Consider the following 144179-nt stretch of genomic DNA (forward strand, 5'->3'; position numbering starts at 1 on the left):
AAAGCAAACACAAGGAAAATTTCCCTAAAGGTGTAGACTATAGAGCAATGAATCCCCTAGAGCTAGTTCATATTGACTTCATTGGACTAATGCAAACTTGATTTCTTGGAGGAAGCTATTAGTTTCTAAATTTCATAGATGATATAACAATAATACTTGAATGTACTTGGGAAAAAAATCAAAATCATTTGACATGTTCAAGGAATTCAAAGCACTGGTTAAGAAGTAGAGTGGCTAGCAAATTAAAGCATTGAGATCTGATAGAGGAGGAAAATATGATGCAAATGAGTTTAAGGAGTTCTGCAAACAACAATACATCAAATGAAAATTCATGACTAGGTATACACCATAACGTAATGTTGTAACAGAGAGGAAAAACAAAACTGTCATGAACATGGTGAGGATATGATGAAAGAGAAAATCTTGTCATGTGATTTTTTGGGAGAAGAAATAACTTGTTCCATATATATTTTGAATAGGTCACCGGCAATATGTGTGAAAAATAAAGTGCCACAAGAAGCTTGGTCAAGTAAAAACCCTTGTGTAGCACACTTCAGATTTTTTGGTTTCATGGCTATGCTCACGTACCTAAACAATTGAAATCAAAATTCAATAATGGGAGCGAGAAATGTACTTTCATTGGATACAATGAATAGTCGAAGGCCTGCAAATTATACAATCTAGTGACCAAGAAAGTTAGTATAAGCATAGATAGAGAATTTAAAGAAGAAGAGGCATATAACATAAGTATTGACAAGCCCAATGAGGCCATAACCATTAGGATAGTAATTCCACATTCTAAAGAAGAAGAAGAAGAAGAAAAATTTGAACAGAAAGATCCATAGGTACAATCATCAGATAGGAACACTCCACTGAGGACTCTATGAAATTTAAGTGAAGGAGAACCATCAAGTTTTTCTATACCGAGTCCTCAATCTAGACTTAGTAATTATAAGTGAACTTCTATAAAGATGAGAAATATGCAATGTATGTATTAAGAGTTAGATTCTCATTCAAATTGTGAATTGTTCACCTATCAACACACATTTTTTGAGAAATCAACCAAACATGAGCAATGGAGTAAGGAAATGGATGAGGAAACCAATTCCATTGAAAGAAAGAAACATAGGATCTAGTTAATATACCCAAAGGTAAAGAATGTATTAGAGTAAAATGGGTTTATTAAACAAAGTGAATGAAAAGGGTAAAGCCGATAGATATAAGGAAATATTAGTGGCAATGGGGCTTTCACAACAACCCTGGATTGAATTTGAAGAAACATTTGCACTTATTTCCAGATTGGGTACAATACAAAAAAAAATTAGCATTGGATGCCAAAACCAAATGAAAGATATATCAAATGGATGTGAAATTTGCATTTCTAAATGAAATTTTACAAGACAAAGTTTATGTGCAACAGCCACCAAGTTATAAGATCAAAGGACATGAATAGAAAGTGTACAAGTTAAATAAGTCTCTTTATGGGCTGAAACAAGCTCCAAGATCTTAGTACAATAGGATATATTTGTATATTATCAAAGAAGGTTTTAGAAAAAGAAACTGTGAGCCTACACTTTACAAGAAGGTAAATCAACTTGGTCAAATATTAATTGTTTGTTTTTCTGCCAATGATATAATTTATGCAGGAGATTTTTCAGTAAAGGAATTTAAATATTCTATGAAAAAGGAGTTTGAGATGATTGATTGGGATTAATGAAATTTTCCTTAGCATTGATGTAAATCAACCAGAAGATCAAATTTTTACAAGTCAAAAAAATATGCATATGAATTTTTAAAAGTATTTAGAATGAAAGGTTGTAAAATAACACCCACAATTGTAGCAACAAGATCTAAACTCATCAATAAGACAAAGGTGTAGATATATATCTAACAACATTCGAGAGGCTAGTTGGCAGTCTCATGTATCTCACAATGACAAGACTTAATATTATGTATGAAAATAGCTTGATTTTTAGATGTATGGACATTCCTAAAGACATGCATTAGTATGTTGGAAAATGTATTTTGAGATACATTACAGGAACAACATGATACATAATTTTATATTCAAGGACAAGGAATGATATTTTGATCAGCTATACAGACAATGACTTTGTAGGTAGTCTATATGATAAGAAGTGTACTTTAGGATATGTTTTTTAGTATGGTTTAGGGGTAATGTCACAAGCATCTAAGAAGCAACCCATTGTGACACTCTCATCAGCAGAGGTTTAGTATGTAGCAACAACATAAAAAACTTGTCAAGTAGTGTGGTTACGCAGAGTTTTTAACGATATTCAATAAAGAAAATAAGAACTGACTCTAGTTTATTGCAACAAGAACATTGTCCAAAAACCTTATTTTTCACCATAAAAGCAAGCATATAGATATTTAGATATCATTTTATTAGAGTGATTGTAAATAAGGGTGATGTTTACTTGGAATCATGTAAATCACAAGACTAATTGGTTGACATATTCACAAATCCATTAGCAATAGATGCTTTTGAATTTCATAGGAAGAATTTAGGAGTGATAGATGTTGAAGTATTCAATAGATGTAATTAAGACGGAGTGTTAGAATAATACAATTACACCGTCAGATAATTATATATTCTATTACAACATTCAGTTCAAATATATAGATAGTTAATGGACAATTACACCATTGTAACCTGTCAATTTATGAATATAACAAAGAGATCAGTGTTGTGGGATTTGGAGCATCATTTTTTTAATTTTTATTTTTGAATTTGCATGTGTGTGTTTTTGTAGCAACAACCCATAATTCATGTTTCTCTCTCTTCACTAGTAGCTTAGCTTTGATACCAATATGTTAAATAGAGACAGGAATTACAAGTTGTTTGTATAGCCACACACATATGCACATTCAGGAATAAAATTGTAAAATTTATGCTCACCATCCCACAACATAAATATCTTTGTTGTATTCATAAAATGATACCTTACAATGATGTAGTTGTCCATTACCTATCTAGCTATTTGAACTAAAGGTTGTAATAGAATAGTTAATTAACTAGTGGTGTGATTACAACATTCTAACATTGTATATAAAGACCATCACACGCCTATTCACAGATGCAGGGTAGGCATAATGAAAGGAAGAATAGGCAAAAAGGAAAAGAGTAATTATCCTTCGAGGACCGTAATTAATATTAAGAGTAATTCCATTGAACAGTTTGAGATTATAGCTTTATGTTAATTGTTCATTTCAGAAATTAAATGGGTATGAGCAAAAATAATTGTTTGATTTTGTTAATGTTTGTTAGATTTTCTCAAATATTTTGGAGTCTACGATTCAATTTCTAGAATATTTTAAAATATGTAATGGACATATGCTTAGATGGTTAGCACAACAATAATACTTTTATTTTGGTGATTTCTTCAATATTTAAAAATCTACGATTAACATACACTTAGATGATTACCATGACAAACAAATAAGGACAACCATATCTAATAACAATTTTCCCTATTATTAACCACAACAATATGGATTGCCATCAACCTCTGCATCTTTCTTTCGAGATTTCCCCTTAATTGTGTCATGATATTTAATATATCTTTGCTTTAGCATATCCCAATGTTGCATGCTTATATATAAATAGATTCAATTGTGGGAAAGTGTACTCCTAATCTAAATATTAAAGATGAAGCTTAAAAAACGATGAAACAATGTAGATCATTTTGAAAACACAATGCACAAAAACTTACCTCTATCTCAACAAAGTTGTATATTTCAATGGTTGAGATTGTATCTACATGAATTAAAGATTTTTTTATATCACTAAATTCATTTATGAATATAAAATTACAATTTGAATAATGAAAAGTTGCAATTTCATTCATAATAAGATTTTATAATTCTAATTAATTAGGAAGTCCAATTTTATTTAATATTTATACATGTCTATAATATAATATATATATATATATGAATTTATGAGTGATAATTATTTAAAAAAAAAAATGATTTACAAAAGATTACAATATATTTCTCTTTACCCCTATGAAAATATCACATCCCAAATCAATAAATCAAAACCACATTTTAAATTAATTTGTCAAAGCAATTAGAAGGGACCATTCACATGCATAATTGGTGTTAAAGAATGACCTTGAAACTATATTTTCTTGGTTAGAAGTTCATCTTCTTGGTAGGTAATAAAATAGGTTAACAATGTAAGAATGAGAGGCATATGACATGAGGAAAACTTTATTCCATTATGAATCACCAATCAGTAGTTCTAGCTTGAGTTGTTTCCCTTACATAATGATGATGAATCAATTCACATTCATGAATAGTAACTAATAATAATTATTCCTACTCTTGATGATTAAGTTATTTTTTTCAAAACTATTTTAAATTGTTTATTTATCAAAAATATCATCAATAATAATGTGCAGTTATACATTTATTATTTTAATTATTTATAAATGTGTATTAAAATGGTTTCTTTTAAATATATATGGCTGCTCGATTTAGTTTTCCCATTATATCATTAATAATTAGGCATTTCAATCTCTTTCACCTATCATAAATAATATAATGGTTTTGGATATAATGTATTAGTTTTGAATTTAAAAACGATTTGTATTTAATTATATTTAAATATTTAATTATTATAATTTATTTATATTGTAAAGTAGATATTTTATGGTAATTTGAACATTTTGAATATTTATAAATATTATTTTTTAATGAATAAATAAATCAAAATTAAATAAGCATGAGTACATAAAGAGGATATGATAATATAAAAAGGGAAAAGTGTGGTATTTAAGAATATTTTGCATGCCTAGAATTATATATGGTTTTTCTACTTTTTTTGTCATTAACTTTTACTCTATTGAAGCTAACTTATAGTTTAATTTGGAGATAATAGGAATGGATGAAACCAACTCTTAGATTTAATTGATCACGTATTACATTTTAATAATTTTGTCCTAAACTAAAAGGAGTTCATTTAAGACTCTTATTTTCCATCTTTTACTTATGCAAAGAACAAAAAATTGAATGGAAAAAAGAACATTGGTTTTTAGAGAAAACTGGAAACGAGAGTTTTGTTTCAATTTATATATATATATATATATACTATGTGATGGAACAACCATGAATGTCTAAGCCATTAACATTTATAGAAGAGCCAAAAACTAAGAAAAATTCTATTGGATTTAATGGACAACAGGTTGGACCTTTATATGCATACATTGAAGAGCATTTGAGGGAGGGACTCATGAGATATTATTAAGCGATACAAGAAGAACACAATAAGTATTATGGTTAATAAAGTGTTGTTTTGTCCAGGGAATTACTTGGTTAGTATTCTTCTCGCTCTTGAGATGGAAAGATTTCTTAGAGAACTCCATGTTTCTCTTTTTCGTCTCAATAATATCATAACCTAGCTAGGGGGTGATGGCCATAAAGGACTATCTATGGTTGGGAGGAAAATTGTTTTGTCTCAATCAATGACTTAGCATTCAATAGAAATAGAAATATATACTTCAACTTTTTAGCAATTCTCATTATTTTTTATATCATAAATGTTTTGTTGTGTGTTGTAATGTTGTTGTTGTAGTATATTTTTGTTATTGTCTTTCATTAATCTTACACAATAATTTGTAAAGCATACTTCATAGTTTTTATACTCAACATCTCAATAGTTTTTTAATCTTTTAATAAAAAATAGGTTGTTTGATGATATTCCATAGATTGAGTGTTTGGAATAAACTCTCATTCTTGTAACAATCATCCTAATGTCAATTGCAGATTCTAGAATATTCAGAAAAGATAATGAACATGAGCAACGTCAACTATTTGGCTTTGATCATGTCTATCAAATTTACAAAATATTTTGAAATCTACAATTAAATTATAATAAAATTATTATATTTTTTTCTTTATCATAATTTATTAAATAATAATTCCACTATATTATCTAAGTGATTCAATCTTATACTCTTTCATTTCATAGAAATATTATTACTCTTGTAATTATCTTCACTATTGAATAACTATGAACTTCCTATTTGTTCATTAGCCTGTGAACCTATTGCCTATCAAAACTCATAACCTAGTGAGATAAGATATGTGCCATACCAACCTTCACCAAAAGTAATTATGGCAATAAAATAGATTTCATTATAGTTATTTTTGGTGAAGTTTGGTATGGCACATATCCTATCTCACTAGGTTATAAATAGACTTTGTTATAATTATTTTTTGTGAAGGTTGGTATGACACATATCCTATTTCACTAGGTTATCTTAGACTCTTTCATTCCATCAAAAATATTAATGCTCTTGTCATTATCTTCAAAATTGAATAACAATGAACTCCCTTTTTGTTCATTGGCTTGTGACCCTATTGCCTATAAAAACTCATAACGTATTGAGATAAGATATGTGTCATACCAACCTTATATATATATATATGATTATATAGTTCACCAGAAAAGACTTGAATTCATAACCTAGAAGACTAAAATCCTCACTCACACGACTATTGCGAATCAGAATGTCTTACCTAGATCTTCACCAAAAAAATATAATTATTAAAAAAATAAACTTTGTTATAAGACAGAGTATATATAAAAGTAATAATAAGATTCAACCCATTGAAGAGAGGTTGTATAACTACAACTATGAAATGAAGACCATTATGGGCACTATTGTTGAGTGGAACGTGGACTTTATGGCCACGATTGCTAAGTGGTATAATCTCCTTTATCTTATATTTTTATTAGTACTATGTTTTGACAGGTTTGTATTCACTTGCACACACATTTCCATGTTTTTTACAGGTTTGTATTCACTTGCACACACATTTCCACACTTTAATGTGAGGATATTTGTACACGGGATTACACTGTCATAGTGATTCTTATAGGTATGAGTGAAAGTGATAGAGCGAGACAATGGTTTGAAGGTGGCTTGGATGAAATACTTTTTAAATAGGAAAAAAACTTTATGGGATCTCATTTTTATTCATTCTCCATTAAGAAATTCATATATATGGTTGGCTGAACAAGTAATTCTAGTTAAGGGGATAATTTTAAGAAATTCATATATATGGGGTTGGCTGAACAAGTAATTCTAGTTAAGGGGATAATTTTGATTTGTTCGCAATTTCATTTAAGGTTGACTTTGGAAATATGGGTGGTTTACATTTGCTGGACCTTGTACATAAGAAGACATACGTAGGTGGTGGCTATTGCGTTTGCATGGTCACAATGCAAACTATATTGGAGAGTTTGGATTTGTTGGACCTTGTACAGAAGAAGACATACGTAGGTGGTGGCCATTGTGTTTGTATGGTCACAATACAAATGCGAAAAGGAATAACATTATTTGAATACAACTAATCTTGAAACGCTTAAAATCTACAAGTGTTTGTAACTAATGGAGTAACCCTTGTACATAAGAAGACATACGTAGGTGGTGGCTATTGCGTTTGCATGGTCACAATGCAAACTATATTGGAGAGTTTGGATTTGTTGGACCTTGTACAGAAGAAGACATACGTAGGTGGTGGCCATTGTGTTTGTATGGTCACAATACAAATGCGAAAAGGAATAACATTATTTGAATACAACTAATCTTGAAACGCTTAAAATCTACAAGTGTTTGTAACTAATGGAGTGTTACTGCTATGCCCAATGAGGGTTCCATGTCCCTTACGTAAACGAGGTGTGGGGGCTCAGGATTGACCGGATTCCATGTCCCTTACGTAAACGAGAGGGTGGGTGAGCAGGATTGTAAACGAGGGGTGGGGGCTCAGGATTGATGGGATTCCATGTCCTTTACGTAAACGAGAGCATGGGGGAGAAGGATTGTACAAATATACAGTGAAAACTTTCATTATGTGAAATGCAGAATTATAAAAAAGTTCTTATCATGCTTTTTCTACACCTCCTCACTCCTTATTTAGGAATCTATCTAAATCATTCTTATCAATCTAAAAAGCACTACCTTAATAATATTAATAATATATCATAGGACGCTTTTAAGAAATCAAACTTACTAAATATAACAATGGTTTTTTTCTATGTATTCAATATGATATGTATCCCGAGCTTGCATGCTACTTTAAACCAGGCGAATCCGCTTGTGATCTCCCGCCCTATAAAAAAAACCACCATCGTTATGCAATTTTCAATTTAGTAGAATTTGAAACATACAATTTTCAATTCAATGGAGTTTGAAACTTGAAAAAAAATGAATGTGTAGTGACTTTGGATAAATTATGAGGTTGGTTACTTTATAGGTTTGTTGTCAATAAAATATTAATTTAAAGCTTTTGTTTTCCAGTTTGAGTAATCTAATGGCATTTTAAAACTTTAAAAAATGTAAACGTTAAAACTTTAAAAAATGTAAATGTTAGGATAAGATTGTGGAGTCAAATCACCATTCTCCACACTTCTGTATTTGGTCTTTGATTTCGAATTTTCAGTGACAAATGGCAGTACCTAGCGGTGTGGAATTTGATTCGTCAAGCAACCTCTTTCCACGTAGTTGCAGATGGAATGGGCTAAAAAGCGATTCATGGTTCTGATTGGACCTGCGCAATTCAGAAACTATGAACATAACTACAATCTAGCCAGAACATTGAATGGAACTCTGATCTTGTTGATTATTTATTTGGAAATATTTGAAATGAGTCACTTGACAACCATATACACGTCAGATCTAAATCCAGTAGCATATTCACCATCGATAGTATGCCTCTGTTATCGATCTAGTACTTGCGATGGGATCTGAAGTTATGCGCAGATATACCATTTCTTTTTTATTGTACTCAATGAAAAGTGAGTAAGCTTCGTGGACGTAATAGCTACCAAAACTGTGAGGAATTTAGCCTTATCCCCTTTAAGCTACTGACAAATTAGTTAATCTTTGAGGAAGAAATACAACGGGTCATTATAACGTTTATAATTATGGAAAAATCTAGTTTTAAAATGGGTTGTTTTTAGTGTAATTTGTTTGGACGTTTTTTTAAAAAAAGTTGTTTTTAGTGAGATTTTTTTGGAAGTTTTTTTTGATGGGTTTTTCTAATTTAATTTTTTTTAAAACCTACAGAAATTTATTGAAATCACAAATTTGATAGTAACTCTGCATAATGGAAGTGACTTAAAAAATTTCAAGGTAATGAATGCATATATTTCACCTCAAATTTTTAGGCCTAATTCCAACATGAAAAAGTCTAAAAAATCGCACTAAAAACAACTTTATTCTAAACCAAAAAACAAAAATTTAGGGAAAAAAATACAAGTCATTATAACGTCTAATGGTTCTAGTTCTAAAAAGGCAAGAAAGATGAAGGTTCAGGGGATTTTCACTTCTAGCTTAGACTGCCTTACTTTCACAAGTAAGGGCCCACTCTTACATGTAGGTAATTTTTTTTATTATAGCCGTTGATTTTTTCCCTGAAGAAGAGCCACCAATTAAAGAGGAAAGAGAAGTTTTTTTTTTTTTTTCAAAAAAATGAAATTTTAGATATTTATGAAAGTGAAATTTTTTATTGCATTAATAATTAGAAACTTTGGGCATTTACGTGTACACATGGATTTATTGATTTGAAAGTGTTGGAAAACTTTTAAATTATTTAATTAATTAAATTTTTTTAAACAGTTTTTTTTGGTTGTTTTTATAAAATTATAGGATATTTTTTAGTTTTTTAAATTTTTTTTATGAATAAATTTAACTATTTGTATGATGGTTTCTTTTTAAGGTGATTTGCTTGATTTGATGGTAGAGTCTAAATAGAATGCAGAGGTATGGGAGTGAGGAGGAGGTTCCTATTGTGCTTCTTTTGCACCTCTACAATTTCGTATTTGGTAAATATATTATGATTATATATAATGTATTTTTATGGTGAGATATATAATGCGGAGAAGTTGTTGAATAAACTTGTGTGTAGTATTAAAATTTCATTATTTAAAATTTCAAATATCAACATCATTTATTACTATAAGATGAATGAAGATGTAGAACACTGATTAGATTATATTTAAGATGCGAAACACTAATTAGATTGTAGATAAGTTGTGGAACACTAATTGGATTGCACGTATATTTAAATTGTAATAGCATTATAACATGGCATGTTAAAATAACTATCATAGATTAGTCAAGGTCGAAGAGACTGTCTAAATATCTCCGAAATTAGCATAAGATAGTCAAATTTTAAGGTCACGTAAGTGAACATGTTATACTAGTTCCGACATATGTAACAAGGCAAGGCAAGGCAAGGACGCACTATAAAATGTAGATCACCTCATCTCTTAAAATACATAAATATGTTGAGCAGAGTGGAGTATGCATCACTCTAATTAATAGAATACCATGAGCTTCTTTACCATGATCAAGTTTGTAGTGATTTTCTTCTATGTCATGTTGCTCGTTGCAATCATGTCTGGAGTAGTTGAGGTATCCCCTACGAACTATCAGAGCAACGTCAAATCCTTAAATAGAAAAGTGGAGGACTGGAAACATAGGATAACCTTTCCCCTTATGCATTTTTATTCAAATCGTTCACCATTATGACCTCCTAACAAGACTTGATAAAGCTTGATATCTGAAATAATTAAAGCTAATGCCAATCGCCTCTGGTTTTTGAAGTGCTTTATGTTGAATTCTTGTTCATCGAATATCAACCGAAAAGAGGATGCTAATGTTCCCGTTGGGCTAGAATCCACATCAGCATCAGGGGTGTACATAATAAATGTCAATTTTGGCACGCCCATGCAAAGCATGTATACACTTATACATACAGGCAGTGATGTTGCTTGGATTCCATGCAAACATTGCCAAGCTTGCAACTTGAATGTGGATCCACCTTTCGACTCCACATTGTATTTGTCTTATAAATCGTTAGACTGCAATTCACAGGCATGTTGGCATTGATGTCAAAGGAGTGGCACAGTTTAGGTGGTTGCAAGTAGATTGGTCAAAGAGAAGATATGTTGGAGCTATATTTAGTAAAGAAGATTATATTTAAAGCTCTTAGAAACAACTAAGGTGGATAGTTCCCAGAAAGATCTTTCCAATGTTATATTGAAGTCTAAAAAAGGTTTCCTAGATCAAAAGATATGGCTAGTTAAATTTTCATAGGGCAAAAGTAAAAAATTTTGTGTTTCTAGGCTAAAGGCCCCATAGCACAGTCAGCCTGTAGAGGTGGCAAGCACTGCCACATGGGCACATAGGTGGACCATTCACAAGCTAAGGAGATATAACGTCGATCTCGTTGGGGACGTCTAACCTCAAAGCAGTTTCCCTAGACTTTTCCAAGGTAGGTGCAAGTTTTAGTCCCGAGGACAAGCGAAGCGGGTGGATGTGACCGAGCAATGTGGTGGATATGTGAGTTTTGATTGGAGATAGTTAACAAGCGAGGGGACCCCATAGCCACATTACCCTAGAAGTATTTCCTTGAGAGTTTCGAAGGCAGGTGAAACTCAAACCTTCGGGATGACATGGCGTCGAAAGGACATGGACAGAAGACACACAGTGAATTTTGATTAGCTGCATGAAGTGAGATGAAGCCACGATTGTATATTGATGTTAGTATGGAATATGACACTAACAAGGATGTGACACATGGCACACATTTTAGGCATTTCCGAGTTCCCAAGTGGGCCAAAAATGGGTGACAAATGACACTATTCAGTGAAGGACACGTGGTAATGTAACACACATAGGTCGCAGACAGGTCAGCAGTAAAGGCACGTCATCTTGAAACCTAGAATTCAAGGCACCCTACCATTTTCTAAATGAGCTACAAGTTAAATCTCTAGGCTGACAAGGCATTGTGACACACTGGCGTACATGTTTCCAACTTTGGAGGATTTACAGGTTGAGAAATCACACTAAAACGAACAAAGGATGGTCCCACAGGGACACATCACCATAGTTGAATGAACCCGGGATTTTTCAAGGGTGCACAAGCTTTAGACGTGAGGGAGACAATGTCGGGACACGTGGCATAAAAGTTGGTAGATTACGAGGAGTGACAGACCAATCGGAAGGTGCTCCCATTTGGATACATAATCCCAAAAGATAGATCCTTAAAGAAAACAAAGGTGCCCCATTGAGTTTTCGTTGGGGAAATAAAACTGGGGCTAAAGGCCTCTCTAGGACACAGTGTCATCTATGGTTTTGTAACCATGGTCTAATCTAATCTACAGTCTTGATTATATAGGAAAGCATTAATTTTTCTCTCCATAACATTGTTATATGGTGTTGTTGTTGTTGCTACAACACCTCCAATTTTTCTATATTCAAATTTTGGAGCCTACCTTCTAGCATGTGAAGTGTCGCTTTTTGTCGTCAAGTTTCATTTTATGTTTCTACACATGTTACAAGTGTCCATGTTCTTTTCTAAGTGTCGTTGGATCATCAAGAGTAACAATAATGTAGGTTTTAACGCTGTACAAAAATTACATACAAAGAAATTATTAACACAGAATAATATACAATGGAAAGAACATAAAACAAATATACATAGAAATTTTCCCCTGAATCTCAAAACCAGGACTACCAGACTGATTTTTCATTATATTCCTTTCAATGTTACAATACATATATATACATGCCAAAGCATTCATAAACCTCAATCCACCAACCCTAGATTAGAACATAATCGTAGTTCCCTTGACCTGATCTACAAAATACCATGGGTAGAAATTCATCATGCCCAAAACCATGGGTGAAAACCATGCACAAAACTGCCCATAATGTTTTTTCTGGGGCACTGCCTCGACCCCCAAAAAAATTATTTCGAGGCCAATCATGTTAAGAATATAACACATAACCTACATTCTCTCATTTGTTTTATTTCTACATAAGGCGCCACAAGAGTGCATAGTCATTGATCCAAGGCTACAATGCCCGTTATTTCTTTACCCCAAGAAAACTTGTCAGTGCTCACAGACTTTGTCAATGCATCTGCAACATTCTTCTAGTGTCCACCTTTACCAGAAACACCTTTTTGTATTCAACCATATACCTCACAAAGTGATATTGATCATCAATGTGCTTTTTCTTTTAATGATAAGAAGGGTTCTTTGCCAAGAAAATTTTACTTTGGATATCACAGTCTATCCTTATAGCTCGTTGCACCAACCCCATACTTGAACACAGTCTCTGCAACCAATTGCTTCCTTGCTTTCATGAGTGGTTTCCATGTATTCAGCCTCTATAGTTGAAAGTTACACTATAGACTCTCTCTTGCTCATCCAAATTACTGCTCCTCCAAATAGGTTAAGCACATACCCACTTGTGGATCTTCATCGATCCAGATCTCTAGCCCAGTTTGCATCAACAAAGTTGTCCAAAACTCTGTCCAATCCTAGTCTTCCCTAGTAGCGCAAACCATAATCACTAGTGCCACAAATATACCTAAAAAACCACTTCACTGTTATCCAATGCTCCTTCCTTGGTTTTGACATAAACCTACTCAATACTCCCACTACATGTGTAATGTTGGGTCTTGTGAAAACCATTGCATAGATCAAGCTACCAACTACACTCGCATATGGAACACGGGACATATCCTCTTCCTTTTTTTGTGTCTTGGGACACTATTTAGCAGATAAATTTACACCTACAGGAATAGGAACTTTCACCGGTTTATTATCCTGCATATTAAACCTTTGCAATATTGTCTCGACATACTTCCTCTAGTTTAATCAGAGCTTCTTCTTTGCCCAATATCATTTAATTTCCATGTCAAAAATATAATTTTCAACACCAATATCCTTCTTGTCAAATTTAGAGGACAATTGGATCTTCAAATCCTAGATAATTTCTTTGTCATTTCCAATCAACAACATATCATCCACTTAAAAGACCAAATAAATAACATGGTCACCAATTAATTTAAATTACACACAGTGATCCTCTTTTCTCCTGGTGAAGCCAAGTCCTTCCTCGTATATATGTATCAAATTTCTGATACCACGTCCTTGGTGATTGTTTTAACCCATATAGAGAATTTTTTAACCTACATACCATTTCTTTCTTACCCTTCACTACAAAGCCTTCAGGTTGCTTCATGTAGATCTCTTCTTCCAGATCCCCATGAATAAATGATGTCTTCACATCCATTTGTTCTACGTAAGAACCAAAAGCATCAACAACAGATAAAATTAATCTAATAGAAGCTAACTTGGCAACAGGAGAAAATATATCACCAAAATCAATTCCCAACACCTAGGAATAGCCTTTTTCTACCAATTGAGCTTTTTATTTCTCCACCTTGCCTTCTACATTCATCGTATTCACCCATTTGCTTCCAATGGGTTTCCTTCCAGCTGACAACTCCGCCAGATCCCAAGCCTCATTTCTATCCAAAGATGCCATTTCTTCAACCATGGCCTCTTTCTAGAGTTTTCCATCCTCTGGATCCGCTATCTCCCTGACAGTTTTGGGATCATCATCAGAAATAGATAAAGCAAAATTAGAAGAAAAAAAAGTAGATGGAAGATACCTCTCTAGTTGCCTTCTCTCTCGAACTGATCTTCTCAAAACTAGATTTTGTGGCTCTTCCACTTTTGATTCTTGTTTTGTTGTAGAGTCTGATTCTTCCTCTTTTAGTTCAAACTCTATCTTTTCAGGTTCCTTTAGTAGGACTTCATGTTTAATAAAATCCTTCACCTCTCTAAACACCACATCTCGGTTGTACACAACCTTCCTTGTTTGTAGGTTCCAAATCTTATAACCTTTTAAACCATCATTATACCGAATAAAGATGCACCTTTCAGATTTACTATCCAACTTGGTTGTTTTCTCCTTTGGAACATGTATATATGTATCACAACGAAATACCCTTAGATGTGAGAGAGAGGGTTTATTGCCAGTCCATACCTCATCTTTAAACCTTTCAAAGACTTCAGATTTCTTCCTAAGGAAATATATCCATATATTCCTCGAGAAGTCATTTATAAATGAGACATAGTACACATAATTTCCCAGTGATGGAACATACATAGGTCTAAACATATCATTGTGCGCAAGCTCTAATATCCCTTCCACTCTCTTGGCACTAGAGGGGAAACTCACCTGATTTTGCTTCCCATATACACGATGTTCACAGAAATCGAAATCCATAGAGAAATTAGACATACCTTCTTCATACTATTACCATACAATATTTGAAGGCCTTTTTCTCTAATATGTCCAAGTCTTTGATGCCACAACATGGTCTTTTTTCCAGAGACCACTAGATTTTCAGCTCCACTTTCAGGAACCACAAAACTGTTGCACTCGTCAATGACAGTGCTACCGAGAAGCTTATACAGAGTTCCATTTTGAAATCCCCACATCAATAAAAATTATCCCTTAACCATCTTGCAGGTATCTTTCTTGAACATTGTTTTTATACCTACATCATCCATCTTGTTTATAGAAATCAGATTTCTAGCCAATGCAGGAATATGCAAAACACTAGGAAGTGTTCTAATCCTTCCACCTTGCAACTTCATCTTGAATTTTTCGTGTCCGATGATTTTTGCCTTCTTTTCATCCCCTAGGAAGACATCACCACCATCATATTTATTGTACTCATAGAACCACTCCCTATGGGGAGTAAAGTGAAAGGATGCACCTGAGTAAGTCAACCATTCCTCATGATATACATGTGTACTTGAAGAAGAAACCAAGTACACATCCCCACCTTCATTTTAGGTGGTTTTGTCTCTGCATAAGAAACATCATCATATCCCTTTCCTTTCTCAGAATTTTTAGATTTATAATCCTTTTTGTTGTGCCCTTCTTTTCCACATTTCCAGCATACCTTTATAGGTTTTCCTGAAGATTTATATCTCCCACTTAAGGACTTATTTCTGTTTCTATTTTGGGACCGTTCTCTTACAAACAAGGCATCTCCATTCTATCTCTCCATATATTTTTGTCTCATCTCTTCTGACAACAAGGATGAGACTATTTCATCAAACTTCAAGGTAGTTGTATTGCTACCTATAGCAACCTCACTATCCCACGAATATGGTAGAAACGAAGCAAATTGATGCAATTATGTTCATATGAAATTTTTATATCCACAGATAACAATTGGATTACCACAGTGTTAAAGGCATTTAGATGCTCTGTCACCAAGTCTCCATCCTTCATCCTCAGGTTATACATATTTCTTCACAGGAACTGTTTATTCACCAGAGGCTTAGATTGGTACAAATTCTCTAACTTGTCCCACAAAGCCTTCATCATAGATTCCCCTTATACATTCAACAATATTAAATTTTAGAGACACAATCATATTGTGCTCTTTGCCTTCCGATCTAACTTTGCCCTATCTTTTGCCAACATTCTAGTTGGTGTCGAGCCTGGAGCTACACTAATCCATTCATCTCAATCCACCAACAGATCCTCCATATTAAGCTTACATAGCTTAAAAATTTGACCATTAAATTTCTCGATTTCTATCTTTCCATTGTTTGCCATCTTCTTTCACCTTAAGAATCGATCACATAGATTTCCCACTGAACAAGGCCTACCATAGGCCTGAGAAAAAACCCTCAGCAGCAAAGGCATCACCTTGAAGTCGAAACTGCTCTGATACCAAATGTAGGTTTTAACCCTGTATAGAAATTAGCTGCAAATGAATTCTTTAAAAAGAAAAATATACAATGACGAGAACATAAAACAAATATGCACATATATTTTCCTCTAGATCTGAAAATCGTGACTACTAGATTCATTTTTCATTATATTCCTTTCAATATTACAATACATATATACATGTTGAAGCATTCATAAACCCCAATCCACTAACCCTAGATTAGAGCATAATCATAGTTCCCTTGACCGAAGCTAAAAAATACCATGGGCAGAAAACCATCATGCCCAAAACTAGGCACAAAAACTGTGTGCAAAACCACCCAAAAAACAATCTAGGGCACTACAACAGACCCCAAAAAATTTATTCTGGGGCCAGTCGTAGAAAGAATATAAAACATACTCAACAAGTAATGCATTTTGGAGTCATAGCATACTTTCTAGCCACAACACAACACTTATTGGTCGCAATTATGCATGCTTTTTTATTTCACTTTGAGATTGTTTGTGAACTAGCGTTTTGATGTATATTTCTTAGTCTTGGGTCCTATCTAGGTTTTTACTAATGAGTTAAGATGTATAATTCTTAATATTTCCCCTAACTTAGTGTGTTTTTCCATGATTCACCCTTCTAGACTTAGACAGTTTTTTGACTTTGCAAGCTTGCCCTCTAGGGAAGGAAAATCACACTGCACACTCCTAAAGCCTAGTGGAGACCCTCCTTATCAGGTATAATTGTGCCCTACACCAGGCCAAGCCCTCTCTGTCCCTCCTACTCATAGCGCATTTATATTCAGCAGACCCTCCTTCCTATCACTTATCTCTATGCCCTACACCAGTCAAGTCTTTGTCTCCCAATTGAGCGCATTGTGCACTTCTAGTGGGAAGTGATGCCTTCCTCTATGCCTTGCAAGTGTGCTATGTTCCCTCCTTGTCGCCCTATCTTTCCTCCATAGTACATGGTGCATTTTCAGTAAGTATTCCTTTCCTTGTCTCTTGCAAGTGTGCCCCATGCTGACCATGCCTCCTCCTCCAGAGTTGTGCATGGCACAGTGTCTGTGAGTAGTGAATCCCTCCTCTATCTCTTACAAGTGTGATTTGATCCCAAAAGGCATTTCCCTCCGTCCTTAGTACATTTTTTATCCACAATCATAAAATTTGCGTGAATCATGCTAGAATAGGAGATTTCAGGGCTAATATTTGCTTTCCATGAGTGATCTATACTTGTAGGTGTTCAATAAAGCATGGAAAAGATTTGTGAAAATATTTTTCAAGAAAGGCTACCCAAGGAAGCATCTTGATGATAAAAGGCACAAAGGTACCTTTTTCTGACAGTTGAAGGAATGATGGATCTAGATGACCAAAAAGGCTCATGAAGACTGCATGATTTCTCAAGACCCTTTGGAGGGTAGAAGGCAACAACAATGCAAGATATGTTACAAGTATTGAAGACATTGTGGCAATGTTGTCACTTCTCAAAGAACTCTATGTACAAGTCACCATGGGTCCAAGTCTTCAATGTCTATGACTTGTCATGGTGTAATCACATGATGATGTGGAAAATGATGATGTAATTTGGGAAAATATTGTAAATGTAGATATGTGGAAGTCCAAGAGTCATATATGAACAAAAGAGTCATTAATAAAAGTCCAAAAGTCTCATGGAAGTCAAATGGTCACATTAGAATTCCAAGAGTCATGAGGGTAGTTCAAGATTAATGTAGAATATGAAAGGTCATCCCTCTTGTTATAAAAGGAGCCTCATTGCTCAAGGAAATGACTTTTTACCTTGGTTTCTCCACCAAGCATTAGAGAGAAAGATTGTTCTTTTGGAGAGTGAGTAGTGGCTTAATACTCCACTATTGGAGTTAATGGTGTTTCATTGTATCAATGTATCTTGGAACTTTTGCTTAATAATTGAAGCTTATTGAGTTAATACCCTTTCATGCATATATCGTGAATATAATAAGACTATTTTTCATATGTTTGCAGTCTTTATTTTGTGTCTTCATGCGCTAAAGAAATTGAAATATTTCATTGGCTTTGGTGCTCATCTTGTTGAATGTGTGTTGTAATTTTTTTAATGATCATTATGTCCATGTGAACTATTTCGCTATACACTTAACGATTCTTTCATATATATTTGTATGGGTATTTATTAGAATAGTAATAATACTTTTCTTTTAAAGACTCAATTTTATTCCCTTTTGGTGAGAGAACCTTAGTACATATTATAATTGAACATTTCATAGGGCATACTCACTTTCTCATTCAAAAGTACAGGTGCATTTCTCTCTTATGCTAACTATTGCATCCAAGGAAAATCTTTAAGAAAATTGTAGTCATGCACATTTCCGGATGGGGCTCCTATACCAAGCCATGTGAGGTCTAATTAGGAATTCATATAGGGGATAACCCATGTATGTTGGTCGGATCCAACACCATCAACATTCTAGCACTAGAAGGAGGGTAGCCTTTTTATGGCTAACTAGTCACCACATCCTAACAATGAACCATATGTGCAAGATAGTAATAGTTAGATTTTAAATCCAACTCACATTCCTGAGATAGGGGAGTCTTCTCATCTAAGTCTGGAACAAGATTTTGAATTCACTTATGATCAACTCGGGACAATCCATCCCATTACTCGCAAGTTTGAAAGATCACTTAGTTTACTTCATGTTACTGTTATTCTTCCTCAGAAGCCGATAAAGAAAGAAACAACTTGTCACAACAAATTGGTTTCTTCGGTGGAAGATTTGGTTACTAAAACCATTGAAGAATTATTTGATTCTACTAAAATAACACATCAACAAGGGGACATTCCACCTATTGAGGAGTACTTGGAACGAGACAAGGAGGATTTTTTATTTTATGATGAAGAACAACCAAGAGAAGAAGAACTTCATGATTACAACAAAGATTTAAATGGTGAAAGAGAAGACTCTTTAGAATCATAGGGTGAATAGGGATAAGAAGAGGGAATGGCTGATGAACAATTGGATTGGATGGCCCAAGGGCCTCTTTCTCTTTCAGGGAATTTACATCATATGCCTAAACATCTAGAAAAGTTTCTTTCAAAGTTTTATCCTGGTAAGAAGATGAAAGTTGAGGACCATATTGATGACTTCTACATGAATTTGCAAATGCTTGAGGTAAATTTTTATGATGTTTCTTGTATAATTTTTCTGTACACTGTAGAAGGCAGAGGATTAGTCTAGTGCCATTTTCTTCCGCCTAATTCAATCCATAGTTTGAGGGATTTCAAGAAGTTGTTTTTAGATAAATTTTCTGATGATCAAACTCCCACCATGTTTCTCAAAGAAATCGGGAAACTTAAGATGGGGGAAAAGGAAAAAGTGAAGGATTTTAATAAGAGACTCAGTCGTTTGTTGAATAAGTTCCCTGCAGATGTTCAAATGCATGATACTATCGCTAAATATTATTACACAGTTGCCTTGCCTACTAGTATTTATGTGTTTGTTAAAAAAGTTGCAAAGGATACATTGGATTTGAACTTTGCAGAAGCAATTGATGTTGAAAAGGACTTGTGTTTTATTGGAGCCATTGATAATCATGAAGATTCTAAAGACTCCAAATATACTGGTAAGAAAAATCAAGCCTCTTCCACTAAAGCCAAAGAGAAATATTCTTTTGACATGGAAATCTTAGCTAAATATTTGAAGTTTCTTACTAATGAAGTATCTGAATTAAAGAGGAAATCAAGTGAGGCCACTACTAGAAATAAGTCTTTTAAGCCACCTTTCTTTAAGAAGAAAAACAATAATCAACTGGCTAAATTTTCTTAGAGTTCCAATGTTGTGTTTAATGTTGAAATATTGGGCATGGACAAATTTTGTACTTTCCATCAGGAGAGGCATTTAGAGAAAACATGTCCACAATGGAATCACAAAATGAATGCTATGATGACCAACTCTGTAGACACTCTACTAGCAGAGGAGCAATCTAAGCTGACTGAAGAAGCAAATGAATCTATTATGATTGAGGAAATTATAGGTGCTCAAAACTCAGTTAATGCTTTTAGTATTCTATATAACGTTGATAAACAAAGTTTTGATGAACCACCAACGAGTGAAGCTCCTCCTCAGAAAAAAAATAAGAGATATAATTTGAGGAGCAAAAGACCAATTTCTGACCAAGAACTTGAAAGGAAATTGTTGAGAAGGATTCTACCACCCACTAATCCTTCTTAGAGTTTGCAAAATAAGTCAGGAAGTTCTCCTCCTCCTAAGAACACATTTGCAAACAAAATAAGTAAGTCCATAACTCCTGAGGTTTCAAACAAAGCTACTCCACCAGATACTTTAGCACAACATGTTAAGAATGAAAGCATTGATTACAATGTTTTTTAGGATATGAAAAGGGCTCATGTCGTGCCAACATTTCAATCTTTGAGCTCGCAAAGATAACAGGACAGTGTGAAATGATCATCTAAGCACTTGCATCACAACCTCCGCCAAGTAACAAAGTTTCTACTTCTCAAGTTATGTGTGGTAAGTCTCGTGGCATTCTTGAGTCTGTAGTTAATGTTGTTAATTTAAATACTAATACTCTCTACTCCCCATTTTCTTTTAAAATTTTAAATCTTTAATTATAATGTTCATAATTGTCTCATTGATTCTAGGGCATCTGCAAATGTCATGCCACTATCTGTTGCTAAGAAAATTAATGCTAAATGGGAAAAGATCAATGCATGGATCATATAGCTAAATAGGTCATTGATCTAGGAAATTTGTGAACTTAATAATGTCATCATACCATAGAGTTCACTAATGCATTAATATTGTTATTGTGGAAATTCCTGAAGCCTATGGTTTGCTTCTGAGTAGAGAATGGTCCAACAAACTACAAGGTACTTTTCAACATACTGGACACATTTATGGCTTCCTTACAATGGCAAAAATAATAAAATTCGAGTATAAAGTGAGCCTTATATGAAATATACTATGACAACATTTGAGGGGCACAATGAGCTAGTTGGATTTGTAGATATCATCTTGGGAAATTGTTTTCTAGAAATTGATCACGGAGTTATCAAGCACAACTTTCACATGTACCATCTGATACATAGTTGTATCTCCTTCCTTGCAATCCAATTGGTTTGTAACACCCTCCTCCCACATCTACTCAAGCAACTGGACAGCCAGGGTAAACATGCAACGAGAGGAAACTATGATATGATTTGACCTCCTAAGTCACGTTAAGGAAGTGGAACCAATAGAAACACACCACACATACATTCAAAACCATCATTAAAACCCTCAAAAACCAATCCAATATTTCAGACAGCTAGCCACTTGGTCCCACTGAAATTTTAGACAACTTGACCTCTAGACGCTCTCATGCTTTAGGCATGCCAATGTCCAGGGACCTTTGGATGCTCTCACGAGCCTGCAAGCCAGCGTCCAGGGACTTGTTTTGTCAGTTTTGTGCCAACGTCCTCGGGAGTTAAGCCACATTTTCAGGCCTAGGGCCCAGGTCACTACCCAAAATTGCATTATACCTTCAGAACAGTAAGATAACATGAAAACAACATTGCTAATGCAATTACTTTAATAATACATTAATTGGACCCCTACTAGCCATGACAGACATTTTTTCAAACATATCATGAATATGTAATCTATAGGTGTAAATAACAGATCTAAGCACAGGGGTCTCATACTTACCTGAGAATTGCCAAGAAACATTGATGCCCCAGCACATAAACTTCCATTTCATCCATTAGGTCATAGATACATTGATCATTCATTTACAAGTAGAAACATGATGAGAGCCATACATAGCTACTATCATAAAACATATAAATGACCAACATAATAGCAGAAGAATTACTCATGAAATCACAGCCATATAAACCACATGTAATCCAGTATATTACTCATATAAATAAAAGGAGAAATAACCTCATATTTATGATGAGAAATCCAAACTCAGGATGGGAATTCGATGTTCCACCGGGCTGTAGAATAGTTGAGCCAAATCTCTCTTCAACCATTCACCCTCGTTCCATATTCCAAGCATGAATGTGGGATCTCATAGAACACATGAATCAAAACTCATCCATGGCTTCAAGAGGCCATCCAGCTCAACCCATCAAACAGGGGTTCCACCTCATGGCCAAACATCATAAAACCATCATCAAATATGTCTCTATCCTAGCCATCCAGGGCTCCAGAGCGTTTGTTTCAACCAAGGCTCCAGGACTAGTAACTCAACCCATAGTTACCATCAGGCTCCAGAGCGTTTGTCCAACCAAGGCTCCAGGACTATTAACTCAACCCACCAAGGGCTCCAAAGTGTTTTTCCAACCAAGGCTACAGGACTAGTAACTCAACCCATGTTGTTACAGGGCTCTAGAGTGTTTTTCCAACCAAGGCTCCAGGAACTAGTAACTCAACCTAGTCAAGGAAACATGAGAACCAACCAAAAACAAAACAAGGAAATAAACCCACAATATCCATGGCTATCTAGGAAATAGAAACGATAGGCAATCCAATGTCAATATAGGCAATCCTCCATTCCAATGACAGATAATAAGAAACAAACCACATGCATGTGCACTAGTGAGGAAAACATACATGCAAATTGGTACCTACAAGAAAAACTCGTTGTAGCTGTTGATCCTGATGTCCTCTTGCAATTTCCTGATCTTCCTTTGCCTTCTTGCTCCAAAACTCCAATTATTCCACACTCTCCAAGAATGCTCCAAGAAAATTCTAAGTGTCCAAGAGTGAGAGAGAGAGAGAATAGAAGAGAGCTCCAAAACTGAACTGATCAATCTTCACTGACTAAACCTACCCACTGGAACTCAAGCCTTTTTATCAATGAGACCTCTATTTTCTTCATTTTCCATTATTTTCATAAATAAAATGTCAATTAATGCCTCATGACTTTCCAAATCCTTTGCCATTGCCTTTGCCAATTTCCTTAGCCATAATAACCGAAATGAACACCCACTAGGATGTTTTCCCCACCATTCAGCTTGGAATATGTGTCCCATGACCATGGTCTTATATAGTTTTACGTGAATTTTTAATCAGGGTTGTTACATGGTGCTAATGAACTTTGTAATATAGATGTACATACTACTGGAGTAGGCACTAGCTCAACAACTACTGATATTTGTACATTATACTTTGATAAATCTAAAACTCATGATGATTTGAAAGTTGGTTGTATTCTTATTGACCCTCGGAACAAAAGATATATTTTATCATGTTGCTTGGAGTTCGAGTCTACAAATAACACTATTGAATATGAAGCACTTGTTATGGGATTAAAGAAATCCATAGACCTCAAGGTTGAAGCACTTAAGGTAATTGGAGATTTAGAGATTGTTACCTAAAAGGTATGGAATACCATTCACTATGTTTCACCTAATTTGAAAAACTACGAATAGGAGGTATGGCTATTGATTTCATTATTTAAAGAATTTAATACTAGTTAGGTTCCTAGAATTCATAATGATGTCATAGATACATTAACCAATGCAGATGCTAGAATGTCACCATTAAAAGATGGTTTTCTATAGAAATTATTTATAAGCCATTTGTGCCTAAAAATGTCACTAATGTTTGTGTATTTAATGATGACCAACAGATATTGCACTTCATGGCCAATGTTGATGTGTTCAAAGATGTGTCTATTGAAGAGGATGAGTACAAGAAGGATTTGTAGGAAGCAACTCAAGCATCATGTTGGACACCTAATTCACTAAGGGTTTGGGTGTGGAATATGAAGAGTCATTGGAGTCCAAGAGAGCTTGGAAGATGAATTCAATGGTCATGGAGAATTTATAAATGTCTATCATTGTAAATATTAAAAGGAAATTCAATGTTTTATCTTCATATCTTTTCAATTTTTGTTGTTGTTTAACATGGTATCAAAGAAGGCGAATTTTGGCCCAGCTCCATTTTGAGCCACTGGTTTTTGTGGCCTTTAGATGCATGTCATTCTTGCATCTCTTCCCATTGTCCCAAAATAGGAAATCTCGCAATTTTTCCTACATACCCATGTATGCAAGCATTGTGTATAACCTCTTTCTAAACGTTGTTATGAAAAGAGGATATTTTATTGAACTCTCCTTTCAAAGCCAACATTTCTAGTCTCATTAAAATGTTTCGTGAAAGACCATGTATACCAAGGGACACATAACTAGTGCAATGGTCAGAGAATAGGTGTTGTGAGATTTTTTCCAACGAAGTGTTGAAGGTTTATACGTTCATATATGTTGCATTGAACAATTATTTGTATCTATCTCTTTCGAATTTTGTGCTTGAGGCTAAACTAACAAGCAATGACAACAATAGTTTGGATAACTGTTGATGATTAGAATGATGCAACTTGGCTTTATCACATAAAGTAGCTTCAGATGACACTTTATGACAAACAAATCTGATGATTAGTTACAAATGTCTATGAAATTACCATATTTGGGATTATCTTGGGAAAATGATGAACAATTTCTCAACCAACTTGGCCTATGATGTCTCCATTTGGTTTGAACTACAACACTCCACAAATATTTCATTGAATCTCGATACTTTTTTGTCTCTGAGGCTTGGATTCCTCTGACTACATTCGATTGGAGGAAATCATCTACAACAATAAAATTTGAGACGTTAATTTGATATCTACTTTGAATAGTGATTTAAAAAAAATAAAAAATAAAAATAAAAATGTGCCCGTTGTGACTAAGATGTTAGGAATTTCAATTTCTATTGAGCTTGCTCAGCACTAAGATGTGGAGACATTGTAGGGAAGGTTTCTTGGGAGCCGTCAACAAATAATCTACTAAGGTTTGCTATCATAACTTCAACACAATCTTCACACGCTTCCAGGCCACCAATGACACCGTGAGGTACTTCTCCATCATGAATTTCCACATTTTCAAAATGTTGATTGGAATGATATGAAAAAAAAAGGGGGCCGAATAAGGTGAAGAGTCATCCTTGCAGAATATAACGGTAAGGTTAGAGCCTGATAGAAAACTAATGACAAATCTAGAAGCATTAGTGTGTTAAACATTTGAACTAGAAACTTGATCATGGTAGCCTTTGTGTATTCAATGCAATTGACTGTCTAGAGACTGTGACAATGAGGAGGAAATTGGATTTAGGATAATTGGATTTAGATTCAATCTATTGAGAATTTGTATTTAAAAAAAAGTCTAGATTGGAATAAGATTCAACAACGACATTCTTATTTCTCGCATTAGTTCGCTTCCTACTTTTATCTATAGTCTTTCCCAGTTCTTCTGATAATTGGGCATCATTGACTGAATTAGCAAGCCCCCAAGATCATTCACAAGCTTGATTTGGTAGCACAAAATACTCTCCTCCATGCCAAATTCAAGATAAAATACTCGTATTGTATTGATAGCCTTTCAATTTGACACAAAATGGTATGTTTTGAGTCACTTTAGATTCAGTGTTGAGAGTAAACAAGACATAGCCTCAATGAATTCTTGAGGATATTGGGCTTTATTTAAAAACAAAGATGTTGCTCAAAGTTTTGCTGAGAAATGTGGCCATTGAGATATGTTTCATGTATCTTTATTTGAGGATTTTATATTTCCTTGGCTTTTACCACATTGGTAAGAATCATCAATAGTGAAGCATCATGTTTTCGAATCTCATTCTTTTGTTGAGTTTGAGTTGCTGATAAAATTGCTAAAATTGACAAATTTTTAGAGTTATTGATAATTCTAATCATGTCTATTGCTAAAACAAAATTAAAATCAACAAGGACACTCTTTTTTATATTCAAATGTGGTTCCAAAATGCACAAGAGAAGATTGTGTTTTTGCAGCTTGAGTCACAGCTACAGTGAGAGGAGTTACAACAAAAGACTCATCACTCTGAACTGTTTTTTGTTCAGAACAATCCTCTATTTAGGGTTGAGATAGACTCTCACCAGAACAAATAAATTGAACCTAAGGTTGATTTAGATCAAGTGCCCATTTCAGGAGCAGTTTTACATAAAGATGAAGAAATTTAGGTTGCACTTCCCAAGCTCATCATCAAACCTTGGGAAGAGATTGTCAACAACCATAATAGAACTCGTCTTGGATATGAAAAGGATGTGTCATTTTGTATTCTAGACTACTCTGAGCCCATTCAGTTTCTGAGTGTTGTATTTCTTTAAGATGTTTCATCTTCACCTATTTCAGATCTTGCTCCTCTTCCAAATTAGCCATAAATTGTGAAATGCCAGCATTGTGACAGAGTTGGCCATGTGAAAGATTTTTTTTTTTTTATCTTCATCCATTTAATAATTATGGTAATCACACTCATCATTCAAACAAATGCTTCAGAAACAAGCCTCCTGCAAGAACAAAATTTCAACTTGGATGGATCGCCTCTTGGCAATGGGCTTCAACAGCTAAGAAGATATTTTGATCATATCATAGAATTTTTTCTCAAGTATTTAAAAGTCTTTCATTTCAGATATATTCATCTTTTCACCTTGTATATGATAGGGGGGGAATTGATGGTCATCTACAAGATTCACAGATACATCAAGCAATCCTGATCCACAACCTGAACCTATTGCTTGAGCCTACAACCAAAGAGAGCCATACTCAAATTCAGAGTTACATTCAGAGACACAGAAGACCCTAAGCATGCCTATGGTTGGTGGCCTTCCTTAAACCAACTATTGACAGTGATGGACCTGCCAACATGTAAGGGGATCTCCTCGATAAGAAGTCCCAACTAGACCTTAGACCATGATGAGCGCCAATATTGCAGCAAGGATGTTGCAACTCTTTGGTTACCAGCTTTACTTATCAACCCAGGGTTTGTACAAACTAGAGGTGACAGTGCTATATGCACAAGTAAAATTGAAGGTCCTGCCTCTTGTAATTGTTTATCTGGTGAGAGACCCCAGGGGTTCCAAGCCAGACTTCTATAGAGTCAGAAGAAGCTTGATTCTTTGATGGAAGAAGAGCAAATCTATTCTAAGAGAGCTACTCTACTGAAATAATGAAGAAAACAACATGTAATTCTAAATCACACCATATCCTAATTAACCATTTAAAAAACTATGCTAAGTAGAATTTCTAAATCAACACTAACCTAATGATGTTATCTAAGCTACAGAAGTAAAGAGCATCAAGCCATACTAATGTGTAAGCAAGGAAACTAAACTAAATCTGTTTTCACTTTTTTGGTCTTTTTTGGTAAAATCAAGCATGCAATTTAATTGCTCTTGTGGATGTGACAGGTGGATGGAAGGTCGTTGAGGATGGCTAGAAGGTCTATGGAGTGTTTGGATGGTGTGGAAGGGTCCTAGGAGGCCTTTTATGAAAGGAAAGGCCACTGATATAGAAGATCAGGCCGAGAATGAACTCATTGTGTAAATATTTATTTATTAATACATAAGTGCAATTTCTGAGTTTGTGTGATGTGTATTGAGTAATTGAATTATGAACTATGTGTGGATTAGAGTAATTTTGCATAACATAAGTGTGCAGGGAATTCAAAGAGAATCCGAGAGAGAGGACAGTGCTCAGAGGAGTATTGTGATGATCAAACAGTGTTGGAGTATGATTGAATAACCAAATCAAATATTAGGAGTGGAAACGTTTAAATAATATGCAGAACAAAGTTCGGGAAGGAGTCAAGTGGAAGAGCAATCGAAGATCGAAATCAGTGAAAGGAAGAAATAATGAAGCAGTAGTGCACAAGAACCGTTGGATCAGTCGAATCAACAAACAAGATTAACGGAAGATGAGCGGCGAAGATCTTATCGCAGGATATTAAGTTAATAGATGGATGGATCACATCAATTCACGTGTCAACAGAAGGGTGGAAAACATGCAGAATGATGGAGCAGTCTTCGTAGGTGGTAAGAAGTATCTTGCATGCCTTAAGAGCTGTAAGTAGTACTCCTAAATTTCATGCGATTGGCCTAATTGGGTGACACGTAGCACAGGAAAAACAATTTTCTCACGCGCTCTCGATCCGATATCGGTCGTGCAAGAATCCACGAAAGATTGCGAGATAGCCATTGGATCATGCGGGATTGATCAATGGTGGAGATCGACCAAGCTAGTTGGTGAGCGGGTGACGCGACAGCCATTGGATCAAGCAAGACAGATCGACGTTGGAGATCGGCCAAGCTAGTTGGCGAGCGGGTGACGTGATAGTCGTTGGATCAAGCGAGACAGATTGACGATGGAGATTCAGAGCGCCTAAAGTCAAACGTTCAAATGAATATGTCAGTGATGTGACACATGGTTTATTGTGTTTGGTCAGATTTTTTGTGGATCAGACGATAAGGAAATCCATAGGTATAATCCGATTAAGATGTGATTTATTAGCTTCCACTTAATCATTTCAATATGTCTAGGGAAATTTCAATGAAAAAGAAAAAAAAACTAGAGAGGGTAAGGGTGTACCAAGAGATGGTTGAGGTGAAAGATGGATGTTGGTGATGAAGTCTAGACCTCCTCCTAAAGTACCTGCAATGCTTAAAACTTGTGTGTCTTCCAAGAACTATGCAATAAGATGCATTCTCATAAACTAGAAAAGCATGAATCAGTTGCCCATATTATGCATGAAGAAAGTGCTGAAGGAAATGAGAATATGAGTGAGATCTTATTACAGAAAGAGAGTGATGGAAAAGGATGATAATGAAATGAACCAAGTACTGAATCAAGACAACAAACTCCAAAGCTCATGCAAGAACTAGAAATCTGTGTTTTTGGCGTTGCTGAAAGGTCTCTTCCTGAAGTCATGGTCCCAGAGGGAGGAGGTGAGGCCGAGACACCTACTGACAACCTTATGGTGATCTTTTTCTCCTTACTAACCTGCTAATTTAAAGAAGACACAAATGGAAGAAAACTAAAACACAACCAATCTACTCTACACTGCTATAATGGAAATGCAGCTACTTAAGCAAATGAACAATTAAACCATGAATCTATGCTAGCATACATGTACAATAAAGAGGAGCCTTGGGTTCTAGGGTTGGGCCCTAACCCAAGAGCTTTAGCCCTCTGAGTTAACTCAGTGTTGGCTCAAAACAAAACTCATTCTTATTATCAAAACCATGGATTACATCAAAATTGTCACACGTCTTGCAACTCGAAAATAGAGTAGAGTTTTACAATCAAAAATCTGAATCCTACTGAGGTCCTAGGACTCTCTACTTATACATCTAAAGTCTCCAACGAATTCCTTAAAATTAGGGAGGCTCGGCTCCCAAACTCGAGATAAACTGGTGCTTTGACTTTCACTTGCTCGGTTGCCTTCTAGTCCTCATGATTTGGTTGTTTGCACTCCGAGTTGATGGAGGAATATTTGAATGGAGGGGTAGTAAATGAGGAGGATTTACCTCCTATAATTCCTCTCCCTTGTCCCATTCGAGTTTTGACCAAGGTCTTTGCCAAAATTCCTTGCTTTTATCCTTTAATCCTACATTAAATGCACATTAGACCACAAAGAAAAATATCCAACTCTAACTCATCTCATAAACAAAATATAATCAAAAGTATGCAATAAGTTGTGAGAATAGTTGGTTTGACTAAGCTAGGAGGTGAATTAAGGCCCATATAATTACCCAATGATGAGGCTCATCATCACCCCCTACTGAAAGTGTTGCTCATCCTCTGAGCAACTTAGTCAATGTCCATGTCCTTCATGGCTCTGGTAGCCTCTCTGACATCCCATGCCTCTGTTGTGGTCTCTTCTTCTTGTTCATAGAAACTTGCTTTCCTTTCTACTTCTTCCCACTGCCTCTTTTCCTCTTATTCTTTTCTCCCTTCTAGCATCTCTAGGAGTAGTGGTGGACTGAGTTTTAGGCCTATCCAATTGACCTTCAACCTTTGCATTGATTGCTTATACATAGGTGTCCTATTGAGTGCCTCTCTCAACCTTTGAGGGGAGTGATATTATCTGATCTTCAAGTTGTGTGGTAGTGTGTTCCATCTCCTTAAGCAGGCATGTATACTATCATCTCCTATCAGCCTAAACATATCCTCAAAATGTGAAATTTCTTATTCTTGGGCAACAAGATATCTAGGTGTCAGCTGAGGATCATTTGCAATTAGATTATGGGTGCTGATTAAGGCCATGGGATTTGATTGTTCAACGTTGATGGAAAGAAGTTCATTTTGATCTCTGGCCAATATTCTTTTCATCTCTGCAGCCCTTGACTCCTCATGGTTCATCCATGATGCCAAAGCCATTAATTGTAGATCTCCTAGCTTGGCATTAGGATCCCAAACATTCATGTCTGTGAGGGCCATGTTTTGCAAGTAAAACTCTGCCATTTTGGCCCTATCCTCTAGTTTACTTTGATCATAAAGATCAATAAACTGCTTGTAGTCCTGAAATGGCATGGTGCCCCTTTATGCTAGTGTTTTATTCTGAAATTGCAGCCATTGTTCTCTGAGGTAAAGAGAATAGGATTTAGCTGGCATCCTACACTGGATGGCCTCCAAGGAGAGCTTGGCCATACATGCTAGTTGGTTTTCCCTTTCCTGCAGTTGTCCTCTCAGCCATGCATTTGCCCTCTCGATTTGATCTCTAATTATTGCTTCTCTATCCCTTAAGCCACTTAGCTCTTTTCCCATTTCCTTGAGCTTCTTTTCCATGCGCCCAATGTCTTCAACCCCTTTTGACTTGGCGATTTGCATCCATATGTGGGTTTTGGCCCTCTCCTTCTCAAGTTCGAAAAACAATGGGATGGAAAATTTTTGAGGTATCACCCTGCCTCCTTCAATAAACCGGTAGTAGGAGTCTAGGTTAGGTTGGGGACTTGGTTCCTTTGTTTCAGGGTCTTCCTCTTTCATTTCTTGCTCATCTCCATCAGTTTCTTGCTTCGTTTCCTCCTCTGTTTCAGCATCATCCTCCTTCTCTTCTCCCCCTTCTTCTTCTGCTTCATCATTTTCCTCTGTATTAGTTTCTTCTTCATCCATCTCATCCCCATCTAGCTTTGTACCTTCTTCTTATTGTTTTGCCTCTTCTTCTTCATAGGTGAGGGTTTTGATGTCATCCTCTGTTAAGTTATGGTATGTTCTATGCTTATAACAGTTTACTTCTTTTTCTTATTATATTCCACCGATTAGCAATCACATGTACATAAAGTAAAGTGCAGATAGAACATTAAACGATCGACAGAAAACAAGCCAAGACAAGAGACACAAGATGTGGCGGCTAGCCAGAGACAAACCCCACAATGTGTGGGGAAACCCTTTGATCAAATCTTCTTTTATCTTCAATAATTCAGCAGAGAGAAATAGTACAATAAATCTGATTCATATCAGCAGTAGCAAACCCTAGATCAGCAGCATCAACATTAGCAGCTTCAATATCAAACTAGGGCAGACCATATCTCACAAACCGACCGTTGGATTGACTTCATTCCACCACCAAAAGTTTCAACTTCCAGAGGAGGTTCAGATGAACCTACAGCGTAGTTCAGATGAGGAGATATTCTAGGCCACGCAAGTCAATATTTACTTTTGCAGTTGCAGCTTCAGTTTTAGCAGTTTCCGGCTTCAAACTAGGGCAGTCGATATCTTGCAAATCGTTCGTCGGATTGACTTCATTCCACCACCAAAAGTTGCGGCTTTTAGAGGAGGTTCAGATGAACCTACAATGCAGTTCAGATGAGGAGATATTCTAGGCCACGCAAGTCAATCTTTACTTCTGCAGTTACAGCTTCAAATTCAACAGCTTCCGACTTCACATGTGTGAGAGAGAGACCCATTTCAACGCAGTAGAGAAGAGACTCATTTCTGCGTAGTAGAGAGAGAGAGAGATGTGATGAGATGAGTGAGTCCAAATGAGGAAAATTCCTCTTATATTTATACACAACGTTGGTGGGTGAATAGATGCGACTGTTGGGCTTCTGAGCCTACATGAGTTGTAGGCCGGCTTGATAATAATTCCATAATCAAAATAAATTCATATCTCCATGAATACTTATCGGAATCGGATGATATTTATATCAATCCTACACCTCTCGACGAGAGGAATCTAATAAAAATATTATTAGCCATGAATAAGATGACCCACATGAAGTTTTGCCCTGGTTGCCAATTTTAACACTCCCTCTCAACCATGGAGAACTTCATCTGCAATCTGCCTATCGGTCGTTACTATTCATCCATCAAATGCACTGCCCTGTACAGCCTGACCCTTGCCCTGCTCTGCTCTATTCTGCCTGTTCTGCTTTGTCATGTTCTGCCCTACATTGATCTGTACTGTTTTGCTCTATTCTGCTCTGCTCTTGCATTGTTCTGTTCTGCTCTGCTTTTGTCCGAATTATGAAGAAGAAGAAATGATCGAGGATGTATCATACTGACTCAAAGTCAATCTCAGAGTATGTACCACTGGTCCCAGACCAGTCTCAACCAACCCGAAGTAACTGTCATAGTGAGTACAACTCCACTAGTCCTAGACCAGTATCATCCTCCACTGACTCAAAGTCAGTCTCAGAGTGCGTACCACTGGTCCCAGACCAGTCTCAGCCGACCCGAAGTCAGCTTCATAGTAAGTACCACTCCTACCACTGGTCCCAGACCAGTATTGCAGTCTCAGAGAGTATACCACTGGTCCCAGACCAGTCTCAACCGACCTGAAGTCAGCGTCATAGTATGTACCACTCTCACTGGTCCCAGACCAGTACTGCACTAACACGAAGTCAGTCTCAGAGTATGTACCACTGGTCCCAGACCAGTCTCAACCGACCCGAAGTCAGCGTCATAGTATGGTACAACTCCTACCACTGGTCCCAGACCAGTATCGCAGTCTCAGAGAGTGTACCACTGGTCCCAGACTAGTCTCAACCGACCCGAAGTCAGCGTCATAGTATGTACCACTCTCACTGGTCCCAGACCAGTACTGCACTGACACGAAGTCAGTCTCAGAGTATGTACCACTGGTCCCAGACCAGTCTCAACCGACCTGAAGTCAGCGTCATAGTATGGTACAACTCCTAACACTGGTCCCAGACCAGTATCATTGATCCCAGATCAATGGAGGTCATCCTAGCGTAGGGAGTACGGTAGATACAACGATGCATTCATCGGTACTACTGTGGTCCCTAACTTCATTTCCCTGCTCATTGATCAGATGAGAGGTACTTCCCATGAGTCCCAGACTGCATGGGTAGGATGCCTCAACAGGAGAACTAATCAATCCTATCCTCATAGGAGAACACATCAATCCTGCTACAATCGCCATGGAGAACACATCAATCCAGGCTGCCATGGAGAACACATCAATCCAGGCCTCACAGGAGAACTAATCATCCTGCTACACAGGAGAGCGAATCATCCTGTTCCACAGGAGAGCGAATCATCTTGTCCCACAAGAGAGCGAATCATCTTGTTTCAGTGTGCACCACTAGGGGAGAGTGAGTCACCTTGTGGTCATATGTTGCTCCAGTAGGATGCCCAAGCCCTCAGAGCTCCCAGAGCTCAATTTATGCAACATGCAGGACCCTTGTACAAGGGTTTCTTTCTGACTCCAAGTCGTTTGGGAAAATCACAGATTAGATCTTTCCTTGGGGCTTTGACAAGGTGTATCAACCTGTACATCACCTTAATGTGATGGAGCTTCCTTGCTCATCGACTTACCATATCCCATATGATGTCTATCTGCTGGAGCAATTAACAAATACAGGATTCCTCAATAATCGAATCCCACCTCTGGTTGTTACAGAGAATCACAGTGGTATCCAATGTAAATCCAAATAGCTCACTGAAGAGCTTTCACAACCAGACTGCCTCACACGAGGTTATGCTAGCAACAATATATCCTGCTTCGGCGGTGCTCAAAGCCACCGACTTCTGCTTCCTGCTCATCCAGTATATCGAAGCAGATCCCAAGGTGAAACAGTACCCGGAAGTGCTCTTACGGTCCACCACACTGCTTGCCCAATCAACATCAGTATATCCAAGTAGTCTCACATCTCCGGCAGTGTATCTTAACCCATGAGAGCTTGTGTCCTGAAGACATCTCAGAAGATTCCTGGCATCAATCCAGTGAGGCTCAACCAAATATGAGCTCACAATGCTAACTACAAAACATATGTTCGGACGGAGGTTCACCAAGAACATCAATGTGAATGAGTTTTTGAAACTCAGAGGCATTTCCCAGGTCTGATCCGACATCACTACAATATAACTTCTAAAATTTAAGATCCTCGAGGTAGTCACAGGCTTGCAGTCCATCATACCAAATCTTTCCAATATATTTACCACATATTTTCCTTGAGATAGGAAAATTTCCCTTGGCTTATACCACACTTCAAGTCCTTGGTCCTTCATTTCAAATTCAGAAGCCATCTCCCTCTCACATTTGTGAATGAGAGGTTTGCACCTGTTAGAAAGAGGTCATCCACATACAACACTAGTATGAGAGGCTTGTCATCTTCAACCTTAAAGTAAAGGTTAGGATCAGCTTCACTCCTAGTGAATCCCAGCTTCATCAAGTAGCTATCGATCCTCTCATACCATGCTCAGGGTGCTTGCTTCAGCCCATAGAGAGCCTTCTTCAACCTGCATACATGAGATTTTCAATCATAAATCTCAAATCCTTCAGCTTGCTCCACATAGACCTATTCTTTGATAGAACCATGCAAGAACGCGGTCTTAACATCCATCTGATGTAGGTTCCATCCTTGTGAAGCCACAAGGGTTATGATCAAGCGGATGGTCATATATCTGGCAACAGGTGCGAATATCATAGTCTATACCTCCCTTCTGGGATAAACCATGAGCAACAAAATGAACCTTATACTTTTCCATACTTCCATTTGCTGCATGCTTTATCTTGTAAAGCCATTTTGAAGTAACAATTGTCTTGTCCAGGGTTTGGGAACTACTTCCAAGACATCATTCTCCATAATGGACTCATATTCTATGGTCATAGCATCCTTCCATAGTTAATGCTTGATGACATCTGAGAATGATGAAGGTTCATTTTGTATGATCGTGCTCATGATGGTCAGGTATCCCTGATACCTGTTAAGTTTCTTACTTTGATGGAAGGTTCCTCAGGGTGCAACATGTCCTTCAGCATCATCAAGTATCCCCCTAAGCCATGAAGGCCTCTTCCTAGAAGAGGAAGGCTCATGTGGATGAGGATCAATCGGATCCATGGGTTCTTCTACATCAGGCATTGATTCATCATCCTTTTCTTTCAGTTCCCTAGTGTCGGCTTCTTGAGAGCTACTCAAAGTCAGCAGATTGTCCACCTTGCTGAGAGCCATATCTTTGTCAAAGATGACATCATGGCTAATCACGACTTCCCTTTGACCGATGGTGAACATTTCTTCAAGAGTTTAGGAACCCAATGCTTGATGAAGGCATCGATTTTGTACATATACGGCGGTGATTGTAGTTTCAGCCCATAGAAACTTTGGAAGTCTTTGATCATGTAGCATGGCCCGAACAGCTTCCATCATCGCGTGGTTCTTCCTTCCCACCACACCATTCTGCTTAGGAGTATGTGGTGTAGTAGTCTCCCTCTTAATGCCAACCTCAGGTATGCCTGAGTAAACCAATTATAATATATCAGAGGTCTTGCTTTGGCTTGAGGGGAATGGTCCCCTTTTGAGCTTTCCTTTGGCACATCCCGGACAGACACCTTCTTTCTCTACTTGGAATTCGGGCATCCCTGTTACCATCTGTCTTACATCGGGTAGAGCTTTGTAATGAAGGTTGGCAAACCTCCGATGCCAAAGTTCGGACTAAAGAGTTGTGTCACAAGACATGACACCTAGCGGACTTCCATTAACCTGATATAATGAATCAACACTAAACCCAAGAGTAAAGGCATCTTTAACATTATTTTTCCATATACATACCTTGCCATTGCTGAAGGTTACCTTGTAGCCTTTGTCTTCCATTGCCAAGATGGACACTAGGTTCCTTTTGAGGTCAGGTGCATTTAATACATCCTAGAATTTCTAGCCTTCTTGAATGCTTGTCCTCTTCCTTGATTCCTAGCTCTCCTCTTACCTTTGCTATTGAATTTGTCATTCCTTTGATTGCCATCAGAGGGATTTCGAGTTGCACCACTGCATATTGTACCATGCTTCTCTAATCATGATTATCATCATGCTGCCCATGTCCATGATTTTATCCATCATAATGCTGCTCAAACTAGTGTGCATCATCATCATGCTATCCTATATTTCCATGATCTCATGTTGCCCTTTATGTCCATGATCTCATTCATCATGATGCTCATGATCTCATACATAGTGACTTGCTTTATCGCAAATGTAACATCGTCATTTTCTTCTAGCCTTAGGTCCAGCCTTTCCTTTTGATTTAGTCCCGGAATTATTTCTTTTCTTTGCATGAGAAGAAAAGGCAGCAGGAGGACCTTTAGGCATGGGCATTTCTTGCACTTCTTCCCTTGTTTCTTCTTGAATGCATCTAGCCATTAATTCCTCGAAACTAGGAATTACATTATAGTTCAAAAGAGTAGTCCTGAACACATACCATTCAAATGGCAATCCTCCAAGAGTTGTGAGTGCCATTTCTCTGTCAGTAATAGTTTCCAAATAGATAGGAGATCGTTCTTGATCTCGGTGATTCTTAAGAAGTATGCTTTCATACTTTCATCTTTACCCTTCTTGATTTCCCTCAGCTTATTTCTAAGAAACAAAACTTGATTTGCATCATTAACTTTAAATAAACTCACCAGTCTATCGTAGATTTCCTTGGAGGTGTCCAGTTCAGAGATGTAGGCCACCAAGTGCTTGTCGATAGAGTCCCGGATGATCTTCTATTGTTTTGAATTCTCCATTTTTTCATTTGTTCCAGGCAGCAGTGGATGCATTTGATGGAGGCTCAACAATATTGCCTCTCACATGATCCAACACTCCTTGATTCTCAAGGGTTAGATCGATAGAAATCTTCCATCCGTGATAGTCAGCTTTCTCACGGAGCTTTTCTTCAGTAGGAAAGAGTGTTGAGGACCCCATAGTTCTTTTAGGATAGCCTTGCCAATATTCTCTTCGATGATTGCTCTTGCTCTTGCTCGAGCTTTGTCTTCACCTCAACTCTGATACCATGTTAAGTTATGGTATGTTCTATGCTTATAACAGTTTACTTCTTTTTCTTATTATATTCCACTGATTAGCAATCACATGTACATAAAGTAAAGTGCAGATAGAACATTAAACGATCGACAGAAAACAAGCCAAGACAAGAGACACAAGATGTGGCGGCTAGCCAAGGACAAACCCCACAATGTGTGGGGAAACCCTTTGATCAAATCTTCTTTTATCTTCAATAATTCAGTAGAGAGAAATAGTACAATAAATCTGATTCATATCAGCAGTAGCAAAGCCTAGATCAGCAGCATCAGCATTAGCGGCTTCATTATCAAACTAGGGCAGACCATATCTCACAAACCGACCGTCGGATTGACTTCATTCCACCACCAAAAGTTTCAGCTTCCAGAGCAGGTTCAGATGAACCTACAGCGCAGTTCAGATGAGGAGATCTTCTAAGCCACGCAAGTCGACCTTTACTTCTGCAGTTGCAGCTTCAGTTTCAGCAGTTTCCAGCTTCAAACTAGGGCAGTCGATGTTAGGACTCCATATTGTCTACTTTTGACCTTGTATTTTGTTATTATATTACTCTCTTTAGCCCATAAGTTGAAAGCCTTGATAACATTTTGACCTAATTATTCCAAAGGTATGAAGTAACTCTCCTCATTACTATAAGTTTAATTATTCAACACATATTCATGTTATCTTTATAATTAATCTTTGGAAGTTGACTAAGTCGCTGACAATTGATGAAACTGTTTAAAGTCTGCAGAATTATAACTCACAGTTGCTGGAACACCAGAAACAACAACTGTGCAGTTGCTGCCACCAGAAACAGCAACTGACTAAAGCAGGTAAATCCTCATTTTGCAATGGCTGAAACATCTGGAACAGCAATTGCCTAGCAGGAGCAGTAACCGTCTGAAGCTGTCAGAACAATACGTTGCAGAGGCTGATATAGCATGATCAGCCACTGTCCAAAATTGGCAAAACATAGTCGCAGATATTGGAACACCAGGAGCAGCACGAGAACTTTACGGGAACAATTAAGATTTACCAGATCAACAACAATGGTGGAACAACCAAGGATTGTACGAGGATCTCAAAGGGACGGTCAAAATCTGTCAGCTGTGCAACAGCAAAAGGATCTGATATGATAAAATTACATACTGTTGTAACAGCATTTCTTATTTTTGTACAAAAGGATCAACTAAACGGGTAACAACAATCTATTGTAATAGATGTCTCCTCTATAAAGAGGAGACATCTACATTAGGGAAGGGGGGGTAGTAACAGGGATACTGTATTACAGAGCAAGTCTAAACCTTTGCTGTAACCTGACATTTTGGCAGATGAATAAAGCATTGTTCTGAGCATTTTTACTTAGTATCTGTGTCCTGGGGAATCTTGTGAGAGGGATAGGGCCCACCTTCTTCACAATATTCACCCATTTCTTTTCTGTTGAGTGTGTGTGTGACTTTTGTGTGGCATTGCTTCTGATATTTTCCTTTGCTGATACTCTGTTTCCTTAATCAATTGGCGCTGTAAAAGAGTGTGTCACCGGTGATTAGGAATTGCAGTGTGCATTGGCAGATTGATCACAGGGGTAGGTGTTGAACATCCTTACCCTGAGGATAGGGTCCTGATCCTCTGTTACAGGACAGCCATCATTTCTTTCAGCAGATTTGTTACCTTTAGTTTATTGTTTTCATTTCATTTCTGCAATAGATCATAACTGCTGTAACACAGAGTAAGGGTTTGATAAAAAGTAGATTTATTCATACTACAGCTTTTAATACTTTTAGAATTAAGTGCATACAGTACGAGGTCACCTTTGAAATAAAAGGACTTTCCCGGGTTGACAATTTAATGTGGTACTCGACTGTTTAATAAATAAACAATTCGAGCAGCCAACAGTCGATATCTTGCAAATCGTTCGTTGGATTGACTTCATTCCACCACCAAAAGTTGCGGCTTTTAGAGGAGGTTCAGATGAACCTACAACGCAGTTCAGATGAGGAGATCTTCTAGGCCACGCAAGTCAATCTTTACTTCTCTAGTTACAGCTTCAAATTTAACAGCTTTCGGCTTCACATGTGTAGAGAGAGACCCATTTCAGCGCAGTAGAGAAGAGACTCATTTCTGCGTAGTAGAGAGAGAGAGATGTGATGAGATGAGTGAGTCCAAATGAGGAAAAGTCCTCTTGTATTTATACACAACGTTGGTGGGTGAATAGATGCGACTGTTGGGCTTCTGAGCCTACATGAGTTGTAGGTCGGCTTGATAATAATTCCATAATCAAAATAAATTCATATCTCCATGAATACTTATCGGAATCGGATGATCTTTATATCAATCCTACACCTCTCGACGAGAGGAATCTAATAAAAATATTATTAGCCATGAATAAGATGACCCACATGAAGTTTTGCCCTGGTTTCCAATTTTAACATCCTCTGCTGGTAGGTCTCTGAAGACTGACCATGTTATAGGGGTCCTGAGGTTTTAGAGGGCATCCTGAATGAGGATCCTGATCAACCCATGGTGAGCCAATTGTTGGGAATTCCCTTCCTTTACTTTGTTTCTAGATTCTATGAGTGATCGCATCAAGAAATAGGGTATGATGAGTCTTTGGTGAACTGGTGTTTCTACCCCAAATCTTAATTCTTCAAGCATCCTAAAATGGTAGCCATAAACAACACTGTATCTACCCTCACATGAGATATATTTGATGAGTTGGTAACCTACCTCACTCCATGGGTATGGTAGATTGTCCCTCCTTACTCCATTTTTATCCTATATGGGTTCTTCATCTTCTAAAAAGAATTTCCTTTTTGCCACCTGACTATTTGCTTTGTCTTCTTTTCTCCATGGAATTCCTAGGGGAAGTGTGGTGACCCTACTGATGAGCTCTGGGGTGAGATCTATAGTGAGCCCTCTAACTATAATAGTGGCATGGATTCTGCTATGTGGAGTGAGGGAATGAGCAAATTCTTGAGTCACCTCATCATCATACCCTATGAATTTTTCGAAAAACCCCATCCATTGGTGTCTTATAAAGATTTCAATCACTTGGGGGTGTTGTTGTATCCTCACAATGTTTGTGGGTTCTCTCTTATTAAACCCTCCTGTCATCTTGCTTGTGAGGCTTGAGGAGGAAATGCGAGGTTTGACACAATAATTTTAAATTCAGGAGAAAATAGAGTTTCCTATGTATGTAATTCACCTCCCACAGTTGTTATATCTACTAGTTTTTATAGCATTTCTAGTTCATTTACTTGTAAATTGGGATGGATTTTTAGATCCTACCTCTTTATAATGGTGGCAGTGGACAATTCTTGTGATATTCCCTCTTGAACCCCTCTCTACCTATCCTATAGACTACCTCTGTGTATCCTGTAGACTGTTCCTATAGGAATTCCTATGCATGCTCCTGTAGAAATTCTCTTGCAAAACGATGGATCCTTGCTTTCGATGGGTGGCCATAGTTATGAGAGCGACTTGAGTGAGGGAGTTTCAAGGAGGTGGAATGCATGAATGCATGCAAACAATGTTTTGTTTCCCCTTATGGCTTTTCGGGGTGAGGTGGTGTGCTGGCAGCAAAGGTACGTTGCCATTTTTCGACCATTGGTAGCCACTACCACCTCATCATTCCCACTCCTTGTAATCAGCTCCCACCTCATAGATCTGTAGTTAACCACTTCTTGTCCTAATCCTCCTCTATCTTTGAGTTGACTATAGCCACGTGTGAGAGGACACCCGGTTTTGTATGTGATGACTGAACAAAGGTGGCCAAGTTAACTGGCCACATTTTCACTTATAAACCAACTACCTCGTAACCCTTACAACTTTTGATCAAATGATGCATATGAGTGAATGAGAGGGATACATACCTGTGGTCTTGATGCCATGCTACAGTTGTCGAAGATTAGAGGTGTTGCGTTGTTTATTTGTTGCATGGTCATTCTTCTTCCTCCTCTGTTGTCTATTGATGGTTTATTGGCTTTTGCAGGTGTCTATGACTGAAGATCTGATGTTGTTGCTGCTATGGAGCTCCTGGATCATCCTAGTGAAGACCTGTAGTTGATGATTGATATTCTGTGGGATAGGCTGCTACAGGATTTCCTATAGGATGTCCTGTAGCTGCTTCTCCCTTAGAATTTCTTAATCATGTTGATGGTTGGGGCTGTGAGGATGCTGCAACGAATGGACAGAAGGAGTAGGAGTGTGTGTGGAGCAAGGGACATTCAGGTAATGCTCTTACTCGCCTTCATTTTCCCTTTTTTCTTTTTTTTCATAATTGGCAGAAACTGATCTCTTTTTGTTTTGAATGTTGAGTGCAGGGATGATGGTAATAGACGAGGTGAGGGGTTAGATCATGTCTAGAATGAATTTTGGGGACCTAACCAATCTACCATTCACCCTCAGATTTCTTCCTGTAGGTTTTCCGAGCCACTGTAATTCCTACAGGATCATTCTGTAGGTTTTTAGGGGATCCTATAGGAATACAGGGGATCCTGTAGAAAACACGGTCTTCGCCTAAATTGAAGCAATGAAGTGAAGAAAAAAATGGAATTGATGGAGGGATGCATGGTAAGGAGTGGACGAGATGAATATATGTGAGGCAGGGTTCCCTTTGGATCTTCTCTTTTCTCCTTGATTGTCTTTCTCGCCCACCTGCAAATAACAATTATGTCATTTTTCTCATTTTTTTCTTTTTATTTGAAAAACACCTAGACTGCCTCAGAGAGGTTTTCACCCTAGATGTTTTCCATGGGTGCCTCAAGGAAGGTTTTCACCCAGGGATTTTCTTATTCTTTTTTTTCCTTTTTTTTCATCATTGGGCTACCTCACGAGGTTTTCAACCTAAAGATGGGACTCAGGTGCCTCATGGAGGTTTTCACCTAAATCCATGGAACTTGCTCCACCATCATCACTGTCTTATTGATATTGTCAATGAACTCTTGTTTTGATAAAAGCTTCTTGTATATTTTCAGTCAGTGTCCATTAACAAGCAATGGAATGGCTTCTTCATCTATAGTTCTGATTTGCACTGAACCATTATCATGGCATCTTTCCACCACATAAGGTCTGAGCCATCTTGTCCTTAGTTTTCTCGTGAAGTCTTTATACCTAGAACCATATAACAATTCCCAATCGCCCTCTTGAAATTGCTTCTCCTTAATATGTCTATCATGCTAGATCTCCCTTTGAAGTTGAACTATCTCTGTATGTAGGAGGGCCTGCATTATGAATTCATCCAAGCCATTCAAATGGAACAATCTTTCTTTCTGTGCATGACTGAGATCCAAATCTAGTTGGGTTGCCATCCTCAATGTGTTATATTCAAACTCAAGGGACAGCAAAGCCTTTTTCCCATAAACCATCTCATAGGGTGTAAATCCAGTCGTGGTCTTCCATGTTGTATTATAGGCCCAAGTGGCCCTATATGAAAATCATGCACAAAACCATAGGTAGGTCCGCCCAACCTAACATAGGGTCCAAAACCAAAATAGAGTGGGGTTACCTGCAACCCTCAAACCCCGTGTTACTCCCCCCGCTACGCAATCGATGCAATGAAGGGGGGGCTCTGCCCCCCTTCTAACCCCCCGGTTAACTACGTGGGCTAGTCATGGAAAGAATATAACACAACCCAACATTCTGCCACTTGTTGTTTTCTTTCCACAGGGGGCCACAAGAGAGCTTAGTCATTTATCCAGCCCTGCAATGCCCATTGTTTCTCTACACCAAGAGAACTTCTCAGAGCTCACAGATTTTGTCAATGCATCTGCAGTATTCTTCAAAGCGTCCACCTTTACCAGCAACACCTTTTTGTCTTCTATCATATCCCTCACAAAGTGATACTGAACATCAATGTGCTTTGTCTTTAAATGATATGCAGGGTTATTTGCCAAGAAAATTGCACTTTGGCTGTCACAGTCTATCCTTATAACTCCATGTACTAACCCCATATTTGAACACAATCTCTGCAAACAAACTTCTTCCTTGCTTGCATGAGTGGCTGCCATGTATTCTACCTCTGTATTGATAGTGCCACTACAGATTGTTTCTTACTCATCCAACTGATTGCACCTCCAAATACGTTAAACACATACCCACTTGTAGATCTTCTTTGATCTAGATCTCTAGCCCAGTCTGCATCAACAAAGCCATGAATATCCAACACTTTGTCCAATCCTGGTCTTCCTTGGTAGCACAAACCATAATCACTAGTGACACGCAAATACCTGAAAACCCACTTCACTGTTGTCCAGTGCTCCTTCCCTGGTTTTGACATAAACCTGCTCATTACTCCCACTGCATGTGCAATGTCTGGTCTAGTACAGACCATCGCATACATCAGGCTACTGACTACACTTGTATATGGAACACGGGACATGTCCTCTTCCTCTTCTTGTGTCTTGGGACACTGTTCAGCAGATAACTTTACACCTACAGGAATAGGAACCTTCACCGGTTTACTATCTTGCATATTAAACCTCTGCAATATTGTTTCGACATACTTCCTCTGGTTTAACCAGAGCTTCCTCTTTGTCTGATCTCTTTTAATTTCCATGCCCAAAATATAGTTTGTAGCACCAATATCTTTCATGTCGAATTTGGAGGACAAATGGGTCTTTAAATCCTGGATAGTTTCTTTGTCATTTCCAACCAACAACATATCATCCACATATAAGACCAGATAAATAACACGGTCACCAATTAATTTAAAATACACACAGTGATCTTCTTTGCTTCTAGTGAAGCCAAGTCCCCATATAAATGTATCAAATTTTTGGTACCACATCCTTGGTGACTGTTTTAACCCATACAGAGACTTCTTTAACTTGCATACCAGTTCTTTCTTACCCTTCACCACAAAGCCTTCAGGCTGCTTCATGTAGATCTCCTCTTCCAGATCCCTATGAAGAAATGTTGTCTTCACATCCATCTGTTCTACCTCAAAATCAAAAGCAGCAGCAATAGATAAAAGTAATCTAATACAAGTTACCTTGGCAATAGGAGAAAAAATATCACCAAAATCAATTCCTGGCACCTAGGAATAACCTTTTGCTACCAACCGAGCTTTGTATTTCTCCACCTTTCCTTCTTCATTTGTCTTCTTCTTGAACACCCATTTGTTGCCAATGGGTTTCCTTCCAGCCAGCAACTCCACCAAATCCCAAGCCTCATTTTTGTGCACAGATGCCATTTCATCAACCATGGCCTCTTTCCAGAGTTTTCCATCCTCTAAATCTACTACTTCCTTCACAGTTCTGGGATCATCATCAGTAATAGATAAAGAAAAATTTGAACAGAAAGCAGATGGACTATACCTTTCTGGTTGCCTTCTTTCTCGAACTGATCTTCTCACACCCGAAGTTTGTGGCTCTTCATCTTCTGATTCCTCCTCTCTTGTAGAGTATGATTCTTCCTCCTTTAGATCAAGCTCTATCTTCTCAGGTACCTTTGGTTGGACTTCATGTTTAATAACATCTTTCACCTCTCTGAACACCACATCTCGGTTGTACACAACCTTCCTTGTTACTAGGTTCCAAAGCTTATAACCATTTAAACCATCCTTGTACCCAATAAAGATGCACTTTTCAGATTTACCATCCAACTTAATTCGTTTCTCCTTTGGAACATGTACATATGCATCACATCCAAATACCCTCAGATGTGAAAGAGAGGGTTTCTTACCAATCCATGCCTCTTGTGGAGTCTTATCCTCGAACGCTGATGAAGGTGATCTATTGACCAAGTAACATGATGTCTCCACCACCTCTACCCAGAATTCCTGTCCTAACCCGACACCACTGAGCATGCTTCTTGCCCTTTCCATCAATGTCTTTTTCATTCTTTCTGCAACTCTATTTTGCTGAGGTGTATATGGAGTAGTCTTCTGTCGTGCTATACCTCAGTTCTTACAGAATTCTTCAAATTCCTTACAGCAAAACTCTCCACCATTATTTATCCTCAGCACCTTTATATTCTTCTCTGTCTGGTTTTCAACCAGAGCCTTAAATTCTTTAGACCTGTCAAAGACTTTAGATTTCTTCTTAAGGAAATATATCCATGTATTCCTTGAGAAGTCATCTATAAATGATACATAGTACACAGACTTACCCAGTGATGGAACCTTCACAGGACCAAACACATCACTGTGCACAAGCTCTAATATCTGTTTCGCGCTCTTACCACCAGAGGGGAAACTCACCCGATTTTTCTTCACATATACACAATTTTCACAGAAATCAAAATCCAGAGAGTTATTACTCATACCTTCTACCATACCTTTACCATGAAGTATTTGAAGGCTCTTCTCTCCAATATGTCCAAGCCTTTGATGCCACAACATGGTCTTCTCTCCAGAGACCACTAGATTTTCTGCTCCACTTTCAGGAACCACAGAACTATTTCACCCATCAACAATAGTGCTACCTTGTAGCTTCTACAAAGTTCCAATCCGAACTCCCCGCGTCAATACCAGTGCTCCCCAAACCATCTCGCGGGTATCCTTCTCGAACACTGTTTTTACCCCTGCATCATCCAGCTTGCTTACATAAATTAGATTTTTGGCCAATGCAGGAATATGTAGGACACCTGGAAGTGTTCTAACCCTTCCACCTTGCAACTTCAACTTTACTTTTCCGCGACCAACAATTCTAGCCTTCCTATCATCCCCTAAGAAGACATCACCACCACCATATTTCTCATACTCGCAGAACCACTCTCTATGGGGAGTGAAGTGAAAGGATGCACTTGTGTCAATCAACCACGCCTCATGATCTACATGTGTGCTTGAAGAAGCCAACTACACATCCTCACCTTCATCTAAGGTGGTTTTTGCTTCTGCAGAAGGAGCATCATCAGATCCCTTTCCTTTGTCAAGAGATTTAGATTTACAGTCCCTTTTGTAGTGCCCTTCCTTTCCGCATTTCCAGCACACCACCTTTACAGGTTTTCCTGGAGATTTATATCTCCCTCTAGATTTAGATCTCCCACTCAATGACTTATTTTTGTTTCTATTCTGGGACCGTCCTCGTAAAGACAAGGCATCACCATTCTGGCTCTCCATAATTTTTCATCTCATCTCCTCCGTCAGCAAGGATGAGACTATTTCATCAAATTGCAAGGCAGTTGCATTAATACCTATTGCAATAACCATACTATCCCATAAATTTGGTAGAGAACACAACAAACTAATGCACTTATCTTCATCTGAAATTTTGATATCAACAGACGATAACTGACTTACCACAGTATTAAATGCATTCAGATGCTCTGTCACCAAGTCTCCATCTTTCATCCTCAAGTTATAGAGCTTTTTCCGTAGGAACAGTTTATTCACCAGAGACTTAGATTGGTACAAAGTCCCTAACTTTTCCCACAAAGCCTTCGTCGTAGCTTCCTCCGATACATTCAATAATACTAAATCTAAGGCACACAATTGTATTGTGCTCTTTGCCTTCTGATCCAACTTCTTCCATTCTTCATCGGACACTCCCATTGGTTTAGTACCTGGATCTACCATGATCCACTAATATTTATCCGCCAACAAATCCTCCATCTTGAGTTTCCACAACTCAAAACTCTGACCATTAAATTTCTCAATCTCTATCTTTCCACTGCTCGCCATCTTCTTTCACCACCAGAATCGATCTCGCAAATCTCCCACTGAACAGGGTCTACCACAGGCCCGAGCGAAACCCCTCAGTAACAAAGGCATCCCCTTGAAGCAAAAACAGCTCCGATACCAAATGTAGGTTTTAACCCCGTACAAAAATTACCTACATACGAATTCTAAAACACAAAAAATAAACAATGCGAGAGCATAACACATAAAACACATATACACAGATTTTCCCCTGGATCCAAAAACCGAGACTACCAGCTTGATTTTTCATTATGTTCCTTTCAATGTTACAATACATATTTATACATACCGAAGCATCCAATACCATGGACCGAAAACCATCGCGTCCAAAACCATGGGCCGAAAACCATCGCGTCCAAAACCATGTGCGAAAATCATGCACAAAACCATAAGTAGGTCTGCCCAACCTAACATAGGGTCCAAAACCAAAATTAGAGTGGGGTTACCTGCAACCCTCAAACCCTTGTGACTCCCCCCACTACACAATCGGCGCAACGAAGGGGGGGCTCCGCCCCCCTTCTAAGCCCCCGGTTAACTACATGGGCTAGTTGTGGAAAGAATATAACACAACCCAGCAAGGCCCAATGAAGTCCATGCCCCACTTGTCAAATGGCTCGAAAGTCACTTGAGGTTGTAGGGGCATTTCATCTCTTGGAGTAGGCTTTTCCATCCTCTAGCATTGATCACACTGACTAATGTACTTTTTCACATCCTAATGAAGATTGGGCCAATAATAGCCCACTTATAACACTTTGAATGTTGTCCTCTTTACTGCAAAATGACCTCCACAAGGCCCATCATGATAGGTCAGAAGGATGTCAAAAAATTCCTCTTCCCTTACACACCTTATCAAGATTTGATCGGAGCCAAGTTTGAAAAGATTGCCCCCAATCCATGTGAAGGGGGCGCATTTCCTGACTATCTTGCTCTTTTCTTTGGAGGGAAAGTTTGGTGGGAACTATGTTAATACCAAATAGTTTTCTATATCAGCAAACCATGGGGAGAGAACTGAAATAGCAAACAAATTCTCATCTGGTAACTGGTCATCCACCATTCCTTCTTCACCTGTAGGCAGATTCATCCTAGATAGAAAGTCTCCAACAACATTTTCCTTACCAGGATTATCAACAATAGGTAGATCAAACTACTGTAATAAAAGCAACCATATTGTAATTCTAGCATTCACATCTGGTTTGTTCATTAAATATTTGATTGCAGCGTGGTCAGTATGCACAAATGTTTGGTAGCCTGTAATGTAATGACTAAATTTTTTTAGTGAATGCACAACACCCAGGAGTTCCTTTTCGGTCACAGTATAATTTAGCTCAGCCTTTGACGGGTTCTTACTGATAAAATAGATGGCATAGGGAAATTTCTCCTCTACCTGACCTAAGGCTGCTCCTATGGCTTTATGTGAGGCATCAACATGAGTATGAAAGGGAGGGCCCAGTTTGGGCCTCGAAGAAATGGTGCAGTGGTTAACTTACCCTTTAAAATGTCTAAGGCCTCTTGATAGCTTTTTGACCATATAAACTAAGAATCTTTGGCCAACAACCCAAATAAAGGAGAGGCCAACTTGCTAAAGTCCTTTATGAACCTTCGATAGTATCCTGCTAACCCCATGAAACTCCTGACATCCCTATGCTTTTGCGGAGGTGGGACCCTTTGGATGATTTTTATTTTGTTCAGGTCCACCTGCAGTCCTTGCTGAGATATTGAATGACCTAGCGCAGCCCCTTCAGTCATTAAGAATTCACATTTTTCCGAACTGAGAGACAAGTTCATTTCAATGCATTTGTGCAATACTTTGCCTAGGTTAGTCAGGGATTCTTGAAAATCACAACCATAAGGTGTAAAATCATCCATATAAATTTCCACCGCATCATGTAATAATTCAGCGAAAACACTCAAGATTGCTCTCTAAAAAGTGGCAGGAGCATTGAATAGGCCAAAAGAAAGGACCCTATAGGTAAAAGTACCCCAAGGACAGGTGAATGTGGTCTTATCCTGGTCTTCTGGGCAAATTTGGATTTGGTTGTACCCATTGAATCCATCTAGGAAAGAAAAAAACTTCTTCCCTGCCAAGCCATCTAGCACTTCGTCAATGAAGGGTAGGGGAAAATGATCCTTCTTTGTGGATTTTTTCAACTCCATGTAATCGACACAAATCCTCCACTTACCATTTTCTTGGGAACTAACACTAAAGGAGAGACCCACTCACTATCAGAGATAGGGTAAATGAATCTTGCATCTAGCAGTTTTGGCAATTCTTCTTTGACTATATCTCTAAGAGCTGGATTCATCCTCCTTTGTGGTTTCTAGATCGGCTTGCAACCTTCTTTGATGTATATGTGGTGAGTACACACTGAGGGGTGTACTCCCTTCATTTCCTTGTAACTCCAAGCGAAGGCTTCTAGGTTTTCTCTCAACATGTTGCATAGCTTTTCCTCTTCGAAAGCAAAAAGAGATGGATTAATTTTCAAAGTTTTATCCGGGCCGAATTCTATGGTTTTGACACATAGTGGGTTGGAATAGGCCAAGCATAAGTCAATTGGATGATTTTTCTGGGTTTCCCTTACTTCTTCTTCTAATGGTAACGAACTAGGAGTTGGACTTTGGAGCAGGTGTTCAGTTAAGTCATCCTCATCTTGTTGTCCTCCTCCTATGGTTGCTTCCACAGCATAAAGTTGGGTGGAATAAACCTCATATTCTTCCTCCTCCACCAACCATAAAGGTAAATCATGCTCTAGAGAAGGTTGAGCAGGAGGGTATCGGACTAACTGCTTGGACATTTGCCCGTTCTTGATGGTGATATTCCCAGCTCTGCAGCTAATGTAAGCATCAGCTGTGGCCAACCATGGCCTCCCAAGGATGAGAGGGTAACCAGCAAGCTTAGCCTTAGGCTGGAGAACTAGAAAATCTGCAGGGTACTCCCAGGAGTCAATGGAGACCATCACATCCTCCACAACTCCCTCAAGGGTGACTATGGAATGGTCTGCAAGTTGCAGAACTGTTGTGGTCTTCCTCAATGAACCTTGGAGGTTGAGATTGAGCATGGTGTCCTTGGTCATCACATTAGTGGCAGCCCCAATATCAATCAGAGTGTGTGAGACGATGGTGCCATTGATGTGCACATCTACTACAGGGCTTCCAGGGTCCAAATATTTCGAACATATTACCTACCCCAGCATTAAGTCAGACAGCTGCCCAATCACATTAATGGTAGGGGCATCCCTTTTTCTTCTTCCTGGATGCTTGAAGCATTTCTCCTTAATCAACTTATTGTAAACAGGAACATATTTATTGCCTGGAGAAGGGGGATCTTTACACATAGATTTTTCAATTCTCCCAGAAGTTCAATTTCTTCTGGGATAGGCTGGAGTGGTTGGGTTAATCTCTCAAGAAATGGTGGATTTACTTTAAGGTTTCTTTCCTCTCTTTCTTCCTCAACCTCCCTATGTGGAGACATGGGGGCTTCACTAAATGAACCTATGACATATCACGTGCGTTCGTGGCATATTAAACAATACCCTTAATTTGACTGCATATTGGAAAATACCTCTAAAAATCACATTATTTAACCCCCTACCAATATAAAGCCAATACACCTTCCCAATTTAAAAATCCCTATTTTCACTAGATATTGTAGGTATCCATTTTTTCATTAACATTTTTTATACCCCTTTATATTTTTTCATTAAATTTGGGCTCCATTTTTTATACCTTCCAATATAAAAACCCTCCACCCCCTCTATATCCCCCAATATATTATGTCATTTTTTCCTCAATAAATATCCTCCAATATAAACCCACGTGGTATGGTATTTATCTCCCAGTAAAGCCCCCACGTGTGGAGAGGGAGGTTGGTTATCCGAGAGAATTCTCCTAGATCTTAGGTTGATCTCCTAGATTTCTACAGCATAAGTTGGGTATGATGTCTCTCCATTGTATACTTGTTGAGCCTGCCTATTGTTTGGGTTCGGATTTGGCTGGGCAGGCATCTGGGGTTGCTTGGGTGGAGCAGAGTGTAGGAGTTGTGGTTGGGTAGGTGGTGGAGGCAATAGAGCTGGAGCATTGTTGTATTGGGGCTTCCACCCTTGGAGTGGGGTATTCCACTGAGGTTGTGGCGAAACGTAAGGTTGAAATGATTGGTTGGCTAGCTGGGAATGATACTGAAATGCATAGGACCAAGGAGGGGGTGTAGACCCGAAAGGATGGGCAAGGGGTCCCCAAGAAGGTATAGTTGTGGTTTGGTTGGGGTTGTAATATGCATGGGATGACCCTTGCATACCTTGCTGGTATGGTCTAGGCCCAGGAGGTCTCCTTTGGTTGATGTAGCAAAGCTACTCAGTGACCCCTTCACCTCCTTGATATACAGCTTTGAGTCTGGGAAAAGAAGGGCACTTTTCTGTGGAGTGGTTTTCTTCACAGACAAAGCAAATCTCAATGCAATTCAATGGACATTCATTCCTAGTGTTGGGTGTGGAGCTTGATTATCTTTTGTATTCAAAGGTATCACCGCATTGGACCCAAGTTCATAATGGGGCGGCAACGCCGCATGTAAAATATTTGTTGCAGGGGGGGGTCCACGGGGGGGTGGCTGTGACCTTTGGGAGCCCCCCCCCCCTAGCGAGGGGATCAAGGGTAGCGCCCCCGAAGCTAAGAATAGATGTAAAATTGCCTTGTAAAATGTTGTAATTTCGTAGTCAATATGGGTCATTCATTAGGCGGAGATCTGACGATAGAAGTTATGTTTAACTTAGGGTTTTTTGCCCTAGAAGGCAACCCCTCGCTATATAGGAGGGAATTGTATTACGTCTATGTATATCTGTATTTTGAGTAAGGAAGAGAGAGGAGATTGAGAGCGAAGATGGAATTACAGCGGATATATTGTAGGTTGTATCTCTTCAGTTTTTTGGATAATATAAAAGGAAGGATTGGTTGTTTCTCCATGGACGTAGCCCAAACTAGGTGAACCACGTATATCTGTGTCTCTCTTGTTTTATGTGTTTTCTGTGTTTATATTTCTGCAATATTTTGTGTTCCATTGTTCTGTAATATATAATTTTCTAACACCTAGGATACCTATTGGTGCATCTAGGGCAAAATATGGCCAAGGCTCTCTCTGCTTCCTCTTGCTTCCTTTTGATATTCATGGTGTCCAATTGCAAGGCAAGGGTTTTCAGCATCTCACTTTTGAAATCTTCCAGCATATTTCCAATTTCACCCTTGATGGATGATTTGGAAGATGATGTATTGGCCATAGGTTGACTACTCCTACCCTTTTTCCTGGCTGCCATAGAATGGTTTCTAAAGATAGTCTTGATATCCTCATAGGGTAATTGGTAGACATATCCTCCTGCTAACAGATGTAAGGTATCCAGAAGATCTTCCCTTACTCCTCTGAGCAGGACCAGCTTTAGTGACTCGGGGTCAAGTCTGCACCTGGCCCTTTTGTAACTGAGTTGGAATCTTTCTTCATAGTCTTCTAAAGATTCATCCTGACCCGTGGTCATCATGAAAATCTCTTCTTTAGTATTTTTTGACCTACAGTAGTCCCAATATTTGTTGTTAAAAGCCTGTTGCATCTAAGCCCAAGTCGTGATGCTATCTCCAGGTATACCCATGAACCAACGCAATGTTGCATCCTTGAGGGTAGATGGAAATAGTTTTAACTTTTGCTCATCATTTGTATAGTCATAGGTTCGGCATATAATGGAAAACTCAAATAGGAAAGTGTCGGGGTCCTCTATGGTCAAGCCATGGAAATGTGGTAGAACAAAGGGGCTTATATTCTTCATCTTAGTGTCCCCGTTGGTTTCCTTGATGGGGAAGGCACCCTCAACTCTCTCTCTATTCCCTCTGTCATTTCAGTTTTCAGCCATTGGTTCAGTAGGAATGGGTTCTTCTTCTTCTTCTTCCCCTGTAGGTTCTTCAAATATGTCAGGTTGCTCCCTTAAAGGTTCCTCCAGTTCACAGCCACTGAAGAAGAGAGAAGGTTGGATGTTGGATGCAGTGGGGGTATTTGGCAAGAATTTCCCTAAATTGTCCCTAGTCCTACGAGGCATGAAAGGAAATGTTTTTGGGTTGGTTTTTGTAATATTTTTTTAGCTGGAAATTACTTTGCAGAAATGAAATTACTGATTGAATGAAAACTACTAAATGAAAACTACTAAAAGAAAGAAAAGTTATTTGCTAAATTGAAATTCTACTTGCAAAATGGAAAGGAAAGCAAATAATGACAACTAAAGGAAAGGAAGCTACTACATTACTTTTGCAGAAATAAACTAATGGCAGAAAATTGAAGACTAGAAATAGAAGAAAAGAACGCAGTAATCACATTCTACTCAAAAACCTACCCAGCAACGGCGCCAAAAAGTGATGAGCGCAAGTATTGCAGTAAGGATGTTGCAACTCCTGGGATACCAGCTTTACTAATCCACCTGGGGTTCATACAAACTTGGAGGTGATAGTGCTATATGCACAAGTAAAAGTGAAGGTCCTGCCTATTGTCACTGTTCATCTGGCGAGAGACCCCAGGGGTTCCAAGCCAGACTTCTATAAAGTTAGAAGAATCTTGATTCTTTGATGGAAGAAGAGCAAATCTATTCTAAGAGAGCTACTCTACTGCAGTAATGAAGAAAACAACATGTAATTCTAAATCACACCATATCCTAATTAACCATTTAAACAGCTATGCTAAGCAGAATTGCTAAATCAACACTAACCTAATGCTGCTACCTAAGCTATAGAAGTAAAGAGCATCAAACCATACTAATGTGTAAGGAAGGAAACTAAACTAAATATGTTTTCACTTTTTTGGTCTTTTTTGGTAAAATCAAGCATGCAATTCAATTGTTCTTGTGGATGTGATAGGTCGATGGAAGGTGTTTGAGGATGGATAGAAGGCCTATGGAGTGTTTGGATGGTGTGGAAGGGTCCTAGGAGGCCTTTTGTGAAAGGAAAGGCCACTGATATAGAATATCAGGCTGAGAACGAACTCATTATGTAAATATTTATTTATTAATACAGAAGTGTGATTTCTAAGTTTGTGTGGTGTGTATTGAGTAATTGAATTATGAACTGTGTGTGGATTAGAGTAATTCTACATAACATAAGTGTGCAGGGAATTCAAAGAGAATCCGAGAGAGAGGACAGTGCTCAGAGGAGTATTGCAATGATCGGATAGTGTTGGATTCTGATTGAATAACCAAATCAAAGCTTAGGAGTGGCAGTGTTTAAATAATACGCAAAACAAAGTTCGGGAAGGAGTCAAGTGGAAGAGAAATCGAAGATCGAAATCAGTGAAAGGAAGAAGTAATGAAGCAGCAGTGCATAGGAACCATTGGATCAGTCGGATCAACGAACAGGATTAACGGAAGATGAGCGGCGGAGATCTTATCGCAAGAGATTAAGTTAATATATGGATGGATCACATCAAGTCATGTGTCGACAGAATGGTGGAAAACGTGCAGAATGATGGAGCGGTCTTCTTAGGTGGTAAGCAATACCTCGCACTCCCTAAGAGCTATAAGTGGTATTCCTAAATTTCACGCGATTAGCCTAAGTGGGTGACACATAGCATGGGAAAACCACTTTTCTCGCGCGCTCTTGATCAGATATCGGTTGTGCAAGAATTCATGCGAGATTGCGCAATAGCCGTTGAATCAATGCAGGATTGATCAACAGCAGAGATCGGCCAAGCTAGTTGGCGAGCAGGTGACGCGATAGCCATTGGATCAAGTGAGACAGATCGAAGGTGGAGATCGGACGATCTAGTTGGCGAGTTGTTACACTAAAAAATGTCACCATGACTACTTACAGTTAGTATGGCTCAAATCAACAGTCATGCTACCCTCTTAGGCAAGTCTTATGCCTCTGCTATCCATCTCAAACTCAAAGAAGAGAGAAAGTCTTGTAAAAAATGTGTTTATCTCTGGGGTCGCAGGTTCTCTCTAGCCTTACCTGCGGGGACGCTCACAATGTTCACAAAAGTTGCGTCCTTGGACGCTCTGTATATTAAGGGACAGGTGCGTCCTTCTGTAAAAGGCAAAATGCGCGAGTTTCATCTTAAAAAAGTTACTTGTGGTTACTTCTAGAACTTTCTAGAGGTCGGTTTGATGAAATGGATGCGCCTCCAGTTGGTTCATGTATCCCTGTTAAGGAGGAACTTATCCCATCAATAAGGGAGCTATCCCACCCAAAGAGGGGGATTATCCCATTGATGGTGGACCTGAATAACCTCTTTACAGCACTATAAATAAAGACATTGAGCCAGAGGGAGGAGAGGTTGGAGCTATACATTTTCTTTGGGTAAATGTTGCAGGAATTAGGACTCCCATTTAGAACCTTGTGAGGAGAGATTGTCTTTGCTTGATTCTACTTGGAAGTGGGTGAGCTTTGTCAAAGTAGAGGAAAACCCTTGATGGACCCTGGGAGGAACTTGCACAACACCAAGGCCAGGTTGTAAGAGTTTCTTTGTTTCGTTATTAATACAAACTGGTTTATTTTTCTCAATAGCTTGTGTTAATGAGTTATTTCATGTGTTCCTTGGTCTGCATGTTGAATATATGTTTTATTATATGAAATGCAAGTGCTTGGTAATTGTTTGATTGTTTGTGGTTGCAGGAATTGACTTGAAGGAGGAGCTCATCCGGATCGGCAAGGACGGACTACAACAACAGCGTTTTGGAATAAGGTAAGCCTAAACACTTGTAGTTTTCATGTTTTAAAAGGTATATTTAGAGAAAGATCACTCCATTTTGTCTTGTTTGTCGCTAGAGAGTTTAGACTCCTAGGGAGGTCAGTTGTGTCCGCACAAACGACTTTTTCCGCCACGACAAATTGGCGACTCCGCTGGGGAATCCATTAATGAGAAAGTCTTTTCCTTTGTGTGAACTTTGCTCTGAGAAAATCATTTTTATTTTCTGGTTTTTGACTGTGAGAATTAGTATTTGGGTGGCTTAGCTTTAGATTTAGTTAGATTTGGTTTTTCTTAACTTTTCCAGAAGGACGCACCCTCTGAGTACTGCACAGTGCGTCTTTGGACGCGTTGTTGCCGTTTGCACAGAGCGGGCCCGCACCTGTTATAACGGGTTGCCTGCGTCTTCCTGTAAAATTTAGGAAAATTCCATTTTTTGCTTTAATTGCTTTTAGATTTTGATTTTTCTTAGTGTTTTCTGCCCAGATCCTTTAGTACCCTGTCAAAAATTTTCACCTGAACTTGTTTTGTGAGCTTTGAGTGTTTTAGTGGATTTCAACGAAGTTTAGGCCTAGGGTTTGATTTTTGGATAGGTCTTGTAGTGACTTTGACGGTAGAAAGTTGTCCAGCCTTAGATCTCTCTGGTTAGTCAGCCTTCTTAGAAGTCGGGCCTGTCGTAAAGTCTCCTTGTGTGAGCAGCTTGCCATTTAAGTTGTTTTGGGTCAAATTTCGAATTACTTGTTTATAAAGTGTTGATTTCCATTTTACAAAAGAACAAAAAGATTAGAGTTTTGTTTTGACTAGTTTTTGGTTCTGCAATAAGCTAGTCCTTGATTTGATTGTGATCAAGTAAAACACCTTAGAATAATCATTGTTGGTTTTGGCCTCGTTAAGATTGCTTAGAGTAAATTTACCTTTTAGTTTGCTTATGAGTGAATTTTCGTAGATTTTAATAGTTGTTAAGATTGATTTTTGGTTATATTAGATTTATTTGCTTTAATAAAAGAAAAATACAAAAACATCTTCTTTAAAAGTCTTGTTTCAAGTAGCTTTTTGTTTTTTAAAGAGGAAAAGAGTTTTTTCGTGCATGTAAAGAGCGGTCATGTTTTTATGCTTGGAAAAGACAAACGAATTGTTTCTTTGATTGTCTTCAATTAAGAAGTTGCTTTTATAAAGATTGCATTCTCTCAACTTTTTAGTTAAGAAATTCATCGAAAAAGTAAAGTAGTGGGTAAATCATCCTAGGTGCATTTTGTAGTGGTTTCGAGTCGAGTCAACACACCACTGGTTTCACTTCCATCACCTTTTGACTTAAGAAACAACCTTAAAAGTAACGCTTAAATTAAAATCAATCTAGTAATTTTTATTTTTCTAGGGCTCTGAAACACCAACATAGCTTAGGCTAGGGTCTTGGAGTAGGTGAGTACTTAACTCTCCAAGACTACAAAACCAAACAGATAGTTTATCTTGAGTAGATTAAATCCAATTGTTTCAGTTGCACTCTGGGAAAGCTCCTCTTAAAGGAGAAGCACGAGCTCGTGTCCGAACCAGTGAGGGGATCATTCCCCCTCGTTGGGAACGACGCCAGACAGTACGTATTACAAACGGTAAACCTCGAATTAACCATTGTCGAGGAGCCAGGGGTCACTTATCGGTAAACCTTGGATTATTGTCAAGGAGCCGGTAAGGGGATTGAGCTTGTTACTCTGCCCTTGCGTGCTGTCGGAGTTTAGACTGTTCCCCCAGGTGTAATTGTTGTGATTGGTAACTTTAGTGACCATAATCTTTAGGGTTCTACCGAGGTGACGGTGGAGGGAAGGTCCCACTGTACCTGGAGCAGACGTCGGTTATACTCACTTGGATTTTCCGGGGGGTTCACTTCACTTCGAGACGGTTAAAGTGGAGGAACTTGTGCCGGTCTATTCATTAAGCAGGTTGCCGGGGTAACTGTTCCACCCGCCATTTCTGTACTGAATCCTGCGAGGTTGGGCCTAATCACCAACTAGCGCTTTTGGTCCGGAAGACTACTGTTTGTGTTTGGTTTGACGCTCTAGATTCTTTAGGCGTGTGCTTCAAATTTGTTTGCTTCTTTAGAAGACTTTAGGTGGTTTGATTTGAAATTTTTACTTTGTTTTCGTGTGTTGTAGTTAAAAATCTTTAATTGTGGCGGAATTACCGAGACAGTCCCGTCGACTTCGGGGCAAGTCTCCTGAGATTGTTACCGGAATAGATTTGTTAAGAAAACTCCGTAAATCGCGGGGTGAATCTCCTGAAGACATTCCGGGTCAGTACGAAGGGTTAAAGGTCCTTGTAACTCCTCCTAGTGACAGTAGAGTAGGTTCACCTGAAGAAGGAGAATCTTCCTTGGTAGTCCATCCAGATTACCAAAGTTTAGAAACAGGTTACAATCCCGAAACTGTTACAGTTTCTGAGCTTGCTGGTAGTTTTTCATCTGCCAGTGAAACAGGCGAAGAACCTGAAATTTCCGAACCTGTTACTCCAACTTCTAGTGTCCCTGATTCACCAAGAATAGAAAGAATTATCACCGAAAATCTACCTTCTGGTTTGATTGCTATAGAAGAACTTGCTCCAGAAGAAGATATAGGTGTCTCTCACCTTGAAGGTCAACTTACTATTGATCTAAGGGAGCGTGAATCCATCTTTTACAGTCCTCCTAGAAGTACTTCTTGGTACCTTGCGTTAACCAATTTTTTAGACAACTCAGTCGGTTTTTCTACACCTCGTACTCCTTTTCCACCTGGAGGTATTCATACTCCTGTAAATATGTCTGGTCAGTCGTCCGTGTTTACACAAAGTCCTGAATCTTTTTTACACGGCGGTCCTTCTGTTCCCACTGGGTATCAGTCACTTTCTGGTACCTTTGCGGGGGCATCTCCTCAACCCGTTGATCATGGGTTATTTGCTGGAAACAGTGGTAATATACCATTGGGTGTAGGAGACATTTACATGATGTCAGGTTCAGTTCCCGTTTCCCAACCTCAAGGTGGCCAATTACCGCCTGGGGGGCAACCTCAAGGTACACAAATCGTGTCTGGGGGGCAACCTCAAAGTTAGTATGTACCTATGGTGCAATACTTGCCTCAAGGTCAACCTCAGCCTCAATATGTACCCCAAGGTCAACCTCAGTATCAATATCAACCTCAAGGATGGCAACCCCAAGGATGGCAACCTCAAGGGTATCAACCCCAAGGTTATCAACCTCAAGGGTACCAACCTCAAGGTCAAGGTCAACCCCAGTATCAGTATTTACCTCAAGGTTATCAACCTCAAGGTCAATACTCAAGTCAAGGTTATCAACCGCCTCAAGGTCAGTCATATGTTCCAAGTATGGGAACTGCACCTTACAATTATCAATCCTACCCTCAATCTGGTTATGGATCTCAGTATCCTCAACCTGTTACGGGTCAGTACCCTGGAATGTTAGTGTGGGATCCATCACAGGGTCAACAGGTGTTGCAGCCAAGTGTACAGATGGTTCCTCAAGCTGGACAACCCGTAGTTTCTGGTCCAACCCAGCAACCGCAACCTGTCCAGCCAAATGTTCAAACTTCTGTAGCTTCGGTAGTTACTCAGCCGTCAATTGCACCTAGTACTCCATCTCAAACGGCTGCTGCAACTATCGCTACATCTACCATACTTACTTCTGGAGTATCGACGGCTCCAGTTTCTACTGTCCCTGTTACCACACCTCAGACATCTTTACCGTTGTCTGGATCTACGATTCAAACCACGGTCCAGATGCCTGTAGGTCAGCCTGGTATAAGTACGGTTGTGACTACTCAACCTCAATTTGTTCAACCTCCGTACCAGGGACAGTACCAACCTGGGCAAGCTGTCCAACAACCGGTTTACCAGTATCAACCGTATCCTGGGTACACTTATCAACAACCTCAACAACCCCAGTACGGTCCGGTTAATCCTGGTTTTCCAGGAGGATATAATATCCCAAATGCGACTCCTGTTCCTAGTTATCCTGGATATCCTCCTCCTGGGGCTGGTATTGTGACCCAGAGTTTTAGAGATCCTAACCGGCAGTTACCGTTTATTGCAACTTTGGATTTACCCGACTTGACGCGCCTAACGAACGATCCAATTCAATATCTTCAGTTCTGGCCGCCAATGCCAAATAAGTTGCCCAGCGATATACCCAAGTTCGAAGGTAAGTCTGGAGAGGATCCGTCCAATCATGTGATGACTTACCACCTCTGGTGTGCTTCGAATTCTATCTCAGATGATTCCATCCGCTTACGTCTTTTCCAGCGTACACTCATTGGTCTCGCGGCCAAGTGGTACATTGAGTTACCACGGGCCTCTTTTTACAACTTTAGCCAGTTAGCTACCTCGTTCTTAACTCACTTTCAGTTGCCGGTCAGATACGATAACGGCACGGAGTTATTAACTTCACTAAAACAATCGACGTCCACGTATATTTCTGATCACATTCATGAGTGGAGACGTCGAAGGAGATTAGTGAAAGTTTTTATCCCGGACCAAATCTTAGCTGAATGGTTTGTCAAATCATTATTACCGAAGATTACTGAAGATGTCGCTAAGGCCGGAGTAGTTACTGAGGAGCAAGTCATTGCTCAGGCACAATACCTTGACTTAGTTTACACTCAGTCGGGTACGTTACACGAGAAGATTCCGGATCTTCCAAAGTCGAATCAAATCGCTGCTGCTCCTTCGGGATCTCATGCCGCTGATGGTATGATTGGTATCGTGACTACGAAGAGCAAGAAGAAGTCTTCCAAGGCTTCAACTACTCCAATTATCACTTTGCCTGATTCTCCGACAGGAGAGTCTTCTCCTGAACTCACCGCCGACATTCACGCTGTAGAGTCATCTACGGCCAAACCAAAAAACGGTGGAAAGAAGAAAGGAAAGAAGAAGGCTAAAGCAGACAAGGCTCCAAAGGAGAAAACTGAAAAGTCGGAAACCAATGACGAAAAACGCAAACCTCGATATCCTTGTCTTATTTGTGAAGAGGATCATTTTACGAGAGATTGCCCTCATCGGGCCGAGGTTGTAAAAATAGTCAAAGGTTCTCCCACTCCTGCTGTGTTAAAGAATCCATTTCCAGAGCAGGAGAATAAGATGATAGGTTCTTCTTCGAATGCCAGTGAAGAACCCATTTTGATGATGTCTCATGTGAGGATTGCGACTCGATCGCAAGATTATGGTAGTAAGGCTCCTGTTGATGGCAAGGAAGCAGAATCTTCTCACTCTAACCCATCAACCTCAGCTCCTGGTTCCGATCCACTACAGATCGAAAAACCTAACCCAGACTTAGTGATTAAGCCGCCCGCCAAGGGTGTACTTCGAAGGTCTGCTTTCAATCCACATGCGAGAGCAGCCCAGAATTACAACATTGTTGAGGACTTAGCTGTTTCACCTTCAGCAATGTCGGCACTCGAAGTGCTGCAATCATGCCCAGCACAACGGAAATTGCTTTTGTCGGCTATCGGAGCTGTCGATGTTCAGGACCCGAACCTAATGATCTTTGATCTAGAAAATAGTACACCACGTCTCCCCCATCAAATGGCTTTCCAAATTCCAGTGATAGTCAAAAACAGGCCTATTCATCGGACTGTGATTGATGAGGGAGCTTCTACGTGTATTATGTCGATTCAATGTTGGAGATCGCTTGGTTCTCCTTCGTTGAACCAATCCCCCACCATCCTTAAGGCCTTTGATGGCCGTGGGTTCCGTCCGTTTGGTATTCTACAAGAATTGCCTATAGGGGTTGAAGGTAAAACCGTTAGTCTGGATGTGGAAGTGGTTGATGCCCCTCTAGACTACAACCTTCTTTTGGGTCGAAGTTGGTCATATGCTATGACAGCGGTCGTTTCATCGGTCTTCAGAGTAATTAAGTTTCCACATAACGGTAAGATCGTGACTATTGATCAGCTGACATACTTTTCATCCGACCCAGCCTCTTCAGAGAGTATCCAGCATGTTGGTAAGACGACAATCCCTTATAGGGACGTTGGTGTAGGTTTAGTTAAGGATTCCGGTTTACTGGGAACTTTTCCTCTCCCTCCACTCAGCGCAGATCCTTCGTTTGCAACCATTCATATGATTACATCAGAAAACATTATTTATGATGATCCTTGGTTCGTCCCATCTGACTCTGAGATAGACTCACTCGGTGATGCTATGCCTTTGAGTCCATATGAAATTGCTTATGAAGCTCTCATGTCTTTTACTGACTTTCATTCAACCGAAGTCGACCAAATGAATGTGGTCAGTGAAGAGTCACTTTTCACCTCACCCTTAGAACGGATAACGTTTCCCGAAGTCGTGTCATCTGACGAACAACTTCGCGAAATCCTAAGTGTAGATGATCTACCATGGGAGGATCTCCATCACAGATCTTCGTTTTTACCTAAGGATGATGCATTTGAAAATGATTTTTCATCTATCTTTACCGCTGAATATGTCAAAGACGCTCAGGATCCAACGAAACATTCTGATTCAGAGTTGAATTTAGGGAATATTTCTCGTACTATTCCCATTGATATTTCAGTGAAGCCCGGAATCGAGGAAAACATTCATATAGGTGCCGCATGTACTGAAGAAGAAATCCAAACTTACAAGGCCCTATTCCAAGAATTCCGCGACGTGTTTGCCTGGTCTTACGAGGAAATGCCGGGAATTGATCCTGCCATTGTTGTTCATGAAATAAAGACCTACCCGGATGCTAAACCCGTCCGGCAACGGTTGCGTCAAATTCACCCTCGAAAAGCGGCTGCGATTAAAGCAGAAGTCGAAAAGCTGTTGAAAGCAGGTTTCATTTATCCGATCCCGTTAACGGATTGGGTATCGAATATTGTTCCGGTCAACAAGAAACAAGGAACAATAAGAATCTGTATCGACTATAGGGATATAAATCGAGCTTGTCCAAAAGACAACTATCCTACGCCTTATATCGATCAAATTATTGATGATTGTGCCGGAAGTGAAATGTTTTCCTTCATGGATGGTTTCTCGGGCTATAATCAAATCAATATTCTACCTGCCGACCAACCAAAAACGGCATTCATTTGTCCATGGGGGACATTTGCTTATTGCAAGTTACCTTTTGGGCTTAAGAATGCCGGGGCCACTTTTCAACGGGCGATGTCTTATGCATTTCATGACATCAAGCACATTGTGCAACCCTATCTCGATGATTTGCCTGCTCATTCTTTACATCGAGCTGATCACCTTGTCCACCTACGAGCAATCTTTATGAGGTGTAGGCATTATCGAATTCGGTTGAATCCCCACAAGTGTGTTTTCTGTATAGAAACAGGTCGATTGCTGGGATTTGTTGTTTCAAAAGCCGGCATTCGCGTCGATCCCTCGAAAGTCGAGGCTATCATCAAATTGCCTCCTCCTTCGAGTTTGCGCCAACTCCAAAGTTTGCAAGGGAAAGCGAACTTTTTACGCCGATTCATCCCAAACTACGCCGAGGTCACTAAAGGTTTTACACGGTTGTTGAAACAGAATGCACAATTCTTTTGGGACGAGATTGCCCAACAATCTTTTGATGCACTTAAACACGCGTTGACCCATGCACCGTTATTGCATCCTCCCAACTACAACCAAGACTACTTCTTATACCTCGCAGCTTCGCATTCCACCATTGGAATGGTGTTAGTTCAAGAAGATGAATTCGGAGCGGAGCATGTGATATATTATCTTAGTAGGACCTTGAATCCCACTGAGCTAAAATATTCGCATGTGGAGAAATTGGCCCTGGCAGCCGTTCAAGCTGTCCAGCGTTTCCGTCACTACATTCTTCTCCGCAAAACTACAGTTATTTCGGATTGCAACCCTATGATTTATATTTTGACAAAACAACTGCTAGGGGGCAAGTACTCTAAATGGATTGTCATCCTGCAAGAGTTCGACTTGGAGTTCGAGAAGTCCAAGTCTAAGAAATCCTTAGTTTTTGCGGAATTGATGTGTGATTTCCCGAGTGCTGACACAGAGACTGTGGCAGAGGAGTCCATTGCGGACGAATCTTTGTTTCTTATCAGTACTGTAGATCCGTGGTACGGGGATATAATCATTTATCTCCAAACCCAAACCTTTCGGCCTGAAGCTTCCAAAGCGGAACGTCGAAAAATTCGGTTTCAATCCCAGCCATACAAAATTATTGGAGATACACTTTATCGCCGGGGGGCAGACTTAGTTTTTCGACGTTGTTTAACTCACGAAGAGGCTGAGAGGGTTTTGAATGATTGTCACTCTGGAGCATGTGGCGGTCATATGTCTGGGTATGCCACAGCTCAGAAGGTGTTGCGCGCTGGCTATTTCTGGCCGTCTATGTTTAAAGATTGTATCATTGCAGTCAGGAAGTGCCACAACTGTCAAGTGTTTGATCGCAAGATGCGCGCTCCACCTGCTCCTCTCCACCCTATAATTGCCGTTGGTCCATTCGCCAAATGGGGTATCGACTTTATTACTTGTAACCCTCACTCGGCCGGGGGGCATGCGTATATCATCCTTGCGGTTGATTATTTTACTAAGTGGGCCGAGGCGATGCCTACATTCGACGCAAGCGGCAAAACAGCTGCAGTTTTCGTATTCAATCATATCATAACTAGGTTTGGTGTCCCACAAGCAATCATTACTGACCATGGGAGCCATTTTCGAAACGTCATGATGACTGAGCTTACAAGCCAGCTTGGTTTGCGCCACGATAGCTCTACTCCTTATTATCCGCAAGCCAACGGTTTGGTTGAGTCTATCAACAAAGTTCTAGTTATCATGATCCGACGAACCATTGGTGTTCATCGGTCGAATTGGCACAACATGTTATTTTCAGCGCTATGGGCATACCGAACCTCAGTGAAAAATTCAACAGGGTTCACTCCTTTCCAGCTAGTTTATGGCTTAGAAGCTGTGTTACCCATTGAATGCGAAATCCCATCACTTCAAATGGCTGTCGAATTACTTCCAGCTACTTCCGAAGAGGAGAAACGTTTATTGTACTTGGCTAAATTAGATGAGACTCGACGTGACGCTACATTGGCAATCGAGACTCACGCGAAACGAATGAAAGCTCAGTATGATAAAAATGTAACCCCTCGAAGTTTTTCGGAAGGAGACCTAGTACTATTATATGATCAAGCTAACGATAAGCTAGGTGCTGGAAAATTCGTTCCCATGTGGCATGGGCCCTACATTGTAAAGCGAAAGCTAGCAAAAGGGGCTTATGAGCTAGTTGACTTTGATGGGGACTCTTTGGGTAAACCCAGAAATGGACTTTACCTAAAGAGGTATTATGCTTAAATGATGGGTATGGAGAAATTTTTAGATAGGTTAGATTTTCTTTCTAGCTAGCAAGTGTGTTAGTTTAGTCAGTGTGCTTAGCTTAGAGAGTGTGGTTTTTCGTCGTTATTCTGGCTTATCTTGGTTTTACTCTTGATATTGCAGATGTCGACGCCTCTCCAAACATACATTGGATTTGCTGATGGTGCTTGTCGTAGTACACGGAACATCTCTTCCGCAGCTTGGGTTATCTATTCGCCCTCTGACGAGTTAGTTTCTATGCATGGGGTAAGCCTCGGTCAAACAACGAACAACATTGCAGAATACAGTGCAGTGATTGAATTATTATCCGAATCTATTTCATTTGGAATTCGACGTTTGATAGTGAGGTTAGATTCTGAACTTGTTGTATTACAGCTTAATAGAGTTTATGCCATTAGGAATCCTGTGTTATTAAGGTTGTTTTTGAGAGTGCGTCTCTTGGAACGTGAATTTGATTACATTGAATATCAACATATTCCAAGGTCTTTGAATACATTAGCAGATGCAATTGCTTCTCGAATGTTGGACAGACATTTACGATAATCATGCAAGTAAATTTAAAAAACATTTCATCACATATGTTAAACAAGATAAGCCGGTAATAGTGATATATATAGATAGAAGTGTGTCAAAAAATATATACATCGTCTTCGATCATAGGTTGAAAACACCTTATGATCGGCAAAATGATAGTACAAAAAGTCAAAATGTCACATGTGACTACAAAAGTGACTAGTCAATCACTGGTGGTGCTCTCTGTATGACACCACTGCGCGGGCTACCTTACGCAAAAATCTCCTAAACGGTCCAGGGACCGCGACTACGAAGCGCTGAAGCCGGGTAGGAATGTCATCCATAGTAGTCTCAGGTATATCTGCCGTGAGACGCTCTAGATCATGCTCCAACTCAGCTAGTACTTCTGCAGCCGCGTCCTGTGGGGCCGGTACCGGTGCAGCTGGATGTAGTCTATCAAAAGGCCGGAGGTTGGCTGGACGCTGTGGACCAACATCTGCATTTTGAAAATTTTACTGTTAGTTTTGAGACGATATATATGAAAAATAAAAAATACATAATTAGAGAACTTGTGAAAATAAAAGTACCTCTGTCATCCCATTGTTCTCCCGGTGGAAGAACCATGTCCGGATCACCTCTAAAATCCACTCCGGCATACGGAAAGTCCTGTATCGAAAAAACCTGGTCCTCTAACCAGTAAAAGTAACTATCTGAGAATCGAACCACTGTCGCACCCTCGTCAGGATGCCGGGCCATCACCGCAACCCATCGTATCAGCTTTGGCTCCCGAGGACCCAAGATATCAACAGTGAGTTGCTGAGGGATCAGCATTGGAACTCTCTCCAAGGCAAAGCTCACGACTAGAGGCCCATATCCAAAAGTCTTTAGTCGTCCGTTCTTTGCCTTGGTCAGTTGGCTCTTCATATGAGCCGACACAGCTTCACACCAGTTGAAAATGGTGCCTTGGTAACAGTCAATTGCCATCCGCATTTGGGATCCGGAAGCAATGTGTAAAGCGGCCGCGCCGCAAATTCTGGTAACCGTGAACGCTATGACTTTGAGTTCAGGCAAAGTGATGTGTTTTATCTCTATGCCTTTCGAATGGCGAGCCCCAGGTGTGCACCACTCGTCGCGGAGACTATCAAGGGATTGGCCACCCGGCCTAGTCCCCGCAAGACTGAGTTGCTCACCTCTGTTCGGCAAGCTAGTGAGAAAGTATACATCCGAGGGCTCTATCTCGAGCTGGTGCCCTCCTATGTAAAAGCATTGTTCTTGAACGTTCCATCGCTCAACCAGCCATTCCAAGAATCTTACCTGGCCCCTCATGCCCGGTATGGTCCAATATTTGTATAATCCGCATGCTCTTAGGGCATCCAGGGAAGGTTGATGATTTATTGCAGCTTCATCATCCTCTACATGCTCTCTTTCTCTCCAATCTAACATGGTTAATGCCCTGCACATCAGAAATAGCAATTAGAAATTGATTTGGGAATTTTTGGTAGTTTTTTGAGGGAGTTGGGGTTTTGAAATGCGCACTTCTCGGAAGACGCACCCCGGCTTTGTAGCACAGGGCGCCCGGACGCGGCTGGCCTGAAGGCGGGTCGCGTCTTCCGACCATTTTCCCGTATGAGAGAAAGTCGGGGGACGCGGGTCACCCGAAGGGCACCCGCGTCCGCCGAGAGGCGCATTCCAAAACCAAAACCCCCCAAAAAATGAAACTAAGACCTAAAAATTAATTCTAAACGGATAGAAATGCAGAGTAGGATGTGTAAAATACCTGGATAAGACGGCGTTCGATTCCGACGGTCGGATTTTCCGCAGCGACCACGGGAAGTTTCTTGTCAAAAGCTCCTTTTTCAACCTCAACAGTCAAACGGTAAAAATGACATGGTAAAAGGTCTTTTTATAGGTTTTTTGGATGAATTAGTTCATTTTTTACCATGAAAAGATATTTTTCGATGTATTTTTGCCTATTTTAAACAGGTATGAGTAATGTGTTGCTTTTGTGCAGGACAAAGGGATTTCGAGGGAAATTGTCATTTTTCACAAACAAAAATATCAGAGTCATCTTTTAAGCCCTTTTCTGACTCCTAAAACATGAAAAGATCGCCGAGCGTTTCTTTTACACTCGCTAAAACGGAATTAAAAGATGGTCCCCTTTTAGCTCTTTTCTGACCGCAAAATCAGGAAAAGATTGCCGGGTTTTTGTCTTTTCAAACTCGATAAGGAAATAAAACGACGTGTCCTTGATCGCTTTTTACTTTTCAGGTCAACGACACTATTATGAAAGTACTCCTTGGTCGCAAGATCAAGCGGTTCCCCCAGGTATTATTTTATACTTTTTCGGGCTTGAGGGACACAAATATATGAAAAAGTTCAACGTGGAGTCTCCTTTTGTTTTTTCAGACTCTCTAAAAATGAAAAACGCCGAGTTTCTCCTATACTGGGCTCGTTAAACTTTTACAGTAAAGGACCTGTTCAATTACAAACAGGAACGAACCACTCCTTCCTAGGGTTCGAATTTAAACTAGGTTGGACTCGTCCGAAGGATGAGCTTATAATCAAGCATATGTTATCCTCCTCAAGCTTGTTAAAAATAAAGAGGTACTTGCCAGAAATGGTGGGGGAAAAGAGAGAAGAATGAACCTGTTTGTTACCTTTTGTCTCAAAAGAAACTTTATTACCACTCTTGAACACGACACTTTTCATTCACCTGGGTTGGGAAATCTTTTACCTCACAGTTGACCAAACCACTTTGAAAGTCTTTAACCGGGTTCCGGGGATTAACTTTGAGTTATTCGTCACCAAGCCATCTGTCGTGTCGTTATGTGTTCAAGAGGTCTGCAAGCAAAACTTTCATCTGCAAAATACTTGTCATCCATTTGACCATCCCTGAGTCAGTCTTTACAGCAACATTTCTTCAACTTGAACAATGATTTCGTGTTGCGGGCTTGCCTGCAACGGGTCGCTTTCTATCGACATCGACACATTATCTAGAAAGATGACTTAGGAATCGACAGTACCTTGAAGTCTGCATGCATCAATGGCAGGTTTCTTCGCCTTTGACGTCAGTTTACATCATTGACTTTCGATCAAAGGATTCTGTGAAGTGTTCGACATCAAAACATCTATTCACATTTCACGGGTTGTGCTTGGTACTTTGAGAACCATTGACATTACTGGTGGTCTCTCTCACGCTTGTTAACAGTTTACATCATCGACTGGTAATCAAGTGGTTTCTAACATGTTCGACATCAAATCATTTAAATCACATGGCTAGAATCGTACCAATTCGGGAAGTAGAAGTGAAGACCCTGGATCTAGTTTCTACCATCCAGGCTGCGAGGAGTTTTGTATTCATTATCTATGTAGACTAATCATAAACAGATGGTTGCGTCCATACTGTGTCTACAAAAGTCTATAAAAAATGATGTACTGCAAGATCATTCCTGTATCAGAATAGTTAGTCCATTAGTTAAAGTTTTGAATCTGAGTATGGGAATGCCTACCTCAGTGATGATATAATCTTATACATGTATTTTGTGTTGAAAATTGCAGGTTCCAACCAGGTCATCCACAAGACAATCCTTGAAATGATAAAGCGCTTCACCCTTCCTAGAATTACAAAACCCTAATCTATTCCAGGCTTCGCACTTTAGGGGGCAATCTGTTACACTAAAAAATGTCACCATGACTACTTACAGTTAGTATGGCTCAAATCAACAGTCATGCTACCCTCTTAGGCAAGTCTTATGCCTCTGCTATCCATCTCAAACTCAAAGAAGAGAGAAAGTCTTGTAAAAAATGTGTTTATCTCTGGGGTCGCAGGTTCTCTCTAGCCTTACCTGCGGGGACGCTCACAATGTTCACAAAAGTTGCATCCTTGGATGCTCTGTATATTAAGGGACAGGTGCGTCCTTCTGTAAAAGGCAAAATGCGTGAGTTTCATCTTAAAAAAGTTACTTGTGGTTACTTCTAGAACTTTCTAGAGGTCGGTTTGATGAAATGGATGCGCCTCCAGTTGGTTCATGTATCCCTATTAAGGAGGAACTTATCCCATCAATAAGGGAGCTATCCCACCCAAAGAGGGGGATTATCCCATTGATGGTGGACCTGAATAACCTCTTTACAGCACTATAAATAAAGACATTGAGCCAGAGGAGGAGAGGTTGGAGCTATACATTTTCTTTGGGTAAATGCTGCAGGAATTAGGACTCCCATTTAGAACCTTGTGAGGAGAGATTGTCTTTGCTTGATTCTACTTGGAAGTGGGTGAGCTTTGTCAAAGTAGAGGAAAACCCTTGATGGACCCTGGGAGGAACTTGCACAACACCAAGGCCAGGTTGTAAGAGTTTCCTTGTTTCGTTATTAATACAAACTGGTTTATTTTTCTCAATAGCTTGTGTTAATGAGTTATTTCATGTGTTCCTTGGTCTGCATGTTGAATATATGTTTTATTATATGAAATGCAAGTGCTTGGTAATTGTTTGATTGTTTGTGGTTGCAGGAATTGACTTGAAGGAGGAGCTCATCCGGATCGGCAAGGACAGACTACAACAACAGCATTTTGGAATAAGGTAAGCCTAAAAACTTGTAGTTTTCATGTTTTAAAAGGTATATTTAGAGAAAGATCACTCCATTTTGTCTTGTTTGTCGCTAGAGAGTTTAGACTCCTAGGGAGGTCAGTTGTGTCCGCACAAACGACTTTTTCCGCCACGACACGAGTGGGTGACGCGATACCCGTTCGATCAAGCGAGACAGATCGATGGTGGAGATTTGGAGCGCCTAAAGTCAAACATTGAAATGAATACGTCATCTATGCGACACGCGGTTGATGGTGATTCCTCAGATTTGTTGTGGATCGAATGGTAAGGAAATCCACAGGTATAATCTGATTAAGATGTGATTTATTAGCTTCCGCTTAACCATTCTAGGGGAATTTCAATGAAAAAGGACAAAAAAAATAGTGAGGGTAAGGGTGGACCAAGAGATGGTTGAGGTGGATGAGGTGAAAGATGGATGTTCGTGACGAAGTCTAGACCTCTTCCTGAAGTACCTTCAATGCTTAAAATGTGTGTGTCTTCCAAGAACTACAGAACAAGATACATTCTCATGAACTAGAAAAGAATGAATCAGTTGCCCATATTATGCATGAAGAAAGTGCTGAAGGAAATGAGAATATGAGTGAGATCTTATTACAAAAAGAGAGTGATGGAAAAAGATGACAATGAAATGATAAGATCACACGCGTTGTTGATCACTGGCTCAATCGAATTATAGGAGGATTCATCACTGAGTTTGCAGTAGATACTTTAGTCAGCTATAGCGAGGCAGAATGACGCTTCCTCAAACGGCCGTGAGGTAATTACGTTAAATCTTTGAACACTTGGATTAAAATGCTACTATGTGAAAAATAGGTTATGCGAATAAATTTTTGTTTGGGCTATGCGAAGTGGGAGAATCTACAGATATGAAGGTAGTACAAAACTAGAAACTGGCCCCTTGATTTCACCTCTGCAAGGGGGAAAAGAAGAGCTCGCGAAGGTCTCACCAAGAAGTGCGATCAATTTGATAAGGCAGAGAATTCTGTGCATACCACCCCCACCCACACCACCACCAATTTCACCGTCTTCACCCCCATCTTCATCCATACCACCTCCGCCACCACTGCGAATCAATATGGTCAACGCGATAAAGTTGCCAGTGTTCAAGGGAGTAGGGAATGAAGATCCGGACCAGTTTTGGTTCGTGATAAAAGTTGTATGGGAAGCACAGGGAGTCATGGATGACAATATAAAGAAGGCAACGTTGGTCAGCGCTCTGCAGGATCGCACGCTGACCTGGTACATTAAGCATTCCAATGACAATCCGAATGCGGGGATCATAGATATTCAAACTATGCTAAACAAAGAATTTAGTAGGCCAAACTTAGAGGCACAGTCGATCATTGGGTTCAAGGAAATCACAATGCTACCAAGTGAGACCCCTTGGGAGTTGGATCAGAGATTGAAGTGCACAATTCACGAAGCTAACATGATGTTGACAGATGGACAACACCGCGAATGGTTTGTAGCATCATTAACGCCGCATCTAAGGAACGCACTATCATAACAGAGGCTAACAACTCAGGCTGAGGCCTTGGAGGTTGCAATGAGATTTCACGAGACCCCAATATAGGATCCCAACCTGGGAGTTCAACAGATTCATGTGCAGTTGAAAAACTTGTGCCATGAGATGCAGAGTTTGAAACAAGACAGGACAGCTCACCCAGAAGTGTGCGATGAGGTATGGTGCATAATGTGAAAGGGCCAGGAACATGATAAGGACCACTGCCCGGTGTTCACGAATTACCTCGCGGGATGAGGGCCAATTCCATTGAGAACAGAGGCACAAGCAGGACTGAGCACGGCGCTTGCATTATGGTGTGCGATTTTTTCAGATAGGAGGAAAGCATGCTACAGACAACTTCCACTTATTACAAAAGTACACAAAGAATTCCCAGCAGTTGTTCAGTAATTTCTGTAGATCAGTAGGCCATGAAGAGTGCACATGTAGAAGTTATGAGATGATGATGGATCAGACTCCTACCTACAGAGTTCAGGCCGAAACACGGCCCCTTAACCAGAACACGGGGATGGCGTGAACCGGATTTCAGGGGTGCAAATGAGGCCGAGGTGGAGGAGGACCAGGAAGAAGTCGCGAATAGCTGATATGTTACAATTTTGGAGGGCCAGGACATTATGCCCACACTTGTACGAATCCAACGCGACCATCAAGCTTGTATTGTATATTGTTTGATCATGAGACAGAGGATTGTCCCACACTGATAGCGAGGTTGTGCGATAAAGGAGCACTCCAACCTTCCCCGACTCAGAACCTGCAAATGATGAGGTCTGAGCCGCGCGAGGAAGAACCTAATGTGAATATTGTGCTCTGAAGTGGAATTACGACAAGGGATGATAGAGGCGAGCAACCTAAAGAAAGTACTTGGGTTTGCAAGGCTCCAAAAAATGAACCAAAGTTTGATTTGGAGCGCGCTAAGGAAACCTTCATGGAAGCCAAGAAGAGCTTCGCTGATGCCTCGACTTCAAGAAATAAAGACAGAATGGAGCCGGAAATGGACCCATCGATACTCACCATGTTCTTGGAAACATGCATGAAGCTGCTACGTGACAGCAAGGGTGTAAAGGGGCTACAGGAACTCATAAATAGATGCGTTGGGACCGCGCCAGGAGAACCACGCGTAGTCTGGAAGCTCGGAAAGCACATGACATGAACGGGAAGGGACATGAGATTGACCACACAGATTGGAGAATATTAGATGTGTTGAGATTGCAACAAGATGATGGAGCTTAGTGAAAAGAGTCGCCTTCACTAAGTGGGCCCGCAGGCTATTTTTGGCGCAAGTCTATTTTTAGACTATGTCTATTTTTAGACATATGGATCATGTCTATGTTTATGGATGATTGATCAAGTTGGGAAAATAGATGGACTTCTATTTTTGATGAAAGTGTGAGTGATCACAGTCTTAGTGATCAAGTCTATTTTTAGACTGGCTGTCAAAAATAGAAAAGTCAAATATTATTATCTCACAATAATATTTGGACTATAAACTTAATCTTATTCTCTTGGAGCACTTCAGTTTGAGCTACAGAAGTGGCACATGCAGCTGTCAGAAGGAAATTCGTTTTTCTTATGAGTCAGTTGAGTTGTTGCATGCATGACTTCAGTTAGAACTCAAGTGAGTTGAGTTTAGTGGACTGGAGGTACAGTTGATGGAGTTGTGTTCAGTTTAACTTAGTTAAACTGGTTGTAGTTAGTCTAACTGCAGATAGACTAATGATGAGTTGTTAAACTAATTATTAACTCATAATACAACTAAAGAATACATCAGTTAACTCAGTTGCATGTCAGTGCATGTTCAGTTCAACAGGGACAGGTGGTAGAGAATCATATTGCTATCAGTTGTGACTATAGTTGTGCACCAGATCTTGCACAATCAAAGGATTGAGTATGCCAATGAGTTTGCTCACGTATTTGGCCCGCATTTTAGCCTTTGCTCACGTCCACAAAGAGTGAGTGACTATTTTGCAGGTGAAAATCGAGTTTGGGAAGCAATTCTCATCAATTCTTGAGCAGGTATTGAGCAGTGGAGGCAGGCAAGCAGTGGAAGAGATTTGGAGATCAGATCTGAGCTGTATTGTGTGTAACAGAGGTGGAGATACTTGTGAGAAGTATTATGTTGTGTAATGTTACATGACTCAATCATTAATATACAGATAGTGTGGGGTTTTTAGCGAGATGCTTTCCCCGTGATACATACTGTGTTAATGTGTGAATGCTCTTGATGTTTTATTGTTATTGATGCTGCTATATTCTTGATCAACGTAGAGGAGCTTATGTATTGTGTATGTTTTCCGCATTAGTACATGATCAGGATAATCTCCATTGAATATGTGTTAAATTATTCAAAATTTCTACATGGTATCAGAGCTAGATAATTGTAGAAAAAGTTTCTACATGGTATCGGAGCAGCTTGATTTGTAGAAGAGATTTTTACAGGATATCAAGCGAGGGTTGATCGGAAGCAGTTGAGTTGGTTGCTGGTGGAAATTCGAATTTGCAGCAGTGTTGTTGAAAATGTCTTTCAACGGATTGCAAATGTTATTCCAAAGCAAGAGCGACCTGGAGCTCAAGGATAAACTCAGTAACAATAAAGGTGAGAATGGATCTTCGTCAAAGGGAGCTGATGAAGAGAATTGTGCTTTGGCTGCCAAAGCAAAGAAAGGGAAGAGCAAGAAAGCTTCTCAGTCTGGTGCGAAAGGCAAGAAGCAGGATATGTCCAAGGTGAAGTGTTTTCACTGTCACCAGCATGGACACTATGCCACAAATTGTCCGCAGAAGAAGAAGAACAAGCAAGCTGCTGGATCTGGAGGGGGAGAGGCTTTAGCTTCTCAGTTTGAGCTTGATTTTTCATTGATCGCATGCTTGGTTTCAAGTGTGATGGGATCAGTGTGGTTTCTTGGACAGTGGTGCGTCTTTTCACATGACGAGAGATAGAGATTTGTTCTCTGATCTGGAGGACAAAGATCTTGGAGTGCACATCGAGATGGACGATGATGGTAGATACAGTGCGACCGGTATCGGTACCATTTCCTTTGAGAGGGAGTCTGGTAAACCCTTTGTATTGAAGGAAGTCATGCATGTTCCAGGATTGAAGAAGAATCTCATCTCAGTGGCGATGTTAGAAGACAAGGGGTATGATGTTGTTTTCAGCGAGGGAAAGGCCTTCCTGCACAGCAAGACAACTGGTGAGACCCGGAAGATAGGGGTTTGAGTGAGGAACCTTTATCAGTTGCATGTAGATGGATGCGCAGCAATGGTAGGCAAGGCAGAAGGATTGGTGAGCCGGGATGATGGCGAGTTGTGGCACAGGAGATTGGGTCACCTTCACCATGGAGCCTTGAAGATACTGCAGCAGATCACTACAGGGCTTCCTAAAGGCACACTTGCGCAGTCAGATCAATGCAAGGGGTGTACTTTGGGGAAGTTTGTGAAAGCCACCTTTCACGAGAAGGATAGTCGCGCCAGGACGATCCTTGAGAGAATTCATACAGACGTGTGTGGACCTTTCTCAGTTGCTTCGACAGCAAAACACAGGTATTATGTGATTTTTGTTGATGATTTCTCTCGTAAGTGCTGGATCTTCTTCATGCAGAAGAAGAGCGAGACATATTCAAAGTTCTGTGAATTCAAAGCACTGGTCGAGAAGGAGTCGGGAAAGAAGGTGAAGGCTCTTAGGAGCGATAATGGTGGTGAATACATCTCGGACGAGTTCAAGGATTTCTGCAAGGCAGAAGGGATTCGTAGAGAGCTCATAGCTCCCCATAACCCACAGCAGAACGGGGTAGCTGAGCGGAAGAACAGAACGATTGTGGGTGTTGCACGGGCAATGTTGCATGATCAGGGCCTACCCCTTCACTTGTGGGCGGAAGCATGCAATACAGCAGTTTATGTGCAGAATCGTTGTCCTCATAGGATACTTGGCATGAGTACACCCGAGGAGGCTTATTCTGGTAAGAAGCCTGATCTTTCTCATTTGAGGATTTTTGGTGCTAACGTTTACATGCATGTGACGAAGGATGCCAGAAAGAAGTTGGAGCCGACTGCAGAGGTTGGGATATTTGTGGGGTACACTGATACGCCCCACAACTATCGTGTGTATTTGCCAGACAGTGGTAAAACTGTTGTGCGACGGGATATAAAATTTCAGGAGGAGAAAGCCATGAAGTGTTCGCTTGAGAGGGAGCTACACTTGCATGCAGATGAGGAGCTATTAGTTCCTAAGGATGAGCTTCAGGACGTGGATCAGCCATAGGACGAGGTTCATGGAGTGGAAGAGACCACTCATGCAGCGCCAACCATCAGAGGGCGAAAGCACTTGACAGAAGCTGAGCGACTGGCTCAAGATGCAGAGAAAGTTGTAGGACCACCTACAACCCAACGCAGGCAGAGACAGTCACCTGATCGGTACACTGGATACATGGCTCTTATGAGCAAGTGTGTTGTGACTGAGCCATCCTCTTTCGAGGAAGCTGTGGAGGATCCCGCATGGGTAGACGCCATGGTGGAAGAGTATGATTCTATTGTCAGAAACAGTGCATGGGAGATTGTTCCTAGACCGGAAGGGAAATCAGTGGTAGGTTCGAGATGGATCTACAAAGTTAAGCAGGCAGCTGACGGGAGTGTGGAGAAGTACAAGGCAAGATTTGTTGCCCGAGGCTTTTCACAGATTGAGGGGATCGATTATGAGGAGACCTTTGCACCTGTCGCAAGGTATTCTTCCATACGGACGATTCTTGCTCTCTCAGCGCAGATGGGATGGCACATTCATCAGATGGATGTGAAGACTGCGTTCCTCAACGGAGTCATTGAGGAGGAGGTGTACATTGAGCAACCCGAAGGCTTTGAAGTCTTCAGCAGCGAGTCGCATGTGTGCAGGCTCAAGAGAGCACTGTATGGGTTGAAGCAAGCACCACGTGCTTGGTACACACGGATAGACAGCTATTTCACAGGACTTGGATTCTCCAAGAGCGAGGCGGATCCGAACCTATACCAGATTGTGGTGGAGGGTAAGTTGCTTATCATTGTACTGTATGTTGATGATTTGATTCTAACGGGTGATGAGCTGTTGATACTGTCATGCAAGAAGGATCTTGCTACAGAGTTTGAGATGAAGGATTTGGGCCTCCTTCACTATTTCCTAGGATTGGAAATATGGCAGCGCAGTGGTGGACTGTTTGTTTCTCAGGGCAAGTATGCTCGGGAGATACTGGAGAAGTTCAACATGCATGGCTGCAAGCCTGTTGATACTCCTCTTCCTGGAGGTTGGAGGAAGGAGGATGCCACTTCGGGAGAAGAAGTGGATGCCACTGTTTATCGACAGTTGGTGGGGTCGCTGATGTATTTGGTCAATACACGACCTGATATATGCTATGCAGTTAACCAGCTTTCACAAGCTATGGTTAAGCCTACCAAGCTCTTCTGGAAGGCGGGCAAGCATGTATTGCGCTACTTGAGAGGCACATCGTGATATGGTTTGTGGTACAGACAGGAGGATGAGGTGAAGCTATGTGGCTTCACGGATGCAGATTGGGCAGGGAGCCCAACAGACAGAAAGAGCACATCAGGAGGGGTCTTCAGTATCGGATCGACAACAGTTTCTTGGTACAGTAGGAAGCAGAGATCTGTGGCACTAAGTTCAGCGGAGGCCGAGTATATGGCAGCAAGTTTGGCTACATGCGAGGCTATATGGATGAGGAAGATCCTGGTTGGTTTGTTCGGTTCTCATTTGGATCCTACTGTGATTTACTGTGATAACCAGAGTTGCATTAAACTCTCGGCTAATCCTGTATTTCATGATAGATCTAAACATATTGACATCAGGTACCATCATATCAGAGATTGTGTGCAGCGGAGGATCATGTTACTTTCGTACATTCCAACGGAGGATCAGGATGCTGATATTCTGACGAAGGCTCTCACCAGGAGAAAATTCGAGTACCACCGAGGCAGGATAGGGGTTGCTGATAATCCATATCTTGTCGAGAGGGAGTGTTGAGATTGCAACAAGATGATGGAGCTTAGTGAAAAGAGTCGCCTTCACTAAGTGGGCCCGCAGGCTATTTTTGGCGCAAATCTATTTTTAGACTATGTCTATTTTTAGACATATGGATCATGTCTATGTTTATGGATGATTGATCAAGTTGGGAAAATAGATGGACTTCTATTTTTGATGAAAGTGTGAGTGATCACAGTCTGAGTGATCAAGTCTATTTTTAGACTGGCTGTCAAAAATGGAAAAGTCAAATATTATTATCTCACAATAATATTTGGACTATAAACTTAATCTTATTCTCTTGGAGCACTTCAGTTTGAGCTACGGAAGTGGCACATACAGCTGTCAGAAGGAAATTCGTTTTTCTTATGAGTCAGTTGAGTTGTTGCATGCATGACTTCAGTTAGAACTCAAGTGAGTTGAGTTTAGTGGACTGGAGGTACAGTTGATGGAGTTGTGTTCAGTTTAACTTAGTTAAACTGGTTGTAGTTAGTCTAACTGCAGATAGACTAATGATGAGTTGTTAAACTAATTATTAACTCATAATACAACTAAAGAATACATCAGTTAACTCAGTTGCATGTCAGTGCATGTTCAGTTCAACAGGGACAGGTGGTAGAGAATCAGATTGCTATCAGTTGTGACTATAGTTGTGCACCAGATCTTGCACAATCAAAGGATTGAGTATGCCAATGAGTTTGCTCACGTATTTGGCCCGCATTTTAGCCTTTGCTCACGTCCACAAAGAGTGAGTGACTATTTTGCAGGTGAAAATCGAGTTTGGGAAGCAATTCTCATCAGTTCTTGAGCAGGTATTGAGCAGTGGAGGCAGGCAAGCAGTGGAAGAGATTTGGAGATCAGATCTGAGCTGTATTGTGTGTAACAGAGGTGGAGATACTTGTGAGAAGTATTATGCTGTGTAATGTTACATGACTCAATCATTAATATACAGATAGTGTGGGGTTTTTAGCGAGATGCTTTCCCCGTGATACATACTGTGTTAATGTGTGAATGCTCTTGATGTTTTATTGTTATTGATGCTGCTATATTCTTGATCAACGTAGAGGAGCTTATGTATTGTGTATGTTTTCCGCATTAGTACATGATCAGGATAATCTCCATTGAATATGTGTTAAATTATTCAAAATTTCTACGTGGTATCAGAGCTAGATAATTGTAGAAAAAGTTTCTACAAGATGGACCAAGTGATTCTGGATCTAGGATCGGACGTGAATTTCCTGCCGAAGCAGACATGGGAGCGCATGGGAAGGCCTACGCTGCAATGGTCTCCTATCCAATTGCGAATGGCGAACCAGCAAAAGATCCTACCAATGGGGAGATTGTAGGGAATCATAGTAGATATCAAAGGAGCAAGTGCGCTAGCAGATTTTGAAGTGACAAAAATCCCTACCCTACGCTATTAGGAATAGATTGGGCCACTGACATGAATGTGGTAATAAATCTGAAGAAGCGCAAGATGATTTTTGAGAAAAAGTCTCTGCGCGTAGTTGTACCTCTGGACCCTACAGAAGGATCACGCTACATGGAGCCGGTGCGCGACTACGACAGTGACAATGACTTGGACTGCATCTACAAGATAATCACGCAAGAGTAATACTGGGTGAATATAACCGCGGATGGACGAATCTCATGGGAGCGTGAAAGCTCCTGCACATCGGATTTAGACGAGGAAATAGAACAATGGGAGAGCCAATTACACGAGGTAACCACACTGAACTGTAACATGATGATGAGATCGCTACGCTACGTATTGACGGAGGTAAGGGATCTGCCTACGTATGATGGTTTAAGTGAGGTGGATGACTTCCTGAGTAGATTTGAAAGAGAAGTGTTGGAACAGCAACGTTTCAAAGCTTTGAAATGGGTACTGCGCGCTATGCCCGCGAGGTGGTGGGGTATGCACCAAAGAAGCTTTGAGGACTAGCACGAATGCAGGGGGATGATGCGCATGTGGTTTGGGAAGCCTAAAATGTGATTAAAAGACAAGTATGACGGATGGGATGATCTGCACGCACACCTTGCAAAATGGACAAAGGTCTATGGGGAAGAGCCACAACCTGAGTGGGTGCACCTGTTTTGTGATACCCTAGAAATTATACCCATGAACTGGTATATAGAGACAGAGCTTAGCCATGGCACGAATGAATGGGACATCTTGCGCGAAGGATTCTTGTTAACCTTCACATTTGAGGATCATTGGTGGGATACTGTTGATGATGCGCTACAAGTAGTAAAAGCAACTATCTTTAAAATAACCCAGGAGCCGATAGAAGTGATTCAGCTTGCATGGGTGACCCAGCTGATGTTGGAGTGTTACAATGTGAATACTGAAGAAGATGAAAAAGATCCACGGAAAGTTAACATTCCAGAAACTGTAGGCGATCGCGAGGTTCAAGGGCCATTGATTGAAGATCTTGACATAACCACGTCGGTAAAGACAATGCAGGTAAACATTGGTACGGAGGTCGAACCTAAGTATGCAACGCTTGGCAACTACTGGGATGATGCGACGGTGGATAAGGTCGTTGAGTTACTCCGCGAGTACTAAGACTTATTCCCGACCAAAATCATAGACTAAAAGGGTATCGTTGGTGATTTAGGGATGATGAAGATCACTTTGAAACCCGACATGAAGCCAGTTAAGCAGAGGCCTTATCTCTTGAATCAAAAGTACAAGGAAAAGGTCCGCGCAGAACTAGACAAAATGCTCGCAGCTGGAATCATTGAGTCAATGGAAGAATCAAACTGGGTAAGCCCTATGGTAGTGCCGGAAAAGAAGAAAAAGGGTGAGATAACAATATGTGTGGACCTCAGGAAGTTGAATGATGCATGTGTGCATGACCCATTCCCAACTTCGTTCACAGATGAAGTATTGGAAAATGTCGGTGGGCAAGAAGCATATTCTTTTACTGATGGGTTCTCAGGATACCACCATATCAAAATCGCACCAGAAGACAGGAGCAAGACCACTTTCGTGACTGAGTGGAGTTGCTTTCAATACACCGTTATGCCGTTTGGGTTGAAGAATGCGTCAGCCATCTTTTCGCACATAGTTGTTGCAGCATTCAAAGAATATATCCACAAATTCCTGGAGGTCTATCTGGATGATTGGACTGTATTTGGATTGGTTAAGCACCATGTAGCGAGCTTATGATTGATGTTGGATACTTATTGACAACACCAAATCACGCTAAAACTTGAGAAGTGTATGTTCCTCGTTTCCTTTGGGAACCTGTTGGGACATGTGGTATGCAAACAGGGACTGATGGTGGACCCAGCGAAGATTGTAGTGATTCTAAATTTGGAAGCACCACGAAGTGTTAAACAGTTGCACGCTACCCTGGGACATACGGGGTACTACAGGAAGTTAATCAAAAGATATTCCTAGATCACCGCACCAATGGAGAAACTGTTGAAAAAGGATGTCACGTTCTACTGGAATGATGATTACATGAAGAGCCTGGATGTACTAAAAGGGAAATTTTCCTCCGCGCCAATCCTGGTCTTCCCAAAATGGGATGTGGAGTTTCATGTCCATGTTGACGCATCATGTATAGCACTAGGAGCAGTACTCACACAGGAGGGTGGAGAGGGCTTGGATCACCCTATCGCGTTCACAAGTCATAGGTTGTCTAAAGTGGAAAAGAACTATTCCACAACTGAACGCGAGGGGTTGGCTATGGTGTACGCGCTCCAGAAATACCAGCACTATTTGCTAGGGGGACACTTCAAGATGTATATAGACCATTCTGCGCTAAAATACTTGGTCAATAAGCCTATGTTGGGGGGGCGCATATGCAGGTGGCTCTTATTGTTCCAAGAATATGATTTTGAGGTCATTGTGAAGCCTGGACGCTTGAACGCGGGACCGGATCACTTGTCGCAAATTGAGACGAGCAAGGAACCTACTAATTTGGAGGAAGGATTACCTGATGCACAACTCTTTGTTGTGCACGTGGTGGACGGAGACTTTGAAGATATAATCCACTTTCTGACAACGGGGACTGCGCCGAAGGAATAATTCGTCCAGCAGAAGAAGGAACTGGTGGTGCGTGCCACTGATTTTTCTATCATCGCGGGGCACCTATACAAGATGGGAATGATGAGATACTGCGAAGGTATGTACCTGAATTTGAACGAAGTTATATCCTCGCGGATCCTCGCGGAAGCGCATCGGGGCGTTGCAGGAGGACACTATGCAGGGCGAGTGACCGTGCAAAATATTCTCCGCGCAGGGTTGTGGTGGCCAACCCATCATCAGGATTCAAAAGCACACTATAAGGCATGAGATATATGTCAAAGGACAAGTAAACCATCACGGAGGGACAAGATGCCTTTGAATCCAAAAATGACTTTGTAGCCCTTTGAAAACTGGGCAATTGACTTTGTAGGACCTATTAAAACCTCAGGGAAATACGGGCGTGAGATACATTATCACCACGACAGAGTACCTGACTCGTTGGGTAGAAGTGCAACCAGTCAAAGACTGCACGGTCGCCATGGCTGCAAAGTTTTTGTTAAACCATGTATTGAATCAATTTGGATGTCCGAAAATCTTGATGAGCGATCATGGTACACATTTCTTGAATGAAACAATTAGCGTACTAACAGAATAGTTTCAGGTGTATCATCAGAAAAGCACACCGTATCACCCACAAGCCAATGGGACAGTAGAAGAATTCAACAAACTATTGGAGACTACGAGGACAAAAGTATGCAAAGCGCAGCGGAGGGACTAGGACCTACACGTACCTGCAGTATTATGGGCCTACAGGACAATGTGCAAGAAACTGATGGGATAGACCTTTCCAATTGCTTTATGGCATAGAAGCTGTCATGCCAATGGAGTATATTGTACCTAGTCTGTGAATAGCAGCGATCACAGGTATGACGGACCACAAGGCCCTAGAAGAGAGGCTCGTGCAGTTGGAATAACTTAAGAAGGAATGGTTCTTGGCTAGCTTTCATCAGCAGGTGCAAAAGCAGTGCGAGAAGGCCTGACACGATCTCCATATTAAGTTGTGCACCTTCAAGGTAAATGATTTAGTGTTGCTGTATGACAGTAAGTTCGATAAATTCCTAGGAAATTTTAGAATGCATTGGCTGGGACCATATGTTGTTAAGGAGGTTACAAATGGAGGCGCGGTACAACTGGTCAAGCTAAATGGAGATCCTTTCCCAGGAAAAGTGAATGGTAGCCGATTGAAGCCCTACACAGGTGGCTCGACTATCTGACTAGCCGACAAAAGCACAGTCTTCGTGCTCCAAGGATCCAGACAAAGGCGCGGGACTATAAATAAATGCAGGGTAAATAGGCATAGATGCAGGGAAGTAGTTCTAACACCACGGTCTTGGCACAACGCGTACAAGAGATCTAGTAGGCAGCTGCTCAGTGCGTTACCGACCTTGCAGCAGTTCGAACATAATTGGAGGGACTCTGCGCAAAGATCTCCGCGCCAACAGAGTGACTCGAGGGCGAGTCACGATGTTTGTGTTGGGGGCCTGTTGGGCATGGAAACCCCCCAAGGCATGTTTTGGGGCTTAAAGCCCAAGTTTTGAACAAGTCCTCGGCAAAATCTCCACGAATTGTGGGCACGGAGCACGAAGTCATAATAGAGGCACAGGGTTGTCTGCCCTCATTTTTGTAATGTAATGTCGACTTGATAGACCTACCCATGGTCCATGGGTCATGGGATTATATAAATAGATCGAGGCTCTAAGTGTAGAAGGGAGAATAACTAAGAATAGAAGCATGAGGAGTCTAAGAGATTGAGTCGAAGTGTAAAGTGTGTCGTTGGGTCGTAGAGTAGGAGAAGGCTCTGCAGCTAAGTGCGCAGAGGTCTAGTAGTCCACAGCTGAGTGCGCAAGCCCCTGTAGCTGAGTGCGTAGGGTAGGTCGAGTTTGTAACCGTTGGAAGAATTAATAAAGAGAAGTTTACCTTATTTCTATGTATCTTTTCCTATTTAATGCATTATTGAGTATAAATTGCAAGTGTACTATTTATTTGTTGTGCGAACTTATATGAGTGTGTTGTATAATTAAATATAACACAAGGCTTCTATTTACGCAAAGATAACTAACTAGTGATGGAAGATATGTAAGATCTATGGTGTGACTTAGGGAAATAGTGTAGAGCATTGCTCCAGCAGTGCGGAAGCCCCACAGCCCCTGGTTAGGGTTGCGCGAAGGCAAGTATATCACAGTGCGAAGGCAAGTGTATCACAGTGCGAAGGCCAGGGAAGTGAGCGAAGCGACCTGCGCGTAGGGATGAGCAGTTGGATCGAGTCAAACCCTCAGACATCTCAAGGGTGCGGAAACCTGGTTCCAACACCCCCCCCATACTACTTCGGGTGAGACCTCAGTCCATGCTTTGCAGACTGTTGCCAAAAGGGCCAGTAGTAGAGGGATTTGTTTGGCTAATTAACTCCGAACCTGGGTCAGGCCCCATCAATCCAACAAAGATGTCACCTTAGAGTACATGGACACTATCGCAGACTACCAAGCATGGCATCAATTCGCTACTGTTGACCACCGTGAGGATGTCGAAGAGCTGGTCTTCCCACAGTTGCCACAGTTGCTCAAGCCTATTTTGTCTCACACGGGTAAACATGTAGATTGTATGTAATGTCTTGTCAAGTGGAAGTTCAAGTGTCGATAGTTGGATGTAATAGTCACAGAGTAGATGAAGAGTCATGAGGGTAGATGAACTATCACAAAGGGGAATGTCAAGGACCACCCCACCCTTTGCTATATATAGTCCCTCATAACTCATTGTAGAGGCTTTTGGTCAACCAAGCTTTCGATAGGAGTATCTTAGAGAGAGCTTAGACAGTATTGTAATGAGCATTGGCTTCTCCACTGTGCAGAGCTAGTATATCTCTTTGGAGGAGCAAGCGGTAGTGGTTGTAACATTCCGCTGTCGGAACTAGTGGTTGCTCATGGTTGTATTGTATGACTGGAACTTACACTTATTAATATAATAGAGCTAGCATGTTTCATGCATATGTCATATTTTATTTCATCTATCTTGTTTACTCTTATGATATATGTATCTGTTTGCTTACGCATGCATGTTTGGCTATTTTCTGTATATGTATGTATGAATCTTACTTAAATGTGTTATGGGTTTAACCATCACTTTGGATTGCTAGATCACTTGCTTTCCATGTTGTGATGCATCTTTGCTCGTGTGTTCCCTTCTTAACTACGTGCTTTCATAGGTTTCCAAGGGATGCACTCACCTCACCCTCCGTGTGTTAGAACCGGTCATCCACCTTCCTTGACTTACTGCATATGTCACACCCTTGCTACCAACAGGGACATCTTACTTGCCTCTGTACAAAACCTCAGTCAAGGCGATACCATACGACCCACTGCTATGAATCCTACACCAAACAGTCCGAGGTCTAGTTGGGACTTCTTACCAGGGAGATCCCCTGACATGTTGTCAAGTATAGCACTGATGACCCTGAAACTCTGGGTGCACTCCACTTGTATCTTAAGCGTACAAGTCAATCCAATCCACTTCTAAAATGTTGAATACCAAAATAGAAATTTTGTTCTTTTCCCCAATGATATCTTTGTTTACAGGTAAATGACTTTATAAGCACCAAGCTCTCCTTCTGAAGCAATGGCCAAATACTTGAATATTTGGATGACCAACCGCAAACCCCTAGTTTTAACATTGGCTTTTAAAAGTAAAAATGAGAAAAAGCATACCAATTTAGCGCTGTAAACCCCACTGAAAATCTAGGAAATGGACGCATTTCGCCCATTCGCAGTTTCGGGCCTAAAAGAATATGTTAAAAAAAACCAATGCCGGGGACGAGAACAAGGAAAGATCAATTCTGTTCAAGAACAAACGCCCCATAAAACACTTTGAACTGCCATTCATATAACTCAAGACAGCCATATCACGATGTGTCCAAACAGCGTGTGAATCAATTCAAATTCGATTAAAAAATTGTGCAGCGCACAGTAGAAGCAAGAGTCATGATTGAAATGTTGATGGCAAAGAGGTACCGATGGCATCGCGCATAGTTGCAGCGTTACATAGAACTGTTCATCACTGCCAACGCCCAAATGTTCATATCGACCGATCCAGCAATTAATTCAATGGCTATACGCATATACACATATCGGGTTTTCCATTGCCAACACAACATTACGTTAGTACATAGAAATCGACTCTTATCTAGAACAGAAATGGATGCTTGAACATTTCCATCAACAGAGATTACATGGGCAAACAGGCATTAGCTACCCCTCTACGATTTAGTGGATCTGACAATTAAAACACTGCACAATCGGATCAACCGACATTCAACTGCTCTGATGAGATAAATTAAACGGATCTGACAGTTTCAAAACTAATTAATATTAATCGACTCGTTCAGAATTTCTGTGGGTTGTTTACATACATAAATTGCCACAATTCAAACAATTCATAAAAAACACTCATATCAATCTTCACAACCAACATACATTGAGCGCACATGCTATTTCTAACCATCAACCTTCGCAGAACCGAAAATTGCCTTTGATCCCTGTTCATAAGAACGGTCTCGGTTTTTTTTTCCAAAAAATGAAGTCTTTTTTAAAAACCAGAGTCTCTCCTATTATTAAGAGCTTTTCGCTCCTCTTAAAAAAAATACCCAACAAGATTCCCCCCCTACGAAGAAAAATCTCTTCGTTTATTACAACTTCCTCACATTAACTCCACTAACAAATCGATAACACAATCTTCTAATTTTAAAAATCCTAACAATAAAATCTCCTACCTATTAGCGCTCGCACACACCTGTTTTAACAAATATTATCACTAAGTTACTATAATAACTAATTAAGTGAGAAATCGCCCTCCTCAATAAACTGGATTTGAACAAACCGTGAATGAAATTCACCCTGTCAAGCCACAACATGTGGACAAATTTCCACATTGCTGGCTAGTTCCGATGCTCCTGCATCAGACTCCCGGGGAAGAAAAAATTTGTCCTTTAAACTTTCAAGACTTACTCCATATCTCTGCAATTCAGCCGCTGTCAACCAACTGGAATCTTCCATTGGTTGCTCTTTCCACTTGACCAAACACTGATAGTGAGTCTGACCTCTGATTTTCTTTGGCACTCCCTTTTTCCTTTTTCCTGTTTTGTGTTTTCATCTATTATGGCGTCTCCTTGTGGTTCTTCTTTTGGCTTTTAGTATAAGCACTAATCTGCAATACATGACTAAACCATCTGTTTGGAATTCCTTTTTCCGTCTCTTCATATCTGCTCGCTGCTTGTCTTTGCTACTGCATTCCTGCCATCTGCTTTTGACATCTCCCTCAAATATGCTTCTAGGAGTTAGCCAATTCACATCTACTTGGATTTTCTTCGAATCCAATTTCAGCTCTTCTTTAGAGACTGCATATTCCTTCAAATCTTCATTCTTCACCCTGATGGTGATTTTATATAAGGCTCGAGAATTTGAATTCATGCGCCATTCAACTTCTTTCTTCAGACTGAGTGCTATTGGCACAGCACATGGATTAAGGCTTTCACTGATTAGCCATTTATCCATCAACTCTTTCACTTGTGTTCCAGCTTCGACATTTTCCTGCATTACCCTGTAGGCTGCTTTATTCGACACACTGACTCCCGATATTAGATCATTATGTTCACTAATACTCCTGATGGGTAACAACTCATCCACAACAATATCAGCACAATCATTCAAGAAATTCTGAATTTCTTCAGGTAAATCTTCTAAATTTGTAGAAGTTAAAATTACCTTGGGTTTGCCAACACTAGCAAGATGCATCTCCTTACCCTTCTCATCTTCCTGCAACAGGATCTTTTCATTCATCAATGTAACACTGTTTCCAGCTGCTTCTTTATCAGCTTCAGCTTTCAATGGCAGTAGTGTATGCTTATGCCCATCTTTCTCCAAAGTATAAGTATTTCTTCTGCCATCATGTATGGCATTTCGGTCAAACTGCCAGGGCCTCCCTAGCAATATGTGGCATACATCTATCGGCATTACATCACATAAAATGACATCCTTATAAGTACCAATCTGAAATTCAACTTGACATTGTTCAGTTACAAAAATTTGATGGCCTTTCTGAAGCCACGATACTTTATAAGGAGTGGGGTGTACTGTTCTCTCCAACTTCAACTTGTCCACCATCTCTGTAGAAACAAGGTTGTCAGTACTACTGCTATCAATTATCAACTTGCAACACTTACCCTTGGACTTACATACAGTTCTGAATAAAGTCTTCCGTTGAACTGGTTCTTTGGCTTCCTTATCTCCTTCCAGTAATACCCTCTTCAATAATAGGGACTCTCCGTCTTCTGGTGGTTCCTCTTTAGCTTCAGGTTGAGGAATCTCTTCCTTGGCTTCTGCAACATTCACGTTGCGCTGGTTTGCTGATCTCTGATGAGGACAATCCCATTGTACATGTCCCCATTCACCACATGCAAAGCACCGGACATCTCTTCCTCGGCCTCTGCCTCTGGGCACGAACCTTCCACGGCCAAAATCTCCTCTTTGTGGTGCTCTATTGCTCGCACTCCCTGCCTCATTCTGAGAGTGTTGAACTTTGGATTCAAGTATCCATCCTTCTTTTGCTGGATTCTTACCTCTCTTCCTCTGGTTTTGTTTGCGCAACAGTTTTTCCTTTGCCTTCAAGGCTGCTTGATAGGCATCCTCAACAGTTTTCAAACTTAACAGGCTAATCTCATCTTGGATCTCATACCTTAGCCCATTAATATACCTGGCTACTTTTTCCAGATCATCTTCTACATGCCCTGTTCTGATATTTAACCTATAAAATTCTTTAGTGTATTCTTTAACAGACATTCCTTTCTGCTTCAGATTTTGCATCTGCTTAAAAAGATTCAAATGATAGTCTTTAGGCAAAAACTTGGCTTTGAGTTTGCTTACCATTTTATCCCACTGCTTGATCTTAGATTTCCCCTTTCGCGTTCTTGATGTCTGTAACTCGTCCCACCAGATGGCTGCATGGCCCTTCAGTCTAGTGACTGCAAACTTCACCCTCTTATTCTCCTCAATCTCTTCATAATCGAAATACTGATCTATGGATCTGATCCAATCCATGAGCTCCTCGGCATTTAAACTCCCTTCATACATAGGAATTTCTATCTTGGGTTTGCTTCCAACTTTTGCCAGCATTTTGAGGACTTTGGCAGTTTCATTTTCTTCTCCTGCTTCCGCTTCTTCCTCAGATTCTTCTGAAGAACTTTCAGCTCCCTCATCAGGCGCTCTTCTCTGGGTTGTTTCCATTGTCTCCATTCGTTCACGCAGTCTTTGCACTTCTTCTATCAGGATTGCATTTGGTTCTGGTCTCCCTCGACCAATTCCTCTCCTTGGCGGCATCTTTTGCTGCAAACACCTGCTAACTTGGCTCTGATACCAAAAATGATGACCCTGAAACTCTGGGCGCACTCCACTTGTATCTTAAGCGTACAAGTCAATCCAATCCACTTCTAAAATGCCGAATACCAAAATAGAAATTCTGTTCTTTTGCCCAATGATATCTTTGTTTACAGCTAAATGACTTTATAAGCACCAAGCTCTCCTTCTGAAGCAATGGCCAAATACTTGAATATTTGGATGACCAACCGCAAACCCCTAGTTTTAACATTGGCTTTTAAAAGTAAAAATGAGAAACAGCATACCAATTTAGCGCTGTAAACCCCACTGAAAATCTAGGAAATGGACGCATTTCGCCCATTCGCAGTTTCGGGCCTAAAAGAATATGTTAAAAAAAACCAATGCCGGGGACGAGAACAAGGAAAGATCAATTCTGTTCAAGAACAAACGCCCCATAAAACACTTTGAACTCCCATTCATATAACTCAAGACAGCCATATCACAATGTGTCCAAACAGCGTGTGAATCAATTCAAATTCGATTAAAAAATTATGCAGCGCACAGTAGAAGCAAGAGTCATGATTGAAATGTTGATGGCAAAGAGGTACCGATGGCATCGCACATAGTTGCAGCGTTACATAGAACTGTTCATCACCGCCAACGTCCAAATGTTCATATCGACCGATCCAGCAATTAATTCAATGGCTATACGCATATACACATATCGGGTTTTCCATTGCCAACACAGCATTACGTTAGTACATAGAAATCGACTCTTATCCAGAACAGAAATGGATGCTTGAACATTTCCATCAACAGAGATTACATGGGTGAACAGGCATTAGCTACCCCTCTGCGATTTAGTGGATCTGACAATTAAAACACTGCACAATCGGATCAACCGACATTCAACTGCTCCGATGAGATAAATTAAACGGATCTGACAGTTTCAAAACTAATTAATATTAATCGACTCGTTCAGAATTTCTGTGGGTTGTTTACATACATAAATTGCCACAATTCAAACAATTCATAAAAAACACTCATATCAATCTTCACAGCCAACATACATTGAGCGCACACGCTATTTCTAACCATCAACCTTCGCAGAACCGAAAATTGCCTTTGATCCCTGTTCATAAGAACGATCTCGGTTTTTTTTTCCAAAAAACAGAGTCTTTTTTAAAAACCAGAGTCTCTCCTATTATTAAGAGCTTTTCGCTCCTCTTAAAAAAACACCCAACAATATTCCCCCCCTACGAAGAAAAATATCTTCGTTTATTACAACTTCCTCACATTAACTCCACTAACAAATCGATAACACAATCTTCTAATTTTAAAAATCCTAACAATAAAATCTCCTACCTATTAGCGCTCGCACACACCTGTTTTAACAAATCTTATCACTAAGTTACTATAATAACTAATTAATTGAGAAATCGCCCTCCTCAATAAACTGGATTTGAACAAACCGTGAATGAAATTCACCCTGTCAAGCCACAACATGTGGACAAATTTCCACATTGCTAGCTAGTTCCGATGCTCCTGCATCAAGCACCGTCAACATTTCTGGCGCTAGAAGGAGGGCCAGATGACAAGTTGTGTCCTCTCATCCTATTTTGAACCTTTGCACATCTATCATGGATTTTATTACACTCACCCCTCCATGATGTTTTTCGCATGCTGAACCTATCAACATCACGAGGGATTTTTTGATCTCTTGTCTGAATTCACGCATGATGGTGAAGGCGAAGTGGTAAGGCCTGAGTAATTAGAAGACTTCTATGCATTCCTTGAGAATGCAAACGAGTTTTATTTTGAAGAGGTCAGTCTGCTGCTTGCATACACACTTCGTGAATCCCCACTACAGTGGTGTTGCAGCCTACCGGCTGATAGCGTGCACTCACTCGATCAGTTCTATGATCTCATTGAATCTACTTTCCATCATTTTGATCTAGATTCTCTTGACCGAAAATTGTTACAACAATAGAATGCCCCGCATGAATCTCCTATGGATTTTTGGCAGTGCTTCTGTGTTTTGCAGTTTGAAGCTCCAAAAAGCCAGATGAAATTTCCTTATCTTTGGGATAGGTTCGAGTACTGTCTTAACAAATTAGTCCATCCCAAGAAGAATTTTAATCCCAAGCCTCACTCAGCATACTTCAGTGATGGAGTTGCGCAATCACAGACGGATACGGTCACTGTCACTAGTGACTATTCATCGTCCCCTCATCAAACAACTCCACCACTGTAGAGTGATGTAGGAGAACAAGCATACACATCCATTCAACTGTCACATCCTCCCAACATCACTACGCTTAATTTTCGAACAGATTTGGTTGTGAGTCCATTGAGTTGTTACATGCATTTTATACCTCAACCTCCATCTTCATACTCGGATGATCCTCCAGATGATACCATCTTGTGTTCTTCCATTTCAGACTCTACACTTATTGTGAACGAGGATTAAGACATCGACAGAGTTGGTGTTGCACAACCAATATGCACTGTCATTCATGAAGAGTATGACTGGGAGCTTGATAATCAACACTCGATGAAGGATGACTCCCTTATGTGTGAGCCCCCTCCATTCTTTCCTGACATCTTTGATGAACTTGCCATCCATGATTTCACATGTGTATCTCCATCTACGGATGCACCCATTGTTGATCATTCGTAGGACACACCAGATGTCAGTTCATCATCTGACAATGAAGAGAATAAATTATTTACTGAAAATCCACTTGACTTTTCATCTACTTTTTCTGGCAACACAGAGGGTGAATTTGTTTGCTTCTCACAGACCCCTCTATTTGATTCATCAGATCATGAGGATGTCAGAAATCATTGATTTTTCTTATCATAGTTATCCTGATCTATTTACTCCTATATTCGATCACAATGATGATTCTATCGTAGTTGATTTTTTGAAGCCACCTGTTTATGATGATCTATCTGTCGACAAATTCGAAACCCCCTAGACTATCGAGGCACTTCAACCCAAAATTATGGTTATGTCAAGCCCTCGCTGTCATGAGGTTGGTTTCACTTCCGATCAGGAAATTGTTGAAACACCCAAGGCTCCTCATCACTCATTTGTATGCATTGAAGATCCATCTCACACAGAGGTCATACTTCCTCCACTCGAACTACACAATCCCATCATTCATGCATTGGAGGAATCTTACATTCCAAGCACACGTGCATGATGCAAGTTGTCTTTGTTTCTTTCGTTTGCTTGCATGTCACAGTCAAGAGTATGCAAATGCTTAAAAATTGCATGTAGTGTCGCACAGCACCATGACGAGTCCATGTACTGTATATCATGCACTTGCACTCACTTATCTTCTGTGGACACTTTTAAACTTGGAGTTTGTTTGTCTTCATTGTTATATCTTTCATGTTTGCTGGTTCACACAGATGTGTTGTTTGCGAACCATTCCTTCACCAACATGGGTCAACCAATGCGTTGGTGGCTTCATTGGAAGTATCACTTCACGTGATCAGGCCCATGCACCGTTAGCTTAAGAGTAGGAGTAGTGTTTTCTTTTGGTTGTTTGCTTGCATGCTTGTTTTCTTACTTACCTCGCATGTTTGTTTGTTTGCTCGCTTGTTTTCTTTCCTCTTTTCTTTCACATTTACTTCTGCTTTTGCTTTGTTTTGTGTTTGTTTGCTTGTTTTGCACTCATAGGTTAGTTTTGCATGAAACCCTGTGTGACTCTTGAAACAAGCTGGGTAAAGTACAAAAGGCCTTATGCAGCTATCACTCCTTGGTTATCTATCATCCTACCTATGTATCGCGAACTTGTTATCTTTAGTCCATGATATGTCGATGGAAAATACGTATTGTTTGAAGTGAACCTTGGTGAAAACACAAATGCTTGTGCGCTAACTAGTGTCACCTATTCTAGTCGGTTGTTTTTGGGTTAACCCTTGGCAGCTTAGTCAAGTAGAGTAAGGTGAGGGGGGAAACCTTAACAAGCATGTCATAGGTATATATAAACTACTTCTCCGAAGGAACAACCTCTTCTGCTCTCAATAAGTCGGGATCCCTCTTCTGCTTCTGAAATGAATAAGTGTTATGCACAGTTATGAAAATGAAAAATAGAAAAAATGAAAAGTGAAAAATTTCAAAAATGGAAAATGAATAAGGTGAAAGAATAGAAAGGCTTCCTGCGTAGAGAGGTGATGCAAGTAATTCCATCGGGGTACTGACCAGGCTCGCTGGCAACAGAGCCACGCTTGTGTTCCTGCGTGACTTCGTCAGGGTACTGTCCAGGCCTGCTAGTAGCGGAGCAACACTAGAGATGAAATTAAAACTCTTGTAGAAATTTTGAATAATTTAACACATATTCAATGGAGATTATCCTGATCATGTACTAATGCGGAAAACATACACAATACATAAGCTCCTCTACGTTGATCAAGAATATAGCAGCATCAATAACAATAAAACATCAAGAGCATTCACACATTAACACAGTATGTATCACGGGGAAAGCATCTCGCTAAAAACCCCACACTATCTGTATATTAATGATTGAGTCATGTAACATTACACAGCATAATACTTCTCACAAGTATCTCCACCTCTGTTACACACAATACAGCTCAGATCTGATCTCCAAATCTCTTCCACTGCTTGCCTGCCTCCACTGCTCAATACCTGCTCAAGAACTGATGAGAATTGCTTCCCAAACTCGATTTTCACCTGCAAAATAGTCACTCACTCTTTGTGGACGTGAGCAAAGGCTAAAATGCGGGCCAAATACGTGAGCAAACTCATTGGCATACTCAATCCTTTGATTGTGCAAGATCTGGTGCACAACTATAGTCACAACTGATAGCAATCTGATTCTCTACCACCTATCCCTGTTGAACTGAACATGCACCGACATGCAACTGAGTTAACTGATGTATTCTTTAGTTGTATTATGAGTTAATAATTAGTTTAACAACTCATCATTAGTCTATCTGCAGTTAGACTAACTACAACCAGTTTAACTAAGTTAAACTGAACACAACTCCATCAACTGTACCTCCAGTCCACTAAACTCAACTCACTTGAGTTCTAACTGAAGTCATGCATGCAACAACTCAACTGACTCATAATAAAAATGAATTTCCTTCTGACAGCTGCATGTGCCACTTCCGTAGCTCAAACTGAAGTGCTCCAGGAGAATAAGATTAAGTTTATAGTCCAAATATTATTGTGAGATAATAATATTTGACTTTTCTATTTTTGACAGCCAGTCTAAAAATAGACTTGATCACTCACACTGTGATCACTCACACTTTCATCAAAAATAGAAGTCCATCTATTTTCCCAACTTGATCAATCATCCATAAACATAGACATGATCCATATGTCTAAAAATAGACATAGTCTAAAAATAGACTTGCGCCAAAAATAGCCTGCGGGCCCACTTGGTGAAGGCGACTCTTTTCACTAAGCTCCATCATCTTGTTGCAATCTCAACACTCCCTCTCGACAAGATATGGATTATCAGCAACCCCTATCCTGCCTCGGTGGTACTCGAATTTGCTCCTGGTGAGAGCCTTCGTCAGAATATCAGCATCCTGATCCTCCGTTGGAATGTACGAAAGTAACATGATCCTCCGCTGCACACAATCTCTGATATGATGGTACCTGATGTCAATATGTTTAGATCTATCATGAAATACAGGATTAGCTGAGAGTTTAATGCAACTCTAGTTATCACAGTAAATCACAGTAGGATCCAAATGAGAGCCGAACAAACCAACCAGGATCTTCCTCATCCATATAGCCTCGCATGCAGCCAAACTTGCTGCCATATACTCGGCCTCCGCTGAACTGAGTGCCACAGATCTCTGCTTCCTGCTGTACCAAGAAACTGCTGTCGATCTAATACTGAAGACCCCTCCTGATGTGCTCTTTCTGTCTGTTGGGCTCCCTGCCCAATCTGCATCCGTGAAGCCACATAGCTTCACCTCATCCTCCTGTCTGTACCACAAACCATATCCCGATGTGCCTCTCAAGTAGCGCAATACATGCTTGCCTACCTTCCAGAAGAACTTGGTAGGCTTAACCATAGCTTGTGAAAGCTGGTTAACTGCATAGCATATATCAGGTCGTGTATTGACCAAATACATCAGCGACCCCACCAACTGTCGATAAACAGTGGCATCCACTTCTTCTCCCGAAGTGGCATCCTCCTTCCTCCAACCTCCAGGAAGAGGAGTATCAACAGGCTTGCAGCCATGCATGTTGAACTTCTCCAGTATCTCCCGAGCATACTTGCCCTGAGAAACAAACAGTCCACCACTGCGCTGCCATATTTCCAATCCTAGGAAATAGTGAAGGAGGCCCAAATCCTTCATCTCAAACTCTGTAGCAAGATCCTTCTTGCATGACAGTATCAACAGCTCATCACCCGTTAGAATCAAATCATCAACATACAGTACAATGATAAGCAACTTACCCTCCACCACAATCTGGTATAGGTTCGGATCCGCCTCGCTCTTGGAGAATCCAAGTCCTGTGAAATAGCTGTCTATCTGTGTGTACCAAGCACGTGGTGCTTGCTTCAACCCATACAGCGCTCTCTTGAGCCTGCACACATGCGACTCGCTGCTGAAGACTTCAAAGCCTTCGGGTTGCTCAATGTACACCTCCTCCTCAATGACTCCGTTGAGGAACGTAGTCTTCACATCCATCTGATGAATGTGCCATCCCATCTGCGCTGAGAGAGCAAGAATCGTCCGTATGGAAGAATACCTTGCGACAGGTGCAAAGGTCTCCTCATAATCGATCCCCTCAATCTGTGAAAAGCCTCGGGCAACAAATCTTGCCTTGTACTTCTCCACACTCCCGTCAGCTGCCTGCTTAACTTTGTAGATCCATCTCGAACCTACCACTGATTTCCCTTCCGGTCTAGGAACAATCTCCCATGCACTGTTTCTGACAATAGAATCATACTCTTCCACCATGGCATCTACCCATGCGGGATCCTCCACAGCTTCCTCGAAAGAGGATGGCTCAGTCACAACACACTTGCTCATAAGAGCCATGTATCCAGTGTACCGATCAGGTGACTGTCTCTGCCTGCGTTGGGCTGTAGGTGGTCCTACAACTTTCTCTGCATCTTGAGCCAGTCGCTCAGCTTCTGTCAAGCGCTTTCGCCCTCTGATGGTTGGCGCTGCATGAGTGGTCTCTTCCACTCCATGAACCTCGTCCTGTGGTTGATCCACGTCCTGAAGCTCATCCTTAGGAACTAATAGCTCCTCATCTGCATGCAAGTGTAGCTCCCTCTCAAGCGAACACTTCATGGCTTTCTCCTCCTGAAATTTTATATCCCGTCGCACAACAGTTTTACCACTATCTGGCAAATACACACGATAGTTGTGGGGCGTATCAGTGTACCCCACAAATATCCCAACCTCTGCAGTCGGTTCCAACTTCTTTCTGGCATCCTTCGTCACATGCATGTAAACGTTAGCACCAAAAATCCTCAAATGAGAAAGATCAGGCTTCTTACCAGAATAAGCCTCCTCGGGTGTACTCATGCCAAGTATCCTATGAGGACAACGGTTCTGCACATAAACTGCTGTATTGCATGCTTCCGCCCACAAGTGAAGGGGTAGGCCCTGATCATGCAACATTGCCCGTGCAGCACCCACAATCGTTCTGTTCTTCCGCTCAGCTACCCCGTTCTGCTGTGGGTTATGGGGAGCTATGAGCTCTCTACGAATCCCTTCTGCCTTGCAGAAATCCTTGAACTCGTCCGAGATGTATTCACCACCATTATCGCTCCTAAGAGCCTTCACCTTCTTCCCCGACTCCTTCTCGACCAGTGCTTTGAATTCACAAAACTTTGAATATGTCTCGCTCTTCTTCTGCATGAAGAAGATCCAGCACTTACGAGAGAAATCATCAACAAAAATCACATAATACCTGTGTTTTGCTGTCGAAGCAACTGAGAAAGGTCCACACACGTCTGTGTGAATTCTCTCAAGGATCGTCGTGGCGCGACTATCCTTCTCGTGAAAGGTGGCTTTCACAAACTTCCCCAAAGTACACCCCTTGCATTGATCTGACTGCGCAAGTGTGCCTTTAGGAAGCCCTGTAGTGATCTACTGCAGTATCTTCAAGGCTCCATGGTGAAGGTGACCCAATCTCCTGTGCCACAACTCGCCATCATCCCGGCTCACCAATCCTTCTGCCTTGCCTGCCATTGCTGCGCATCCATCTACATGCAACTGATAAAGGTTCCTCACTCGAACCCCTATCTTCCGGGTCTCACCAGTTGTCTTGCTGTGCAGGAAGGCCTTTCCCTCGCTGAAAACAACATCATACCCCTTGTCTTCTAACATCGCCACTGAGATGAGATTCTTCTTCAATCCTGGAACATGCATGACTTCCTTCAATACAAAGGGTTTACCAGACTCCCTCTCAAAGGAAATGGTACCGATACCGGTCGCACTGTATCTACCATCATCGCCCATCTCGATGTGCACTCCAAGATCTTTGTCCTCCAGATCAGAGAACAAATCTCTATCTCCTGTCATGTGAAAAGACGCACCACTGTCCAGAAACCACACTGATCCCATCACACTTGAAACCAAGCATGCGATCAATGAAAAATCAAGCTCAAACTGAGAAGCTAAAGCCTCTCCCCCTGCAGATCCAGCAGCTTGCTTGTTCTTCTTCTTCTGCGGACAATTTGTGGCATAGTTTCCATGCTGGTGACACTGAAAACACTTCACCTTGGACATATCCTGCTTCTTGCCTTTCGCATCAGACTGAGAAGCTTTCTTGCTCTTCCCTTTCTTTGCTTTGGCAGCCAAAGCACAATTCTCTTCATCAGCTCCCTTTGACGAAGATCCGTCCCTGGTACTCCGCCTGATCTCCTCCTGCACAAGATCTGACCATAGTCTTTCCCATCCTGGCAACTTCTCCCGACCATTGACAGAGTCCTGATAGGAATGCCAACTCTTCGGAAGACCAAGGAGAGCCAAGCTCACCAAGTCCTCATCATCGACAGTAACCCCCACACTTCCCAGCTCATCTCGACACTGAGTGAACTTCGTGAGATACTTGGGAATACTGTCTCCCTTCTCGCATTTGATGTTTCTGAGTTTATCTTTGAGCGCCAGCTTCCTCTGATCGCTCTTGCTTTGGAATAATTATGTTAATGATTTCCACATCAAATATGGAGTAGCCTTTCCATGGAGGCTGGACACAATGTGATCCTTCACGCCCTCCAACAGAATTCTTCGACATTTTGCGATCTTCTTTTGCCAAGCATCAACTTGAGTAGCATCAGTAGGCTTTGGGATATCCGTATCTATGAATTCCTTCAGCCCGTTATCATCCATTACTGCCTCCATCCTGTCCTTCCATGCAATATAGTTTGAGCTGCCCTCAAGAGCATACTCCAATCGCAATCCGTTGAAAGACATTGCTGCGTTGTCACCAAGAAAACACTGCTGCAAATTCGAATTCCACCAGCAACCAACTCAACTGCTTCCGATCAACCCTCGCTTGATATCCTGTAAAAATCTCTTCTACAAATCAAGCTGCTCTGATACCATGTAGAAATTTTGAATAATTTAACACATATTCAATGGAGATTATCCTGATCATGTACTAATGCGGAAAACATACACAATACATAAGCTCCTCTACGTTGATCAAGAATATAGCAGCATCAATAACAATAAAACATCAAGAGCATTCACACATTAACACAGTATGTATCACGGGGAAAGCATCTCGCTAAAAACCCCACACTATCTGTATATTAATGATTGAGTCATGTAACATTACACAACATAATACTTCTCACAAGTATCTCCACCTCTGTTACACACAATACAGCTCAGATCTGATCTCCAAATCTCTTCCACTGCTTGCCTGCCTCCACTGCTCAATACCTGCTCAAGAACTGATGAGAATTGCTTCCCAAACTCGATTTTCACCTGCAAAATAGTCACTCACTCTTTGTGGACGTGAGCAAAGGCTAAAATGCGGGCCAAATACGTGAGAAAACTCATTGGCATACTCAATCCTTTGATTGTGCAAGATCTGGTGCACAACTATAGTCACAACTGATAGCAATCTGATTCTCTACCACCTGTCCCTGTTGAACTGAACATGCACTGACATGCAACTGAGTTAACTGATGTATTCTTTAGTTGTATTATGAGTTAATAATTAGTTTAACAACTCATCATTAGTCTATCTGCAGTTAGACTAACTACAACCAGTTTAACTAAGTTAAACTGAACACAACTCCATCAACTGTACCTCCAGTCCACTAAACTCAACTCACTTGAGTTCTAACTGAAGTCATGCATGCAACAACTCAACTGACTCATAAGAAAAACGAATTTCCTTCTGACAGCTGCATGTGCCACTTCCGTAGCTCAAACTGAAGTGCTCCAGGAGAATAAGATTAAGTTTATAGTCCAAATATTATTGTGAGATAATAATATTTGACTTTTCTATTTTTGACAGCCAGTCTAAAAATAGACTTGATCACTCACACTGTGATCACTCACACTTTCATCAAAAATAGAAGTCCATCTATTTTCCCAACTTGATCAATCATCCATAAACATAGACATGATCCATATGTCTAAAAATAGACATAGTCTAAAAATAGACTTGCGCCAAAAATAGCCTGCGGGCCCACTTAGTGAAGGCGACTCTTTTCACTAAGCTCCATCATCTTGTTGCAATCTCAACAACTCTGACGACTATATTGCTTGTGCACCAATATACCCCTCAACCCCAATTGAAACAATTGTGTAGGCTTGACTTGGAATGTGTGTCAGTCGACCAAGAGCTTGACAGATGCTACATCTTACAATCAAGCAAGTTTGGAAACCAAGACAAACAGTGAACTGAAAAATACTTCCGGAGGTGTTAGAATTTCTTTTCACGAACAATGTCCATTCAGAGAGCTGGAGTTCTACTAGTGTGTCACCAAGTGTTGTAGCGGCTACAACCACCCTCCAAAATTTTGCCTTAGATTTGTTTTGGAGCCTCCCTACCAACCCTCCTCAGCAGCATGTCTTGCACTGTCAAGTACACAAGATTCAATGGTTTTCTAGCAGCATGACAACCTGTGCATGATGGCTTGTTGCATTCTCTCACAGGCTGTTTCCCGGACTTGGTCCAACTGCTAGCTGAGCAACTCCCCCAAGAAATTGTGCAATTCCGGAGGGAAACCAGTCTTCCCTCCAGAAATTGCACAATCTTGTCTGGCAGCATGCTGGGCTCAAAAACTGCGCAATCTTGCCTGTCAACCTTCCCCAAGAAAACTGTCGAATCTGACCTAACAGGACTGGTTAGCCCAGAAATTGCGTAATTATGGGCAGGAGTCAGCTGCTCAACCTAGAAATTGCACAATCCCTTTGGGAAGCCAGCCCATCTTCCTCCCAGAAACTGCGCAAAAGTTACCCTCAGTCAGGCAGGCTATTACATGTGCCATCAGGTTGACTGGTTCCACCCGGGACCGAGAAAACTTGACTTGCATGCATGGGCTGCTTTTCCCCAAATAGAAAAAAGAAACATGCAAAAAAGCATCCCTAGATTTTAAGGATCTATTTTTAGCAGCTAGAGGTTACATGCAACATCGTTTTAGAATCTTTCCTCCAAGTGTCGCTTTTTCCTAGATTTGTGGCATGCGCATCATGAGCCTCAAACTAATTTATTCGACACTTCAGAGCTCACTTCTTCACATCGATCTTGGAGCTCTGACATCCCACAATACATCCACATCCAACTCAGTTATTTACGAGTAAGTCCACTTAACTTGTCTTTTGCAACATTTCTGTCGCTTTTTGTGTTTTGGCTTGTGTGAGTGTTGTCTGCTTGATTTAGTGAACGCTTGTTGTCATTTTCATGCATATTATCTTGTACTAGAACCATATCGGTTTTCATTAGCATCTCACTGTTGTAGCATGCATGACACCGTTTTTCAAGAATGGTCGCCGATTTAGTGACTCGCTTCACACACATGCATGTTGTTCCATTTTCTGAATCTTGCAATCATTGTTTGCATGCACGATCATTCGCTCCTACTTACACTCAGTATCGCCATGCATCCACATCCACATTTGCTTTCAATTTCCCGTCGGCAGGTCTAGGTAACCTTGGCCCGGACTATACCTCACCAAGACAACATTGTGCAATTATGAAAGGGAAGGCTCAACCTTCCTCTCAAAAAATGTGCATTTCTGCCCAGTGACTGTCCTCCAGTCTTGCATTGCACAATTCTGAGAGGCAGTGACTGCTAGACCATAAAATTGTACAGTGCAATCACTGGGCCTGCAACCCTTGCCAACTGGAATTGCATTGTGCAATCCCAACAACCAGCAAGCCATTCTGGATTCCACATTGCACAATTCCAATAGCCAACTAGCCTCCCAACAATCTGGACTTCCTTTTGCACAATTCCAGTAGCCAACTAGCCTCCCAACAATCTGGACTTCCTTTTGCACAGTTCCAGCAGCCAGTCTCTTGACCTCCTAAGAAAAATTGTTCAAACCTTTCCAGTCAATCCCCAGGTATGTTACATGTTATTCCTCAAGTTTTCTTTGGTTTTAGCTGGTAGATTTCTTTCCATGCATGTTTCCATGTCTCAAGATATAACAGGTGTTCGTCCACCTCTCAGCAATTCAGGATCAATGGCCTCTAAGTGAATAAGATCAAAGGACACTAACAAAAGTGCAATTCGAGCAGCAGTTGAGCGAGTGTCTACAAGTTTGCCTATCTATGAAGACACCAAGCTAATTGTAGACAAGGACATCAAACTGAAATGGAAATAGGTCAATGATGCATTTGCAAGAAAATTTAAGGAAGACCTCGAAGACCTCCAAGTCTATGTGAACATTCACAAGTTCGTCTTGTACCAGATTGCATGCAGGTATCCCGTGTTCCCATGCGCGGACATGATACATTAGAGCGTCTTGCACACTGATCCTGAGATGATGACATTGAGTAGTGTCAATAGGATGGATATTTCTACCTTCAAGGCATAGGATTATGAGCAGATGTACCATATGTCGAAGCCAACGATCACCATGGAAACACCCTTTAGCATACCCAGCAGCAATGCCAACTCCAAGGATATCTTGAAGAATTGGCAGGATGACACCCAATCAAGTTTACAAGACAAAGATACTACGGAAGACGTATAAATACTTGGTCATCTTTTCTTGTCACTTGTATGGCCAAGAGAACATGAAAACCTTCCCACAGAGTTGGGTGATCACATTGGATGAACTAGCCAATGAAGGCAAAGCATGCCACTGGTTCAACGTGTTGGATCACAGGCTGAAGGAACAGGTAACAAGAACTTGACAGCAACCCAAAGGTCGACAAGTAGAAATATACATGTCCGCTTACATCTTAGATGCAATCTATGCCCGTTAGGAGTTCCCGGGCTTGAAGTGGGCATGGACATCGGTGGAGACCTCTGTTAACATTTATTGTACGTTGACATAGACTTTGCGGTCCTCCAGATTTTCCTCAAAGGTCACTTAAAAGATTTCATTGATGTCTTTCCATGTGATCTTGATCTCCTTGTCTATGAATAGCTTAGTATCTTCATAGATGGGCAAGCTCATAGACACTTGCTCGACCACATATCCAGTTGTGCTCTCTATGGTGTCCTTTGACCCTGCTTTCTTTGAAGTCATTGTACGTATACTACTAAGAGACTTATGAACACTTGTGATACCTAGAGATAGAGCAATGCTCATTGCAAGAAAAATATCAATTGAAAACCAAAAGAAACTTCAAGACTAACATGCAATACACCTGATTAACTGACTAGGAAAATAGTGTAGTTTTCTCTGGGAGAGGCTGGGAGAGTTTTCTCTGGGAGAGGCTGGGAGAGTGATTGTTGAAACTGCGCATAGCACAGTCTAGGATGCTAGTGAGATAACTGAATTCTGAAACTGACCAGAGCATAGTCCATCTTGGCTTGTTGAGGACTGGAACCGCACAATGCACAGTTTTAGTCAGTATGATTGTTGCCCGCGAAATTGCACTACGCAATCCCGATGGGCCAACTAAGGCATTTCCTCCAAAAAATGTCTAGAGAAAAACCTGGGAGGCTAGTGTGAGGTAGGCTCTATGCAATTCCTAGGATAAAGGCAAGTCCTTCCATCCCAGATATGTGCAGTGCAAGCCAGGCAAGGGAAGGTCTAGGCCAAGGCAGCTCAGACCTACCGACAGGCAACCGAAAATTAGTAAGGACTAAAAGCATGTGCAAAGTTGGGTGCAGACAAGAGTGATGAACATGCATGTGAGTGTAGGATTCAGTAAAAAGGGAAAACAATGAAGTGTGTGAAGTGAATTGCCGCAACGACGATCGTTAGTGCAGAAACAATGTCATGCATGCGACATCAAGGAAATGTGATGCAAAACTCAAAACAATGCTTCTACAAGCTAACATGCATTGAAATTAAATCAAGCGTTTAATAAAACCAAGAAAACAAAATTCACACAAACCGAATGTAAAAAGCAACTGAAAAGTAACAAAAGACATGAAAAGCAGACTTATCTAGAAAAAGTTGCTATGAGTGTGCTGAAGGTCCCTAGATGCGTTGGGAATGCCAAAGCTCCAAGATCGAAAGTGAAGAATGATCTCTAAGGCATCGAATAAATAGTTTTGACAAGATCAAGGCTTATGACACGCATGCCACAATTCTAGGAAAAAGTGACACTTGGTGGGAGGTTTCTAAAACAGATTATGCATGTAACCCGCAGCTACTAAAAACAGATCCCTAAAATCTAGGGATGTTTTTTGCTTTTTTTTTTTTTTTTTTGGGAAAAATTTCCCATGCATACAAGGCAATATTTCATAATCCTGGAGGGAACTGGTCAACCTGTGAGCACTTGTAACAGTCAAAAAACCATGGAATGACTTCTACGCAGTTTCTGGGTTGAGTGACTCTAGCTGCCCCTCAAGCTCTACACAATTTCTGAACTGCATCCAGGTCTTCTAGCCAAAACTGCGCAAATTCTGAGAGCAAGCCTAGTGATCGTCAGCTCTGAACAATTTTCTTGGGGAAGGCAACATGCCTTCTCTATGCAATTCTGGAGAGCAGTGATGGCGGCCAAGATGCACTACGTAATTCCAAAGAGCAAGGTTGGTTTCCCTCCAATGTAGCATAGTTTTCCAATTCAGCACAAGAACCATTTTGAGACAAAGTCACGGGAGGTTAGCTTGCGAGTGAAAGACAAACAAGTTAGAGAACACAAGCTATTATGCCAAAGAAACTCAATTCAAAACATAAGTACTTGGGCAGTGCAAGACATGTTGCTAAGGATGGTTGGTAGGGAGGCTCCAAAACGAAGCTAAGGAAAAATTTTGGAGGGTGTTGTAGCTGTTACAACACCACTGCAGGTTGAGACCTCCTGTTTTAGCTTGAGGTTTTCCCTCTTTTTCCACAGGTTGAGACCTCCCTTTTCCAAGTTGATGGTCTCCCTATTCAAAGCATTAGGGACACTTCCTCTAGCAAAAGACTAACAACTTCTTTCCATATTTGGAATTGTTCTGGGAATCGCACCAAGTGTTCCAAGTTGATACCCAAAGGTCTCCCATTGCACAAAAATTGGGAGCACTTCTTGTAGAAAAATATTCCAGCTTCTAGTCAGATTTGGAAGAGTTCCAAGAACTTCCCTAAGCATTCCAGTGTTGGTGGTCATCCTTAAACCACTTCCGTTTGAGATCTCGAGTTCTCCCACCTTATTCCATCATTTCAAAGAGCACATTCATCCAATTGTTGTCATACATTGTTGTATTTCTGTATTAGATTGTTCTTCTTGGACTCATATATACCCCTTCGAATTAAGGGGGGAATGTTGGACACCTAATCTACTAAGGGTTTTGGGTGTGGAATATGAAGAGTTATTGAAGTCCAGGAGACCTTAGATGATGAGTGGAAATGGTGATGTAAATTGTATAAATGTATATCATTGTAAATAATAAAAGGAAATTCAATGTTTTATCTTTCATATCTTGTCAACTGTTTGTGTTGTTTAACACATCAAAAGGGAACACTATGCCCAAAGGTGTGGTATCTCCTGAGAAACTTTATGACCTGCAAAACCATTTTAGAGGAACAACAAATACAAAGACTCAGAGCTCAATGTTATCACATGAACAAGTCAATTTGGGAAACAAAGACGATCCGAAACCTTGGTAGATGTTGTTATCCTCAAGAAAGACATGATTTTATTCGTCTCTTTAAACATTATCGAGATATATTTGCATGGACATATGATGATTCAAATACATATGATACATGCATCATCCAACATGTCATTCCTATCAAAGAAGGGGTAAATTAATTTCAACAAAAACTAATAAAATTTCATTTGATGCTTGAACCCCTGATTCAAAAGGAATTAAGGAACTTGTTGGATGTTCCGATCATCTTCAAAATATGACATCCTACATGGGTTTCCAACCTGGTTCCTATTAGGAAAAAGTCTCGCAAGATATGCCTATTTGTTGATTTTCACAACCTCAACTGGGTTTCATACAAAGGAAATTACCCAAACGGTATCTAGCTCAGAAATGTTCTCGCTACTAGATGGATTCTCCATATATAATCAGGTGCTAGTAGCAGAACTAGACAAACTAAAGACCAGTTTCAAGACGAAGTGGGGAACTTTTTCTTTCAAGGGTATGACATTTGGGCTTATAAATATTGGTGTTACATTTGAATGGGCCATGGACATTGCATTCCATGGATTTATCATTAAAACTAAAGTCATCTACTTGGATGATGTAACCATATTTTCAAAGAAGATTTCAGATCATATACATCATCTTAAGCATATTTTCGAGAGATGTTGCAAGTATGGAATATCATTGAATCCAAAAAAGAGAATTTTTGGTGTATATGAAGGTAATATACTAGGACATATCACTGCTAAGAGTGGAATTAAGGTCATAGAAAGGGCTCGGACTATTGCTTAGATCCTTTTCCTATGAACAAGAAGTAAACAAATCTTTCTTGGAAAAGATCAATTTCCTAGGCAAGTTCATTTGTGACTATGCACAGATTGTCAAACCATTATAGGAGATGATAAAGAAAGATGATACATACAAATGGGATAAGAGGGAAAAAGATTCTTTTACCCAAACCAAGCAAGCCATCATTGATTCTCTAGCCTTATATAGTTTATATTTTGGCAAAGATTTCAGGTTGTATATGTTCTCTTTTGACTCGTCTATTGTAGCCTTACTAACATAGAAAGGAAATCAAGGAAATTAGAGACCTATGTATTTCATCAGTGCTTGCTTATAGGGATCATAACTGAATTATTCCAATATTAATAAGCTAGCATACACAATATACAAGGTGGTCAATAATTTTAGGCCTTACCTCCTGAAAGCTCACCTTATTATCTATGTGCCTCATCGAATGGTTAGAACAATCTTTGAACAATAAGAACTGGGTCAAAGGAGGGCAAACTAAATGACATGCTTACAAGAATATAATCTTGAGTTCAAGCCAGTTCATACTATCAAATTCCATGGTCTTTTATATCTCAGAACTGAAGCAATTGATTCCCCTAAAGAAGATCCTTCTGGGTGGGAACAAGAAATAGAGATGTATAATGTTGAGAAAGTGCCTCCTACAAGTACAACCACATCTTGGTATACATACATATGACAATATTTGGAGCATGACACCTTGCCTTTGTATTTATTGAGTAAACAAATTAGGTAATTTTCCTTAAAGATTTATCTTACCAACTTGTGCATGGTTTTCTTTTTCAAAAGCACCACAATTGTGTCTTGCTTAGATCCTTACAGCCTTCAGATTCAGAAAGGGTGTTAAGAGATCTTCAATAGGTCGACACTTCATGGGTGATACCACCACTCATAAAGTGATGAGTGCTAGTTATTATTGGCCTACATTATTTAAGGATTCTCGTGCCTATACTTGAAAGTTCCTAGTGTGCCAAGGATGTGCTCGTCGTGATTAGAAGTCAGTTGCCCCATTGCTACCCATAGAAGTTTAGGATCCTTTTCAACAATGGGGATTGGATGTTATTGGCGAAATATTTCCCCATTCATCAAAGAAACATTGATACATTCTAACTACAATGGATTATTTTACTCGGTGTACCGAAGAAGTTCCCTTAAGACAAGTTAATGATTAGGAAGTCATCGAATTTCCCAAACAAAACATCATAACTAGGTTTGATGTTCCTACATTGCTTGTCTTTGATAATGCAGCTTATTTTTATTTGTTAAATATTTATGAGTTTGCATTAGAAAATAATATTTTTTAAAGCATCCATAAATTCTACTACCCATAGGGAAACAATTTGGGTGAGTCCACAAACAAGAACTTAATTCGTATCATTAAGAAAATTGTCTTCTCTGAACAAAAGAACTAGCATAATGTTTTGGTGAAAGCATTATGGGTTACTTGTGTCACTCTCAAACCCTCTTTGAAGACCTCCCCCTCATTTCCTTATATACATAAAATAGGATATCCTTTCCCTGAACATATATCTTCTGGCCTTGTAGCATTCCCAGGAATGTCAAGGCAAACCATGTCTCCTTGTTTAGAGTCAGATAGATACTCTTCTTAATCTTGAGGAAGAAAGGCTGAAAGAAAAAGAAAAAATTTTCATCCACCATAACCGAATCAAGTGTTGGTTTGATAATAATTCTACAAGTAATAAATATTTTGGTGTGGGTGACCTAGTATTGAAGTGGCACAAAGACCACAAAGAGAAAGGCAAGAACACCAAATTTCAAGCTTTGTGGATTGGACTGTATAAAATCATTGAGAAGCTTGCCTACATCTCTTACCTGCAGCAAACGGATCAAAGAACGGTGTCCTGGATTGGTCGCACTCCATGCCTGAAGATCGGGGGAAAATAGGGTAAAAAGTGCTCTCTGATTTACAAAATGTGAAATGGTAAAAATGTTCACTTTTTGAGTTTTTATAAGTTTTTAAAAGATATTTTACCAAATTAGGGCATATTTTACTTATATTTTAATATTTTTTCTCGAAAATCAGTAATGTGTATTCACTTGTGCAGCGACAGGGCATGGATAAGTGGTGACGGTGATTAATTTTATTAATTACAAGTTTATTTTATCACTTTTTTGGACTCACCAAAAATAAACGAAAAAGGAACCCCCTAGAGTTTTCTTTAAGCTCTTTTCTAACTCTCGAAATATTAAAAGATTTTCGAGTACTTGCCATTTCAAACTCGTTAAAGTAAATGAAATGACTTATGTATTCAAGCTTCTATGATCCATAATGAATTAAACAAATTCTTTCGGTAAAAATCACATGAGAGAATTTTTTAGCCGACACGTTTCGAACCAACAAGTGTGGTTCATCATTAGGACCAAATGAAGAGGCAGACCATGGCAAAGGCTTAAATAGAGAGCAATGTAGAGACATAATTTCAAGTAACGGCTATATTTGAACAACAATGTGTAAATTATAATATTAACTTATTAATATATTAAAAACAAATATTATTAAGTAACGACGATATTAAACGTCTAGTTTTTGAAAAAAATATTTAAATAATGATATTAAATATTTTTTCAAAAACTAGCCGTTTAATATAGCCGTTACATATTAATATTTTAATAAATTAATAAATTAATATCATTATTTAAATATTATTTTTCAAGAACTAGTAATATTTGGTTTTAATAAATTAATTTAAATATTATTTTTCAAAAACTAGATGTCTAATATAGCCGTTACCTATTAATATTTTTAATAAATTAATGAAATAATATCATTATTTAATTTTTTTTTCAAAAACTAGCCGTTTAATATAGTCATTACTTAATAATATTTGTTTTTAATATATTAATAAATTAATATTATAATTTAAACATTATTGTCCAAATATAGTTGTTACTTGAAATTATGTCTCTACATTTCTCTCTATTTAAGCCTTTGCCATGGTCTGCCTCTTCATCTGGTCCTGATGATGAACCACACTTGTTGGTTCGAAACGTGTCGGCCAAAAAATTCTCTCATGTGATTTCTACCGAAAGACTTCGTTTAAATGAAATGACGTCTACTCAATGTAAGTGTAACCATTTTCGAGACTGAGATAGACTATTGTATGAAAAAGGAATACCTTAGTCGAACATGGCTAAGAGGTTCTCTTGGATATTATTTTCTACCTTTTCGGATTCAAGAGACTATTTTAGAAAAGGGACCTTTGGAGTTTTCTTTTTCGCCTCTTTTTCAAACTCTCTAAACATGAAAAAGATGCCAAGTTACCCCTCTGTCGGAATTGTAAAACTTAAACAACGCAGGACTTGTCACCATGACGAGACCAAGTTTCTCCTTCCTATGACTCGTTAAACTTACTAGGATGGATTCATCCGAAGGATGGACTTATACTACAAGCATATGTTATCCCCTTCAAGCCTACAAAAAAAACTAATGGGGTACTCACTAGAAATAGTGGGGAAAATGAAAGTGAACACCTCTTGTATTTTGTGTAAAGGTAGTATGTCGCTCTTGAACATGACACTTATCTATTGCTCATGTCAGGTTTGGGTTATCCTCACTTCATCACTTGCCTTCCTAGCTTTTGGGAATCCATTTTTTTTATTATATTACATTTTCATCATGACCTTTGATCCTATGATGAGTCAATTGTTGCCAAACTCTGGAGTCGTGTCGCCAATATGTTCAAGTGAAGTCCCATTTTCAGTTTTTTACTTCTTATACACTATCTGCCTTTTCTACCACGGTCCTTAATCAAACTTACCTACTCTACTACACCTTTTGTTTCATGTCGATGATGTGGAATACATTATGACCCTCCTTCAACGGATCACTTCCTATCATCTTCAAGTCATTATCAAGGAAGACGATCTAGAAAATCCCTTCTAGTACCTTGGAGCTTGCATGCCTTAATGGCAAGTTCTTTGCATTCGAAAATAGGTTTACATCATTGGCCTTCGATCGAATGATTTTGCAGGTATTCGACTTCAATTTCTTTATTCACACTCACGGATTGTGTTTTTGTAATTTGAGAACCATTGTCATTATTGGTGGCTTCTCTTGTGCATGTTAACAATTTACATCATTAACCAGTGATCAGGTGGTTTTCTATCATGTTCGACTTCTACACATATATTCACATGGTAGAATTCGTACATTGATCATATCAAGACAGAGATGAAGACCCTGGGTTTCATCTGTACATCCAGGTTGCGTGGAGTTATTAGTTATTCATGATTGTACACATGTTTTCCTCTATATGGATGGTTGCGACCATATCGTGGGTCCATATATATGATCCTTTCTATTCAGATGGTTGCATCCATGTCATGGATCCATACACAGTATCCCTTCTGTTCAGATGGTTGCTTTAATGTCGTGGATTCATGTATTGCTATATTCCTATTCAGAGTTGTATCCTTCGGCATATTTATATCAGAGATGTCAGCTATGTGTATCGTATCATGTTTGATTTGCAGGTCTCTTGACGGTCTTTTCTTGGGTCCTTGCCTTGACTTGTAAAGCATTTCACCCATCATTCCATGCTCTGCATTCATGTTTTGGGGGGTATATGTTACACAATATATTGTCACACTTCTCATCCCATATCCTGAAGCGTCAAAATGAAGAAAATTTTCAAAGTTTTCTCACCATGAAACACATACAGAAACATCCCTAAGGAATAGACGAAAAACTGCCCAAAGAAAATTCTATAGAAATTTGCCTGAAACCCTAGTTTTTAGGACTAGTACGCTTTGCACTACTACTGGTTCGTGTTGATGGCCTGTTGTATCATATTGACCTAGCGCTACCATCACGAATTTTGATATAAAACCCCCCTGCTGAACCTCTTCTGACAGTCTTTCCTAAAGTGGAGGAGAAACTTCGCCTGCTAGAATCTTCGAGAACAACGAGCTGAATGTTGTTGGATAGAGAAATGGTCGAGCTATCCCATTTTGAGTCCTTGATCCTAACTTTAGGGATATTCCCCTTGAGATGTGAACCTTCCTCCCTCTTTTTTGGATCCCTAACTCCCTCTACCATCCTATAAATCACATCCCTTCCATCCCCAAATGGTTGGTCATTGCTTTCCTGCATTCCTATGCTAAAACTATGCCTAAATGTTGCCCATCTAACTAAGGAGAAGGAGTGCTTGAATGGTCTTGGCTTGGACAAGGAGGTCTCCAACACCAAGGCAATGGATGTATGCTTCCCTTTTTTATTTATTAATATATACATCTAGTGTTTATTTTCCATAAATTCCTAAATATTTATTCATTCAGCATGATGCTCCTTTATCTTTCATGTATTTTATGTTTGAAATATACTATGCATGCTCTTGTATCTCTTGGTGTATTTTGATCTCTCTTGTAGGTATTCAAACGCAAGGAATAGCGAGGAACGAGCCTGGAAGCTAAGGGATTGAGATCATCATCAAAGTCTGAGCGTTTAGCATCATTGCGAGATTGGTTTCTCTCTCTCACTTTGCATTTTTTAACATAAACTAGGATGGTTTTGCACTAGTTTGTCTGGTTTGTTGCTATATCCTCTCATAAGACTAGAGAGATCGCTTATGTCCGTAGAAGTTATTTATCTTCCCAACAAGGTGTTCTTGATAGTAATGTTCCACTGTTGGGGCTAGTGGTTATCAATGGTGTATGTGTGGATGGAAATTTTACTTATAATAATAATAATAGAGCCAACACGCTTTCATGCATATGTTGTTATTGTAGTTGGACTATTATGGTTTCTTTAGCAATGTATGTTGTTTAACTTACACATTTTCTTATGAACTACTTTGTATGAAATTGTATGAATCTTGTTGAATGCATGTTTTTGGATTAACCCATCACTTTGGTTTGTGGACTATTCTGAATTCCAACTTGTGATGTCATTCCTCTTGTGTGTTCCTTTCAAGTTTCATACTATTACAGGATTCTAAGGGGCTCACTTCCTTTTCCCCTCTGTGTGTTAGAACCCCCGTGCATCTCACTTGACTCACTGTAATTTCACGCACTTTTTCCACCCAAAGCCATCATACTTATCTCTGTGTGCTTCCGCGGTCAAGGCACTACATTACCACCCACTACTGCGACTCCTACTCCAAATGGTCTAACGTCTAGTTGGGACTTCTTACCAGGGAGATCACCTAAATGTTGGCGGGTCCGACATCGTCAAAATTTTTGGCACTAGAAGGAGGGCTAGATGACAAGTTAATCCCTTCAAGTCTATTTTGGAATTTATGCACATCATTCATGACTTATATCACAATCACAACCCCGACATGTTTTTCTCACGTTGTTCATTTCGATGTGTCAGTGGATGTTATCGATGACTTGTCAAGATACAAATTTGATGGCGAAAATGAAACACCCCTGTTAATTCAAGCAATTTCCTTTTGGGCTTATGTGACAAGAATGATGTCCCCTCAGATGACATCACCTGTGGGTTGTTCACTTTCACGCTTGAAGGGCGCGTCAAGCAATGGTGTCACACATTGCCCACCTCTATACACTCTTTAGATCACATGTTTAGAGAATTATGTTGTGCTTTCATTCTTTATGATTGTAAAGCAATTCATCACAAAAAATTTAAAATTGTGAAAAGCACCTAACGAATCACTTGAGCACTTTTATGATCATTTTCTTCATTACTGTTTTGAATTTCCAAAAGATGAAGTTGACTGGAAATTTCTAGAAGGAATATTTCAATATCTTGTTTACATCTCTGAGAATCGGCACAAGTTACAAACTTCTGACTCTCTCCCAACATACCTCGATGTTGGAGCTGCTACATCTAAGACGGACGAGGTTGTTGTCCCAAGTGACCCTTTGTCCCCTTCTCATCAAACAACTCTAGCTCTGCATGACGAGGTGGGATAAGTTGTGAGCCCATCTGTTAAACTGTCACCATATCCTCCTACCCCACCTACTCTGGATTTTTGTGTAGATTTGGAATGCAATCCTGATTGCTTTCACGTGGTCTCATCCGCTCAACCTCCATCCAGTAGGTCCTTTGATCCTCTGAATTTTGGTGTGTTGTGTTCATCCGTTCTGAAGTCCACATGTGATGTTCATGAGGATCAAGTTGTGGACAGAGTTGGTGTTGAACAATCAACCTGCACTATCATTTTTTATGAGTATGTGTGGGAATCTGAGTAAGAAGTTGCGGTGAGGGACAATCTCCTTCTGTTTGCACCTCGTCTTCTTAATCCTAGCATCTTCTGTGATTCTTCCATTACTGATTCCTCTTGTGAAAATCCATCTCTGAATGTTTCCACTCCTGATCATTCACAAAATGCGTGGGATCTCAGTCTGTCATTTGATTGTGGAGAGGAAAAATCTATCTTCCCAAATCCACTCGATCTCTCATCTTCCATTTCTAGAAACTTAGAGGGTGACATTTTTTGTTTTTCATCACCCTCTCTATGTGATTCGTGAGATCATGAGGATGTTGTTGTTCATATTGAATTTTCTAATCATGGTTGTCGTGATCTTTTCACTCATTCATTTGATCACGATTCCGATTCACCTGTTGTTGATCTTTCTAAACCACTTGTCTTTGATGATCCATCTTCTGATGAAGTGGAAACTCCTCAATATTTCGAGGCACTTCAGCCCATGCTAATGGTTATTTCAGGTTCTCGTAGCCTTGAGGTCAGTTCCACTTCCGATCATAAATATGTTGAATCTCCCTAGGCTCCTCATCACTCTCCTGTTCACATTGAAAATCAATCCAATTCACAGTTCTCGCATCCTCCACCAGAATCACACGATCCTATCACTTATGCATTGGAGGAGTCATACATAGCAAGCACTATTGTGAAGTAAAAATTTTCTTATTTCTTCATGTTTTCTCATTTCTCATATTCGAAGGTGTGTACATGCTTGTCTTCCACACGCAATGTGATAGAACACCATGATACGTCTACAGAGTGCCTTTCATGTGCTTTCAATATTTTCTTTTCTGTGGATGCATTCAAACTTCAAATGATTTGGTTTGCATTTCTTTATCTTTCTTATCTGTTAGTATGCTTGAATATATTTCTTGTCAATCATACTATCACCTACATGGGTCAACCAATACACCGGTGGCGGCATTGAAAATATCACTTCACGTGAGCTGGTCCATGCTCTTTTTAGCTTAGGAGTAGGAGTAGTGTTTGCTTTCTTGTTTTGTTTTTCTTACTTTGTTTTGCTTCGTCTTATGTATTTCCTTTTCTTGTTTTCTTGTGCACCCATAGGTTAGTTTCTGCATGAAACCGTGTTTGGCTTCTTGAGATAATAAGGGTGAAATAAACAAGGACTTGTACAACTAGAAACACTCGGTTATCTGTTTATTCCCTCTCTTTGTAAGATCTTGCGTTCTTCTAGTTGATGATACCCTGATGGAAAATACGTTCTTTTTAGAGTGAGTCATGGTGATGTCACGACGCTTGCACTCTTAACTAGTACCACCTACTCTAATCAGTTTAATGGAAATCCGCTCACAACAAGCTTATCAACAATGTCATTTTGACTAACAGGGCAACTGTCAATGCCAAAACCAAATTTTAAATTTAAAAAGTGATGACTATACTGACCACGTCAGTGTTAGCGATATCATTGAGTCTCCATCTGTTTTGAAGGGGTAAAAAGTACTTGTTAATGATTTTTTCTCCGATGCTATGAGTGAATGTCATTTAAAATTATTTTACCATATGATACGAACTCCATTCGTAATCATAACCTAAATCTTCAGAATCATTCACTCACCAATTATAATATCTTGTCAGCATGTCAAGTTGTTTTACCATGTCCCATCAATAGTTTTGTTTCTTTTATTTTGGAGTCATTCACACTTTGCATTGAAACCATTTTACTCATAGGGATTTACGATCAAATCCTAGGAAGAGCACACAGCGCGATGGGGAAAGGAGGCAAAGTGAATCAGTCTGAGCCCAAAGCACCAAATTTGCTGGACATATACCCTGAAATCCATCAATTGTTTCAGCAAGCCAGTTGGAGTGAGTTTTTCCACCATTTTACCGACTACCACGATGTAGTGGCTCAGTCTTTTGCTCAGGGGTTTGATGGAAATTGTGCAGAGGTTGGAGGCCTGTCGTTTTCAATTATAGATTAGTGCATTGTTGAGGACATGACCTTACCAATAGATGGAGAGAATATTTTCCACAATCATGTGTTCGCAGGGATCGATGTCCCTTTATTTTTCAAAGAAGAATTCAAGGGTCAAAATTGGAGGGTCGGAGTTTGAAAGGAGTGGTTACAGGACAAATGGCATGTCCCTTTACGCCTTTTTCAGAAATATTTCACCTGCGAAGGAAGGTTTAACTAGGTAAAACTCTGCCACTTCTATTTCCTTGCACATCTTAGTCAAATAAAAATTAATCCATGTTTTTATTTACTAGAAAGCATTAAACATATGGCAACTAGGTTCAGGGCCCGCACAGATCCCTCCTCCCATTTCATATACCACAAATCCCTGATAAAACTGTTAATCGAAAACCAGTTAGCCAGGGAAGAAAGGACTTGGAGCCATTTCCTTTTTTGGGGAGGTTTTCAACCTCAACCCCTTAAAAGACGAAGAGGCAGACCAAATAATACCAAAAAGGAGAAGAAAACTAAAGGACAAGCCCCTATTGAGCCACCTCCTAGCCAAGAAAACATAGAAATTCCATCTACATCCTCTAGCCCTAAAATTCCCAAAGTCTACCAGAGGAAAAGTGTCAGGCTCCATAAACCAGACCCTATATCCCCTGTAAACCTACTTGCTGATATCGGCTCTTCCCAGGTTGTGACTCCACCTTTTGAACCCTCCCCTACAGACACAACTAAAACAGAGGTTCCTAAAGGCAAAGAAGCAGAGATTGAGACCCAAGAGGAGGAGACACTATTTGAAGTTTTCAAGGGTGGCAAGAGACCCCATACAAGGCCAACTAACAAATTAAGATACAAAATCAAACTCAGAAATAACCCAAAGTTGGCCAAAGAAGTGATTGATGTTGACAATATGCCACTGAAGGACCTCATCATCAACAGGAAGAAGGCTACAGGCTCTAAGAAGAGCAGAGACAAAGAAACTGTGAAGAGGGGTCCTATGGAGACAAGGCAGAGCAAAAAACAAAGACTAGAGAAGGTGGATGTACTTCTCAGGGCAGCTAGTACCCTCAACTAAGAGGCTTGGGGGAGTAAACTTGAAATTTTTCCTATCTATTTCACGAAATAGGGGTTTTCATTTTATCATTGATAGTCAACCTTATAGTTTTTGCATACAACAGAATAGTCGGGAAGTTGACATTCCCATCGTCAACATTTTTGGTGAAACTGACAGATCCACTGTCAACTATTTTGGGACGAAATTGTGTGCCCACTGATAGAAAATGATACAAGGATGAAACCGACAGTCAGTCTGTCAGTGATTTTGGAACAAACACAAAAGGTTGACATCTTCGTTGTCAGTGAAATTCACACAGGAAAAAATGTTGATCTTCGTACTGTCAGCGATTTTGAAACAAGCAGAAAAGAAATGCTAACAGTCAGTCTATCAACGAAAGCTATGAATCAGAAAATTAGTGAAGTTGGCAGCAACAGTATCATCGTTTTTTCACGAGGAGGTCCGAATGAAAGAAAGGATGAACAGAAAAGCAGTTTTGGTGGAAACTTGAACCTGTTTTGCAGAGGGACCTATTTTTCCAGCTAGGATGTTGTGCTATCAGTTAGGGACCTGTTTCTATTTCCAAGGAAGACAGTTTGAGAGATATTTCACTTGACCTATATATCAACATATTTTCTAGTAGCTATTTTTTGAAAAAACTAAATGTATTTAAGTTTTCATTTACATGCATGAACTTGAAGATATTTAGATATCTTAGATTATTGTAATTAATCTGGAGACTATTATTTTGCAATCAGTTGATGTAAGTTCTATAAAACAATTTATGAAGAATGAAGAAGGGTTGGAATTTATTGAAAAAAAAAATCATTCTCTTATATTTGAGCAGTCTTGAATATATTATAGTTTTTAATGAGCATTTTATAGGAAACTCATGTGTTGTAGTTCCCTGTTAGTTTCCTCTTTGTTATAAAAACTTTCTTTCATGTCTGAAAATGTTAGTATCTAAGATTGGGATTCATTGATGCTCCTTTCTTGTATTTATCAGCCATTAGTATTTGTTACCTCAATCAACTATAAACTCTGTCTCATTTCAGTTCTTTTCTTCCAATTTCTCAAACAATCAAAGGATTTGCTGCTATCATGTTTTTTATAGCTTGCTCATTGGATCTATAGCTTTACTTGTTTAGAACTGGACTCCATGCCCAATGGTATGTTTTGTAAACAACCCAACCAATTTTATCCTATGAACTAAATCTGGCCATCGAACTCAATTGTAAAACCTACTACTACAGTGACCATAGAGTAGTTGAGTTTATGGAGAGATCCCTCTCCGGGTTGAAGGGCCATCTTTCAACCTAAAAGAGGTTTGAGGTAACCTTAGGGTTTTTCCCGTAACCATGGTTTTCCCTAAGTGATAACAACATGGTTACCTCATGTTGGAGGGGCGAACTCCAAGATCTAGCCTGGCGCCATATATCCACCCCCATCGGGGGAAAATTGTAACACTGATTAAAAAACATATATCAATTAGTTTTTTTTCCATATTATGGAATTAAAATCTACAATATGTATATGTATATGTATATGTATACATATACATATACATACACGCACACACACACACACACAAATATGTAAATGTATATGTATATGTGTGTGTGTGTGTGTGTGTGTGTACTCAATTGGGTTATACTAGGTGGATGGGTGGTGTTAGCTCTGCTAGGTTCTTTGATACTTGATGGATCAAAATAGGTGTTGAGCAGTGCTGGTTTGGTTGTACAAGGCTGGCAGCAGTTTTCTTTTATCCTCCCCTTCATTCTCCATACTCTCTTTTAAACCCTTTATCTCTTTTTTTTCTCAAAAAACCCTGTTTTACACCCATTTTTGGCATAAAACCCTTGCTTACCTAGCTCCCGGGCTTCTTTATGTTTATAAACCTTATAAAACCCTCATAACCCGTTTAAAACCTTGAATAAATTCATTTTTGTTTAGCCCCAAGCGCTAAGGCTTTAACACATATAACCATGTGCCTTTGCCAAATCATATAACCGCGCGCCTGTACCACACTCACCTATCACATCAACCAAAGTACATGTTTTAAATCTCGACCGTCCGATCCTCCGCTTGTTGATCTAATGACGTACGCAGCGCCCACTCTGTGAAACCGCATGTCCGTTAACCCATGGGAAAGTGGTTTTCCCTGCCATTCCTCCAGCCACGTGTCACAATCTAATTGTATCGCGTCCGCCCTGTACTATTACCACCTTTTCCTATAAGCGATGCGGGGAAACCGCTTCTCGCCACCGTACCCGGCTCCCCGCCCGTTAACCTGTGTTCATCTCCACCTCCCGTCAGCCGTTGGATCATTCCTGTCGCAATCCAACAGCCATCGTTTATATGTTCACATGCCTCCCGGTAGCCCTCTCAAATCTAATTTCAGTCGTCAATTTGCCAGATCCAACGGTCAGTATTCATTCGCAGGCCATCATCTGTTTTCATGCATTTTCCATGTTTTGAGCCTGTCTTGTGCGCGAAGAAGGAAGAGATAAGGTGGTACTTTGCACATAAAACCCTCAGCTACCGCATTCAACACAGTGTACCTCCAAGGATGAGAGGGACAACCTTGAGCAGATAAACATGGCTTTTCACCTATTCATGGAGTACAACAGAGCAGCAGAAAGGTCATTTTGTCCATTAAAGCAGTCAAAATTGTATCAGCGACCCATATCTGAATGTAAATGTGGTTGGTGGTCCATTATGACCCCCCCACGCTTAGCAGCAAAGCAATTTTTGTAAACAGATTCTATATATACCCAGAAACACGATGTAATAGGTTGATGAGTGTTATTCTGTTGTAAGCTTCAACTTCTGGAGACTGTAACTACTGTGAGACATGCAGCTTCTGGTCTTCATTTCCAACTAATGCAAGCTTCTTTTGCTGTCAATTTCTCATTTTTCACTTCTTCTATGTTCTAGGTTGTGCCTGTCATGTATTTATTCATGTGTTGTTGATGTTTAGCATTAGAGGGGCTATCATCCCACCTTTGTGTTTGAATTTAGCATGTATCATTGAATTTGTATGCAGGTTTCTGTTGTTTTACTGCCAGAGAGTTGTCATCCTGTCTGTGCATTAGGAAATAGAATTACAAACCTCTTAACTGGTTGCAGCTGACCATCACAGGGTCCTGTGCATCTGCTGGTGTGATTAGTATTCTCCATCATCACATTTTATTTAAAAACTGTGAGTAATTGGTGGTCTAAAGCCTTGTAGTTTGGGGGTGTTCACCCATGTCTAGGGTTAAGCATAGTAGAAGTGGTTATCTGGCGTGAATGTGCAGCATTTCTTTCATTCATCCACCATTTCCCAACATTTTTGTTGAGTTTATAATGTTCCTGAGCATCTCTGATATACAACCTAGGAGAGTTTCTTGGGGTGATAACATTAATTGGCGTTGTTGCCCGGGAGAGGAGAATTGAAGCTCAGCTTCCCTGGGAGAACGACACAACTTCAAGCTTTGATGATAGACAAGGTTTGAACACGGTTTTTGGTTGTAATCATCTATCTGGCGACTCCATTGGAGGAAGACCATTATTTGGTGACTCCACATCAAAGTTTTGGCTTAGTTTGTGAGACATACTCGAAGAAATCCTCAGAAATCACCTGTTGAACCAGTGTCTGACCCTGAGAGGACTGTTAAATCGAAGAAAGAATCTCAAAAAGGGGCATCAGGATCAGGTAAGCCTAAGAAATCTAATTCATCTCTGAAAGATAAAATTATTGCTGAAGATATACAGATTGAGGATTTAGAAAACAGCTATGTTAATAAGGAAATTCCTTCAGTGGTTAATTCAACCCCTTGTGCAGTTAGTTCCCCTTTGAATCTCAGTCCAAATAAAGCTTCTAATATAGTCCAAAACATCCCTTTATCTCTGCCATCCATCACATTACTTCCTACCATTCAATCTGCTAGTGTTCCTCCACATATCCCAATCATGGCAGGACAGCAAGCACCTACGAGGATAGAAAGAATTGTAGCTGCCAGATATGGACCATCGGTATTGCCTATGCCTTTAAATCCTATGCCTGTGGGAGAATATCAAAAATATATGCCTAAATTTACTGGCACAGAGGGAGTAACAGCAGAAGAGCACCTAGAGGCTTTTTACAGTTCTGCTGATAATTTAGATATAAGTGAAAATGATGTGTGGATGAGAGTTTTTGTCCAAAGCCTTGATGGAGAGGCTACGAAGTGGTTTAGAGAATTACCCCAGAGATCTATAACAGATATTGAAGCATTATATGATGCATTTTTGAAGCAATGGGGAGATAAAAAGGATCTGCTATATTACCACACAAAGTTTGGTAACCTGAAGAGGGAAAATGGGGAATCATTGCCTAATTTCAATAAGAGATTTAACCGTATGTATAGTAAGATACCAGCTGAGGTAAAGCCTACTCCCACCTCTGCCAAACTAACTTATGCCAATGCTTTTGACTTAGATTTCTGCCTGTTATTGAGAGAAAGAAGATGTGCTACTCTAACTAATATGCAAGATGCAGCACTAGAGGTGGAATCCAATATTATGGCTGCAGAAAAGCTAATAGGTCAAGCTGACAGAAGGAGACAAAGAGGTCAGGCTTCTACTTCTTCTGCATCATCTTCAGAGCCTAAAATAGACAAAATGACTAAGATGATAGAGTCATTGGTTGTTGAAATTTCTAAGCTGAAAGTTGAGCAGAATTCAGGGAAAACAAGGCAGCAAAACATATTTGCTCCAAGAAATCAGAATCCATTCAGAAGAGCAAATGAGTAGTTACAAATTATGCAGAGGGGTGAAGAATCAAAAGAAGATCAGAAAGTTAAACCTCCTTTCCAAAATGTAGTCATGGAGGAGGAACATTTTGAAGAAGATGAGGATGAAATTCACTGCATGGAAGATAAAGGCAGCACTGCATTTTTTACTTTGGCTACTTATGAAGAATCGTTGCTGCAAGAGCAAAACAGTCAGGAATGGGATAGAGAAGTTGTCCTACAAACTAGTGAATAGCAGCAGAGATATAATCTGAGATCAAATGCAAAAAATGTCAAAGAGAACCTGTTGAAGCCCCGAAAATCGGGTCGACAACAAGGGGGATACCCACCCGGTCCGGACCTTGGTTGGCAGCTCCTTATCCGTTTGGTATAGTGGGTCCGACTGGGGATAATGGGACAAGTTTCCCAATCTAAGGGGTGTGTGTGTGTGTAGAGTTGGATGATGCTGATCTAGGAGTATTTAAAGCTAATTTAATTCAAACTTCTAAACTAACTCTATGCTATTGTAATCTAATGAGAAACAACACATCTAATCTACGCTAACCCGAGGTGTATTTCTTCTATTATGCGATCTAAAGAGATTTCGAACAATAACTGGTAATAAAGATCATTCAACTATCATAAGAATAGAAATCAATTAAGATAAACCACTCTGCATAAAAAGTTATGCAAAACAGTTGTGAACAACATATCGCATAATAAGTTATTCATATATCAAACACAAATAAATGACTCCACCGTACAGAAGTGCCAAATGGTAACCCACACATTCATGCATTAACATATAAACAACTGAAAACTGCATATCACTTTAAGAATATAAGCAGAAATTGGTCAAGAGATAAAAGTACCATTTATGACTGGTTCCACTCATAAGCTTCAAGAAGCAACGATTTATCTCTACTTGTTCTAATATCTACTAAGAGTACAAAAGTGCAACATCAGTAGCAGACATCAAATGCAAACATTGATAAATCTCGATCCATCCATTCATCAAAAACCCCCTCCGAGGGTGCAAAAGTGCATGTTCTGAGGACAAGTTTTTTGACAAATTTCCGGACCCTTCTCCAAATTCCTGAGAAGGGTTTAAATACTGCTAACTAATTAATCTTAATTACATAAATTTAGGACAAGGTTTCAAATGACCGCCCTTCTACTAAAGCAAATTTATTTCTAAAAATTGAATCTAATTTCTAACCGTTTCTGTATTTTCTCCTCAGTGTTGTAAGCAATGCAACATTCGCCTGGGAAGAGTCGGCTGGTCGTCTTCTCCTTTCGTTTGAGCTACGAAAATAGAAATAACAAGAGTTGGCACCGCTTTCTGGCAAACTAGAAGATATTTTCGAAAATCTTCCTCTGGCTTGGTGTATTCGGTGTGTGTATACTTGGTAATAACCCAAAATTCTCTCAAACTGATTGTGCTTTTGCTATTTTGGTTTCCGGCCTTGTGAATGACTAAATAAGTTAGGGACTTTGCTCTCTGAACAATTTTCTGTATTGAAAACTGCCTCCGTTCTTTGTTCCGGGCTTTTCTGGTGCGTTTTCCCTCTTTGGCGCCTTTTTCTTTTTGCTTTACCCAGTCTAAGCTTCAGGATATTTTGTAAACATGATGCCTTTGTGCGCCTTTGACTCTGAGTTTTGGATAGTCTATTGACATCAGTATCTGTTGAGTGATACTCTGGAATCTGTGGTCCTATTGCATGCGGCATCCGTTTGTGAAGGCATCTCTTCTCTGTTCTCCGAGCATTGACGCTTTCCCCTTTTCCTTAGATGTTTCCTGCACATTGCTTTATGTTATTTGCTGTCTTACAGTTTACGCAAAGGAAAAGAGTAATGATGAAAAGATTGACATGAAAGCTTTAAGCTCTAATGAATGCATAATCATGACACCCATAATGAACTGACTCCTTGAAAAACACAACACAATCCTTCTTGGATACTTTGGCGTACAATCATTAATTTCTTTTAAGGCGCGCGCCCAATTTTGGTATACAGACAGCTTTCCTTGAATACTGTGTCGAGGAAATTTTGCGATGGGTGATTTCTGTGACTCGTATTGCAGTATCGAGGATTGCGTCGTCAAGATGTGTCATTGCAGGAATCGCTGATCGCATTCATCGCAACATCACAGATCGCAATATCGCAGATCGCAAATCGCAAATCGCGCTTAGTCATCCAATCATTGCGTGTTGCTTATGCGACGTTGCGATATGCGACGTCGCATATCGGCCGTCAGCGATTCCTTAAGTTTTTCATTTAAGAGCGCTTCACAATATATGCGATGCGATGAATTTCGCGTCGCTTCTTCGCAGCTTATTATGCGCATAGGAAAATGTTTCACTCTCTTCTCGCGATGCAATACAGCTTTAAGGAGTTAAAATACAAAAAAATTGATAAAATGTTTTTTTGGATTATTATTAAGGGTCCCCATTTGCTTGGTGTTATTGCTAATACCAAATAAAGAGGGGGGTTGTTGGTGACCACAACAATGGTGATTCACTGTGAAGAACTAGTTATCTCTGCTTTTCTATTGAATTTTAACTTCCGAAGCAGAAAAAATTTTCATATGTCTAAATTTTGTTATGGACGGATAGAGTATATTACGCCTTATCCTATCAATGATATTTTGTCTCAACCTTTTCATATTGCAATTGTTTGTTTCCTCAGGCTTAGTCCTTGTATTCACACCAGACATTACTTGGTCTTTTAAAGATAAAATAAGGTCTTCTCTGCGTGCTGGCTTTTAAAATATGCTCATTTGTCGCAGGTAGAGCCTCTGCTGCCTGCAAGCGTCCATAGCCTCGACAGGGTTACCTGTTACCCAGCAATAATCCTTTATCCTGCTTAAGGCTATTTACAACTTTTTAGAGGAAAACCTTTTTTGACACTTTTTCTTTTTTTATTCTCTAAAGAACAATGTCTTGGTTTGGTGGCCAAATTATGACACAGTCATTCACTTGATTTACACTTTTGCTGAAAAAGCTGGCTCGTGATGAGACCCCTTGTCTTTTGATTGCAACAATCTTGAGTCGTTGCCCTTTTTTGGTGGACAGTATTGGCAAAGTCAGCAAGTTATAATATCTGTGATCATGATAAGCCGGCTCATGATGAGACCTCTTATTCTTTGAGATATAGTGTTTTCTCGGATTGTTCCTCTGAATGCTGCGATTTCCTTTAGCAGGGAGGAAGTCATTGTCTTTCCTTAAGAAAGCTCTGGACGACAATATTAGAGTTTGAAAACAACGGTTTTATAGAGAATATTTATTTTATTATTGATACCTTTCATTGTGCTGATATAAAACAATTTTTTACCAAAGGTTGCTTTCATCAAATTTTTGAAGTTGAAACTAGTATCATGTCTAGGCTAAGGTTAACTCTACTTGTCAATAATAAAGGTCAGATTTTTTGAAAAAAAATTTGCTACTTATACAAGCGAAAAGCTCAAAATCTGATAGAGAATTGGTGTCTTTTTCATGAACCCCTTTAGTAACCATCTACAACTGGTTTTATTTATAAGAAAGAAAGAAAAAAAAAACAAATAAAAACTAAAACTATCCTACAAAATAGAAGAGTGATCTTCTATGGAAAATATATTTTAAGGATCTGTCCGTTAACACGCAAAGAATCCCTTCTACCTGCTAAATCCTGCAACACAAACGTTGATGGGCCTATGACTTCTACAATCTGAAAAGGACCAAGCCACATTTTCTGAAATTTTGTATGTTTGCCCTTTTCTTCATGAGCCTTATCCCATTTCAAAACTAAATATCCCATCTGAAAATTCTTTCTGGTCATTATGCTTGAGTCAAAAGAGGATTTTATCAGCGTTTGGTGATGAGCATGGGTTTTCTTAGCTTGTTCTCGTCGTTCTTCTAATTTAATTATTTCCATTTTTCTTAGTTGTATGGAGGAAGTAGATACCTCATCGATGTGTTGTACTAAAGACAAAGAGGGGATGACTAAGTGAGTTGGAAGAACCACTTCTTTTCCATAAACTAAATTAAAGGGAGAAGTGTCGATTGAAGCTTTCTTCGTTATTCTATCTACCCATAAAGCATTTACCAACGCTTTGTGCCAATTCTTTTGGTTCTGGTCAACTGTTCTTTTAATAATCTTGATCACGTTTTTATTTGTCGATTCAGCCAGTCCATTACCTTGCGAATAGTAGTTGGCCGAATATTTCAGTTTGAACCCTCTTTTAAGTGCAAACTCAGTCATTGTATTTCCAGAAAAGTATGAGACATTATCAAACATTAAGGCCGTTGGCAATCCAAACCTAGTGATTATAAATTGATCTATGAACTCAATAATGTTTTCAGAATTAGCTGTCTTGAGAGGAACTGCTTCTACCCATTTATTAAAATAATCTGTTGTCGTGAGGATGTACCTATGCTGCTTAGAAGAGTGAGGAACGATCTCACCTATTATGTCCAAGCCCCACTGACTGAATGGTTGCTCGATGTTTATCGGCTGTAGTGGCATGGATGGTTTCTTTTGTTTCCCTGCAGCAGTCTGGCAGACTTGGCATTTCCTCACGTAACTGTGTGAGTCTTTGAACAACGTGGGCCAATAATATCCTGCACGTAAGATTTTATGTGCAGTAGCATCTCCAGCATAGTGTTCGCCCACTGGTCCATCGTGGAGTTCCTACAAAACCTTTTCGGCTTCAGTTTTCTCAAGACACCTAAGAAGCACAGAATCGTAATTCCTTTTAAACAGAACATCATTTATGAGCTGGTATTGTTTAGCTTTCAATCTCAGAGCTCTTTTCTTGGTGTGATCCAGGTGTGATGGAGCATACCCGTTCTTAAGATAATAAATGGTGTCAGCATATAATGATGCTGCATCGTTTAGGCTTACCTCATACGTATGTACCTCTTCGGATGAATTCTCAGGAATTTTCGATGCTCCAGCCAACATTTTGCAGAAGCCTTGACCTCTTACAATGTTTGCTGGTTTGATCTCAAGATCATATTCTTGTAAAGCGGTGATCCAATTTGCTCTTTTTTCGCCCACATCCTTCTGTATTAGAAGGTTTCTTACCGCTGGAAACGGTACTATGACCTTAGTATGGGCTTTAAGTAAGAAAGGTCTGAAATATTTGATCGCTTTGAAAACAACATATGCATGTTTCTCCACGTCTGAATAGTTGAGTTCAGCACCTTGTAAATTCGAGCTAAAAAATGTGATTGGAGCTTCCGCTTTCTCTTGATTTGCTTGAGTTAGAATCGCGGCATATGATTTCTCTAAGGCAAATGTGTATAAGATAAAAGATTCTGAAAAATTCGGGGTTGCTAAAGATGGAGCGTTAATGATAGCTTGTTTGATCAGGTTGAATGCTTCATGCTCATTTTGACCCCATTTAAAATTTGAATTCTTTTTAATCATATTTTGCAAAGGAGAAACAATACGTGAAAAATCTGGGACAAATCTCTTCACAAAATTGATTTGACCAAGGAAATATTGCATGGCTTTTTTGTTATGAGGCATGGATATTTCAGAAATTTCTTTGATTCTGTTAGGTTCAATGTGAATACCAGATTTTGACACTATGAATCCTAGAAGTTTTCCTTCACTTAATGTGAAAAAATATTTCTTTGGGTTAAGTGAAATCCCATACCTTAAACATCGTTGAAAGATTTGTTTCAAGTCTTTGATATGGTCGCTTCGCTTCTTGGAGTACACTGTTATATCATCCAGGTAAATCACCACAGATTTATTGACTAAACCTTTGAATGCAATGTCGATGGCTCTCTGAAATGTAGCGTCGGCATTGATCAAACCAAATGGCATCTTCCGATATGCGTATGTGCCCCATTTAGTTCGGAATGTGTTTTTTAACTGATCATCGGGATGTACCAGCACTTGATTGTATCCTGAAAATCCATCCAAAAAAGACATTAATTCTGAACCTGCTACTGCCTGTAATATCTGCTCCATAGGTGGGAGGGGAAAATTGTCTTTTTGACAGGCTTTGTTGAGATTCCGAAAATCGATACAGATTCTAATATCTTCGTTTTTCTTTCTAATGGGTACCATATTGGAGACCCATTTGGAATGTCTGATAGGGAAAATTATTCTAGCTCTCAATAACTTATTTAGCTCAGTTTTATCTAATTTTCTAAATTGGGGTGGATTTTTCTGAGTTTCTGTTGGACAGGTTTTTCATTGTCAATCATAGGGATAGTATGTTGAATGATAGAAGTGTCGTATGTCTTCAGCTCATCGTAATTCCAGGCAAAAACATTTTTGTATTGTCTCAAAAGACGGATATACGCTAATTTTTCTTCAGGGGCTAGGCCGTGGCCTAGATTAATGTTTTGTGGTTTATCATCGGTTCCTAGGTTTACTAATTCGTAGTTTAGAGTCGAACTGTAGAGCTTAGAATTGGTAGACCTTTTAAACCGACTTTTCAAATCATATAAGTCTTCTAACTTAACCACCGATTTAGGTATAGCATTATCAATGCTATTTTGTTGTATTTGTCGATCATGATGGTCTTCGTCAATTATTTGATTGGAGTAGGATCCTTCAGAAGTGAGGAAATTTACAATGTCAAGATCGTCATTGAATACTCTCTAGTTTGTGATGTTGTCAGGGATGGACGGTCTAAAGATTAATTCTATTGAGAATCTATCTGGACTAAAATCTTCGGAGGGAATTAGTCTACAGGCTACGTTAGCTAACAGGTCTGCGCTCGCATTTTGGAGTCTTGGGATTGACGAAATATTGAATGCTATGAAATGTGCAGTCAGATCTTGTACTAAAGATTGATAGTGTTTCAAATGACCTGATAGGCAATGTATGGTGTTACGTACTTGTTTGACGACAATCTCAGAGTCTCCGAAGACTTGAAGGTACTTAATGTTCAACCCGATTGCTTTGTATAGGCCTTGCACCAAGGCCTCATATTCCGCTGTATTGTTTGTGCAATCGAATTCAAGTCTGCACGTAAGCATGGTCTTATTTCCGTCTGGGCTAATCAGAACGCATCCTGCTCCTGCTCCCTCATTAGATTTAGAGCCATCAAAATATAATTTCCAAAACAAAGATGTATTTACAGGTTTATCTAAAAAATTAACACACTTTGAATTATCAGTTTGGGAAAAATTTTCAACTTGGGACAAAACTGAAGTTTCTAAGTAAGGTGAGGTATGAGCATTGAAATTGTCGAGGAAAGAATCTACTGAGTAATTGCCTATGATACTGTTGTTGTATGCTATTGCTTCATTTTCTCCCTCCAATTCCGTTACTATGTACTTCTGGTGTAACTCTCGTTCAACCTTTATTTGATTCGGTTTACCATTGTAGGGTAACCACATGTGCGACCAGTCGGTTGAGAAGTATCCATGGATTTTTTCGGACCAATCCCTGCTAAGAATCAAGCCATAGAATTCTGGGATATCAGCTACTAGAATGTCAATAACCTGACATACCTTCGGGTTAGACGACAATCTTATGGTCACTTGATTAAGTTCACCAATAACTTCGACTTGAGATCGATCAAGCTGAACTATGCGCACTGCGGATTTTTGTGGTTGAACATTCAACTTGGCACACATTGATCTGGGTAAAATATTCGTTGAAGCACCAGAATCTACCAAACAATTGTGCACGTTTTTATTGAAAATTTCATAAGTGAGAAGAAAAGGGGGAGTGTGAGACCTTGATCTTCCTCCAATCAAGGCGATGTCATTTGGGTCAACCTTATTGATCGTGTTGGTTGGAGGTCTTCCCATTTTGTGGGAAGCTACAGCTGTAGGTAAAGATGTAGTAGGCACGGCATGTAATTCTTTCATCATTATCTTCTGTTGATGTTTCAATTTGCTCAACTCATAAAGAGTGATATTAGCCCTAGTCTTTTTCATGTCATCAATAATATTGTACTCCATTTCATCCGACACAATCAGTGTTCTTGATGAAGGTGTTTGATCTGATTGGACTGGGCTAGATTGAGTCGCTTTAGCGGTCGTTTTCTTTGTTGCGACTTTATCTTTTGCTGCAGGGCTTGTGCCTTTCTGCTTAGGGGTAGTTTGGGGAGGATCAAGTTGATTTTTGCTTCGTGTGCTAACCGGAAATGCTTCTTGATCTTCTTCTTGCGAGAGGATGAAATCCCACATTCCTTGTAGTTCCACAACTTCTTCGTCATCGGTCTGCCCTTCAGTGGTATTCTCTTCTTCTTCCTCTTCTTCGGATTCAACGTTTGAGATAGCGTTGGGTGGTTTCACATCCATTGAAGGACTTCTTTTAAAAGCTCTATAGGGCTTTTTTGAAGAAGTTTCTACTACTTGTTTTTTTATGTCGATCATTTCATTGGACATGGTTTTTAACACTTTTTGTAATCCTTCCAAATCGAAAGGGTCTTTCGTTTGTTTCTTCTTGGGGTCTTCCTTGAATGAGACTTTCTTAGATTTGTGTTCCTCTATCGCAGATCTTTTTTCCAGGGCTACTACACGTTTCTCTACTGCTATTGCCTCTGTCAAGTTTTCAACTAAGGTTGTCTTATTTGCCCTATCCATGAAGATTGCCAGGTTTGATGGTAAGGCCGTAATATACCATTCACATCTTACTTCTTCGCTGGGTTGGGAAGCAGCGGGAATTTTGTTGAGGATTTTATTGAACCGTAAATTGAAATCTTTGATGGGTTCTCTAGCCTCGGCTTTAAGATTGGATAGGTCATTGATCAACGTCGCCGTTGATCTGTCATCACCAAACTTGGTAAGGAATTGACTTTGAAAAATGTCCCAACTTGTGATAGACCCGGAAGGTAATGAAAAGTACCATGACCCGGCTGTTCCTTGCATTGTATAGGGAAAATGCCGGATGACAGCATCCTCGTTGGTAACTCCGTTGAGATTGACAGAAAGCATGAAATTATTAATATGCTCTTCAGCTAGCATGCCTGCTTCTGGGTTGAATTTGGGTAGCCATTTCTCAGGATGGGCCAGTATTTGGCTCAGGGGTGGAGGCATTAAAATTGCCCCAGGATTGTTCCATGGAGACTGGGCCATCGTTGAGCTGCTAGTAAATGAAAGTGCAGAGGATGATCCCTGATGCTGGGAAGATGAAGATATTATGATCTTTGATGATTGAAGAGGAGGGGTTGTGGAAGATGGATGAGTGGTTTGGAATGAAGATGTGGGTGGCTGACTTCGCGGTGAGGGAGTTGAAATGGACGACGTAGATGAAAGAGTCTCACTGTCAGACTCTGGTGGTGTTTTCCTTGCTCTTTTCCTGGTGGGGAGAGGGAATTCAGTTGGCTGGATGCCAAATTTTTCACTCTTTAATCTGGTCAGGGGATGAGCAGGATTGTACTGCGAAGTCACGCTGCTTTGAGATTTATCAGACCTCTGAGTAAAAATAGAAAATCCCTGGAGTTTGCGAATCAGAGTTTGAACTTCAGGGGGTTCAATGGTAAATTGGTCTGAAATATTAGGGTATGTAGCAGCGGTTGATACTCGAGCGACTTCTGACTCTGGATTTAAACGTACTGGGGAAGTCGGGGGAGTTGATGAGGGCGATTTACTCTCAGAATGGTATTTAGATTTTGATTTAGGTGCCATTCATAGTTCGGGCCCTCCTTCTAGCGCCAAATATGTTGAAACCCCGAAAATCGGGTCGACAACAAGGGGGATACCCACCCGGTCCGGACCTTGGTTGGCAGCTCCTTATCCGTTTGGTATAGCGGGTCCGACTGGGGATAATGGGACCAGTTTCCCAATCTAAGGGGTGTGTGTGTGTGTAGAGTTGGATGATGTTGATCTAGGAGTATTTAAAGCTAATTTAATTCAAACTTCTAAACTAACTCTATGCTATTGTAATCTAATGAGAAACAACACATCTAATCTACGCTAACCCGGGGTGTATTTCTTCTATTATGCGATCTAAAGAGATTTCGAACAATAACTGGTAATAAAGATCATTTAGCTATCATAAGAATAGAAATCAATTAAGATAAACCACTCTGCATAAAAAGTTAAGCAAAACAGTTGTGAACAGCATATCGCATAATAAGTTATTCATATATCAAACACAAATAAATGACTCCACCGTACAGAAGTGCCAAATGGTAACCCACACATTCATGCATTAACATATAAACAACTGAAAACTGCATATCACTTTAAGAATATAAGCAGAAATTGGTCAAGAGATAAAAGTACCATTTATGACTGGTTCCACTCATAAGCTTCAAGCAACAACGATTTATCTCTACTTGTTCTAATATCTACTAAGAGTACAAAAGTGCAACATCAGTAGCAGACATCAAATGCAAACATTGATAAATCTCGATCCATCCATTCATCAAAAACCCCCTCCGAGGGTGCAAAAGTGCATGTTCTGAGGACAAGTTTTTTGACAAATTTCCGGACCCTTCTCCAAATGCCTGAGAAGGGTTTAAATACTGCTAACTAATTAATCTTAATTACATAAATTTAGGACACGGTTTCAAATGACCGCCCTTCTACTAAAGCAAATTTATTTCTAAAAATTGAATCTAATTTCTAACCGTTTCTGTATTTGCTCCTCAGTGCTGTAAGCAATGCAACATTCGCTTGGGAAGAGTCGGTTGGTCGTCTTCTCCTTTCGTTTGAGCTACGAAAATAGAAATAACAAGAGCTGGCAACGCTTTCTGGCAAACTAGAAGATATTTTCGAAAATATTCGTCTGGCTTGGTGTATTCACTGTGTGTATACTTGGTAATAACCCAAATTTCTCTCAAACTGATTGTGCTTTTGCTATTTCGGTTTCCAGCCTTGTGAATGACTGAATAAGTTAGGGACTTTGCTCTCTGAACAATTTTCTGTATTGAAAACTGCCTCTGTTCTTTGTTCCAGGCTTTTCTGGTGTGTTTTCCCTCTTTAGCGCCTTTCTCTTTTTGCTTTACCCAGTCTAAGCTTCAGGATCTTTTGTAAACATGTTGCTTTTGTGCGCCTTTGACTCTGAGTTTTGGATAGTCTATTGACATCAGTATCTGTTGAGTGATAATCTGGAATCTATGGTCCTATTGCATGCGGCATTCGTTTGTGAAGGCATCTCTTCTCTGTTCTCCGAGCATTGACGCTTTCCCCTTTTCCTTAGATGTTTCCTGCACATTGCTTTATGTTATTTGCTGTCTTACAGTTTACGCAAAGGAAAAGAGTAATGATGAAAAGATTGACATGAAAGCTTTAAGCTCTAATGAATGCATAATCATGACACCCATAATGAACTGACTCCTCGAAAAACACAACACAATCCTTCTTGGATACTTTGGTGTACAATCATTAATTTCTTTTAAGGTGCGCGCCCAATTTTGGTATACAGACAGCTTTCCTTGAATACTGTGTCGAGGAAATTTTGCGATGGGTGATTTCTGTGACTCGCATCACAGTATCGAGGATTCCGTCGTCAAGATGTGTCATCGCAGGAATTGATGATCGCATTCATCGCAGATCGCAACATCACAGATCGCAATATCGCAGATCGCGAATTGCAAATCGCGCTTAGTCATCCAATCATTGTGTGCTGCTTATGCGACGTTGCGATATGCGACGTCGCATATCGGCCGTCGGCTATTCCTTAAGTTTTTCATTTAAGAGCGCTTCACAATATATGCGATGCGATGAATTTAGCGTCGCTTCTTCGCAGCTTATTATGCGCATAGGAAAACGTTTCACTCTCTTCTCGCGATGCGATACAGCTTTAGGGAGTTAAAATACAAAAATTTTGATAAAATGTTTTTTTGGATTCTTATTAAGGGTCCCCATTTGCTTGGTGTTATTGCTAATACCAAACAAAGAGGGGGGTTGTTGGTGACCACAACAGAACCTTGCCCAAAGAGTTGTTGCCCAAGCAGAATCACAGAATACTAGGCAAAGAAGACCAGCAGCTGATCCAACCATCCTCAAAGCTCCAATTCAAGAGGTAAAAAGTTCTGATAAGTCATCTTCTTCTTTCAGCTTTGAGTCAGAAGTTAAGAAATTGAAAATATTTGTGCCTCTGGTAGAGTTGGTGAAGGGTGAAGTATCTAGAAAGCCTATCCTTGAAGCCCTTGAGCTAGAAACCAAACAAACCTCCATTGACTCTGTCAATTTGCAAGATGACAAGCCTGCCATTGTTCTCAGCCCTATGATTGAACTTGCTGATAATAATTCTCCATCTTTTTATGTCTCATTGACCATTCATGACAAAATCCTCCACAATTGCCTGCTAGACACAGGGGCCAGCCACAATTTAATGCCTAAAGCTGTCATGGAAGAGTTAGGCCTTGATATCACTAGACCCTATCATGATTTATTTTCTTTTGATTCAAGGAAGGTGAAATGTCTTGGATTGATTAAAGATCTGGCCATTACCTTAACTCAGCTGCCCATGAAGAGTATGATGATGGATATTGTGGTAGCAGATGTCCCTCCTAAGTTTGGCATGCTGCTATCCAGAGGGTGGATTAAGAGACTAGGTGGGACCTTACAGAATGATCTTTCTTATGCAACTATCCCAATTTTTGGAGGAGAAAGCAGGAGGTTATATAGAGAAGCACAGTTGGCATAAATCATCAATGATGAGAAGAATCCTACAAATCATCCCATTTATGCAGTGGACACTAATTTTTGAGCGTGTATTCTCCAAATAGAAGAATCTCAGAAGGCCTCATTCCAGATCAGGAAACCAATAGTTTAGGCCGAGGAAGAGCAAGGAAGTCAAGTTTGGGAGATGTTCTTTGATGGAGCATGTTCTAGGGAGACTGCAGGAGCAGGGGTGGTGCTAGTATCTCCACAACAAGAAAGCATTCAGCTCTCTTTTAAGCTGATTTTCCAAGTCACAAACAACATTGCAGAATATGAAGCTCTGTTGTTAGGCCTTAATGCGGCAAGAGACAGAGGAATCAAGAATCTAAAGGTGTTTGGAGATACTGATTTGATTATTCAGCGAATTAATAAAACATTCAATCAAAGCACCCAAGGTTAAGAGCATACAGAGATGAGGTATGGAGAATCAGAGATTCTTTTGATTATTTCTGCATTTCATACATTCCTAGAGGTCAAAATCAGCTTGCTGATTCCCTTGCTGTTTCTGCTAGTCTATTCATATCTCCCATGCCTCCCAGACTAGTTTATGAAGTCCAAATGAAATATAGACCATCCTTGCCTGATAATGTCCAGTAGTGGAGAGTTTTGAATGATGATGATGAGATAAATAGGTTCCTTCAAGTCATTGATGAGTTTTCTGAGATGCAAATTGACCAAGAAAATGAAGCCTTAGAAGAAAGCCACCAACCCCAGCTTAGAAATAAAATTGGTAAAGACAGCATTGTCCAGCTTCCTAGTAACCATATTCCTAAGGGTTTAATTCCTCTTGAAAGACTGTTTGATCAAAATTATGTGCCTTACAAAGCTTCCCAAAAAGAATACCAATCTGTAGTCTGTAAGCATGATACAGGAAGTCCAGGTCAGCATAAATATGTAAATTTGTCCGCTCATTTGTCTGCTGATCAAAGTGTTGAATACTGCAATTTAATGAGGCAATTTGCTGATGTGTTTGCCTGGGAGTATAGTGACCTGAAAACATATGATAAGAACATAATTCAGCATAAAATCCCTCTGGAGAAAGACACTATTCCTTTCAAACAGAAGCTGAGACCAATAAATCCTATGCTTCTTCCTCTAATTGAAAAAGAAATTAAAAAATTGTTGGCTGCCAAGATCATAGCCTCTCTCAGGTATTCAAAATGGGTAGCAAATTTGGTAGTAGCGAGGAAGAAGAGTGGAGAAATTAGACTATGTGTTGATTTCAGAAATTTAAACAAATGTTCCAAGAAAGACAACTATCCTTTACCAAAGATGGAACATTTGCTGCAAAAAGTCTCAAGAGCTAAAGTAATGTCTTTCTTGGATGGTTTTTCAAGCTTTAATCAGATTGTTGTGCATCCAGATGATCAAGAAAACACTGCATTTACCACTCCTTGGGGCACTTTTATGGATGCCAAAATGCCATTTGGATTAATGAATGTTGGGACAACCTTTCAGAGAGCTATGGATATAGTATTTGTGGGAGAGAAGGACAAATTTGTCCTTATCTACCTTGATGACATAACTGTTTACTCCAGCAGCCATCAAAATCATTTGCAGCATTGGAAAAAAGTGTTTCTGAAGTGAAGGAGGTTTGGAATTTCAGTCAATCCCAAAAAATCTCAATTTGCTTTAAATGAAGGCAAGTTGTTAGGACATATTGTGTCTGCTGCAGGTGTTCAGATTGACCCAGAAAGAGTAAAAGCCATACAAACTTTGTCTGCCCCAAGATAAAAGAAAGATATCCAATCCTTTTTGGGCAAAATAAATTTTGTAAGGAGGTTTATCCCAAATTTTGCTGAACTAGTGAAGCATATTACCTCCATGTTGAGAAAAGGGGCAGAAATCAAATGGACTCACACAGCAAGAAAATCATTTGATTCCATCAAAAAAGCCATTATGGAGGCTCCCACATTAATAAGTCCAGATTACAGCAAGGAGTTCCATATATTTTCTTTTGTCTCTGAAGACACCATTGCAGTTGTTTTCTTGCAGGCAGATGAAGAAGGTTCAGAACATCCAGTAGCATTTTTCAGCAAGAATTTGAGGGATGTTGAACTAAGGTATGATATTATTGAGAAACAAGCATATGCTCTCATCAAATCCTTGAAGGCTTTTAGAGTTTATATCTTGCATTCAAAAATAATTGCATATGAACCCTCTGCTGCAATAAAATATGTCCTAACACAACCTGATGCTGATGGAAGAAGGGCAAAATGGATTGCAAAAATGATAGAATTTAATATAGAGCTGAAGCCCACAAATCTTGTCAGAGGACAGGGGCTTGCCAAGTTATTGGCTGAAGAAAATTGCAGGTCTTTAGATGTTGATTTCCTGTACACAATTGCAGAAAACGGTCAGACAGATGAAGAAGAAAGAACAGCTGAAACAATGAGGAAGCAGTCAGTGGCCGAGAGTCTAGCTTCATGTAATTGGTATGCTGAAATAATTAATTTTTTGCTGAAGCTAGAAATCCCTTCAGGATTTACTCAAAGTCAAGCTAGAACTTTAAAACTTAGAGCAGCTAAATATTGCATCAATGAAAATCTGCTCTACTGGAGGGATCCATCTGGAATATTTTTAAGGTGTCTGGACAAAGAACAATCAAAAGAAGTTATGCAGCAGTTTCATAACAGCATGTGTGGAGGGCACCATTATTGGAAAACTACAGCCCATAAAATTCTCAGAGCTGGGTACTATTGGCCCACTTTATTTTCTGATGTGTTTTCTTTTGTTAAATCTTGTGACAGGTGCCAAAGATTTGAAGGAAAACAACAATTGAAATCCTTGCCCCTAAAACCAATAATTGCAAAAGGACCTTTTCAGCAGTGGGGCTTGGATTTTATTGGAGAAATCAATCCACATTCCAGTGGCCAGCACAGGTGGATATTAGTGGCCACTGACTATTTTACCAAGTGGATTGAAGCAGTCCCTACTAGGAAGGCTGATCATAATGTGGTCATGAAGTTTTTGATAGAAACTATCTTCAGTAGATTTGGTTGTCCACATAAATTGATCATAGACAATGCAGCAGCTTTCAGGGCAAAAGAACTGGTAGAAATGTGTGATTCAATGGGTATCAAACTTGTTCATTCCACCTCATATTATCCACAAGGAAATGGTCTAGCATAATCCTCTAATAAAATCCTGAGAAGAATAATTAAGAAATTGTTAGAGGAAAACAAAAAGAATTGGGATTCAAAGCTCAAGTATGCACTGCGGGCTGACAGAGTGACCATTAAAAAATCCACAGGCAATTCTCCTTTCAAGCTGGTATATGGCATTGATGTTGTATTCCCAATTCAATTAATTCTCCCTGTGACAATATTCCTTCAAGAAGAGCAGGATGAAGAAGAATGCATGGCAAATAGGATCACTGATTTGGCAGAGTTGCATTAGATTAGAGAACAGCTGGTTGAAAAGGCTGCAGCACATCAGAAAAGGATTAAGGAAGCCTTTGACAAGAAGGTAAAAACAAATCATTTTCAGGTTGGAGACTTGGTTTTTAAATGGGATGCACTAAAGGAAAAGAAAGGAAACCATTGGAAATTTGATGCTTTCTGGATAGGGCCTTTCATCATTTCACAGGTTCAAGGGAACAACACCTTCATACTGAAAAGTATGGGGGGAGAAGCAGTTTTTGATGGCCCAGTTAATGGGTGGTTTTTGAAAGTTTATGTTGTTTACGGTCTTTGGCCTTAAGGATTGTAAATATTGTGTTTTTATCAAGTTTTAGTATAGGTGCAATAGACTCCATGCCCAATGGAACACTAGAAATTTTGACTAATTTGCTTTCAGCTAGAAAGGCAATGATCTGCAGGTTCTTGAGACCTCGCAGGGAGGACCTCATCCCCAGAAGGAGCCAGTATTAGCTCTGCTAGGTTCTTTGATACTTGATGGATCAAAATAGGTGTTGAGCAGTGCTAGTTTGGTTGCACAAGGCTGGCAGCAGTTTTATTTTATCCTCCCCTTCATTCTCCATACTCTCTTTTAAACCCTTTATCTCTGTTTTCTTCCCAAAAAACCCTGTTTTACACCCATTTTTGGCATAAAACCCTTGCTTACCTAGCTCCCGGGCTTCTTTATGTTTATAAACCTTATAAAACCCTCATAACCCGTTTAAAACCCCGAATAAATTCATTTTTGTTTAGCCCCAGGCACTAAGGCTTTAACACATATAACCATGTGCCTTTGCCAAATCATATAACCACGCGCATGTACCGCCCTCACCTGTCACATCAACCAAAGTACATGTTTTAAATCTCGACTGTCCGATCCTCCGCTTGTTGATCTAACGACGTACGCAGCCCCCGCTTTGCGAAACCGCATGTCCGTTAACCTGCGGGAAAGTGGTTTTCCCCGCCGTTCCTCCAGCCACGTGTCACAATCTAATTGTATCGCGCCTGCCCTGTACTATTACCACCTTTTCCCATAAGCGGTGCGGGGAAATCGCTTCCCGCCACCGTACCCGGCTCCCCGTCCGTTAACTTGTGTTCATCTTCGCCTCCCATCAGCCGTTGGATCATTCCCGCCGTGATCCAACGGCCATCGTTCATCTATTCACATGCCTCCCGATAGCCCTCTCAGATCTAATCTCAGCTGTCAATCTGCCAGATCCAACGGTCAATATTCATTTGTAGTCCATCGTCTGTTTTCATGCATTTTCCATGTTTTGAGCCTGTCCTGTGCATGAAGAAGGAAGAGATAAGGTGGTACTCTTCACATAAAACCCTCAGCTACCGCATTCAACACAGTGTACCTCCAAGGACGAGAAGGACAACCTTGAGCAGATAAACATGGCTTTTCACCTGTTCGTGGAGTACAACAGAGCAGCAGAAAGGTCATTTTGTCCATTAAAGCAGTCAAAATTGTATCAGTGACCCATATCTGAATGTAAATGTGGTTGGTGGTCCATTATGACCCCTCCACGCTTAGCAGCAGAGCAATTTTTGTAAACAGATTCTATATATACCCAGAAACACAATGTAATAGGTTGATGAGTGTTATTATGTTGTAAGCTTCAACTTCTGGAGACTGTAACTACTGTGAGACCTGCAGCTTCTGGTCTTCATTTCCAACTAATGCAGGCTTCTTTTGCTATCAATTGCTCATTTTTCACTTCTTCTATGTTCTAGGTTGTGCCTGTCATGTATTTATTCATGTGTTGTTGATGTTTAGCATTAGAGGGGTTGTCATCTTTGTGTTTGAATTTAGCATGTATCATTGAATTTGTATGCACGTTTCTGTTTTTTTAATGCCAGAGAGCTATCATCCTATCTGTGCATTAGGAAATAGAATTACAGACCTCTTAACTAGTTGCAGCTGGCCATCACAGGGTCTTGTGCATCTACTGGTGTGATTAGTATTCTCAATCATCACATTGTCTTTAAAAACTGTGAGTAATTGGTGGTCTAAAGCCTTGTAGTTTGGGGGTGTTCACCCATGTCTGGGGTTAAGCATAGTAGAAGTGGTTATCTGGCTTGAATGTGCAGCATTTCTTTCATTCATCCACCATTTCCCAACATTTTTGTTGAGTTTATAATGTTCTTGAGCATCTCTGATATACAACCTAGGAGAGTTTCTTGGGGTGATAACAGGTGGAATGGTTGTTATGTTAAGGTTTCAAATCCTCACTAGTAACATGATGGGTTATACTGCATTAATAGTTATATTGGAATGGATTCCCTAGAGACTTGAGTTAAAGAAATTATTCCAATGGAAAGTTGAGCCACGTGAACCAGACCCAAAAGTCGAGACTCTAAGGCCATGCAAACCAGAGCCAATAAAACTCAAGCCATGCAAAAAAAAACAAGGGCTAATGTTTCATAAGGGTGATCCAAGAGAACCATAATCCAATTTAGAACCCCAAATCAGACCAAGATGGAACAGAACCAAAAACCACAAGCCTAGAAACCACCGAAGCCCCAAACTTCAAACTTGTAGTGAAATCCATTATCCCACCGGCAAATAAAACTCAACATTTGAAGCGATTAATAATCATGTTCCCATGTAAATTGTCAAGTGTGTGAGGGTACCACAAGCTTATTACTTCTTAGTTATTTTGAATCATATTTAACCCTCCAATGTGAATCAACATTTTGATTGTCTCTAATGCAAGTCCACTTCATGACTATGGATTAATGCTTAAGATGAGATATAATACATCCCCACATTTTGTTCTTAAACTATCACAACCCAAATGAGGACATAGTTAGTGAGATAATATAATAATTATAACCATCTTAGATCCATCTTAACTCTAGATCTATCAAGCACTAAGAGGGATTAAATATCTTGAGGTGCAAACCTTTTTTTTAGTGCAAAACTTGAGGAAAGGTTCGTACCTCAAGAAATTTGATCCCTCTCGGAGCTTGACAATTTCGGAGTTAAGATGGATCTAAGTTGGTTTAAATATTATCAATAATTAATAATTATAATTAATAATTTTATTAATTTAATTTTTACTTGTATGCAATTTAATTGAGTCAAAATGTTTAGATAACACAATTATATATATATATATATATATCTATATATATATATATATATATATATATATATATATATATATATATATATATAGATATATATAGATAGATATATATATATATAGTGAAATGAGAGATGGTTTTTGAGCATGTGGTATTGATGAGCCATGCTATTGGTCCATGCTATTGTAAGAAAGCTTATTTACAAGTTAATAATATCCATGGTAAAGTGGGAGTGAATATCCATGGTTAAAAATTGTAACAACCCCTAGTTGATTTCCTATGTAAATAAAAAAATAAATAAAATCAAGGTCATGGGGCATGTATTCCAAGATGAATGTTGGGAAAAACATAATGATGGGGATCACCTGTGATTAATTAATGGCTATGGAAAATTGGCAAAGGCATTGGAAAAGACAAAGTGGCATTAATTGACATTTTATTTATGAAATAAAGGAAAATAGAAGAAAAGGAAGGTGAAAGGTCACAAATTTTCATGACGAGAAAATTGAAGGAAAATGAACAAAATAGAGGCCTCATTGATAAAAAAGCTTATGAGGATCGATTGCTAGCTTTTTGTCAGTTTAGTGTTGGAGCTCTTTTCTATACTCTCATTCTCTCTTACTCTTGCACACTTAAAGTTTTCTTGGAGCATGCATGTAGAACTCTAGTTTTCACTTGGGTTGGAGAAAGAAGGCAAAGGAAAGCAGGAAAGCGCAAGGAAATAGGTGTCCTAAAACTGGATTGCTTTGCAGGTAATAGGTTGCATGTGTGATTTCCTTTCTGATTTATGGATTCATGGTATATGAATGTGATTATCTGGTTATGTTTTGTCATTGGCATGGAGGATTTCTTGGATTGATAGTGGTTTTTGCCTTACCTTGCCATTTCCTAGATAACCATGGTGTTATGGGTTCTTTTCCACTTGATTATTTATGATTGGTGCTCATAATTCCTTATGGTTGTCGATTGAAACAAATGCTCTAGAAGCCCTGGAAAAACTTAGGTTGAGTTACTAGTCCCTGGAGTCGGGTTAGACAAATGCTCTGAAGCCCTGGAACAATGTGGGTTGAGTTACTAGTTCTTGGATCCATGTACAACTTAGGTAGAGGCCGATCTAGTTGGTTTTACTGATGTCTGGTTGTGAGGTGGAATCACTAGTTGAGCGTGAGGTGGTTTGGCCAATGGAATCCCTGGTTTGGTTTTGTTTGGTTTATTCCATGAGATCTCACATTCATGCTTAGAATATGGCATGGGGATGATTGGTTGAAAGAGAGATTTAGTTCAACCCAATCTATGGTCAGGTGGTATGTGGAAGTCCCTGATTTGGTTGGTATTTTCATATGTTAATAAGTTATTTATCTATTGCGATTCATGTATATTTGTAGTGATTATTCTGGCGATATTATGGCCAAGTTTACATGGTTTATAAGTTGGTTACTTTCTGTTTATATTTTGCTTATATGATGTGTATCTTATATGGCTCTTGTCATGAATTGTTTAGCTATTGATTAGATGATGAATGCATGGAATAATAAGTGTTGTTACAGTTATGTGGAGAGGGCATAGAGCCTTCTCGGTGATTCTCTGGCTTTTATGATCAAATATGCATTCATGACCTGTATCTTACATGTTTGCCATGTGTTTGATGAAATTTTTGTTATGTTTTAGGCATTCTAGGCCAAGTTTTGAGTTGTTATTGAATGTTTAGCTTTGTTTCCATGCTAAATATGATTCTAGAAATTTTCAAGCAATTCTAGGTAGTGGGCTGGAGGCACGCCTTAAAAGGTGAAACTAATCCTAGGACCGCCTGCTCAGAACTGGACAATTTGGGTCACAACCACACTCGCGAAGGCTTGTGAGTATGGTTGGAGGCCTTCAACTGCATAGAGACCTTGTCATGCATGTGATTGGGGGTTAAGTTGTGTGAAAAGGAGCCACAACTCAAGGTTTGGTCACCAGGGGTGGTCCTTTGGCCCCTCAGTGTCCCTGCAGTCCTGAAGAATGTTGTGAGTTGTCAATCGGCAGTCAGTTGTAGGCCCTACTTCCTTAACTGGAGCTAGGAGGTCGGGTCATGTCATAGTAACTCCTTGTCCCATGTTTACCTTGACAGGTTGGTGAAATTGGGTAAATATGGGAGGGGTGGTTACAGATTGGTATCAAAGCTCCTAGGTTCAAGCACTTGGACTGGATGGGCATAATGTGTTTCTCGTACATGCATGTCAATTGTCTATGTGTTTCTATGCATGCATTGTGATAATAATTGTTGCAATAGTTTCATCATGTAGAGGTTGATGATGTTGATTTTGAGATGATTGATATGTTGATTTCATTATATATACATATGTTGTGCTAATCTGTATTGATTTTGCAGATGAGATAGCCACCCTAGAAATGCACATAGATATGTTTATTATGTTTATATTTGGTTTATTTGGCATGGTATGTTTGCAGGAAAAATAGGATCAAAGATAACAAGAAAAATGGTGGACTAAAGTTCACGTAATTCGCCCTACAGATCAGATGAACAACATGGTGATGAGTACTCCCCTAACATAGCAGATACATTGAAAAGTTTAAAGGAAAAAATCAAAAGTTGTAATGTAGATAATGACATGATCATTCAATCACAGGAAAGATTTTCCAGAGCACATGAAAAGAAATAAGAGGTCAATGCAGTTATCATTTAGAGTCTATCATATTTTTAGAGACATGGAATGCTTAGGATCAGTCATGGATAGGAGGAAATTACCAATGGGGCATATGGAAATAGGTCTCAATCAGGATACATGTTTGACAGGGATGACATAGTTAGAAATAGTAGGTTCATGGAAACTCCTGATAGGAGGGGTAATGACCGTGGGTTCTATTCTAGTTCTGGTTCTGGGAGACAACATCATCATCACCAACACCATATGTATAGGAGGAGTGAAAAGTAGTACTTTCCATAGGAATTCAAGAAAGAAAATCCTCCTACATTTGATGGAGAAATGAAAAAGTCACAAGATGCAGAAAAATATTAGTGCTAGTATAGTTACTTTCAGCCTTAAAGGAAAAGATGAAATTTGGTGGGAATATGCCAAGAATTTCAGAGGTGTTTGATAAGAGGAGTTGACTTGGAGTGAGTTTGAGATACTTTTCAGGAAGAAGTATCTATCTAAAAGGTAATATGATGACAAGGAAAAGCAGTTCTATGAGTTGAAGATGGGATATATGACCGATGAGGAGTATACCAACAGACTATTGGAGTTTTTGAGATATGTTCCATATGTTAAGGAGGAGAAAACAAATATTCATAGATTCATCAACTGTTTTTCGATATCATTCAAAGACATAATTGAGTTTGATGAGCTTAGGTCGTTGGAGGAAGCCATCAGAAATTTGAAGCATTATTATGAGCAATCAAAGCACGAGTTTGAGTCTAAGAAGGATTGGAAAGGTAACAAGAAGAAAAAAGGAAAGTGGGTTAAGAAGAGAAGAAAACCACAGGATACAGATGACAAGGAGAATGCAACACCGTACAATAAATTCAATGCAGTTAACAAAAGACAGGGATTTCAGTTTGAGGAGCATAACAAGGGTGATGACAGGAAATCTTTACAGTGTTGGACTTATGGCAAGGATCATCATCAGAGAGAATTTCCACATCATCAGGGTGGCATACCATACATCTACTATGCTCTGGAGGCATAAACAATTGGGGATGTTGGATAGAGTATAAATTAAATTTATGCAGCATTGGATAGTACGTAGGTTAAATATCATGCATCAATTATTGAGAGGGAATGTAAGCTTTGTGATCAAGTTGTTTCTATTTTGATTGACCATGGA

This window comes from Pinus tabuliformis, chromosome 5_2 (genome assembly GCF_031772625.1).
Source record: "Pinus tabuliformis cultivar Carrire ecotype Pingquan chromosome 5_2, CPIR1, whole genome shotgun sequence".
In the NCBI taxonomy this organism is placed as follows: domain Eukaryota; kingdom Viridiplantae; phylum Streptophyta; class Pinopsida; order Pinales; family Pinaceae; genus Pinus; species Pinus tabuliformis.